The sequence below is a fragment of the Eucyclogobius newberryi genome, unplaced genomic scaffold (assembly GCF_026437365.1).
Source record: "Eucyclogobius newberryi isolate DKJ021-1_F unplaced genomic scaffold, fEucNew1.0.hap1 SCAF_7, whole genome shotgun sequence".
Classification (NCBI taxonomy): domain Eukaryota; kingdom Metazoa; phylum Chordata; class Actinopteri; order Gobiiformes; family Gobiidae; genus Eucyclogobius; species Eucyclogobius newberryi.
Window position 1 is genome coordinate 31,454,799 of NW_027316389.1, and position 140,687 is coordinate 31,595,485.

At 40.8% G+C, this 140,687-nt stretch overlaps 10 protein-coding genes across 15 annotated transcripts in view; 4 read left to right on the forward strand and 6 right to left on the reverse strand.

Annotated features, from left to right (window-relative positions):
- fbxl13 (F-box and leucine-rich repeat protein 13) overlaps nt 1–6,104 on the forward strand; it is a 10,896-nt gene extending 4,792 nt beyond the window's left edge. Inside the window, exons 2-13 of the mRNA XM_072435337.1 lie at nt 1,278–1,330; nt 1,416–1,516; nt 2,839–2,968; nt 3,294–3,392; nt 3,485–3,605; nt 3,914–4,076; nt 4,166–4,285; nt 4,488–4,611; nt 4,689–4,769; nt 4,969–5,103; nt 5,636–5,799; nt 5,879–6,104. Coding sequence (XP_072291438.1) covers nt 1,278–1,330; nt 1,416–1,516; nt 2,839–2,968; nt 3,294–3,392; nt 3,485–3,605; nt 3,914–4,076; nt 4,166–4,285; nt 4,488–4,611; nt 4,689–4,769; nt 4,969–5,103; nt 5,636–5,799; nt 5,879–6,053 — 1,466 coding nt within the window. The 3' untranslated portion in view covers nt 6,054–6,104. The remainder of the gene's footprint in view (nt 1–1,277; nt 1,331–1,415; nt 1,517–2,838; nt 2,969–3,293; nt 3,393–3,484; nt 3,606–3,913; nt 4,077–4,165; nt 4,286–4,487; nt 4,612–4,688; nt 4,770–4,968; nt 5,104–5,635; nt 5,800–5,878) is intronic.
- A 2,678-nt stretch (nt 6,105–8,782) lies between these two features.
- Nucleotides 8,783–12,957, reverse strand: fam185a (family with sequence similarity 185 member A). The gene is made up of 8 exons (XM_072435493.1): nt 12,436–12,957; nt 11,479–11,588; nt 11,306–11,398; nt 10,830–10,968; nt 9,986–10,027; nt 9,814–9,909; nt 9,455–9,589; nt 8,783–9,077 (listed from the first exon to the last, which is right to left on the reverse strand). Exons 1-8 carry the CDS (start codon nt 12,833–12,835, stop codon nt 8,962–8,964), a joined length of 1,131 nt encoding a protein of 376 aa, XP_072291594.1. The 5' UTR covers nt 12,836–12,957; the 3' UTR covers nt 8,783–8,961.
- A 428-nt stretch (nt 12,958–13,385) lies between these two features.
- On the reverse strand, nt 13,386–20,967 carry LOC140348849 (uncharacterized). The gene is made up of 2 exons (XM_072434962.1): nt 16,283–20,967; nt 13,386–14,567 (listed from the first exon to the last, which is right to left on the reverse strand). The coding sequence occupies exons 1-2, from the start codon at nt 20,916–20,918 to the stop codon at nt 13,861–13,863; spliced, it is 5,343 nt and encodes a 1,780-aa protein (XP_072291063.1). The 5' UTR covers nt 20,919–20,967; the 3' UTR covers nt 13,386–13,860.
- Nucleotides 20,968–35,530: 14,563 nt separating this feature from the next.
- On the forward strand, nt 35,531–53,453 carry LOC140349600 (uncharacterized). Its single transcript, XM_072436002.1, has 8 exons — nt 35,531–36,058; nt 36,290–36,406; nt 37,619–38,289; nt 49,894–50,031; nt 50,111–50,253; nt 50,359–50,526; nt 51,041–51,152; nt 51,237–53,453. The coding sequence occupies exons 1-8, from the start codon at nt 35,572–35,574 to the stop codon at nt 52,743–52,745; spliced, it is 3,345 nt and encodes a 1,114-aa protein (XP_072292103.1). The 5' UTR covers nt 35,531–35,571; the 3' UTR covers nt 52,746–53,453.
- A 368-nt stretch (nt 53,454–53,821) lies between these two features.
- On the reverse strand, nt 53,822–56,245 carry tmem60 (transmembrane protein 60). The gene is made up of 2 exons (XM_072435859.1): nt 56,093–56,245; nt 53,822–55,345 (listed from the first exon to the last, which is right to left on the reverse strand). Exon 2 carries the CDS (start codon nt 55,243–55,245, stop codon nt 54,841–54,843), a length of 405 nt encoding a protein of 134 aa, XP_072291960.1. The 5' UTR covers nt 55,246–55,345; nt 56,093–56,245; the 3' UTR covers nt 53,822–54,840.
- A 354-nt stretch (nt 56,246–56,599) lies between these two features.
- On the reverse strand, nt 56,600–70,078 carry prr5a (proline rich 5a (renal)). The gene is made up of 11 exons (XM_072435137.1): nt 69,831–70,078; nt 67,863–67,993; nt 64,677–64,802; nt 63,555–63,635; nt 63,040–63,088; nt 62,382–62,439; nt 62,222–62,313; nt 61,876–62,016; nt 60,016–60,151; nt 58,674–58,949; nt 56,600–57,745 (listed from the first exon to the last, which is right to left on the reverse strand). Exons 2-11 carry the CDS (start codon nt 67,991–67,993, stop codon nt 57,453–57,455), a joined length of 1,383 nt encoding a protein of 460 aa, XP_072291238.1. The 5' UTR covers nt 69,831–70,078; the 3' UTR covers nt 56,600–57,452.
- A 2,658-nt stretch (nt 70,079–72,736) lies between these two features.
- rad52 (RAD52 homolog, DNA repair protein) lies at nt 72,737–77,829 on the forward strand. Of its 2 annotated transcripts, none has more exons than XM_072435020.1 (10): nt 72,737–72,915; nt 74,079–74,172; nt 74,250–74,317; nt 74,377–74,495; nt 75,044–75,119; nt 75,202–75,422; nt 76,224–76,411; nt 76,956–77,009; nt 77,471–77,683; nt 77,755–77,829. In XM_072435020.1, the coding sequence occupies exons 1-10, from the start codon at nt 72,748–72,750 to the stop codon at nt 77,814–77,816; spliced, it is 1,263 nt and encodes a 420-aa protein (XP_072291121.1). In that variant the 5' UTR covers nt 72,737–72,747; the 3' UTR covers nt 77,817–77,829. The 2 variants fall into 2 exon arrangements, with proteins under 2 accessions (XP_072291121.1, XP_072291122.1); XM_072435021.1 differs by having other exon boundaries at nt 76,230–76,411.
- Nucleotides 77,830–77,961: 132 nt separating this feature from the next.
- Nucleotides 77,962–98,143, reverse strand: wnk1a (WNK lysine deficient protein kinase 1a). Of its 2 annotated transcripts, XM_072434887.1 has the most exons (28): nt 97,997–98,143; nt 95,530–96,751; nt 90,843–91,015; nt 90,550–90,770; nt 89,096–89,253; nt 87,431–87,519; nt 87,138–87,357; nt 86,940–87,041; nt 86,475–86,853; nt 86,226–86,395; nt 86,063–86,146; nt 85,805–85,840; nt 85,417–85,548; nt 85,197–85,295; nt 84,482–84,561; nt 84,249–84,411; nt 84,052–84,168; nt 83,867–83,980; nt 83,743–83,791; nt 83,526–83,669; nt 82,473–83,419; nt 82,206–82,394; nt 81,825–82,137; nt 81,575–81,752; nt 81,327–81,493; nt 81,094–81,255; nt 80,826–81,010; nt 77,962–80,729 (listed from the first exon to the last, which is right to left on the reverse strand). In XM_072434887.1, exons 2-28 carry the CDS (start codon nt 96,322–96,324, stop codon nt 80,340–80,342), a joined length of 5,856 nt encoding a protein of 1,951 aa, XP_072290988.1. In that variant the 5' UTR covers nt 96,325–96,751; nt 97,997–98,143; the 3' UTR covers nt 77,962–80,339. The 2 variants fall into 2 exon arrangements, with proteins under 2 accessions (XP_072290988.1, XP_072290989.1); XM_072434888.1 differs by lacking the exon at nt 85,197–85,295 and having other exon boundaries at nt 97,997–98,142.
- A 2,057-nt stretch (nt 98,144–100,200) lies between these two features.
- On the forward strand, nt 100,201–117,921 carry LOC140348462 (ELKS/Rab6-interacting/CAST family member 1-like). Of its 4 annotated transcripts, XM_072434400.1 has the most exons (22): nt 100,201–100,488; nt 101,372–102,068; nt 102,155–102,343; nt 105,218–105,509; nt 105,858–105,985; nt 106,066–106,140; nt 106,212–106,367; nt 106,451–106,618; nt 106,692–106,859; nt 107,507–107,644; nt 107,718–107,858; nt 109,193–109,333; nt 109,419–109,612; nt 110,278–110,413; nt 110,522–110,653; nt 110,910–110,966; nt 111,340–111,500; nt 111,657–111,804; nt 112,100–112,195; nt 114,357–114,542; nt 115,348–115,465; nt 115,586–117,921. In XM_072434400.1, the coding sequence occupies exons 2-22, from the start codon at nt 101,532–101,534 to the stop codon at nt 115,603–115,605; spliced, it is 3,381 nt and encodes a 1,126-aa protein (XP_072290501.1). In that variant the 5' UTR covers nt 100,201–100,488; nt 101,372–101,531; the 3' UTR covers nt 115,606–117,921. The 4 variants fall into 4 exon arrangements, with proteins under 4 accessions (XP_072290501.1, XP_072290503.1, XP_072290502.1 ...); XM_072434402.1 differs by lacking the exons at nt 115,348–115,465; nt 115,586–117,921 and adding an exon at nt 112,335–112,410 and having other exon boundaries at nt 114,357–114,527; XM_072434401.1 differs by lacking the exons at nt 110,910–110,966; nt 115,586–117,921 and having other exon boundaries at nt 100,202–100,488; nt 115,348–115,522.
- A 103-nt stretch (nt 117,922–118,024) lies between these two features.
- LOC140348842 (F-box/LRR-repeat protein 14-like) lies at nt 118,025–120,460 on the reverse strand. The gene has a single exon (XM_072434951.1). The coding sequence runs from the start codon at nt 119,926–119,928 to the stop codon at nt 118,717–118,719; it is 1,212 nt and encodes a 403-aa protein (XP_072291052.1). The 5' UTR covers nt 119,929–120,460; the 3' UTR covers nt 118,025–118,716.
- Between the last annotated feature and the right edge of the window lie 20,227 nt (nt 120,461–140,687).

Sequence of the window (140,687 nt, forward strand, 5' to 3'; positions counted from 1 at the left end):
ATTTATTTATTTATTTTATCTTTATTATTTTCCCCCTCCATCCCTTGTTGGGAAATGGGAGGTTTTGTCTATAGGAGTTTCTGTTTATAGGAGATCTTCTATTGAGAGTGTTTTTCAAACATCCTATAAGTGATCTGTTCTTTTCCTCTGTATCTACCTGCGTTGCAACAATGAAATTTCCCCATGTGTGGACAATAAAGGATTATCTTATTTTATGTATGATATGCAAAGATACCCAATTGCAGTTCCTTCAGAGTGAATTCATTTATTTCAAACATTCAGTCAGAGCAATGTCAAAGAAAGGCAAAAATAAAAGATGCTGTACATTGGCTACAGAACTGTAAGTTCAGATGTTCAAAAAGGAGGGGAAGAGGTATAACTTATTTACTTTCCTAATTATCACTTAATAATGTATTCAATAAATTAACAGAAAAACATATCGAATTTAACACTTTTCATTGTTTTCATAGTTCATCAATATAATTTCTTCATATTTCTTCTTACATTTCATCATGCAGGAACAATGAGTCAGTTTAGGCTTAAGTCATTCCATATTTTGACAGCAGATACAGAAGATTTTCATTGTGTTGGCCAAAATGTGGATAAACTGTATTGACCGACATAAGGTGCTGATTCAAATGTTGTTGTTGTTTTTTTTAAAAGAAAGAATTCTGCTGTTTGATATTGTGCAAGGTCCTTGAACTTAAGTATTCTCCCTTATACAATCCGGCCATATTGGCACAAAAGTTAAAATTAAGAAAAAATAGAGAGAGAGCATACATTATATATTTAATAGTATGCAATGTCTTTATTGTTCAGAAAATGTAGAGAAGTCTACTCTTGATTGGGGTTATATAATTGATCCATTTGTTCCAGATGCAGATCAAATTTATCTCTCTAGGTTGTATTTTACATTTTAAATATTTCAAAAACAATGTCAACCCAACCGTCCAATAAAGGCATTACAGTTATTTAGGGATATTCTTTGTAGGAAGCTTTTTGTCACTCCTCCATTACAATAAGGTAATATTTCCCAAATATAGTGTTTCAAAATGAAATTGTAAAGCAGTTCCAAATACTAAGTTCTCTTACTAAGATCTCTTTCCAATATGTGATTATGATTAGCCTCTTCAGAGCAACACAGTCTGTCGCATGCTAACTTGTTGTTTTTCCAGAGAACCCCAATATTTCACTTCATAAATCCATAGTTTAATCTCACTGTCGCCTGGACCAAAGATGAACAATTCAATCAATTTTCAAATGTGTTCTTTTTTTAGGTGAATGCCGAAATCTCCAGGAGCTCAACTTGTCCGAGTGTTCAAACATTACAGTAAGTTCTTTAAAGTGCAAATGTAACTCGTCTGTAAAGTTGGATTCTAACCTTTTAAACCTATAAATGTCTCTTGATTTTACAGGATGTGATGGTCCAAAAGATTACCAAAGGCTGCCCCTGTCTGCTCTATTTAAATCTCTCCTGCACTAATATCACAAACCCAGCTCTCAGAGAACTGTCCAGGTAACTCACGTCTTATTCAAATGATTGCAATTTTCCTCTCGTTTTATTGGCCCTGCACTAGCTCTTCTTTCCCACACAAGTATCAGTATTTCTTCCCTTTCCCTGTCATGAGCGGAAGCCTCTTTTGGCCCGTCCGTGTTTAAAATGATGGCTCAAAACAGATGTGGCTCTCAATATAATGGACTGGGCAATTAGTATGTTGAAAGATTTACTACAAGAAATAGTTACATACTTGCTTTTGTGAGATGTTGAAATATTGAAGAAAAACATCTTTCCCAAAACTAAAGAACTTATTCATTCTTAATCTTATTTGGATCTAACAGTGGTCCACAGTGGGTGTCGTCACTTTCAGGAAAGTCTAAATTGAAATGTCCAAAATTATAAATAGGGGTGAAAGTAACGCAGTGGGTGTTAGATCAGGGGTGGGCAAACTACGGCCCGCGGGCCACATCCGGCCCGCCGGGCCTTTCAATCCGGCCCGCCGGGCCTTTCAATCCGGCCCACCAAGCTTGTCCAAAAATATATATATATATATATTTTTTCCCCTTTTTTGCCCTCAGGCATCTGTCTGCACTTGTATCCTTAATAAATATGACGTGAAATGAATTAAATAATACATTCAATAGCCTATATTTGACAGAAAAGTGATATTTAATTTGATATTTAATCTTTGGGATTTTTTTTTTTTTAACACCATTGATCGCAGGCCGGCCCTCCGCTACTTGCCTGGTTTCGAATATGGCCCTCGGAGGAAAATAATTGCCCACCCATGTGTTAGAATCTTGCACAAACATGTTGTTGCTGAGTATGTGGAAGGGCATCCAGTGTAATAAGTATTTATTATTGAGGTAAAAGTACAGATACAGGAGCAAAAATAAATACGTACTCAAGTTATAGTGAAAGTAGCACATAGAAAAACATCTATACAAGTTTAAGTACCCATCTAAAATGTACTTTAAGTATTTTACCCAGATTTTGAGAATTATTTAAGTGTTAAATGCAAAAGAATTGTGCTGATCTTCTTTAAGTATTTTCTACTTTTTAGAGCAGCATGTAATGGAGTAGAAAGTACATATATCTGCTTTTAAATGTAGTGAAGTAGAAATACAACTATTCACTGTAATAATGACTTGAGTAAAGTAAACATAAATAAAAAAAATACTTTTACTTTTGTACTTTGTTAGGTTCCACTACTGCTCTGACTATTATAAAATACACACATGAAAAAGAAAACATATAATTAAAAAAACAAGAATAATTCTACTCCTTGTTAAACATTTGTGCAATATTCAAAAATAACCATGTTTCTTCCCTTTTTACAGAAACTGTTTAAACCTTCAGTACCTGAGTGTGGCGTACTGCTCCGGCTTCACAGATCAGGGATTTGTTTATCTTAAAACTGGTCGAGGATGTCGCAATCTGGTCCACCTCAACTTGTCCGGCTGCACTCAGGTCAGTCCTCCAGTCTACAACACGCTTTGCTTCGGATGGATTCAGTTCTACTTCTCCAGTGTCTCCTTGTGTAAGTCCGCGCGTATTCTGACTAACCAAGTCAATGGGCTGGATTTATCAAGCAGAAACCCGCCCACTCTTCTCCATGTGTTCCCAACATAACACTAACGCACGGCAACATAAAAGACTCCTGGGAATGTGCGTTAGTCCTGTTCCAGATGTATGGGCTTTATTTCATGGGGCTTTCTTTGACGATGTGGGCATCAAGCCAGCAGAATGATTCAGATTCCATTGCGCACACATTCTGGACTCCTTCTCGTTTCAGATGACAGTAAATGGATTCAGGTACATCGCCGCTGGATGTCCTTCTCTTAAAGAAATAGTCATCAATGATATGCCCACACTGTCCGATAGCTGTGTCACAGTAAGTTTGATTTGACAACTTGAGTCATTCAACTTGAGTCATTGTTGCAGATGAGGGTTCTCAAAATGTGAAAATGATTTTTGGCCTAACAGGCTCTTTTGTCCAGATGTCACTGTCTCGCTGCCATTTCTCTGTTGGATGCGCCCAATCTTTCCGACTCAGCTTTCAAAACCATTGCAGAAGTGGCCAAACTGAGATCATTTAATATAGAGGGTAAGGCAGATATTTCTTTACTCTTTTGCACAAGGTAAAACAGGCTCTATACGACTACAAAGGCACTGGTTGTATCTTAAAATAGTAAAAAGTAGAGTGACCAGACTTTATCGGCTGGATAAACATTTGACAGCTGTAGAATGCAAACTCGTGCCTTGTTTATGTTTGGAGGATCTACGACGGAGCCTCACGACAACGCATTATTGACTCATTTCGAACAGGCATGATTTAATCCATCTCTCTGTCCACACTACACTGTTCTGTTTAAAATGTATTGGTCACACTAATATTGTCTGTGTTACAACCAGGTAATAACCAGCTGACAGAAGTGGGCTGGAAGGCTCTATGCAGCAGCTCCCTGGGCCTGCGCAGACTCCACGCTGCAGAGTGCACCAGACTGAACGATGCCAGCCTGAAGTACATGGGGAGCCTCAGACACCTGCAGTATCTCGACATCTCCATGTGCAACAAGTGTGTGTCACTCCCTCTGCAGGGGGTCGGTTACAGCCTGGACTTTGCTACTTGACTTGATATAACGTGTCTTCTCTTGCCTCCTTTAGTGTGGGCAATGTAGGGATCAAACACCTGACTGATGGTTTGTCAGCACCCAAATTACAAGAGTTGAATATAAGTTACTGTAGTCGCGTCACTGACACAGCTGTGCAGAGGATAGCACTGAGGTACATATATACGCTTCAGTGATGGAGCATTGACATAAATCACATGGAACCTGCCTTGTTGTGATTATTCCTCATATCAGTTCCCTCACAATTTCACACAAGTACTTGGAATGTGAATGTTATCTTTAGTATTAATCTCAAACTAAATATTCAGTTTCAGGTGGTTTTATGCTTGACTTATTCTGTGCTCTTCCACGCTCAGGTTGAGTAAACTGTACCATCTGAACCTGAGTTACTGTGGAGGCCTGAGCGACAAAGCCCTGGAGTTCCTCAGTGACAGCTCCATCCGTTCTCTGGACATCAGTGGCTGCAGCGTCCAGGACCAGGTGTGTGTCCGGCCTCTTGGAACGACAATATCGCATGTCTATTGTGTTTGTCACGCATTGTGTCGTGTGCGTTTCAGGGGCTGGCTGCTTTGGCGAGGGTCCGCTTGAGAAAAATAGCCTTGGCTGAGTGCATCTTTGTCACTGATGTAGGCATAGAGGTACGCAATAATTAAAAACAACTGCCTCGTCTCATGAAACTATTTGGGTTAATCCTATGTTTTAAATTGACCGATTTCCCAGAAGTACTGTCTCAGATACTCAACGATAACCAAGAAATGTTACGAACAAATGGCAATAAATTCATACAATCTTGAAGCCCTATATAAATGTTTTAATATTGTCTCTTTCTCATGCCAGACGCTCTGCAGGAATGTCAAATGTTTAGAGGAGGTTGACATATCATATTGTGCAGCTCTGACTGACCGGGCTATCAGAACGTTGTCTTTCTACTGCAGAGGCCTCACTGCACTGAAGATGGCAGCCTGCAGCAAGGTATGGAATCCATGCATTTGAATGTAATGTGAGACGAGTGTCTTCAAGGTGCTCTACTGTTTAAGACCATTGTAACAGTATTTCAGCAGTATTCAGTCAATGCCATTTTTTTCTGTTTGTGTTGATCTTTTTGTGTTTAAGTTGAGTTCATGTTCTAGAATTTCAGATGGAGAGCAAGGGCCTACACAACTTCATGAGAGATTTACAGTAGAAATCCACAAACGTTGAATCTTATCATTATTTGCAATATTAACATCCTGGCTTAAAGTATTTTTCAACAATTTAGAGTTAAATTATAGGCCCACTCCTTGAGGCTTTGTGAAAAAACTGATTTCACTTTTGTTTTTATTATTATTATTATTCTGACAGGATACATTGGACTTTGTGCCAGTTTTTGTTTCATGTGGATAGGCACAGCAATTATATATATATTTACCAGGACAACAAATCTGCAATCTGACCGTTAAACAGCAAATTCTACCTGTCCTCCAGCTCAGTTTGGAACTAGAACGCTGTGATGTTTGTGCTGTAGATGACAGATATGGGCATCACCTACTTGACCACAGGAGCTCCGTACTTGAGGCATTTGGACGTGAGCGGCTGTGTTCATTTGACCGATCGCACCGTGCGCCACTTGGAGAGAATATGTCCTCCTCTGTGCTCTGTTTCCATGACCTGCTGCCGGGGCATCTCCAAGTAAAACCCACACCAGAATCTCAGGAAAGTGCTGCACTGAAGTGGTGATAGTAAAGGACTATACTGCTTTGTGTTACAGGATGGCAGCTCTAAGGTTAGAGTCCTCTGTGGATCACTGGGAGCACAGCAACGATGAACCATGCGACTGGTTGAGCGTTAAAAGCCTGGTGTCCGTAGCCAGCCCGGTCAAGACTGGGGAAGGGTCAGGGGAAGAGAATGAGAGCTCGCCACGGAGGAGAGCAGCAAGTACATGATTATCAGCTTGACTTTTGAATGCTGCGTACGCTCACATGTGGCAAGCACACGCTCCTTAACAGAAACTCTGACGTTATGCCTAAATAATGTACTTTTTTTTTTTTTTCAGTCATCAATGAATCACCAACTATTTCGATCATTTGTTTTAGTTTTCTTTAACAAATGTCTAAATAAATGGCAAAATGCATTTGTGAAAGCAGTTTTTATTCAACAGAATGTGACTTATATTGTCTTCAGATGAACCAGCAAATTTACCAGTCATGACAAAAGCTAATACTGAATAACAAAAATGTGATGAATCAAAGTGTGTCAATTTAGCTCTAATTGATCCAAGCTGTGGTCCATGTTGTATTGCTTACCATTACTGTGGTCTGGCTTTGGGCCTGGTGCTGCCTGCTTCATGAGAAACACCCTTTGGGCTGATGTCCATCGATGCTACGCACTTTTAATAGCACCAAAGAGCGCTGACACTTAGAGGTGATTCTACAACTGTTACATAGCAACCATACCGTAAACAAGAATCAAAGCTCAATCAATGTTTATGATATGAGAAAATAATATCTGATAACACATACATTGTGTGTAAATTGTGCCTATTGTGTATTCTAATGGAATGCCTGAATGCTTTTTGATGTCAGAGTGATTTGGTTTTAGAACTTACTATTACTATTTTCAACTTTTACTTTACAATTTTCTCTCTTCACAAACTGAACTATGATCATATTTACCACTGGGATTCCATGAAACCACGTCATGATTACAAAAACATGAAACTATGTCTGTTTTCCTCATTGTGTGTAGAACTTCTTTGGGTTAACTGAATGATTTTAATACTGCCCAAAAGCAGTACAAAAAAGTACATTTCAATTGTACATATAAATACATGTCTTAATAAACATTTGCAGTTACTTGTAAAACAACAGCGCAGAAGGTTTAGTGTTGAGACCTGCATGTACATATTAAAGTTGCATTTCCGTAAACAACCTTACCTTTTAAAGTTGCATCATGTGTTTTACTCCAATAATTGTTTCCAGGAAAGTTCTGTAGAACTGTGTGAAAGACTCATTTATTTTCACTACACTCTTAAAGTATGGTGGTGGTGGTGGTGTTCAGTATGTGCCTCCAGGATTCCGATTTATTACAGCGAGCGAGCTTACGGTGCATCCGGAAAGTAGTCACTTTTTCCATATTTTGTTATTGCCTTATTCCAAAAATAATTTAATTCATTATTTTGCCTCAAGGTTGTTTTAATTATTTGCAAATGTATAAAAAAATGAATAAATATGCACATACATAAATATTCAAAGTTTTTGCTCAATACTTTACCTTTCGCACATATTACACCCTCAAGTATTTTTGAGTTTAATGCTACAAGAAGCTGAACACGTCTGTTTTGTGCAGTTTCTCCCATTCTTCTTTTCAGAACCTCTCCAGCTCCATCAGGTTGGATGGTGAGCGTCGGTTCACAGCCATTTTCAGATCTCTCCAGAGATGTTCATTTGGGTTCAAGTGTGGCCTCAGGGCCACTCAAGGACAGTGAGAGTTGTCCCGTGGCCACTCCTTTGCTCTCCTGGCGGTGTGCTTAGGGTCGTTGTCCTGTTGGAAGATGAACCTTGGCCCAGTCTGAGGTCCAGAGCCTCTGGAGCAGGTTTTCATCAAGGATGTCTCTGTAACTGCTGCAGTCATCTTTCTGTTGATCCTGACTAGTCTCCCAGTTCCTCCTGCTGAAGAACATCTCCACAGCCTTATGCTGCCTCCACCCTCCTTCTCTGTAGGGATGGTACTGGCTGGTGATGAGCGGGGCCTGGTTTCCTCCAGACGTGACACGCGCTTTTTAAGAGTTCAATCTTTGTTTCATCAGACCAGAGATTTATGTTTCTCATGGTCAGAGTCCTTCAGGCGGGCTGTACCATGTCTTTTACTGAGGAGGGGCTTCTGTCTGACCACTCTACCACACAGGCCTGATGGTGGAGTGCTGCAGAGATGGTTGTTCTTCTGGAAGGTTCTCCTCTGTCCACAGAGACACGCTGGAGATCTGTCAGAGTGACCATCAGGGTCTCGGTCACCTCCATGAATAAGGCCCTTCTCCCCTGATTGCTCAGTTTGGTCAGGCCCAGCTCTAGGAAGTCTTGGTGGTTCGTTACAAACTTTTTTTCCCCTTTACAGATGGAGGCCACTGTGCTCAATGTTGTAGAAATGTTTCTGTTCCTTCCCCATCTGTGCCTTAATACGCCTGGTTCGGAGGTCTACAGACAGTTCCTTGGACTTAATGGCTGTTTGTGCAGTGTGAAGGCTTTTTTTTTTACAAACCATTTTAAATGGTACAAACAACTAAGTATTTTGAATGATCACCCATAAGCCTTTGAGTGAACCGAACAGGATAGGACCAACCTAACTAATTAAAAAGATTTGAAAGACAATGGAAAATACATGGCAAAAGCCATCTCTAGAAGAGATTTTGAGAGCTAAAAAGGATTCATTCATTCAGGTTGTGCTAATGTAGTTTAATATAAATTAAATGTTAAATACAAATATCTTAGCTTGTGTACTGATTACCAGTACATTCCTTACTCTAATTTAAACAGTGCTTAAAGTCATGCTGCAGCTGCAGGATTCTTGTCCAGGCTGTTGCTGCCCCCTAATGACTGAAGACGAAACTACAGCACAGTTAAAGTTTATTAGTAGTATACAGAAAATACAGAACTATTATCATGCACACACAAAATAAATAACACATTAACTGTAATAAATATTCACTGATTATTATTTGTATATCCTCACCATTGCGTTTATCATTGTCCCAGTTAATGGAAATACAGTATTTTTAGCGTGATACAGAGTGATGTTTGGTCATTTTAGAGCAAAAATCTCACCATTCACATAATTGTAGTCAGTCAATTTTGATCTTCAGCTTCGTAATTTAAGTGACTCGAACCAGCTTTGTGTCTTCAGTTTGACAGAGCCTGTTTTTGTCTGAGCTTTGAGATGAGGCGGGTCCATTTGAGACTCTGCATTTATAAAACCTGGAAAACAGAAAAGAACTGAAAACAGATACTAAAATGGTAGTTGTGAATTATACAACTATTACATTTGATAGAATTAAAATTGGGTATTTTGGGTGGAGTTTCATTTTGAGCAGTGGTAATGGTGGTCTAAGCCTAATGTACAATACTACGTACGGTAAATACCCTTTTGATACCGGTCCTTTGTTTAATTTATTGAATTAAAAATACCTTCAAACTTTAGATTTAATTTCTATACAATTCTAAATAATGACTTTGGGGTGGGGGCAAATGTGTATGCTGAAGTTTGAGTTTTTAGGAATAATTTCTTTAGCCAATTGAAAGTTTTCTTTGGAGAGTCCATTGATTCTCAGGTCTCATCATCCTGCTTAGCTTACCCAAAACTGTGGTCTGGCCTGGAGCCTGATGCTTTTCTGCTTCATGAAACACCACCTCTGGGCTGATGTCCACAGACGCTCCACACAGTTCCACTGCTGCTCTTAAAGTGGAGGGGACCCGCACACACACCGCTCCTACAACAGGTTCCACTGATGTTTTAGACTGTAATGATTTATATCTACAAACTAAGTTCAGATGAAGGGCAGGGGACTATAAAATATAAGGGAGAGGCACTGATTAGGAAAGAAATAGCCATAAAATATTATTCATCGTTTATAGTGACAGGTCTGGAAATGACAGAGATATTAAAAAACAAAAACATGACATAGAGTACATTTAGTGTCACGGCAGGGCCTACCTTCTTCACTTAAGACGACTGCAGAGCCACCGTCTCCTACGTAGAGGTCAATGTCTCCACTGTGAGAGGAGACCTGCGTGAAGCTATTGGAACCATCTGCACAATAAAGGCAGGCATTTCTCTTAAACCTCTTGCATTATTCATCTACTGTTCAAATATGAGAGCGACTTACCAATGATAGTATCCCCAGACTCATTCTTTACAGTGGCATTTCCTGTTTAAAATATAATAAAAAACATATGACCAATTAGGTCTTTTTGAACATGGTGGCATCTGATTTCTATTTCAACATGCAGGAGAGCAGCAATGGTCACACTACAAGTTTACAGAACTTTAATGGAATAATTTGGCTCTTTTTAAGTAGTGCCCCAAATGGTGTGTTTTTTTGTTTAAGAAAGGGAGGTATTTCCCCACAAAAAAAGTATATTCTGAAAGGAAACTAAATGTCAAAATGTTGAAGTAGAGTCCTCCCCGTGTTACCGTGGGTTCTCTCTGGGTTCTCTGGCTTCCTCCCACCGTCCAAAGACATGCATGTGTTAGGTAAAAATTGGCCCTAGTGAATGAATGTGAGAGTGAATGATTGTCTGTAATGTCTATGTCTCTGTGTTGGCCTGTGACGAGTTGGCCACTGTCCAGAGTGTACCCCGCCTCAGGCCCGAAGTCACTGGGATAGGCTCCGGTCATCCGCGACCCCGAAAGGGAACAAGCGGTAGAAAATGGATGGATCTAATAATTTAGCTTTTAATATATACACAATACAATATTTGTTGCTATTAGTGTTGTTAATAATAATAATAATTGTACTTTCTTTATTAAACCCTGTGGTCTTATACTAGATCTGGGAAAGGAAGACGAAGCTAAAACTGTTCAGGAAAGGTCAACGTAATTATTTTAGTTTTAAAACTAGCTCAAAAGAATATCTAGTTTCAATACTTGTTTTAGTATAAATTAGCATCAAATTTTCTTATACTTTTAACCCTAATTGCCATTAAATTGTCTTTCATGCATCACCTCACCATGTACATGTCCCAGTTCTACTTTCCCTGTGCAGGACGAGATGTTGCTGGACTCTGCATAGACGGCCTTCACCTTCAGAGAGCCGTGTTCAGTGGACACATTCATTGTAGTGCCCTGGAGTTTTTTCACATCCACTGCCTGCAGAACAAGGAACATGTTAAATATGCAAAAACAAAAAAACAGGTACATTTTTAACACAGTGGTTCTCAAACCTTTGCCACCAAGTACCACCTAAAATAATGTTTGACTCTCAGTACCAGCAGACACTAACCTGGAGTATATCTGGTCTAGATTAGGGCTAAACATGGTCTAAATATGAGAATAAAATGAATATATTTCACTTAATTAAACTTGACAGACAAATGATCTGGTTAAAAATGATAGAGAACGTGTGTTGCTTTGAAGTGGTAGCATTTAATAGTAGAGTTATGGTGCCGCCTATTGTCATAAGATGAAAACCAAAGCATAACTTTACACTTTCTCCGCTTGAGACGATGTGCACATTTCCATGGATAGTACCAAGACCAGTGACACATCCTCCAGAAGACCTGACTTCAACCTGGTGGGCCTGGATACAACAGAAAGGTGCATTAACAAAACTAGTACCAAAGTGATTGTGGATATTACTAAACAATATTCCATTCTTACTCTGATAGAGTGGAGTGTACAGTTTCCCTCTTGTGTGGTCACTTTGCAAATATCACACTCCATTTTACTAATGTGCACATGGCCACTTCCTTCAGTGCTGATGAAAAGCTCTAGAAAAATATGAGGTTAAAAAATCTAGTAATTTAATTGTCAAATATCACAGCTATTATTGTGTATGCTTTACACAGACAATATTCTTGACCAGGGACACAACAGTACACACTCGGACTAAGTTGAAATTATTTGGCATCTCTCTTATTGCTTAACCAATACCATGTTTTTCATGCCAACCAAAATCAGTTTCATCGGAGTATTATCTGACTTATTTTGACTGCAATATAATTTCTATAATCATGTATGTCAAAGAAGCTGTGGCTGTACGAGACAGTTCAACTATTGTTATTGTTGCTGCTGCATAAATGTATTCTACTTCTGATTACTTCTATTACCATTACCTCTTCTGACATTTTTCCATCCATCTTCTTCCGCTTATCCGGGGCCGGGTCGCTGGGGCAGCAGTCTAAACAGGGACTCCCAGACTTCTCCCTCCCTAGACACTTCCTCGAACTCCTCCGGGGGGATCCCGAGGCGTTCCCAGGCCAGCCGAGAGACATAGTCCCTCCAGCGTGTCCTGGGTCTTCCCCGGGGCCTCTTCCCGGTTGAACATGCCCGAAACACCTCCTCAACTGGCTCCTCTTGACGTGGAGGAGTAGCAGCTCTACTCTGAGCTCCTCCTGTGTGACTGAGTTCCTCACCCTACCTCCAAGGGAGCACGCAACCACCCTGTGGAGGAAACTAATTTCGACTGCTTGTATCCACGATCTTGTCCTTTGGGTCATTACCCAAGGCTCATGACCCTAGGTGAGGGTTCTTCTTCAACAGTCCGAGTCCAACTTTTCTCACTTAGTAAATTATAAAAATGTAAAATATATAACCATCTATTAAACAGGAACTTACCACTTTTGATCGGTGCTTCCAGGTCTATTGATAACTTGCTGCTGCCTGCTCCACCTGTGATCCACAGCTCTCTGCTCTCTTCATCATAGTGGACCTGGCAGAGGTCCAGGGCGCTCTCCTGCCCTTCCCTTCCCCCGGTGACGGTGATGAAAGCCCGGTCAGCCTCGGGGAAGGCGTGAGGGTCTAAAGGGCTGACAGAGATGTTGCAGGAGACCAGCTGGGCCCGTACACGCGTGTAGGGGCTGACGGACAGAGCCCACTGCTTCAGCGGCTGCTTCTGACAGCCCTGGCCCGGTGAGGTGTGCTGAGGACAGGCGGAGGTGATCCTCGGGATGACTGGACGCAAACAGTGGGCAAACCCCACACACAAGGACGACCGGCGTGCTACAGCCCCGAGCATGACTGACAAGTGCTCCTCCGGCTCCTCCGGCTCCTTTACGCAATGTGCGTGTCTGTGCTCAGTGAAGAAAACACACTTTTCTACAACATGTTTTCCATGGCGGTCACCTAAACATTCTGCACTTCCCCGTCACGTCAAGCTTGGTGTTTTGATTTAGCACACTTCCGGTTCATGACGCTAAAATTCAGTATTTTTCATTCTTGACTAAAACAACGAACACAGATGATGCAATTTCGTCATTATCATCGAGCTGAGATAGTTTAAGCTGTTGAAAATATACATTTTGGGTGGTAATTGTAGCAAAAACAAACACATTTTCTCTAGTTGACGCAAGCTTGACAAACCGGAAATGTACAGTTGTGTAAATATGGCACCGCCTACTTTTTTGTTTTGTCCAAACATGTGTGTTGTCTTCAACGCGGGCATTTTCTTGCAATATTTATATCTGAAGTTTTATTATCAACCAACTTTTAGTTATCAAATACAGAAAACGGACACATTTTAAAACATACAACATATAACTTTATTTGACATTGTCTATAGGATCAGAATAATCTTTGGCCTCTAAAACACGCTTGCACACCACCACAAGACCACCAGTGTCCTAGGCAACTGTGTATACTCTATATAACTCGTTTTTTCAATATATCCTTTCAAAACAAGGCCTATTTCTTCACCACGAGTTAAAATGATTACAAAAGGATTCCGACTTTTTTTTTAGTTTAGTTAACCTTAGTGCAACATTGGCCGCCTTCATCTCTATTGCACTACACAAGTGCAATTACATGTGCATGTAAAATTATATGAAAATGGTAAAGAAAATAAACTATTTGTACACCCTTATTAGTCATTATCACCTATAAGCACACTTGCCACAAGGTGGTAGCATTGTCTGTACATCCTGATTAAAAATACATTATATATCTGCATTCTGCATACTGAAGTTCAATAGTTAAATGGAAGTGTTTTTCCCCAGAGCTTTAAGGCTGTATTTGCAACAATTAAATAGTCAGTGTCTCCTGAGCTTATGGCTTAAAGCCCTTTGGTCTGATCATCATTCTGACAGTTTTAAATGACAGTCTTTCGTTAGTGGGATAGTATTCTGTGGAGATGTTGTGCCATGTGCCCCAGTAGATCCCGTCGCGCACTCCTTTGTACCCGCCCTTGTAGTACCTCCCGTTCAGGTTGGCTGCCATACAGGCGTCAAACCACCACCCGGAGCTGTAGTAGGCCCCGCAGTTACCGGAGGGGTACCGGTCATTATCCCGGTCCGGGGTGGTGAACGCTCTGTTATTGTGATTATACTTTGGGTTGAATAGAAGGGCATCGCCCGCAGTGCCCGTGTACCCGTCCACAGTCAGCCTGAAGCGCATGCGCTCACTCGCCACCTTAAAGAGTTTATATTGCGCGTACTCCCGGACCCCTTCAAAGTCCTCCAGCTCCACCCGCAGCTCCATGCCCCTGTCCCGGGTCAGCAGGTGGATCAGGCTGTTTCCCAGCCAGAACTCTCCGTCCAGATTTCCGAAGCCGTCACGATACTCGGCCCAGGAGCGGTTGAAGCTGACGCTGCCGTCCTGTCTCCTCTGGAGCACGGTCCATCCTCCGCCGTCTTCCTCCATGTCACACAGCACGAGCGCGCTGCCGCCGCGGGGGTCAGGGGTCACCTGGTGAGGGCCACTATTGGTATGTCCCCTGAGCACATGGTCCGAACAGTCTCTAACAAGCACCACATCTGTGAAGAGGACGTGTGATAACAGTCAGTATTTGGTATAATGGGTTTACTTCCATTGCCACTGCTCTAAAGTCACCTGTTCACTGACCATCCTCTCTTAGTTCACTCACGTTCATTATTCAACTATTACAGTTACAGCTGCCCTGGGTCAAAATGACATGGCTGCTTTTCTGTGCCAATGGCCTCACTGACCATGCATTGTTTATCATGCAACATTCACAGACAAGAGGAGGGAAGTGTCTTGCCCAATAGCACAGCAACATCTTGGGTATACAATTATGACTATGGTTACTGATTTACCCATCATTGCTCAATGGAAGCAAAGTGTGGGGGGACATCATTCATGATTATACTATTAAATAGCCTACATAAACAAGTAAACATTCTAAAAAGAAATAAATAATTATGCGTTGAACCGAACAAAACAAACTGTAACTTTGTTCGAGCCCATTTCACAAATCTGTGAAATGTGACAGTGCTGCCGGGTGTGGTCAAGTGAAGCAAGTCAGTGACGTTCCACTAATAAAATATTTTATAGTGTTTTCGAGAAAGCTTCTTAAAAAATGTGACCCTAAACCCATTCTAAACATTTGTATACAGTGTTTGACAAGTGGGTCGCTCAATGATGAAGCTTTTATTAATTGTTTATTCTCCCGGAAGAACGTACCATAAATCCGTGCATAGCTGTGGTTTTAAGCCAAATGACAATTAAGAGACACATTTTGCACACATGTAGACTCCTCTTTTGATGTGCAGACAATAGTACATCATCTCTGGTACGTGGCTGATATTAAACTACATCATTAACTCTGAACATGTGAGGTTCATCTGTGCCTCTGGTGTGGTCTTCTTGCTATAATACTGTATTACTTACATCTGGTAAACCACTTTGTACCGCGTCAAACAATGATCCGCCCTCGAGACATACTTGAGGCAGCATTTTTATTCAACTTAATATCAACTTTAGACATTGGTTGAAAGCCAAGTGCCATACATAATATAATATTAGAATTATTGGTGGGTAAAAACTGTTCAGACACATGGTCTGTTTTTACTGCTGTATCTACTGCTTTTGAACTAAGATTGACACAATAATTGGGCTAGATAATTGCAGAGTAGCATTTAAAGGGGACCTATTATGCTAAATTTGTTATAACGTGTTGAACTTTGTTATAACGTGTTAACTTATCATTGACTTACTCAGAGCTGTATTTTGATTTAGTCAGATGGATGGATGTTTGAGTAATCCTGTACTAAACTGTAATGCATTTGATGTTTTAGTGCTAAGAAAATTGCCCCCCCCCCCGTCTCCGTACATACTTGTATCATTTGAAATTATGCTCTACATATAGGGTTTAGAAATGTTGCGTAATCATTGAAAAAAATGAAATAACATGTAAATGAAGATCTGCTGCTGGCTACTGTGAAACGCCACGAGGAGGGGGCGGGGCCTCTCCCTCCTGCAGTTTTGAACAGGAAGTCAATGATCCCTTTTCTGTTAATGGGACTTTTTAGATCAATATTACAGTCAACAAAATGTAAATGTATTATTATTATTAATATTTATGCAAATTTAAAAAAAACTGTGAAGTTCTTCAAATCACATTTTCATTTTAGACTTTCAGGAAAAATACTATTTTATATATTTGATCTATATTTAGATACTCACTATATGGCCCTTTCTGTATCAGCGGATTATGTAATCTCACTCTTACCTGGTTTTACGTCTGTTTTTTTGTCCTCCTCCTTCTTCGGGGGGCCTTCATCCAGGGGCCTCTCGTGTGGTCGCTGCGGGATACTTTTATTGAGGAACGCTGCCACCTGGTTAATTTTCACCCGGAGCTCTCGCGCACTGGGCGTGGTGTTCACCACAGCTGGTACTTTAGCACCAGAGCGGGGGGCTGGAGGGGCTGTTGACCTGAAGACGGGGTGCACGGTGGGTCGAAGGTCAGCTTTGGAGGGGGAACTTGGAGAGTTTTCCCCTTGATTGAGGTCAATTTTTGTTGGTGGAGTGGCGGATTCTTGGGTGGCTTTGTTTGGTTCTGTTGTCAAGGCGATGGATGTCACTGGGTCGGTTGTTTGTGGCCCCTTCCCAGATATAACCCCACTGTTTGGATTCATTGTTAAACGTTCCGAGGTTGCATCCTTTGGACGTAAGCGCTCTGCCTCGAGGTCGTGAGCATTCTTGGAATTCAAAGTTGTCAATTCAATAGGATCAGACGTTGGCACGGCGTCACTTTTGGCTATTTTTTCTTTCAATTTTAACGTTTGTTTTATCTTCGCAGCAGGTGTGATTTTTGACTTGACTGGCTTGGTCTGTGTTTTAGGTCCAGGTGACACTTTTGAGCTGTTTTTCAAATCTACAAATTTATTTACTTTGGGAAATTTGGCCTTTGGCGCTTGCTCCACTTTCACTTTCCGATTTGATTCAAGTTTGAGGTGTGCAGTTTTATTCTTTGGTACTTGGGGTTTAGGTTTTTTTAGGTTAATTTGTGGAATTTTAAGATTTGTTTTTGGACTCTTTTTGCTGCTTTCCTTTGTACCGTTAAACCCAGATGATCTATTTTGAGCTAGCATGATATTACCAGTATTATTCAGCATATTTCCAACCTTTTTGATAAATTGCTTCGACCCGCTTGTCGTATCTATTTCAGAATCCATAGTTTGTCTTCTGTCGTGCATTGAGGTCGCATTAGTTCTTTTCCTCTCATCTCTTAGCAAACTTGTCATAGTAGGAGCGTCTGTCGGCGTCTGGACCGGAGAGCTCGCCGTCTGTATCGGGGGCGCTGAAGGTAGCGGATTATCCTTGCCGTTTACCTGTAATTGAGTGTTTTGATCGGAGTCGGGGGGAATTTGAGCTGGAGCTATGCTGGGTCTCACCTTTGGGTGCACTAGCCTGCGGTCGTTCTTAACTCGGGTGTCAAGTGAAGGTGTGTGGTCAGGTTTACGGTCATTCTTAGGATTTTTTAGTTTTAAGTTGGCTTCGGGCTTCTTCGCAGGGTTGAGCTTCGTTTTTTGCTTCGGCACACTTTTCGAACCACTTATCTTTTTCTTGCTGCCTGGTATCGGCGGCAGCGTAGTGGTAGGCGATATTTGATGAGAAGTGAACGCAGTTGATGTAATGTCATCTCTAAAACTGGCATGAGGGCTTCTAACATGAGAGGAACTAGTTATATCTTCAACCAAAGCACTTGCTGGTCGCGTAGTGAACGAATCCATTTGTGCATCTTGAATTGAGTTTTTGTTGGAGTTCGTCGATGGCTGTCCGTACTGTGTTTTTTGTGCTGTTTCCTGTTGTCCTTGGTTAGAATTTGAATTAAAACGTGGCTTGGATGTAGTTGTATCCTCCGCTAACTCAGTCGTTGGTTGAACTGGATTTACTTTAGCTGCTACATCAAAACTTGAAGACTCTTTTTCCAAGTCCTTATTGATAGTACTTAGAAAAGCTACATGTTCCGTGGTTTCTCCATGTTGTTTGTCAGTAAAAGTGGTTATTTCAGAGTTGGAGGTTATAGAATTAAAGCCTCCAGCGTCCTCATTCACTACATTTGGTTTGTTTGTTGCTTTAATGAATGAGGCATCGGTGTTTGAATGCTCAATGTCACGGTCACTTTGAGATAGCTTTCCATTAAAAGTATTTTGATTTTCTTGCTCAAAGTTTGATGTTGTGGGAATAGAAATTGTAACATATTGTTCATCTTTAGCTTTATCTGCAGAATGGCTTGAATGCTTATTGTCTTTTTGATTGCTTTGAGATGTTTGCTTATTATCTGGTATTTGCTGTTGCTGTTGTTTGACATTTTGGCCTAAATGTGAGTCCTGGGGTGTTGGAGTAGAACTGGCTGAATCTTCAGTTAAAGCGACCGTCGTAAGCTGGATTTGAGTCTGTAATAATCGTGTATCATCACCTGAAGACATAGGGTCGCTTGCTTTTTCATTTGAATTGTTTTGAGACGGACTATAACTTGCTTTTTCATCTCCATGTTTGATATCTTTAGTCAAATATAACGTTGATAATGTTGGAGTTGAGGTGGTTGCACTTGGCTGATAAATTTGACCTTTGGAACTTGAATGCTCACTATGCACTTTGTTGTCATTACCTTCAGATTCTGGCTCGTTGCCCGGTTTGTCTTGTTTAAAATCAGTCAAATCAGACATGGCGTTACTAGTAGTTGTATCTAACGTGCTTATTGTTAATTCCACTTTTGAATCTTCCCTTGAAATTTGAGTACTTTCTTCATCAACTCTATGCTTTTTACCTTGGTTATTTTGAGATGGTCGTCCAAAAGCAGTTTTAGGTCCTCCTCGTTCGACATCCATAACATGTGCATCGCTCGCAGTTGGAGAAGTTGTAGTTTCTGAGCCATCTTTAGTAGAAACTGTTTTGGAAATCAACATCTTCGTTTTATCATGAGCCTCACTTTCTTTTCCGCTGTTTTTATTCGTAGATTCTTTGCCGTCCACGTTTGAATCTTCTGTATAAATGTCTCTTTCTTGAGTCGCTTGTGATGGTGGTTTAGATGTTGATTTGTGATCTTCTTTGCTTAAATCAAAAGTGGTAGACCCTGTTGTTAAAAATCGATTTGGTATTTTTGCTAGTTGCTTTACTTGTTTGACAAAAGCTTTATTCTGATTGGTTCGCTCAAAGTTAGCACTGCCATTTTTTGGAAGCCCTTTTAAAATTTGCCGTACATTTTTGAGATCCATGCTCAAATCATCAGACTTGGATCTTGTATCTAATGGCGCTGTCTTTGTAGGCCTATATTGCTCGTCTATATCCACTTTCCCTTCGTCATAGCTGTGCCCAATTTCCAAACCAGGTTGTTCTAACTGACCAACGTCCACATTTCTTTCTCCTCCGTTTCCCAATTCACCCCCATCGCCACCTAATTCTGCATCAAACCTCAACTGCTCCTTCGTGCTACCCTTTCCATAATGCTTCTCCCTCTGTCCCCGCTCGGCATCTGTGGTCAAATGTGAGGCTGTAAAAGAAGGCGGTGATGTCAAGGTGACTGGCCCGTCCAAGTCAATAAACCCATGGCTCGGAGCAGAGTTAACGACACTAGCCTGGCCGCCTGAACGCGAGCCTGTGCCTTCCATCAACCTTCTGTTTTCAAATTCTCTTAACCTCTCTCCTCCCTCCTTTCCCTCTCCACTTCGTCTGTGCTCTTGCCCAGTATCACCATCACCGCCACCAGCACTCACTGACATCTTTATTTTCTCTGCACTACTGCTAGTTTCCATTGTTTCATCTGGCCACACGTGACGGCCACTCGGCGAACTTTTGGGCGCAGTTCCCCCCTCCTTGCTAGCATCACTGGTTCCCCTCCCTCTCTCCTCTAGTCTCTCCATCTGATTCATATCAACATGGGTTTTATCGCGCCAGACAGGACGGTCCCGGTCTATTGGCTGCTCCGTGCTGCCTTCATCCACATTACCAACGTGTTTTCCTGCCCCATTCTCGTGACTCGTCCTGTGATGTTTATCTCGCCATATGTGCCCGTCAATGCTCCCTCCGCTGCTGGGTTTAGCATTCCCATCTTTCGTTTTCGTCACATCTGCTTGATATTTCGTCGGATGGTCACTTTTGGTGTCTTTCTCATCTGATATTGCTTTAACGTGCAACTTTTGTCCGTCGGATTCTTCATTTCCGTTGCTTCGCTTCGCTCCTTCTTCCTCCGTCTCATCTGCAGCTTCTGTTTGTCCCTTACTGTCCATCATTTGATCACGCCATCGCTCACTTTTTCCAAACGTCCTGTTTTGCATGTGACTAGCATTGCAGAGTGGACCCTTTTGCTTATCTAAAGCCCCCTTCGCCGCGCCATCTCGCTCTATCTGTTTCCTATCAAGTTTTTTTCTTTCCGTAATCCTCACGTTTTTCCCTTCAGCCACCACCTGTTCCATTTTGTCCTTTGCCAGAGTTTTTCCATTCTCCCCTCTCTTCTCATTCATGATTCTTTTATTATTTTCCCGTATCTGTGCGTTGACATCCAAATTCCCATTATCTGCATCTCGATCTGCCCCCTGCGCGCACTGCTTTTCGGTTCGACCCGCGGCACAACTTTTGCACATCTGCCTCAATTCATCCACATTGTCTTTGAGCATCTGCAGCTCCTCCGCCAGCCGCTCCAAGTCCAGCAGCTGCTTGGGCAGGTTGACAGTCATGGGCGGCAGGTTGAAAACAAACGGACAGTCGTCTCCCTCTCCTTCGCAGGGGCGCTCGGGTGCCAGGGTAGCGGAGCAGGGTGGAAAAAGTCCCACTTGGAAGTCGCCGTCCTGAGGTGCAGCCGCCAGCACCAGGGACCCGACAATGCACAGGGCCGCTGCTATTACTCCTGCTGGTAATCCCATTGCGTCTGGTGCACAGTAAAAATGGCAAGTAGAGAAAGGGGAGAGTGTGTAAAAACAGACCCACCTCAGTTTAGGAGCAGAGGAGGAGAGAGAGAGGGAGGGGCTGTGGTGCTGATGACATGCACAAGTAGAGTAGTGGTAGACATTAGCATGGGTGGGTGTCTCCTCGTGATGTTTGGGATTGTTCACGCTCGGTTTCAGATAACGTCACAACATTCTAAAAGCATGAAGTCTTTAATTGAAAAGAGGGTTAGGTGAAAGGGCTATTGTTTGTATGCAGACTTTGAGGTGTGGTTGGAGAAACAAAGCAAGGGAAATTGGTCCAAAAGTTATTTTTGTTTAAAATAATGGACATCTGATACAAAAATAAGTTGTTTCTAGATTTTAGAATCATGTGATCCCATTTAAAGATAGATTACTCGACTGTCCTCCAGTTGACTCTCAGATGGGACGTAACAATAACAAAACATGGTGATATTGCGTTCTCAAAGTTTCACAATAATATTGTGTCACAATACATCGAGTTACGAGTTTCTTTGCTTAAATGCACTTTTTTTTGTTGTAGCAACAGCTAAAGAAACAGAGATAACAACATAGACCATGGTCCTTTGATGTTTTTAGCACCTTTATATATTCTTTTGTGGAAAATGACAGCAATGACTCAAGCCAAAGTCAAAGGAAAAAGTATAATTTCTACAATTCAGATGGCCTCTTCACTATATCACAATACATCACAAATATTGTACTGCTAAATGAATATTGTAATAATATTGTACCGTGTGATTTGCATATTGTTAGATCCTTATTCTTTGACAAATTTTAAAAGGAAATGATTTGAACACAGTAGAGTAGATCATAATAACAAATAGCGGATATAATAATAATCAAACTCCAAGTCATTTTAGTAAGTAAAATGGAAAAAAATAAAATATAGGGAAAAACCAATGATGAAAATGTATTTTCCACTCATTTAACCCTCTTACAGGATACAGCAGTGTTTTTCAACACAATCCTTTTAACTTTCTGTCCACACTTCCCTCATATCTTAACTTTGGAGCTGTATAAAAACATCTACAGAATCACATCGATCTCCTGGACACAGATAACAGTGCTGTTGTGTTAAACTCCAGGCAGCACATATTTTGTCATCACCAATCCCCTAAAATCCCATTTGCCTTGACTTTAATCCCAACAACAAGATCAACACCAGTCAAGATACATTCTCAGTCCTGGCTGTAATCTAAATGCATGTGTGCTGCAGTTGTGTTGGCGGACATTTTCCAAGTTTATTGTCCTTCAGCACTGCATAAATACATGTGAGTGACAGATGAAGCAAGTCGAAAATATGCACACACTGCAAAATGTACTGTAAGCCTGTTGTTCAAGCCACATTTGTACTTATACTGCACTACCGAACTTTACTGTATTGTCACCTGCAGCCTCTGGGCGGATGTTATTGCTTTGCCTCGAATGTTCCACTATATAGAATTAGATGTATTCATCGCCACGGAGACAATCCACAAGGTCAAGTTACAGGTAAGATCTGTGGACAGGCAAAGAAATAACACCTCCATGGAGACAAGCACTCAAGTAAAACTGAAAAGCAGTGATCCAATATTACTAAAGTTAGAGTACATCCAATTTACTTCTCAACTTGAATAAACAATCTTTCAAATCTTATGTTATCACTTTTTGTCCATTGAAAATAATAATATTATTAAACAACAGATCTAGAAAAGTCCTTTAGCTTCACTTATTTCTATGGATCATGTATGACAAGTTACATACTGTTGCTTTAAGGAGGTATAAAATGAGAATGTGAATATTGAAATAAAATGTCTATATTCATCGACTTCAAACGTGACTTTTATCATCCATCGCTGCGTTTGTTTTCACTGTAGTTGTTGTGTGATTTAGTCAGGCTTCTCCGTAATCAAAGTCAGGAATGAGCCACATTTTCCAAAACAGACAAGTGTATTGCCAGCGGGCGGATATTAGTTATGTTTTATTGACTTTAAACAGACACCCTAATCCTCAACAAGAAAAGAATGATTAGCCAATCCTTGAGTAGAGCCAGCGATGAGCCAGACTGTTGTTGAACTTTGCAATAAGTCAGAAGTCTTCTCTCCCTCCACCCAAGGCCCGGCCCTCCTTAGTAATGGTTGCTATATTACACAAACTTCACATTATTCAAGTTTAAACAGCTGAAAATGGGGGTTATCAACACAATTGTATTCATCATTTCAGTTTTTGTATAAATGCCTCCTTAAAAGGCCCGAGCTGAGTGAAAGATCACATTGTAGCCTCAGAAATATTTGATGGTGAAGATTCAGTTTGAGCTCATCTGTTCATGTATGATGGCTTTTTAAATACATTAAGCTGCTGGTGAATTGGTATTTCATGTCTCGCAGCTGATAATATCTATACCAGGAGAAAGTGTTCTATTTGAGTTTTATAAAGGCTTTGTAGTCAATTATATGAACAGTGTCTCGCTTACACTGTCTGAATAAAAGTCTGTTTTGCATAATAAATTTAATTGAATCGTTGTGGCGGCTAAAATCTGTACACACACCAACACACCATTATGGGGACAAATATCTGGTCCTCATGATGTAAACCTTTTATCATTAGAACATGGTTTGAAGATGAAAGGAAATATATCAAATAGGTTAAAGTGCATATGACAGGTTTTTATCATTTTGGAAGCTTGATTTTATTTGGTGTGATAATTCAGGTTGTAAATATAAATTATAGATTTACACCAATCACTCAGCAGTTTATGAACAAAGGTTGAAAATAACTGCTTTGCTGGTGGTGCAGTGGATAAGGGCATTGCACATGTGTGGGTTCGATTTCAGCCCTTTCATGTTAAGGTGAATGTTAAGGTTGTTCAGTAGTGACTAAGGTTAGGATTAAAGGAGTAGATGAATGCATTGTCCCCTAAAAGCAGGGAAGTAGGGAAGTTGTAGTAGTAGTAATGTAAATATTCGTAAACATCCTACATAATCATTAAATTGAGGCTGCGGGAATAAATATTCCTTACTAAAAGTACCAGTAATTTGCGCTTGCCTCTTGACCGTCCTTTGACCCTTCAAGTCTTCACTCATTTTTATGTGTCAGTCTGTCAATTCAATAGCAGAAAATATTTGAAATGCTCTGAATCACTCCCTTTATTATATAATAGATGAGTAAAAACTGGCCAACTACAGTGAAGCACTTATAATGATTTGTTCTGGAGACTTTGATCGGCACAGACAGTGTAGACAGACAGGAAGCAGCGAGTGGGAGCGACAGAAACCCGAGTCATTTCACCCATATGGGAAGTCCAATAAAGCCACTGTCCAAGCCGCTGTGAACAACTGTCATCTATAAGTGTTTTAGACAAAACACGTGTGAGTGTTTCCAAAGTAATCCAAAACAGACTTGCAGTTCAATGTTTCGATTTATAATTTTGCTATTTGATGATTTACGGTTGAAAATTTGACCAAAAAGAAGAAACGGTAAATGGAAAGTAGGGTAAACTAAAATATATATATTGTTCTTATGTGCCCTCCAAACGATTTGATTTGGCCCGAGACCCATCCTCCAAATATACCTTTGTTTTTTCTTGGTTACTAGTTTAATTGTGGGTTAGCACTAGTTTAGAGCTGCTTTGGTCTTGGTTTGGTTATTGTTTAATTCTGCTCTGTACCTGTTACTATTCTGGGTTAGACCCGGTCAGTTTTAGTCCTGTCCTTGTTTAATTCTGGTTCAGGCCTGGGCAAAACATGTTCTGTTTTATTTTTCCACAAAATCAAATGAAGCTGTAGTTGTTTTATTCTTTTTAAAACACATCTAGTGTTGTGAGTATTTTGTGCGATCCTAAACAATGTTAACGTGGTGGTGTGTTGTGCTCGACTCAGAGACCACGGCCCTCTAACAAATGAAGTTGAATAGCCCTGATCTATTGAATAAATTAAGGATAAGAGAAAGGATGGAAGGCTGACTATTTCATTAGATTGTATTTAAGGAACAGAATTTTGATTAGGCCTCAAACTACTGAGTAAAGCTCTAGTTGTTCACTACCACTGAATTTGTGGCATGTTTTTTTGGGGGGGAAACTTGACTTAATGAGTAGCCTTCAGTGTACCTGTTTTAACCAGCTGATCATAGTGAAAACAAACACAGAAAACTATTGCCACTTGGAATAACCTGAAAGGAAACTCAATCATATTAAACAAATGAGTCCTTTTCAAGGTTCATTTTACAGCTTAAAATAAAGACGTCAGTCCAACCACAGGATATGAGAGATGATGGAGTGCACTACGTTTATGTGAAACATTTGCACGTGTTTTACGATGAAATTTGTTGTCTTTTTAAGCGTTGTAAAACTGGCCCCCGGTGCGTGTGAGGGGGGGTCACATGAGTCTGCTGGCGGCCGCACCACAACTGAAGAGCTTTCTCAGCTGTCCATTAGTGATGACAAAAGTAGCCTGTTGTTTAACTAGCACGCTGTGGGACGCATTAGGTTGGAAATGACAAATTGGATGAAAGGGTTCAAATACGAACAGAGTGTGTGGTGAAAAGGTTTTACCAAGTGAATATGACAATAACAGTCCAGCACAGAACTCACAGGAGCAGCGGGCTAAAGGGCTTACGTAATCTGTTCATTTTCAATCAGTCGAGTACCGATTTTGATCTATTTTCAGAGGGAGGTAGAGTAACCAGAAATTGTACTCTGTAAGACTACTGTTAGACTACTGTTAAAGTAGAAGTACGAGGTAGTGGAGTTAGAGTACGGTGCTGAAAATACTTCTCTGAAAAGTACCATGTATTACCTACAACTCCATATTTGTGATATTGATTTGGTCGCAGTTAACATTTCGTTTGTGCTTCTTCCACTCCTCTCGGGGAGTGGAAGTATTTCTGACATTGCTGATGCTGACCCGATGCTCCTCATCTGCCTGGATGAACCCCCTCTCTCTTCTGGTCCCACAGTCTATTTGCAAATGGAAGCGCGTCAGTGCTGGACCATCTGCAGTCTGTCTGCCCGTGGGAGTCAGATCTCTCCTTCACTGTGGTTCTCACAGAGGTTTCTACTATTTCACACAGGGTTTTGTACTTTTTCCTTGCCGAGAAGGCTCTAAGGACAGGGGATGCTGGGACATTATCCATTTGCTAATTTCGCGTGAACATTGTTTCTTCTGCTTTTCACTCTCGCCCTTCGAGGCATGTGCTGTTGTTTTGGGTCTTACAAAATGTTAATTGAATTGAAACTGAATAGTAAATAAAGCTTTACCCCTGCAGTGTTGGTTTAGCTGATTTAGTGTGGATTTTGCATTCTGATTCAGTACCTGTGTATTCCTTTGCCCTGCTGGACTTGGTTCAGACCTGTTTCAACCAGGATTAGGCCGCATTCAAACGGGGCAGAGGGCCACAAACAACTTGACAATGTCGAATTTGTTGAATGACAAAGTTAATCATTCGAATTTATGCATTTGACGTAATTGCGATGAGCTCCCACACCTTGAATTATACCTAGAACATTAATATTAGATAACAATCAATCAATCAATATGCCTGAATTTTCCCAATTTCGCTGTAAAAAGTACTACTTTTTGTTGTTTGGGCCAACATAGCAGGAAGCTGGAGGGCCAACAAAAATTGGTTTGAGGGCTGCATTTGGCCCCCGGGCCCTAGTTTGGACATGCCTGGGTTAGACCATCATGAATAAAATGAAATACCTGCGTTGGACCTGGATTAAATCTGGTAGAGTCCCGCATGGCACTGACTGATTGACATAAAGAAGATTTATGCATGTTTAAACCCTGTTGGACCTGATGTTTGACATAGTTATGTTCATTCTTATGGCCTAGAGCCCTCATTCAACGTGTTATATTAAATGTATGTATGGTACTCCTCAGGATCAGGAGTTTCCACAAATGTAAATAGACAAGTATGCCAGGCTGACTCCTCCTTTCTAATGCGTCAGAGCGCTGCATGGACTGGATAGGCCCAGGAAAGAGGAGCCAGCGGTACTTTCACCTCTCAGTTTCACCCCACAGACAGAGAAATGGTGCGAGTGAGATGTTTACAATGCTGAGAGACTCCTGTCTGAACACCAGCCCAGTATGATTTATTATCAGAGCCAAATGTCCTAATGCGAAGCCAAGACTAGATCCAGGGCAGATTCTACTTAGCCAAAACATATTCACCGGACAACAACTATGGAAGGGACCAACTACAGCTGGAGTAGTTTACTGGGGTAAATACAGTACATTTGTTTATTGGCTGTGAAAATAGCAACTCTGTCTTTCTTTTTTTAATACTGTAGTGGGAAAAAAGCCTCTGGGGATGTCACTATATCAAATGTGAATGTTAAGATTGTTGTGAGAAGAAACAGGGACATCAGGATTATTGCCACTGGACCAAACAACAGCAGGAGCCTTCATTTACTCTTTCACAAGTTTAATCGATAACCATTCCCAACATTCTGAATGAAAAAGTAAGGATACAAAGGTACTTTACTGTGATTCTTGTTAGTGTGGAGTAAAACAGGCTGATCCTAAAGTAAAGTACTACTGACCATCAACCTAGTTAAGTCTGTGGAAGGCCCTGCTCCGGATACATTGGCCCTGAGGAACTGCAGAGTCCAATGCAGAGGACACATTTTCCTTCATGGACTCCAGAGTTTAAGTACTGTATGTAACCTCTATTTGTAATACATGGTTCTAGATTGTGGTACCAGTACTGCTGGTTCCTCTAGTGTTCAGTTCTATTTACATACAGGTATGTTCGAGGTTTAAAGTACTGCGACATAAAGGCAGTGGTGGAAAGTAAGAAAGTATAAGATAAGATAAGATATTCCTTTATTGTCCCACATGGGGAAATTTCATTGGTGCAACGCAGGAAGATACAGAGGTAGATACAGAAGAACAGATCACTTATAGGAAGTCTGAAAAACACTTTCAGTAGAAGATCTCCTATAAATAAATAAAAACTCCCATAGACAAATAAATACATAAATACCATTGCATGTGATCACAACAGTAATTCCACATGAATATGTGTCACGACAGCACATAGATTGCACATGAATTTCACAGTAATTGCACATACGACAGAATTGCACATCAGTATTAGGTTAGGTCAGTATTGCGACGGGATAACGTGACGATCTCCGGGTAAGACGACTGTTCTCAGCAGTTTCATGAGTTCCTCCTTTGTGGAAACGCGGTACGGCGCCAGCCGGGGGGCGGGGCCGGAGCCGGGGGGCGGGGCCGGAGCCGGGGGGCGGGGCCGGAGCCGGGGGGCGGGGCCGGAGCCGGGGGGCGGGGCCGGAGCCGGGGGGCGGGGCCGGAGCCGGGGGCGGGCCCGGAGCCGGGGGACTCAGAGCCAAAACACATCACAACGACACGACGAAAACACTCAATCCAGCCGAATAAAGTCAAAACAAGTTAATTTAAAGCGATTCCAGTGCGTGTCCCGATCGTTCGTGAAGTTCCTCTTTCATATAAACGTGTATATAAACGTGTACCGACGACACGCCGTACTTTAGCGCGGCCGGAGGGCGCGGAGGGGGGGGGCTGGTGGGCTCGCTCGGAGCTAGCTCACGTCACAACAACACAACGAAAGCAACGAAAAACGCTCAAATCCAGCCGAAAAAAGTCAAAAACAGTTGAATTAAAAAACTATTCCAGCGCGTGTCCCTATCGTACAGTAAAATAGAAAAAATATACTAACTATATTTACAAAATATAGGAGATAAAGCACAATAAGTGTGAGAAAGAAGAGAGAGCGTTTACACCGGGCTGCCAGCTGTACCAGCGCCTTATGACTTATGAGTAAAAGTACTGAGGTATCTATACTTTACTTCAGGCTATGTGTACGTTCTACGCCACTTCATTTTTGAACTGGACTAAAAAACATGTTTCCTATAGTTTTAGAGGTTAGTTTTAGGTTATGAGTTCAAGCCCCAACTTTGAGCAACCAAAAGAATATTAATAAAAATGAATTGATTTGTCCGACACAAAATCATCACAATTATTTTTCAGAATCACAACATTTGACTCTAAATGTTCTCAAAACCTGTGTGAAATACTTTTACATTTATAACTCTTAACTTTGAAATTATATTTTCAATTGAGGGCTTAGAGTATATACCCAATCCTCTGTCCTTAAAAGCATGTGGTTTGGAGAAGATTTCAGACTTCAGAAGAAGAAAAGTGTCTGTATTGTTTATGTTATTGAATTATATTTGTTCATATTGTAATTGATCAATACGAGAACATTTGGATTACTTTTTTATTATCCAGTCTGCACCAACCCTTTTAAAAGAGCCCCTGTGTCTACTCTTCCCACTTGGCATTCTAATAAAAACCTTTAGCCATTTATGGACAGCCTCATTTCTCCGTCCTTTGCCCTTATGATGTTGTCCACTTAGTTAGTTGGCACGGCCCATTGCAGACGTGGATTGTTTAAACGTTGTGTTTTTTTCCCGTGCAGCGCAGAGACAAACATCAGGCCTGCTCCTGGCGTCGTGTCCGGCTTCCTGGCAGTGCACTTGATCCACTTCTACAGTAGAGGACTCACAGTCGTCGTGCTGCTCTGGTATGTCCATAAGCTCAGTCCCATTTCCACATGTGGCTATGGGGGACATTTACTTTTATGGCTTTTCTTTAAAGGAGGAAGATAATGCAGAATCAGCTTTAACAAGGCTTCATCCTGGTTTCAACAGTGTTTCCTCATCATTAGTTTAGTTGTATTTTGATTGATTCCTGCATGTTTGAGTAACAAGTGCTCAGAAACATTTTCACCCACCCCCTATCCCCGCCCACATCCCTGTACTTAATTGTGATGTTTTCAAATGTTAAAACTCCAAGTGATGCACGTAGGATTCTAAAATGTCAAAAATAAATACATATAAATGACAATCTGCTGCTTGTTATGTTGAAATGTCACCATGAAGAGGCAAAATGATGACCTACTTATGTTATAGTTTAATACTAAGCACCTGAAAGAAGCATCATATCTTGTCTCCTTCAATATTTTCTTAATTAAACTTTAAATCTTATTTTTAACATTAACTTTTGGTATATTATTTTTGAAGTAACAGTACTCAACCTAAGTAATTTTCTTTTATAACTCCAACTACAGTTTACAGAAATACAATATTTACGTTGACACTGGGAACATTTCCATGGCCATCGGATAACTAGAATAATCATACAACCCAATAATTAGATCTGTGTTACACAGTAACTGATGTATTTGAAGACAGAGTTTTAAAAATAGCTCTCTGAATCATTAACATTTCTTCTTTCATGTTTGTCTTTGTCACATTAGTTTTTGCATATTTTTACTTGTCAAAACCTGCACAGGTTTGAACAACCAAAATAAATTATATTACTCACAACAGATGTTGACAGAAAAATTGTGTTATTTTCTTGGTTTTTACTGTTTATAATGTGAAAAAGCATTAATTTACACAATTGTTGCTATGTTAGATTAAATTAATTACTAAGTAATTACATTATTCAGATATTACATTATTGGGTAAAAGAGTAGTTCTTTCTCGAATACTTCCTATCACTTGAGTAGTTTTATGTCTTTATTTTGCTTTAATGGTACATTTATACTGTCTGAACAGCATTGCCAGGCTTTTTCAGTGTCTAATGTCAAGGATGTAAAATATGAATGTGATGTTAAGAACTTGCATATCAGCTCCTTTACTCCTTCCACATTGTATGCTCTTATTACAAATCCACCTTGCTTGCCAGCTTCTTCACTCACTGGTCACTGATGCATTCCTTTGCTATGAACTTACTGATGGCGTTTCTCAAGCTTGAACTGCCCTTCACATCTGCCCCGGGGTTTCAATAGTAAACCATCACCAGATAACGTCAGGCCAGTTTGGTTTCCAGTCCAAAAACGTGGACTTTGTTTGGGCCTAAAAAGATTATGATTGTGTTTTGATGAGGACCATGGAAACAGGGTGTAATGTGTGAACAGACTATTGGCTGGAGTTTCTTTAATTAGAATAAAGCCTGATATGATCGCTGACTTTATTGTAGGTATGGCTAAAGGCAACTAAACAAAACCACCAATCAAATCTCTCCCATACATCAGACTGGACACTGACTGGACCATAATGTCACTGGATCGCGTAACTGCTCCTTGTATTAATATTCATTTACAATAACTATGTATACTGCAGTTGTCAATTAAAAAAAGATAAACTGCAGCACATAGATGTTGTATTTAAACGTGGCTGTTGAATATCAAATGTTTTCTCACTTTTTATTCGTCCAATTAAATGTTTTTATTTTTTGTTTTTATGAATGTTTAACGTCAATCAGATGAAGCTATGAATATAAAGCAGGTTTAGGTGAATATAATAGAATTAGATTTTGGTGTTTGATAAATTAAAAAAAAAAATCCCATCCCACATATGAACAGGTTAAAATTGTATTATGTGATTTTCTTCTTCTTTTATATCTTATTAGTTATTGTATTTGTTATTAGTGACCTTTAAAAGCATGACTTTCATGTGAGCGTGCAGTTACCTTTAACATTTGATGAAGAACAAACTGGGTCAAAAGAAATAAACAGATCCTTCAGTGTAAATGATTGTCCAAGCCTCTATAACTCGTAACTGTTTTTACTTCTGTCAAAGCTAAATATTTTATTCAGCGTTTCAACATGTTTAGTTTTCTTTAGCTGACAAACTATGCAGCGGTTAAGAGAAACTTAGGACACACTAAATGTGTGTTTGTGAGCCTTTGTTTTTAATTGCTATTAAAATTGCAATGTTACTTAAACCCAGTTATATGGTGAAATCTTTCCACTATCCATAGGTTTCAGGCATAAGAATTTGGCAGGGCAACAATCCTCCGTTGTAACAGCAATAGCCCAATTCAAATTAAATAAATTATATATTTTAAATAGGGAAAGGTCCTCACAAAATCCTTCAAATCAGAAAGGAATAATTTGCCTGAAACCCATGAATAGGTCTCAGTGAAGAGAATATCAGTGAAGATATTCTGTAGCGCTGAGGCTGAGGCTGTCACACGCGACACTGTAATGCCATCTAGTGGCAAGTGTAAGACATGGCAGAGAGAGAATTTCAGAGAAAATATCCTTAGTTTGTATAAATGAGTTGTTTGTGGTTGCATTACATTACACTTCTAACCCAGTAGCCTGTTTTTGCTAGTTGTTTGCTCTGGATGTGAGTATTCCATTGAAAGATAATGCAATATTACTACCCCTTCCAGTACTATTACTTTCCAGCAGAGGGAAACATTGCACTGTGTTTGTCAGCCTTTGGGTCACATATTTTCTCCCTCTAGTGGTGAGTTCTTGTTCTTGCACCTTCCATGCTCAGACAGATTAAATATTCAAACAGCTTTTTGAAAAACCTTTTGCTCTCTCATATTTAGCACCCCCAAAGGACTTTAAAGTAGTAATTTAAGCTACTTTACTAGTGAAAAGTGAAAAATGATTACGTCCAGTGTGTGGATCCATGCAGATACCTAGTGATCTACCAGTGACCTAGTTCAGTATATTTAATTAGATAAAGTGTTACTTGTGTGTGCGGGAAAGAAGACTGGTATTCTCGGCCCCCTAAAAGCACAAGAGGAGAACACGCACGCCTTATGGGGCCAGTGGCTCTGTTGTTCCTCAGCCCGTGCCGTCTGGAGCGGTCACTACGTGGTGGCGCTAAGTTGCTGCAGGATGGGCTCGTGCTGTAGGAGCAGAAGCCTCACGCGCGCGCCCCGGCCCCTCCCATGGATGTATTATATTATCTGGATAGGGTACGCCCCCTCTGCCTCTGGCTCCAAATTGAGTAGTGGCCACTTCGCAGAATGCAGCCTTTTGGTCGGACCATTTCAAGAGTTCGGCCTCTAAAATTACCAAACATGCTAAATTGTTTTTAGTCTAAAAATAGAATAGAAGGAATTTCACTCTTTGACTGTTTCTAAAATACTTTAAAAATACATTTTTAACCTCCCGGAGAACGGAGCGCCCACGTGACCCTCATGAACGAGCCTCAGAAGAACATGTGGCGGAAACTGAACACAAGCAGAAGAAAGTGACGAGACGAGACCACGATACACGTAAGTTGTGTTTGTATGTCATTCCTCACGTTTCACACATCGTTCCATGTGAAGTGTAAAACAACGATTACACAGTTAACACAAGTTAACACGAACTAACACAAGCTAACGTTTAGCTAACGTTTAGCTACACAAAGATGCATTGGAACGACACGTCGTGATGGCTCATGACTTCTGCAAATAAATAACTCATTATTTCTCCTACTAAATGTTCTAAGAGACAAAAGTTTTAGCACAGATAAAGGAAAACTAGAGAAAGAAGGGGAAATAAAGTGATGTTTGTATGATGTGCAATCAAAAACTACAAATAATTCAAATACAACCTGCTGAAATGGGTCATATCTTACACATATAAATGTAAACGTATTTAAAAGTGACAGTCGGGTTCTGACAGGGCTGATAAGACGACATTTGAGGTTTTATTACATATTTCATAATGAAGTGTTTAAACAGCAAAGCACACGCTTGTTTTCTATAGAAATGTCATGGATTTACTTCCATGGAATATGTAGAGATTTAGCAAACATGTCAGTTATGCTCTAACTTCTAAGGTTTAAACTTATGCAAAAGTAAATGACTTTTGGTTCTAGCTTTAAAAATTAATGTGAAAAGAGGAACTTTTGTGTTACAGAGCGAAATGTAAATCTGTCAATAACATATTCCAGCTTTTCTCTGTTAAATATGCAGAATATATCAATGTTCTAATGAGTATCTTTCTCATCTTCAGAGTGCTGACCAGTGAGTTTAGTCTGTCTGTGCTGTCCAGAGCTCTACAGGTCACTACTGGTCACTACAGGTCACTGCAGACCTGATCACTGCAGACACAGAGTCATCTCACGTAAACTCCTGACGACTCCAAAGCAAAAGGTATTTTAATATTAACTTTTGCCTCGACTAAAAGTAAACAGTGTAGAATCAGTACTTTGAATTTATAAAATGTCTGTTTTGTTATGACCAAAAAAACTAAATGATAATTGTTCTTCAAAAGAGCCACTGCTTTGTCACATGTGTCTGTAAAACAGCTTCAGGACAAACATATGAAGTGTATGTTCTATGACTTGTATAATCTAAAGCTGTGACATGTTCTGTTTGTCTCTCAGTCAAACGATGGAGCTGAACGGAGGAGTTTACTGAAGTCCTTTTCACCAGAAGACTGCGTAGCCATGGAAACAAAGTCTTGTTAAATACTGAGATATTCAGTATTTTAACACAATAATGTCACATTCATGTGCATATAACTGATGTAAAAAGAGTGTTTATTTTACCATTATGATTAGTATTATCATGTCTTATGCTAGCTGTTTTTATTTTATTTTTATCTTTATTTTCCCCCTCCATTCCTTATTAAGAAATGAGAGGTTCTGTCTATAGGAGTTTTTGTTTATAAGAGTTCTTCTATTAAGAGTGTTTTTTAAACTTCCTATAAGTTATCTGTCCTTTTCCTCTGTATCTACTGTGTTGCAACAACGAAATTTCCCCATGTGTGGACAATAAAGGAATATCTTATTCAGTTTGTTCCATTTGACTTATACAGGTTGTTTTATCATTGTTACTATTTTTATGTTGCACTGAATCACCAAAGCAAGTTCCACTGTTTGTGAATTCTGTTCTTTGACAATGGCAATAAACCTTTTCTGATTCTATTAATGATGATAATAATAATAAACAGTACACAGACTCCAAAACTCCTTAATAAGGGACTCCCACATTGTAGCTTTAAAACTCAACTAAAACTGGCTAAAATCAATTTATCATTTGTAGTTATAATCAGATTTGCATTTATTGAACAAGTTCATTCATGTTCATTATTCTTATTAAATACATTAATAAACAAATGTGTTTTGTATTTATTAAAGATTGACATGACACAAAAAGGAAAAAGTGAATATAATTGAATACTGCTTAACTCAATTATGTAACAGAATTGATGATTATATTTTATATTTCTTCTCATTTGATTAAAAAAAAGCATATTGGCCAAATTATATTATGTAAATAAATAACTGAAAAGTTAATAACAAAATATATACCCAAACCAAAAACTACAGAAAATGATGAGGACGTTATTCCACCTCTAAATGTAATTTATTGTCATTAAACCAGACTTTTTATCTTAACACTTCTTTATAATTCTCTTAAATATCAGTCCTTTACAACATGATACATGTATATTTGTAGATGGATATAACAATCCATCATTATACGTTACGTAAACAGACTATTTCAAGCCGAATCATTCCAAAAGTCCGTGTTGACTGTTCTCAGTCTTTCACGCTGCTGTGACGTACGCGCTCCTGACGCCAAAGCCTTACGGCAATGACGTCACAAAAGTGGGCGTAAATGAGACAGTATTCAGGAAGTAATGCGGAACTAAAAAACTTTTTCGGAACCATGCGCCAATGAGCAGCTCCATAGGCTTCAATTGCGGCCATCTTGGCTTCCGGGGGCTTTGGCCCCTCCTCCTTGCGCAGCACGGGACGCGCGTTAGGTTAAGCCCCGCCCCGGCCTGTCTCTCACGCACCAGTTACGTCTGACCGTAAAAAATAGAAACTTCCAAGATGGCCGAGTCCGTGGACTCCATGCATTTCGCAGCAAACAGCAAAACAAATTCCCCCAAAGCCCTTCTTGCTAAACGGTCACCGGAGAGCAGACCGCAGTCTTCCAACGAAAACTACCCGCCGCCGCCAAAGAAGACCCGCCTGGAGGAGAAGGCCCCGAAGCACGGCAAACTGAACGGAGAGGTGTGCGCAGGGGAAAAACACAACGGGAAGCAGAGTTGTGGGAGCCCAGCGAAATGGAGTTACGGCCCGGCCAAGGCGAGCCACTCCGCCGCCTCACTGCCCGGGACTCCCGCGCGAAAGATCTTCAAAATAAGCAACTTCCTCGCGTCGCCGCACAAAGTGAAGAAGTCGAAGGAGAAGCGTCACAAGGAGAAGGAGAAAAGCAGCGAAGCGCGGCGGAGTCCGGGCGCCGCTGTGGAGAGACTGAGCCCCGCTAGCTGCCATACAAAGACGGAGAACGGCGACGTGAAGGCGCCCCAGAGAGGTACCGGACCCCGCGGGAGCACGCTGCGGCGGGTTTTCACGCACTAACGCATTAAACATGTCATTAAATCAACACTGTGGTGGTATTTAAGGACTTGGAGCACGTTTGAGCTGTCCTTTAGGCCGCAATGTTTATTAGGCCCAGATAGTCTTGTTGCACGTGGAAATGTTTCTGCTGACTTTAGTACTGACGTTTCTGCTCCTAACACACTTTTGTATTTTCTGTTTCCAGATGACCGTGTTAAAGAAGAGAGGAAAAAGGAAAAGAGCAAGGAGTGGAAAAATCACAAGCTGCCATCTGTTCATGACATGGGAAGAGAGAACGGAGAAGTTATGTCTCCTCTGAAAGGTAGAGCAGCATTCACCCCGTCACCAGAACACTGTGGCCCACAATGTCATGCACACTCCTGTTTTTAGTCTTTTTAGGATGCTTTAATGACCTTTTATGATTATGTTTATACAGCTAAAAGTCTCAGAATCATATCAGAATCATGAGATTGTTAGAAAGTTTGTTTGAGTAAGAGGCAAAGTGCGCCATTTTCATTTAAATCTAAACACTTAGCTTTATTAATGAACACTGTGTAATGAGTCATACCAAATAATACAACATTAATACAATAATAAGTTCAGGTTGTATGGTTGGTTGTCCAAATGTGCAAAACATGGTTCATTTTTTAAAGGGTTCATTATGCCACTTCTAATGGAGTGTCTGCCACCTGCTTGTTGCCATGGAGATGTTACCGATGTTAATGTTTCTCAGTATGGCATTCATTTAAACTTGTATTTCGTGATGCTTTTTTAACTAATGAAAACATATTTAATTGAATGATATATGTTTAATGCTATACTGTGGAACATTTTAAGAAAAGCAGATGCGATACGCGCCACCAGAAAAGTTACATAGTGCAAGATAAAGTCATGTTTTTTCTCTTTTATTGTGCTGAAAAACACACTGGTGAGCAGGCTCATACCTCCACGAACCTGACTCGTACCTGGAGAAGGAGCCCCCTCCTGCTTGTTTTCATGAAAATGTTGTTCTTTTGGCAATTATATTCCACACTTTGGCATAAAAGCTGTTTCAGTAGAGAAACTGGTTTTAACTTTCTACTTCCATGGAATCGGAACTGCCACCTCCAAAAAGTGTTATACAACTATACCGATAATTAATTAACCAACAGTTCTTCTGGCCTGCTCAATAAAAAGCGTTACGTTGTAGGCCTGCACAATTGTAGGGCTGCAAAATCATGCATTTGTTTGAAGTATTTATGTTTTAATAATATGCTTCTGCTTAAAGTTAAACGCCTCCTGGAGAATTAACTACAAGACTTAAATATGCTTTTTAACAGATTTAATATAAAAATCACATGCATTTCAGAATGTGTTTTTACAGATCTAAGCTACAGGATAAACGATAGAAATTCTTATTTGTGGAGGAAATTACTTTCTAAATTGCAGTTTTTGCCATTTTGCCCCCTTTTAGACTCGATAGCGATGAATCTTGCGGCCCTATTTTGTACAAGCACCGAACAACGTCTTGATCTGTTCCATTTTTGTTTTGCAGAGTCCAAGGAGAAATCCAAATTTGGATCAGAGGAAGACCTGCTGAAGAAGCTGAAAAAGAAGAAGAAAAAGAAACACAAAGACGGCGAGCGGCCCAAGGAACGACACGGCCGTCCCAAGATGTACCACCGCTCCTGTCAGACCGTGTGCTCCGGAGTGTCCCTGGCCTTGCCCGACTTCCTCAGCAAAATGAACGGCAACAGCAGCAGCAGCACTTTCCTCAATTCCACCCCGCCACCACAGCCTCCGCACCAGGAGACAAACGGTTCCTCCTCGTCTGTCCCGTCCCCCGCCGTGGAGCGCCCGGGCTACTGCTCCCCCCTCCACTGCACCTCGTCCCCGGGCTTACCAGGGCTGGAGTTCGGCCGGCTCATCCACGTGGAGCAGCAGGCAAACGGGGGAGCGTCCGTGGTCCATGCCTACGGCGATCAGCTCTCCGGCCTTTCGGCGGCGGAGATGGAGCGCTTCGCAGAGGAGTTCGTGGCCCTCTCCTTCAGCGAGGACCAGGCCCACGCCGCGTGCTTCGTCATGGGGATTATCCACGGAGCGGCGGCGTACCTCCCAGACTTCCTGGATTATTTCTCCTTAAATTTTCCCAACTCACCAGTGAAGATGGAAGTCCTGGGGAAGAAGGATATTGAGACGACGAGTATGGCGAACTTCTACACCCAGGTGAGGGAAGGAGAGCAGGAGCAGGCCACAGTGCTGCCTGTGGGTCTTAGACATGTCACTTTAATGTCAAATAATCACTGATTACTCAGTAAATTATAGTTCAAGCTAAATGACTATGTTAAACACAAGACGAGCTCTTACTTGGGCTGGGTATTGCTTCCCCACACAATACATATCCTGATACACACAATACATATCCTGATAAGGTAAGATAAGATAATCCTTTATTGTCCACACATTAAACCAGGGGGAAACACATGGGGAAATTTCATTGATACAACGCAGGTAGATACAGAGGAAAAGGACAGATAACAGAATATAGGAAGTTTAAAAAACACTCTCAATAGAAGAACTCTTATAAACAAAAACTCCTATAGACAAAACCTCCCATTTCCCAACAAGGGATGGAGGTGAAAAATTAGGATGTCCGCCGGGATAACGTGACGATCTCCGGGTAAGACGATGGTTTTCCGCAGTTTCATGAGTTCCTCCTTTGTATAAACGCACCGGCGCCGATCCATACGGCGGCTGTGGCCGAGGAGCGCGGTGGGGCCGGGGGGGGCTAGCTCAGAGCTAACGCACATCACGACGACGCAACGAAAAACACTCAATAATCCAGCCGAACAAAGTCGAAACAAGTTGAATTAAGCGATTCCAGCGCGTGTCCCGATCGTACAACTAAAGTAGAAAAAATATTTACAAAATACAAAAGATAAAGCACATAAGTGTGAAAAAAGTGTGAAAAAAGAGCGGAGCGTTGCACCGGGCTGCCAGCTGGACCGGCGCCTTTGTGACGTATTGTGATACACACAATACATATCCTGATACACACAATACATATCCTGATACACACAATACTTATCCTGATACACACAATACATATCCTGATACACACACTTGATACGAGGCATGTCCTGTTACATGGATGGCCCTTAAAATTAGTTTGGAACTTTTACTAAAATCATATTTTGATTATGTAGAATAACAATGCATTGGAATTTATGTTCATGGCATTAATATCAAAATGCAATTGTCCTGTGAATAAGTCTCTAGAAGATTCAGCCTTAATGCAGTAATCAGCAGGTTAGAGTATAACAGTTTGTAATGAATGTAGTTTAAATGTATCACGATACACGTCTCTGTATCATACATGTCTCACCATGAAGTCTGGATTTATATTTTGAGTAGAGCCCCACCTCTTACCATTTGAGGGGTTAAGATTCTTACATAACACCTTCCCAGCCTTCCCTCTCTGCTTTCAACATGCCAAAGTCATTTATACACCATTCACTTTTATAACAGGTTGGATTTCAAAAATATGGTAAAAGATCTAAAGAGAAATAACGGGTTTGCATCAATAAACTGCAAGGCAAAAAGGCAAAGCCTTAGATTTAGAGCTGTATGATATCACTATCGACACAAAATTAAATTGTAATTTGAGTTGGCACTATTATCAAATCACAAAGGCTGCAATTATTATGGTAGAATGTCCTCTGTAAACGAGGAAATACCCAGGCTTTTTACAGAAAAGTCTTGTACCTACATTTTAGACCTTAGATGTTCTGAAATGCATAGGGTTCTTTATGTGATCATATTTCAGTTTGCTCTCACATGTTACAGCTCCTGGAGTTGTTTACAAGGTGCAAACAAAATACAACTGTTTAAACATTTATTGCCATTTTAATCCCAAATGCCATACTTGTTAGAAAAAAAGTTTAAATTTTTTCCAAAATGTTGCAGATGATGACCTTTTTTAAAGCTTCTATTTTTATTCCAGTTTGCAGTTAGCACATGGACCGTGAGCTCAGCTGACTCAAACGTTCAGCCTGTTTTTCTGTGGGAGAGACCCAAAAATTAACATTCTCCACACATTTGTTATTTATACATTATGTACCACAACTCGGCTACCCAGTAAATTTAGAATATAGTAAATTAGGAATATCTCGATAACATGTCTTTGAACAAACAAATTAGTTGAGGTTTAATGATCTGTCTGTAAAATGAATCACAAAAGGGCAGAATTGTCACCTAATACTCTTATTTGAAACATCACTTTTAATTAGAAACTCAATATTCCAACTTTCCATACCTTCAAAATCAACATTTACAATATTTTTCCAAGTCCAGATCCATTTGGAATTGGCTTGAATCACGTCGTGGCTGGTGGCATCATGTGTCCCTCTGCTGCGCTCCTCCAGAGTTCAGCCACCGCTCCATGCCAGCTTGGCTTTTATTCAGAAACAATTGAGTTGAATCTGGCTGGAGACGTTCTGCAGGCTCAAAGTGAAGTCTGCACACGACATGGTTAATTTCCCCCAGTTTAGTGCACCTCCCGTTATGTATCCACGTATCGTTTAATATATGATAGTTGGAACAATATATTTTAGGGCTCAATATTCATCCTTATACTTTTTCTTTTTTTAGGGGGTAACTTTCTGCTCTTTTTCATGCTTTTTTGGTGTTGTTCGTTTAAGGTTATTGTATCAATGCCATCAATTATTTAGTTTTATCTTTTATTGTGATCATATTTTGTTTGTTCTTGTGAGTATCCCAGTAATCATATTCAGTCATCAAACTGAAATGTGATAAAACATGTCTTTAAACGTATCAGTAACCTGTTACCACCCACCTGTCCGCCGGCGAACATTTTCTATATCTCAAATATTCTCTTACATCATCACTTTTATTTCCGTGGTCAATACCAGCAAGCCATACATCATTTTAAAGCTTATTTTCTCAACAAAACGAAGATGTCATTGATTTACATTGAATAATATGCCCCAAGAAGCAATTGCCAATAGTTTGTGAGAAAGTCTCAACTTTTACAAACGCATGTCCTACCCGTTTGCTGTTAATGACGGACGAAACGGCTTTAATTCTGTACATCCTTGTACTCAGTCTGTCCGTAAGGAACCATTGGAAAAACAATATCCACTTGTATTTTTCCTGAAGTTATCCGATTTCGAGATATTGTCAAGTAAACAAACTTTTCTTCGTTTCTCGCCGGACGAGAATGCGCTTGTCCGGCGCATTTCTCCGTCCATAACAAATTACCTGTTTGACTTATACGATAGTGTTTGACATCGATCTCTTCCTTAGACTGTTACCTACAGAATGAGACCATCCACGAATTTTTCTGTCACCGGGTTTGTTTGCTACAGCCTCCGGAGGAAAAAATTCGGCGCTCCCAAAGCGCGCGTCCATCTTTGTTTTTAGCCCTTAGCTTCTGCTGCATTGGCTACAATAATATGTCACTCAAGGAGACTTTGAGTGACATATTATTGTAGCCAATGAGGAGACCTTTCTCCTGGTAGGCGGGACAAAGGGCTTATTGACACAGAATCTTCTGTATTCTCGTGCGTAAGGCTCCGGGAAGGCTGTAAAGAGCCAGATTTCTCGGCAGGGTTTTTGCGCATAACGTTTTCTGAGTTTATTAGCCTTTTGGACGTGCATTTTGTTATATGTATTATTATACCAATACAAAAATAAAATAAAAATATTATAATATATATATTTTTTTAACCTCTATATGGGAAATTCATGGGTAAACTCATATTTACACATTTTCACATATATTGTTTTTAGCAGTTATAATTGCTATTAGTGGCCTACAAAACATCAAAATGTATGTTTTATGATCATAGAGGAGCTAAAATTTTAATAAAACAGTTTGGCACAGTTGGCACATATTTGATCACTTGTTCCGAATATACTTTTTGATACAAAAAGGTCAACAGCACCAAAATGCCTGTTCCTAGAGATCTGAAACTTTACACAGTTGTTGTCAACAAGATAAACATCATGTACAGTGAACAGCATATGCACACAATGAAGTATGTCCTGCTCAGGACCATTACAAATTGACAATATTCAGGCGAGACTAAAAAAGGATGTTTTGTTTATGTTTGGGCCTCTGTAGTGTAAGTTCTGAAGCCCTGACAGTGTTCATGTGCACATCTGCAGAAACTAGAAGGCCTAAGCTTTCTAATGATGCATCACACTTGCATGTGGAACATAAGATCCTCTTTTAATAAGCAATGCCATTTGGGTATGTCCAACCATTGTGCACAGGGCGAAAATAGGTGGGTGGTAACAGGTTAAGGTTAATGATCAGACACATTTTTTGAATAACGGCAAGATGGATAGTTTTGTTCATCTATTGTAATGTCTGCGTTAGTTATTGTGCAGATAAAGTGCACGCTAACCCTGGTGAATGAATGCGGTTGTGTTCTTCCTTGTAAGCGACCGGCTTCCTTGTATGGTTTTGTTTCCGGGGTCATAGGTCAGCGTGGGCCGTGGAGCATGCGCACAAGCCTTGTCTAGTTTCAGCTCAAGTATATGTATTGAAAAGTGATCATGTTGTAAATCAAGGCTGTGGGGGGATCTCTAGTTCCATTTATGAATGAGATCAAACTCACTAATCATTAGAGTTGGGGCTGATTTAACACACGGGACACTGGCTCTTTACACGGGACACTGGCTCTTCACACGGGACACTGGCTCTTCACACGGGACACTGGCTCTTCACACGGGACACTGGCTCTTCACACGGGACACTGGCTCTTCACACGGGACACTGGCTCATCACACGGGACACTGGCTCTTCACACGGGACACTGGCTCTTCACACGGGACACTGGCTCTTCACACGGGACACTGGCTCATCACACGGGACACTGGCTCTTCACACGGGACACTGGCTCTTCACACGGGACACTGGCTCTTCACACGGGACACTGGCTCTTCACACGGGACACTGGCTCTTCACACGGGACACTGGCTCTTCACACGGGACACTGGCTCTTCACACGGGACACTGGCTCTTCACACGGGACACTGGCTCTTCACACGGGACACTGGCTCTTCACACGGGACATTGGTTCAGCGTCAGCAGCGGCTGTAACATTCCTCTGACGATTCTCCTTCCATGGCCCGTGTGAGGCGCTGCCGCTGCACATTTAACACGCTCATAAAACACTAATACTGTTTCTGGCATTCCAAAAACGCAGTTTGTGTTTTTCCTGGAAAGTCACTCTCTGCCCTGCTGTTCACGCTTGTGCTGAACTTCCTGTAGCGAGGCTGAGCTACGGAAGCCCAGAGGGAGGTGGGGGAAATAAAATAGATTTTCTTACAGACAAATTGAGATGAGCCTTAATCCAATTAATCGATTAAATCAATTTTATTGCTCAGCCCTACCAAATACCTTTTTATTTGAAGGTTTACAATATAACATTAACATTTTTAATCAGCTCTTTTTACAGCATTTTTTTCTAGAAATAACATACTTGATTTTCAGATTTTGCATATCTTCAAAATGGTGCTGGGACAATATTCCTTTTACACGATATAAAGGGCACAATTCAATATATATTGAGATTTCAATATATTGTGATTCACGATCAATATTAATATGCATTGCAACTCTTCACTCATAATGAAACAAATACACAGTTGCTATTACTACATATTTGGGTTATTATTAGGATAAAGAACTGAAGTGAAGTTTCCCAATGTTAGAAACAAACTGTAAATCTGGCATTTGTAAAAGTGCAGCTGTACATTAATGGCTGGGGTTGTGCCCTTTTTGAATCAATCAGCACCAACATTACAATTAACCCTCGGACCCCCGAACGTTTTAGGTCACACGTGTAGCCAGCGTGTCAAACAGTTCCTGACATGGTGCTATAATATTATTCCGTAGACATTTTCTTCTACTTTTAATGGCTACATTTTTGTCAGCTTTTCTTCTATCCACACAGCAGCAGCTTAAAGGAATAATAGATTAATATAAGATAATAGATTTTTGGCGTGCACTCTGAGTCTCATTTCCTCGTGGCGTGGACAGCCAGAGTATTTCTCCCACATGTCAATCATCCCTTGCATGCTACTGCACACCTGCAGCCTCGTTCCCAGAATAGCAGCACATTTCCCTGGCTGTGCATGTGTGGTTGATATGCCGGTGTGTGTTTAGCGAGTTCCTTCAGTGTACAGAGACGACAGAGAAAGACTGAAATCTTCGGAGACGAGAGATGCGATGTGATCCGTCGCTCTAACAAACAAACTTATAACAGTGGAGCTGTAGGTTTGATGGATGGCGGCCTCTTGGAAAGAACAAGTGGGTGAGGGTTTTTTAAAAAAAAAGGGACTAACAGTCGCTTGAGTTCTTGAATCGTCGGAAAATCCTCTTTTATTTCTTTAAGTCTTACACCGGGGCAGTTCCAGTGGTTCAGTGCCTACGCACTACAGAGATGCAGTTACTGTAGGGATATACAATGAAATGTATCTTTTTGAATAATTATGTTGAAAATACAAACACATGGGAATCTACAAATGCATTTTCTAATAAATGAGTACCCTCTTGAACAGGCCATCAGAATGAGAAAGGGCTTGTCATTGTCATTGAACACGGTTCACAAACATAGGAACATGTTTGGTGTTAAGGTGCAACATGGAGCACAGTGTTTGTGTAGGTAGAGTACAACTGAGAAGCAACATGTTTCCTCTTGTTTATTAGACTGTTTGTGTTCTAAAATTAAGATTCTGGAGTTCACAGTACAACAGTGTTCTGGCTGGGCTGAGGTTGAAGGATGGCGGTGGGACAGTGCGGCGAGCATGGCGGTGACCAGCCAAAGCAGGCGGCCCGTCATGCTAAAACCCCTCAGCAAGAACACTGCCTACCATCTGGATTCATCAAGGATTAACCTTTAAGAGAGAACTGTTAGTTACTACTAAGTTACTAAACTAAATAATTGTTTTACTATCTTTGTAGTTTACGTACAGAATCTGACTTTCTTGTGCTCTGTCTGACGTGATGTAAGTGCAGCTCTCAGAAGCCCCTCTGCAGGGGCCGTGTCTGTGAGAGCCATTTCAGACTCATGTTCTGAGCCAACATGACCAACAGGTTTATTTCTATCGGACTCTGGCAGTTTCTCCCCTGATCAGTGTCAGACACATCATCTCTGCTGCTGCACACTACATGATGAGTCGTGTTTGCAGACATGACCTGCCCAGAATTCCACCAAAAGCAATGTTTTTAGAACACAAACATATTTAGCAAAGAGCAGCCAAAGAAATTAAGAGATTATATTTGAATTTATTTAAGTATTAAAGTCAAGGAAAAAAGCATGACTGGCATGATTTATAGTTCTGGATCAAATGAGCCTTGTTTTAACTGAAAAGTCAATACAAAGTCCTTTGAATAGGTTTGACTGAAGACCATTCTTATATTACACCTTTATTCAGATTTAATTGATTTAGTCTTCACACACAAATTTTAGATTTTGAGATTGTAATAGGATTAAATGTATCAAATTTGCATTAAAATTGTCTTGAATGGCAAAAAACCAAATTCTGTGAACACTTATGACAGGTTCTCATGCTTTTCTAAATGTTTTCAAATAAAAGTCAAATTACAGAAAGTAGGGCTGAGTTCAACAGAATCCCTCTGTGATGTCATCATAAAGCGCCATTCTATCTAAATGCAGAGAAATCATTTTACAAAATAAAGGTGTTGTCAGGTGTAATTATAACTCAAATCATAATTATTGTATGATTTAAAATAGCCTTTGGCCCTTGTTTACTATCTGGTTGCCAAGTAACAGTTGTGTGTCAAACCAGGAAGTGACATTATTAACATCACCTAAATTACCAAATTAAAGGTGGTATGGACGATTTTTTTCAGCAAATTTTTGATCATATTTCCTCGTGGCGTGGATAAATCATTTGTCCTGCCACGTATCAATCATAAAATGCACCTACCGCTCACCTGCAGCTGCGTCAGGCTCGTCCCCACGTTTCCGCGTGTCTAAGCGCATGGATCTATCATAATATAGTTCCCTCAGTGTGCGGGGCAAAATGAAGACGGAGAAAGACAGTTCGAGCTGACGCAGAAGTGGACAGAAATCTACGGGAGACGAGCGATGTGATGCGCTCCGTTGCGCTAATAAACGCACGTGTGTGTTGTATCGGTCCACACGGGGGAGTGCGCATGTGCACTTCCGGCTGCGTTCTCAAATCGCCGAAAAATCGTCCATACCGCCTTTAAATAAAATGGAAAAAATCTTAGGTCAAATCTTTGTTTTACTGAGAAGTATAGTCTAATGTGTCGTATGGACTTTAAGCCCCAATCACTTCACAGTAAAGTGGATCTGTGTCTGTCTCTGAATGAAGTTCTTCACATGAAGGCGCTTCATGCTGATTGGTCAAAGCGTCACAACAGCAGTCGCAGACAAATCTAGATTAGGGCCCGGCCCATATATCCACCTGGGAATGTTGTACATTGTTTTAAAGCTTAGACTCTCGAGAAGACAGATGAATGCTCCAATAGTTAGTGTAGTAGTTTGTGTGTGTGAGATGCTGTAGTGCAGCTGAATGCATCTCCAAAGTGACGTTTGTGTGTCGCTCTGACCATTCATGGCTCTGACTGAGGCAGCGCTGGTTTTAAATACTGATCACAGCTACTTACTAGAAATATAAAAGTCAACTTCAGCACAGATCACATCAGTGACATGTTTTTTGTAAAGTGTCAGTTTAGAGAAGAATGTTCTGGTCAGCTAACGTTGGCACACACGCTGCTACTGCTGTTGGCAACAAACATGCTGCATATTATTTACAGCTGACAATCGTTTGAAGTTAGGATTAAAATAAACTTTTTGGTGAAGAGTTGGGATCCCAGGTAGCCTGAGCGGTGAGTGTGGTAAATGTGTCCATTTTGATGCTTAGTTTTTTTTTGTTTACTTTAGTTGGCGCTTTGCACATGAAATGTGAAAGATTTCCTCTGTTCTCTCATTGGCTCCTTTTAAAGTGATTAAGTCTGTCAAAAAGAGTGTTGTTCAAACAAAATTTCAGTCTTTAAAACTCAAGAGGCAAAATAACAATACATTTCGCCTTTATAAATACAATTTAGAATTAATAGAGCCTGACGCACTTATTATCAGCTGCCTATAATGATTTCACATTACTACATATTTCGGCAGTTATATATTGGCTGTTGGCACCTCCAACCTCCTTTTATATCGGTATCGTATCAGAACCCCAAAATATTGGTCTGGCCCTAATTGAAAAAGTGTTAAATCCAGCGTTCAGAAACATGGTCTTCTTTCTCATCCACAAATGTACAAAATGTACAAAATGTCCCACATTTTTCCAACATAAAATTGTCGCTGTGTTTGTTTAGGTTTGGTTGTTTTGACTTCTGCCCAAAGCACAATGCTGCTCTGTGATTGGTTCCTGCCTGTGGGCCCTAAATGCCATGTGATTGGCCCTTTATTATGCCATGTACTCAAATGACCCCCAAGGGTAACAATACTGATACTGACACTGCAGCTTCACCCATCGAGTAATCTATCAATTGTTTTCTTCAATTAATCGGTTCATTTTGACCGATGTCGCAAACTATTTAAAAACATATTAAATATTTTTTTATAAACATTAGTTTATAGTAATAAACAAATAAGGAGTTCTGCTTAGAATAACGCATTTTATTCTTAATTTCACATAAGTTTGTCCCCAAAACGCAACACTTCACTTCACCAGTCCAAGCTGTTCTGTTTGTATATAAAGAATATATATATAAAGGACGAATTAACTTGTCACCAGACTGTTTGTAGACAGTTACAGAAGCCTTAAAATAAGAAACTTGTTTATAAAACTTTATTTTGAGTGAGACCAGTGATCCTGGTGTTTTGAGCTGCTCTGCAGTTTGTATTTAGTCATTTTGCGGCATTAGCTCTGTGTGCTGTTCACTTTAGCCTCCGTGTCTTTCTGTTTCATACTCGTGGTCCTCCGTGCTGTTTCCATGGATGTAGACTGTTTCAAAGCACAACAGAGGAGAGAGCGGCGTGTTTTAAACTTACAAGTGTGACTGGGAAGCAGTGTGTGTTGTGTGAAAGAGCACAGAGAGCCGTGAGTATGAAACAGAAAGTCTGCAATGAAAAGGCAAACACGGAGGCTAAAGTGAACAGCACACAGAGATAATGCTTCAAAATAACTGACTTGAGTTACAGCTCAAAACACCGTGCTCTTTCACACAACTGAACTCTTCCCAGTCACCCTGGAGTTTAAAACACGTTGCTCTCTCTGTTGTGCTTTAGTTGCTGCAGGCCCGAGCAGAACTAGCTCCTTGTGAAGCAAAAGCACTACAAGTTTGTGTTTAAATATGTAAATTAAAGGAATCATCAAGGCAATAAAATAATAATAAAAAGCTTTTTTTTCATCAAATTATTCAATTTACTTGAGTAATCGTTGCAGCCCTGCTGACGGCTTTGTAACTTGTAACGTACATTCATGTGACATAAAGCCACATGTTAGTGTTTGATCGTGTCGTATTGTTTGGCAGATGAGTTAGTTGTGCTCTCGCCTCCTGCAGAATTCATGTCACTTTAACTGTGAAAGCACTGCAGCTTTATTTTAAACAGGTTTTCACTAAAGTATCGCGATACATGTTTTCCATGCAAACTGATATGATACAATAAAACGTGTGACAATGCACTGCAAAATCATCAGTGACGTATTTCAAAATAGGGAGTGTCTACAGAGCCGCGGCGCGCGGCCGAAACTGCCATGTTATTTTGTGCCGCGGCTCCTGAAACTGCTGCGCTATTTGACCGCGCCGGTTTAGGGTTAGGGTTAAGGTTAAGGTTAGCCATGAGGCTATATGGCAGTGCCGTGGTTCCTGAAACTGCTGGGCTATTTGACCGCGCCGCGGCTCTGCAGACACGGCCATCAAAATAATGCTTTTCTATTCAGCCTCTTACAGGGTATCAGGTCATTTTAACATTTAAGCATTATATTTACTACTCATAAATACACTGATCCACATTTTGCTGGCATTAGATTAAAAAGCCTTTTATGGCAACTGTGCTTTGGACGATTCTTTACGTGAAAGAGAAACCACTAGGGATGGGACAAGATCTCTCAGGATTATATTGTCATTAGATTGTTCACATGTGAGAAATGACCTTGTGAGATTTTTTCCAACGTGTTAAAGGTTAAAGGCTGGCGAGTTGCACTACTTGAGAGGTTATAGTTCCTAAACCAGTGCTAGAATTACTGCAACAATATTAAATCAAATAATAAATAAACTAGGTTGGATCACATAAATAATTTAAATAAATGATGTCACCCATAGCGCAACAAAAGCCCCCTATTATACAGAAAGTCAACCAGCTAACCTGCTAGAGCAGTGTCTTTTGACTCTACTTGACTTTGTCTGGCATTGTGGTGATCTGTTTTAACAAAATACTCTAAGAGTAATTTAGTTTGAATTTCAAAACAAACAAAACATTATAATTGGAGGTCTACACTGGGGCTTATTGATTTAAGAAAAGTATCTGTATTGTGATTAGATTTGTCTTATCCGTTTTCAACCTGGCCAGCAGCATCAACATTGAGAGAAGACTGAAATCTGAACTGCTAAAGAACATGGTTTTTACAAGTCTAAACTACTGGGTTAGATGCTTTTCTACGTCATAAGAAACCAATGGAACCACTTTGTCTAAATGCCCGTTTGAAGCCTTAATTTAAACAAAAGTGTTATAATGGAATATCAGATTGTCAGAATGTGATATGCTGAAGTTCTCATCCATGTGAACTGTGTGATTACAGGTGAAGCGCACTTACTCCCAGGGCACGTACCGCGCCGGGGCCATGCGGCAGGTCAGTCTGGTGGGGGCCGTGGATGAAGAAGTGGGAGACTACTTTCCAGAGTTCGTAAACATGTTGGAGCGGTCTCCTTTTCTCGTGGTAAGTGCATGTTGTGGCCTATTTTACCAGTATGCAGGTGAAACGTCTCTAATTTATATTTATCACCTCATTTGTGCAGCGGACTCTTCCATGGGGGACGTTCTCCAGTCTGCGACTACAGAGCCCCACGGAGAGCGACGATGGCCCCATTATGTGGGTCCGGCCCGGGGAACAGATGATCCCAATGGCCGACATGCCAAAGTCACCCTTCAAAAGGAAAAGGTGAGTTTGTGTACGCCAGATAAATGTTGTTCTGATGTAGTCCACACTCTGCTTTCTCTCTCTCCAGTGCACAGATAGTCTCTGAGTGTGACAAATGTGTTTCAGGTCCACCAATGAGATAAAGAACCTGCAGTATCTGCCCAGAGCCAGCGAGCCCAGGGAAATGCTGTTTGAGGACCGGACGAGGGCCCATGCTGACCACATCGGGCAGGGCTTTGACAGGCAAACCACTGCTGCTGTGGGAGTGCTCAAGGCTGTGCGCTGTGGAGAGGAGTGAGTGCACACCTCTTCTGCTTCCGTCACTGAACTGCCCTTAAAATGTGTAGAAAAACATACAATCTGAAAGTTTTGTAGACTCTGTAGGGAGGTGAGAATAATCCCCTTACTTCTAAATAACTTGTTCCCTTTGTAACAGGGCTGGACCTGGTCTGGAACGGCCCCCGGCAGTTTATTGTTACACAGACAATAATGTTTCAAAAGAGTTTGGCTTGTAATTTTAAAAAAGTCTATAAATGTAAAACTGACTGAGAGACTGAGTAGTGTAGATATTCTTTGTGAATGTCATTTCAGCCTTTAGTTACTGCAGCAGCTCCGGGGCTGGCGCTCCTGCATCCGGCATTGCCCTATCGGCTTTGGCATGGCCAGGGAGCACATGTCCGTGGGGACTGTGCCATGTGTCATGCACAGGTCTGACCGTGACTGACCCAAAAGTGCATCCAGATGGCCAGTTCATCCCTGCTCTGTTATATTCTCTGTTTGAGTTGAGTAAACTGAAGTGTGTTTGCAGCCGCGACTCTCCTGCTCGGATCACCAAAGACGTAGTGTGTTTCCACGCTGGAGATTTCCCAGATGTGGTCATGAGACTGCAGTTGGACCTGCACGAACCCCCGCTGTCCCAGGTGAGCGTTCTATCTCTCCGTTAACAACAGCTGAGTCATTTGTGTTCATGACATCACAGCTAACTGTTGTTGTTGCCTTCGCAGTGTGTCCAGTGGATCGACGATGCCAAACTGAACCAGCTCAGGAGAGAAGGAATCCGATACGCCCGAATCCAGTTGTACCACGACGACATTTACTTCATCCCCAGAGGAGTGGTCCACCAGTTCAAAACAGTGTCTGCCGTGTGCAGCCTGGCCTGGCACATCCGACTCCAGCTCTACCACCCAAAGGAGGTGAAGGAGGAGGCCAAAGAGGTGGAGTGCCAGTCAAAAGAACTGTCCCGAATCAAAGAGGAGGACGAGGAGGAGCTACGGGCATCGGAGGAGCGTCCAACCACAATCCTGGAGGAGGAGCCCAAAGAGAAGCCACTATTTTCACAAGCACCAGAGCCTGTTATTAAAAAGGAAGAGAAGAAAGCAGAAATAATGGACCCTTCCACATTAACACCTGCTTTCACTGTAAAGGAGGAAACTAATGAAGATAATGTCCAACCCACAGCAGCAGAGCCCAAGATGGAGCCAGAGGAAGCCGTGTGTCCCACAGTGAAGGACTGTGACGAGACCAGAGAGGTTCATAATAACGTACCATTAAATTCAGATCAACCAGTTAAAAAGGAGAATGAAACAGTAGAAGAAAGGCCACAAAAGACATGTGCGCCAGTGCTAAAAGAGAAAAGTAAAGACGGCACAAACAGCACGCACTGCATGCACAAAAAGGACAAGGAGAAATCAAAGGGGCGGGATGACAAGGACAGGCTGCGCGATAAAGACAAGAAAGACCGCAATAAAGAGAAGGATCGGGACAAACGAGATCGAGACAAAGAGAAGGAGCGAGAGAGGCTGAGAGACGGAAAGACTGAAGTAGCACCTGTGTCAAACAACAAGAAGAAAGAGCATGAGGAAACAGACGGGACCAGGGAAAGTGGCAAATGTCACTCATCTGAGAAGAGCTACAAAGAGGGCCAAATCAAGAGAGAGCGAGAGCACGACAAAGACCGAAGCAGCTCCCAGACGCATCACTCCCGGCCCGACAGAGAGACGGACTTGCACGGCCACAAACACAAGTCTTCACATGGGAAAAAGGAGAAGAGTGTGCACCGCGAGAGCAAAGAGGGCACTTCTACTCCACACGGCTCCCAGTCAAAGTCAGCCAGAGAGGACGGCAAATCCAGTGCTCCCAAAGCCAGCAGCAATCAGGTTAAGAAGGAAAAGGAAACGAGTAAAGATGAAAGGAAACTTCCCAGCTCTGGTTCTGTCCTGTCAGAACACAAAGCCCCACGGACACTGGTCACCTTTGACCTCTTTAAGCCCATGGCCTCTTACACAGACTGTCGGCCTAAGAGCCACCACCACAGTGACTCTCGAAGCACTTTGTCCAAGCCTGGCTCTGACAACCGGACTGTGGTGCCGTCGAAAGGGCCAAAAGTAAAGGACTGTGTGCAGGGCAAACCTGCTGTGTCCATACAGGACACTCGGACTCCACAGCACCCACAGCTCAAATCTCCCCTAAAAACACACGCGCCATCTCAGACACACAAAGATTTCTTATTATGAATGTCCACGTCTCTTCTTTGACTGTACAACTTACGACGAGGCTTTGTTAAATCTCATTCATTTGTCATAGTAAAAAGTCATTTTTTTTACTAATACATTTCAACGCCGCTATTTAAAAAGACGATGCATATTCCAAGTACTTTAGCGTTGCCTAAGAATGTAAGCTAAGTAGCTCACTTCACGTTTGTTTGCGAATGTACGTAGGCTCTATAGAAAATGTCGTGACATGTGTCAGTGCCTGTCACTACTTAGCTTCCCTCTTAAAGCACCTAATTTTTAGGTACAATACAAGCCAATCTGAAAACGGCCACCTCTGTTTTATGTCCAAAAAGGCACCAGTTTGATCTCGTCACAAGTCGTCATTAGGTTCTGCCGCGTTAGGCCATGGGTTTTTACTTTTAACTCTAAAAACACTTGTTTTCAGATTGGTGTTCACTCACAGGGCTGTAAATGATACTGTATCTACCAAAACTGTACAGTATAGATGTTATTAGCACCAATGTGAGAAATGTATACAGAAATTACATATATTTTTTGTAAGACAGGTTTTATTTTCCATAGAACTTATTTATATCATTTACGGTCTGATTTTATTTGAAACCAATGTATGTGAAGTTTTGTTGTAAATACATTTTATTTCCTAAGATAAGCCTTGGTGTGATTTATACTCTGATCAGAACCTTTCAATAAATGGTTCAGAATATTGTCTTAAGTCGCTGACATTGTTTTACAGGATTTGGCATTGAATCAGATTCTGATCTTATTTTTAACCATGTCTGTTGTGTGACGCCTCAATGTTTTTAATAGTCCTGAGTCTGACTCAATTTGACATCAAATCAAATGGATACGGGATTGTATTATTACAGTTTTGTTAAAGTGTCCCCAGAAGGTCTAAAATGATAAATATAGACTTTGTTTCAGATGTCCAGGATGGTGTGATACTTTCAGTGCTACACAAACATGACCTCTGAAACAACAGCAAATTACACAATTATTTGTGAAAAATATTTAATGTAACTAAAATGAGCAACCTTATAACATTAAGTCAAAGTGAATATTCCATTTGGATCATTTTAAGTTAAAAATAACTATGCCTTGGATCTTTTATAGTGTCTTTCAAAATTCTCAAAGAACTTTACACTTTCCAATCTTTAATTTACTCCACACACTTGGTACTACCAATTACCACAGTAGCCACAGCTGCCCTTGGGCATGAATGGCCTCAACAACCACGACCAATCATTCAACCCATTTCATGTGGGCAAAAAATCATGATTTTATCACAATTATACAATTAATACAGTATCTTATCTGCTATGAAGGGGTATCTAAAGCCTGCTGAGTTTACACTTCACTGTAGTTGGTCAAATCCACTCACTTATGACAGAAGCTGACCAATAGGAGTAGGTGGGGAAAAGCATTGTATTTAGCTGCATTAAACAAAGGCACAACACCCATATGCACTGGTTCAACCTGGTATCAAACTCGTTGGGTTTACTGTGGTTGGTTCTAGAATGCCTCGTCTTATTGGGAGTAGAGTAGTTTTCTTTTTTTAACTGTCAAAATCTGGATGTTTTGACATTATGGTTAATATCTAATTACAGGAACCATCATGAAACAAGTGTCATTAAATAACATTTTCTGTTTCAGCAAAAATTAGCTATTTAGTTTAGTATAAAAAGATGGTGGCATTCTTCAAACACGAGGCACAACTGTTATAATTTGAAAGGACATTAAAGCACAAGATGGCAAATTTGACAAATTATAATGTTCAAAATATTAACATAGATATTGCTTTCAAAAAACAGGGTATTGCACATTGAGTGTTCATGCCCCTGCCAATGCCTTTCAACTGAAATTATGATCTACATATTGTGAACCTATTAGAACCAATATACAAGCCTATAAAAACCCTCAACACTTCAGTAGTAAGACTCCACTGCTGTCAGTTTGTTTTACGATTCCTAGAAGCAGCATGTATCATTTGTGATATCCTGCAACATGATGGCATCATGTCTGCTCAGTAAAAGATGCATTAAAGCTCAAGTCTTCCCATATTAAGGCAAGCGGGACAGTTTTTTTGGATTGACCTTGCTCAGTCTCTCCTGAAGTGGAAAACACTATGTCCTAGCTCCACCAGCGCCCCTCCCAGCAGCACCCAGAGCGGCACACACACCACGCTGACCCACATGTCCGTGAGCCTCTCCAGTCTGCAGCACAGAAACAGACAAAAGGCCAGCTTCAACAGTAGAGCCATGAGGTACCACAACCTCCGCACCAGGCTCTGCTCGCCCTCCCGCGGCTCAAAGTCAGTCTTGCACCGCCCCGCCATCTTTACTACTAGCATGAGGATGAGGAAGGTGTCGAAAGTCCACACGGGGAGGAAGATAAGAAACCAGTTCCAGTGGATTTTAGAGTCCAGCTTGAGGACCAGCATGATGAGGAACATGAGAGCAAAGACCCAGGAGAGCAGGACGCGCTGGGCCAGGGACATCTTCATCTACAAACAGGGCGCACTGCCAGGTTCAACAACAACAAGAGAGGAGACTGAAGGTGTTGCAAGCAGAGGAGTGGGACACAGCAGGGCAAACCCAAATGATCTGAAAACAAGACGGAGAGTACAAATGTTACACAAATGTGTTTATTTGACATCTACAGGGGGTGATGAATATATTGTCCACCTCAAATGTACAGGGCTAAGTGCATATGAGAGCTCAGACTATTTCAGATTTTGTTTAACATTTTGCCAATTTTTTCCTGTTACTTCCTGGTTTGACATGAGCAGCAGATGTGACAGAGGTAGAGATAATGCCACAACTGTTACCTAGCAACAATACAATAAACAAGGACAGAAAGCAATGAATACCCAATGGTTATAATTTGACAAAATTATATTATTCAACCTAAATTGTCAGAAAAAGGTAAATTGTCCCTACATTCTATGGGATGTCGCTTATTGATAAAATAACTCACCTAGAACGCACCTCTACTTTTATTTTTAACATTTTCTTCACAAACTGTCACTGGATTGATCCAAACCTACGATAGATATTTACTTAAAGTGCAATTCCACCAATCAAAGACATCGTTTGAAAAATAAGACCTATCTTATGCTCTTTAAGAAAATACATGTTTAAACGTTTTATAATTTAAGCATTACTAAGGGAGATAAGATGGGACGAGCAAGCAAATATATGTTTGGAGTATGTACACATCGCATCATATTTATTACCTAGTAAACAAAGATGTGACACATCTTATCCACTACCACCAGAGAAACAACTTCTGCTCTCCAACAGTTTACAGCTAAATAACATTAGCCTTAAAACAGGACAAAAGTGTCTTACCAGTTACAATCGTTCCCACAAGTGCTCAGTTCACAACTAAGCTAGAAAAAAATACAGATAACATCATAATTACTCAAATCAAATAGGTGTTTTAATCAGGGATCAGCCCGTGCTTGAGTTCATGTTGTGAACTTAGCGTTAGCGTTAGCATTAGCTCACTCGCAGTTTCCGGTCCAATGTAAGTGCGTTCTTTCGAAATAAAAGCATTATTATAGTGGTAAAATACATAAGCTTTTTCTACCTGCTTTATTATGAAGTGTGAATGCTCTAGTCTTCTCTAAACAGAACTGTTATGGTCACAAATAAAAACAAAACTAAAGTGACAACAAAAAGCTATAACCTATGCAAATGTATGTCGGTGTAATCCCTCATTCGTCCAGGCGTGTTCCATAGTAGAAATGCAAACTCTACTATGCAAATGTACTGGGAGCTCCTCTGTACAATTTGCTCAGAATTATTACTGATAGAAGATTTTCTGATGAAACAAATGACTAGAGACTACTATCACAAAGTCATTGATTTTTACTGGGCAAGTTTAATACAAAGTACAACTTAGTAGACATAAAGATTGTCAAAAAAAGTAATGTACAAAACACTTGAGGTAAAACATCATTTAAAAAGATTATCTTAAAAAGCCCTTATTAAAAGTGTGTTAGGTAAAAGCTGACGTTACACCATCTAATTATAAAAAAAAAAATCAAGAAAAAAAGCACTTTTATATACATTATAGTGGTGATGCAAAATACAGTGTGTGACACGACATTCAATCAAATCATTCTTGTCGTACAAATATAAACAAGATCTTGTACAAAGCTCACAATACTAGAGAGCAAATGTGGTCACTTAGTTATAGAAGCTTTTGCATTAAGACCCTAAGAGCGCTGGCAAAAAAATAATAATTATAATCTGACGTTTTACAAAAGTGAAAATAAAAAAGTATAAATAAATAAGTTGAAAAGTAATTTGTAGTTAGGAATACATAACGTGTTTCCTATGTTGATTTTATCAGCCATTGTTTTAATGTAAACATGCTGTTGTGTGAAAACCTTATATTTACTATATTCTTTACTAAGTTGCTTTTGGAGTACCGGAAGTGTGAAATAGTAAATGTACCTCTTATCATAGTAGCAAACCATGTTACAACTGCACAGATGGAGTTTCAACTTCTTACTGATGTTTCAAGTGTTTTATTTGATCTACAAAGTTTTCACACATCAGAGAATGCACTTGAAACTCCTATGTACTTCTTTTGCGCACAACTGAAATTATAAAAGGTACCGGCCAGGCGAGTGCAGTAGTGGTAAATCATATCTGTAGAATGGAATACACACTGGGATTGGTTTCCTTAAGGCAATCACAGCTACACAATGCTCTGCCTGCTCTCACGGCTGTATCCAAGAGCCTCTGACGGGTGAAGAGGGAAGTCGATAAAGATCCCCTCGGAGTCCGAGTCGGCGGATTCCAGCACTTGCCCGATGATGGTCTCGGGGCTGGAGGATTCGCTGGGCGGGGTGGAGGATGCGCCCTTGCTCAGGTCAGTCATTGTTGTGGTGGCCTCAGTGCCATGGAGGGGCCCTGAGGAGTGAAGAGGAAGGATTGAGGAAGATGAGAGCGGGAGGGCCAGGTTCGTGCTGGTTCCTGCTTGTACAAGTCCTACAAAGGAAAAAAAAACAGACAAAGGTTAGCCTCAAGTGGGTTACATTTACTTCAGTCATGTCTTGATCACCCTATGATTTAATCACCCTATGATTTAATTGTAGGGTATGTAACCTTTGCTCTTACTGTTTAAAAAAGGAACTACATTCAAATCTGCACCTGTGTTGCCAGTGTCTTAACGTGCAGATAGAGACACATCCAGTGCTCATGTTCGGCTCAGAATCTACAGAGCTGCAGCTTTAGGTAGTGACCATTCAGATAAGAAAGGATGCATAGATTTAAACACACTGGATTTAGTCATTGAAACTGGCAACACAAATGAGAGACTCGGGTGAGACTCACTTCAATCTTAAGAACCAAAAGATCAAATGAAAACATCAACAGTTGACCATCATGTCCGATGTTTTTTGTAATTAAATCAACATAACATCAGTAGAAGCAATATTTGATTTGAAAATGTTTTACCGCATATCTGAGGACAAAGATACGTCATGTTTATGACATTTGTAAAAACTAATTCTACATACACTATCTTTGATTATTTTTAAAATTTCCCCACAATACATTTTACTTAAAAATCTTGAAGCAACAACACTGTTACTGGAGTTTACTTGTTGCAGTACAGTATAGCTTTGAAAAGTGTTCTATTATTTAATTTGACAAATGTTACATCAGTTTTGTATTTTACAGCCACATTGAATTCGAATGGCTTCTAAATATCATATATATATATATATATATATATATATATATATATATATATATATATATATATATATATATATATATATACCATATATACCATATATACCATATATACCATATATATGTATATATATCATCATTTCTAAGCAACTAAAACTTAAATGAAAATACTGCTCTACACACCAAACTGAGCTAAGCCCATTGGAGTTGGTGTCATTACCATTGAACTGGGGGCCCACACACAGCCTGTTGGAGGAGCTAGACAGTTCAGATCCCGGGATCCGGTCAGTGTAGACGAGACCTTGTTTCTCCAGGCAGGATATGATCTCACAGGCCGAGTGGCGCCGGATCCCTCCACTGCCAACTGAACTGGAATCTGGGTCATACTCGGCCACCGGGGTCAGGAGCAGGGGAATGTTGTAGCTTTTTGACCGCACCACCGGGTTCTTGGACAGTTGATCAGCAGACTTGGCCAGGCCCCATGGTAAACGCTTCTCTGTAGACAGGAGATGTAAAGATACAATGCATGTGAGTGATGCTGCCACGGACCTCGGTTTAGTTTGGTCAGTCAAGTAATACTTAAGTCACAGAAAAGAATATGTTTTCATAAATTTGTTTTTCAAATTGTTGGAAGTAAAGTTTAAGCTGTAAGATTTGTCCTCTGCATCAAGTGAGCAAGTCTTTAGAAAATCCTTAGAAATCCTCCTCACATCAACATAGGGTAATTGTTGACACAAAAATAATTGCTGTAGTCAGCACAGTCCTCATTCTCTGTGCTGCTTCTCCTTAAAACAAACACATGGTCATACACTGTAAACTGTCTAAAGTTAAGCAGAAGAATAAATAAATACACTCTCGTTTCCCATCCTTCTCAGCCCAGTTACAGTTCCACTGCAGCAGCAGAACCATCAGGTCTGAGCAGCTGCCGTCACCTAAACATAAATGTTTTCTTAATAAATAACTTCTATATCTAAATCATACCTGAATTATACTTTTTAATCATGAGACCCATCTCAGCAATTCACAAAAACATGTTTAGTAATTCCAAGTTTGTGGCGCTGTGAGATGTAGCTGTAGCTGGAGTAAACAAGAAACTGGTTTTATGGTCAGCTTTTTCTGCGTTTATTTAATTTCTCTACACTGAGTTTTAACCTGTTTTTTGTAATTGGGTTTGGCTGACGTTATATGCATCATGCACTGGAAATATAAGATGTTCAGTCTTGGCCTTCTCAGTCTCTCAGCTCAACATATTAAGTTAACATCACTGGAAATACGACGGTTCATCACAAGATCAAGTCAGCGTTTGGAGAGAAATTATAATGATATGTTAATATTTGCTTTTTGCCGTTTCATGTTTACCTGAGTCTTTGTTCTCTCTAATCCAATCATCTCGCTCAAAAGCATTCTGAGAGTCCAAAGTGGGCAGTATAGTGCACCTTTCAAGTCTAAAAAATGGAATGAATGCAATGTTGGCTAAAATCCCGTTGAGGACTTGGCCTAGTGAGCGCACCTTGTAAGAGCTCCTTTGTTCTCCCTGTGCAGAACGATAGTATCCCTTTTACCTAAAACGCAGCAGTTGGCTTCCACACCATCTCCGGAGTACAGTCCATGTGTGCCAAGGAAGGGCGACACCACCATCTGAACCAGGGACTCCAGCCTCAGGTATTCCTCACTGATACCACGAGAGTCATGCACCCCCTGACAAAAGAATGTGCATGTGAAGTCAACGATCAGCTCATTTACAAATACATCCAAATGGAAATACATGAAAGTAAGACCATACAGTATTAACTGTTTTGCTAATGGGATGTTATACTCCCAGATGAGGCCAGGAGGCAGTAGATTTGAAGTGGAGTAGATTACAATACTTAACTTGTCTGTACTTACCAGCAGGAGTAAAAGCAGTTTTATTTTTTTTTGCTGATATTATTACATTACCGTACATTATTACATCAATAATATATCTTACAGTTAAAAAAACAGAGAAATCACCTATAATTTGGTGTAGATATAATTATTCTAATATAAACATCAGGCTCTATTTTCAGTTGTGTTCGAATCAGGCTCATAATGTTTTTCCCTCAACAGAGTGTTTTCTCAAGTATTTTAACATTAAAGTCTGACTCACGTCCAGCAAACCTTCTGAGCATAATAGGTTAATTCTGTAATCTGTAGAAGCCTGACAAAGGCAAAGTAAACATATTTAGTCAAGGTTAGATCATACAGGCCTATGTTTTAACCAAGGCATATCAAATGAAAATGAACAGCTACAGTTAGTTCTTGACTATAACGGTGTAACTTTTTAAACTTTGAAGTAGCTCTGACGGAAAACAAGGAAACAGTCTAATATAAAATAAACTGTCTATGTGGCCATTATGTTTCACCTTTGCCATTTTCATTACTATTATTAACCTGGGAAAAGGATTCTGTGCGCTTAAAGCACTTAACACTTAGTTATATATGCATCCGGCTAATTTGCATATCAATATAAACTTTGTGCATGTGCTGGGATCGTTTCCTCGTATCGTCTCTCATGGCGACGGAGGGGCAAGACCCCAAATGAATGAGCTCTGTCAATGTGAGTGCTAAGAGTTCAGCAAATTAAATCTAAAAAGTACACAGTCCGGCACAATTAAGATAAATTAAGAGTCTTCGGTGATGGTTTGTGTCTAGAGTAAATTATTTAAGTGGGATTACTTTTCTGTGCGTAAGGTGGAGCAACTTTCACTCCTGCTTACCAGACAAAATAACCTTTGTATTTACATAAAAACTAGTTATTATTAAATCTTTAATTATTTGTATCACTCTTTACAAAATAACACCTATCTGTAATCTATGTGTACTTTTGTTAGGCCATTTCATTCTAAACCCATGCAAACTAATGAAAATTGATATCTGAAATAGATACAAACATAAATAAATAAAATCATATGGAATTAATTGTAGTACTTAATGTGTTATGAAAAGCGATTATTTTGCTAATCAATTAATCTAGTGACTATTCTTTCTATTGACACGATTGCGAAAAGGAAAATATGAGTTTCTCACAAAACTTGAATCTAAAGCCACCAAGAGGTACCTGATCAAAAACATGAATTTGACGTGTTGTTTGTGTCATTTTGATGTAATTACTGCTCTGTTTTGGTTATAAAACCTCTTCTCTCAGCACACGACATGTTTAGGAGTATGGATTTGATGTATAAGTCTTTTTTCAACCTTAGACAAGATAGATTACAAATTTACATTTAAAACATGGTTAACATTTAACATTTAGCAAAACAAATACTGTAGTATATGGCTGTTTTTGCAATATATAATTTTGATGCTATAAAATTCTAACCATAAAGTAACCTGCAGTATTTATCAAAGGCTCCACACTGACTGGGCAGTACGTCCGAACAGAGAAGGCTAGAGAGGGTCACCTGCAGAATGAGCAGCATCTGAGTGACCGAGGGGGGCACACGGGCCCGAGGTCTGGACAGAGCCTCCTCCAGCTTCACACTCAGGACTATGGTGTTTCTGAAGTGCAGCAGCGCCAACTGTCTGACCGACGGCTCTTTACCCTGGCAAATACAACGTAATGTACAGATAAATGAACAAAGGTTGGTACGTAGGGCGGCAAAGACAACTCATACTTGAAGAACAAAAGAAAACACGAGTACAATACTTCCAAAACGCTAGCAAGGTAAATGTATGTAAATATTACTAACTGATAATACCTGCTGCATTCAAATACAGGTGTTGAGTTATTGTGTGAAGGCTCTGTACCTGCACTGGGTGAAAGATGGCCTGAAGCATCGAGAGGACGTCACAGAAGAAAAAATCCCACGTTTCTGCCAGTGAGTCCAGCAACTTTTGACCTGTATAAACATATTGCAGTCAATTTGGATGTTTTTTTTATTTTAAAGCTGGGAATGGAGCTTTGTACCTTCGTAGAATCGTATCTTGTCTCGAAGGATGACCATGCCTTTTGTGAGCAGCTGATTCTGTAAAAGAGAATTCCAGGTTTAAATTGCAATTGGCTGTATTAGCTTTTCTGGACAGTTGGTTTTGTTTCAACATTTTATAATAGTTACTTTGGGCTCCAAGTTGAGTACACCAATATCAATTAAATGTATGAATAAATGTGTAATTTATGTCAACATTTTTGTCATTATTTCAAAACATGAATGGCTTTTCGATAGGTTGACTGTACAGATATAGAGCAAAGGATTATGGGCCATGTAAAGCTATCGATAGTATCATAAATGTTGTTTAGAAGATATGCCAAACATCTACTGAATACCTTTTATATTGTTTATAGCAACAACAATAAAGTTACAAAAAGAGCTGATTAAAAATAAAATGAAGGTGATATTTCTGCACTTTTGTGATTCATTTTACAGACATTTCATATCTTTCTGAAAATGAAACCTCAACTAATACATTTAAAGACATGTTTTAACACATTTTCGTTGGATATACATAATAATATTGTCTGACTATTGTTATCAGGATCTAGAAAACAATGCATCTTTTTCCCAGACATTTGATAATCTCCCACTATTTAATCTTTTAGGCATTTTTCCTAAACTACTGCCTGTTACCTGTAAGTATTCAGTGAAGAATGATCCCAGCTCAGTTTTCAGGAGATGCCTGCAAACAAATAACAATGTTGTTTTTAACATTATTCACATTTATAACACATTTATAATAACGTGACTCAACACAACTGTGGGAAAATGTGCCCTTTGATGCTTTTTCTACATGCTATTAATGGGACACGAGAGCAGTACAAAAGGCTGGAAACACTGAACACCTGCGCTGTTTCCTGTGTAGTAAAAAATAACTGTCAGCTTCCTTGTGTGTTCTGCTGATGAAACCTCTCTTTCTGCGAGTGTGTGGTCAGAGAAGTGGACTGGTGTAGGGAGATGATGAAATGATATCTGACCTAAGAGAGCACATGACCGCTCAGGCACAAAACCCTACACACAAACTAACCCATTCATAAAAAAGCCTCTTGGGCAGAACACATAAATGGTAAATAGACTAGAATAGATACAAATAAGATCAGGCTGTTTTGTTTTGTATGTGTTTCTCAGAGGCATTTTGTGCGGCTCACCGGACGCCTTCGTTCAGGGCGTAGAGTTCGTTATCAGCCAGGCCCTTCTTCTGGAAGACGGCGATGACAGCGTTGTGAATGCTGCAAATAAAAATGACAACGTGACATGAGATGAACTATGCACATTACGGTATTTCAAAAGTGGGAAGGGAAAATGGAAAGAGGTGTTGAAATTTGTAGTAATATAATAATTAGGCCTGTCACGATAACACATATTGAAGTGTGATATTTTGAAATGCCACGAGACAATAAACTTTAAGCTCCAACAACAGTAAAGCCTTCTCTAAATGTCAAATATCATACAAGGGGCGGCACTAAATAAATAGCAGAAATAAACACTTTCATAATGAGTCAGTAACTATAATTAGATATAAAAGTGACAAAACATTTCCAAAGAAAAATATTGTCCCATCATTTATTGAAGGATAAGTCCATATAGTAATGATCATGACAGGTCTAATATAGATAAATATGTAAGAACATGTTTCAATGTTGATAATTATCGGTATGTGTCTTTGACGTGTGTTTAACTGTGTTAGCAGTTCTTTGGTGGATAATGTTGTTTATAAAGTTATTCATAAAAATACATTAAAAAGTATCCAACAACCCTCACGTATTTATTCCCATTATACTAATGGGTCAGGACCCTAACCCTATGTTACAATTGCAAAATTATACCTTTTTGGCAGTTAACAAAACTGTTATGTGTGTCTGAACTAGGGGAGTCTTATTTTCTTTCATTCTATAGATTACTGTTCCAATAGTATGTGACCAGCTTTAAACATTCATAAAATGCACTATACATTTAACAGATTGTATTTAAATGCTAACATTTCAATGTCTAGTTTTTATTCCTTATGATTAATTTGTCACTTAATAATCAGGATTACAGATTAACCAAATAATCTTGACATCTCTAGTCTTGACCTTAAACAATGATCTACTTTGGACAAGCTTTATGTACCTACTTACTTTCCATCCCGAGACCTACGTAGTCCTTTACTTTATCTCAAGTAGGCATTCCTTTGTGACTTACTCCAGCTGTTTACGCCACCTCAGAAGCTGCCACTTTGACACATGACTGATGTCAACACATTTGCCCGTTTGGTAAACTCTGCGTACCTGTTCCATGTGGCGTTTGCCCCGGCCCTCTTCTGCTTCTCCCCTCTGTCCTCTGGTGAACTCTTCTCACTCTTCCCCAGCTCGCTCAGGCTTGGAGAGCTCATCAGCTTCAGCCGGTGCAGGGTCCTCATGGTGGAACGAGAGAAGACACGCACAAAATACACTTAGAACTGGATCAGAGGCAGGCAGAAAGAAACCAGGTCAGGCGGTGAGCTGCTGCATGAATGGGATGGAAGGCGATCACTGCAGGGGAACGCAGGAGTGGAAAAGTGAAAGAAAAAACATGCACAAGAACTGCACGAAAAAAACAGCGGTTTGAGGCCAGTGACAAGTAGGACGGAATGATGCGCTCGGGTATGGAGGGGGGCGTGTTAAGAGCGGAGAGGGCGGGGCCAAGCAGAGAGGAATAGAAGTGTCAGATTTGGAGAAACAATAGCACATGCTCTGATGGGGCCACGCCGCTGTACAATAGAAGGCATTGAAGCAGGAGAGGAATATATGTATGCAGGGTACAGATGCCAGTGGAAGTGCCGCCTAAGCACTCCCGAGTCTGTCACTGTGTGTGTGTGTGTGTGTGTGTGTGTGTGCGCGTGTGTGTGTGTGTGTGTGTGTGTGCGTGCGTGCGTGCGTGTGCGTGTGTGTGTGCGCGTGTGTGTGTGTGTGTGCGTGAGGAGGAGGAGGAAGTCCGACAGCTTATTCATAACAGCAACAACAAGAATAGGAAGCGTTGGTACAATGTGTGACACTGAAGAGGGGTTCCTGCTCCTGTTATCAATGCCATCGTGCTTGGTTTGTAAAAAGAGAATGTATTTAATTATATAGAAATATTGTTTGCAAAATATATTGTTTCTAGTAAAAAATGATGTAGAGTTGATTAAAAAAAAGAAAAAAGTAATGTTCGAGGTGATATTTCTGCACTTTTGTGATTTTGTAGAGGTTTTGTTTTAATGCATTACTGTTGGATTAACATAACAATGAATGACTATTGTTATCAGGATGCTCCAGAGATATTCATTTTGCTCAATGCCCATCCATAAACTGTCGTAGGTTTATATATCTCATGTGTCTATGAGATCACAACGATAAAATAATGCAGATTTTTCCATGCTCAATTTTGAAAAACATCATTACAATTGTCACTTGCATCATCTGTAAACAGTATGTGCTCATGTCTTCCACGTCCGCTTTTGGTATTTTTTCTCTATCCTTTGTTTCTGCTTCTGTTTAGTTAATTTCCCAACCTGTATCTTTTCTTTTGTTCTCACCATCGTCTGTCATATTTCTTCTGTTCGACCTATCTGCGCCTTTCCACTTATTTCTTTATTCTATAATGTATTTATTTACGTTTTTCATTTTTCCCTTTTCTTTCAATAGTAATATGTGTCATTATTTATTCTTACCCAATTGTTATTTTTATTATTACTGCTATAATATGGAGATTATTTTCAGTACTCATTTCTTTCTTTTCTTTTGTTTAATTATTCTTTTTATTGTGTTTTAAATATTGTTATTAAGAGATGTGATATGAGCAGGCAACAAATTAATAAAATAAAACGAAAAACTACAAAAAAAACTGCAATTTTACACTAGTTCCTACTACCACATGATATTTACAATTTGCCTGAATTACTTAAACACATAATTAGCTGTAATATTTTAATACAACTGTCAATCCATATATGTAAAGACTGCACTAAATGTCTGTTTGTCATTTTTATAGCGCAAGAAAATATGATATATATATATATATATATATATATATATATATATATATATATATATATATGCCTTTACAGCAATAAGTGTTTGTTGCACCATGAGATCTCTAATACAATCTATGCTCCTGACGATGGATGTGTTGTTTGTGTCAAGATTATACAATAACTAAAGCATTTCATACTCTACTGCACTTTCTCTGTACTTTTCCTCTGTCATCATTAATAGGTAAACACTATAAGCTGCAACTGTCATTTCATTAGTAATCGATCTCCAGCTGTCCTGAACCGAACCCTGTCTAATACAAAACACAGACTGCACCACCTCAAAAGGATCAACAATTCACGTTTGTTTGTGTTAATAATAGGGATGGTCCAAATATGGATTAACTTTTTAGCAGATGCCGATATTAGACGTGCGGTCATGGCTGATAATATGATATTTGCCCAAGATTTATTGCCACATAGTTCCACAAATTTAAGTTAACGTGTGGTTGAGTTCACACCTGTTTAAATGTATTTTCTCAGATATAAGATACTTGTTGTAATTGATTGTGTAAACACAAAGCCATTTCCATTCAAATTAGAAAAATCATTAGCCAAAAAACATAAATATCAGCCCAATGTCAGTAATCCCTCGGAATTAGCAATATTGATATATGCACCAATTTATCATCCAAAAAAAAAATATTTCTAATACTTGAAATTAGAATGAATATTGCTATTTTTCATCACCTTAAATAATTTAAGAATAGGGATGTCAAGATTATTCAGTTAAGCGATTATTGTGATTATTCATGAAAAAATTATAATTGTGACCAGTTTTTAGAAGCAAAAATAGGTAACTAAATACTTTTCAGCTCAATCAGTTCAGTGCAATCTATACTCTAAAGTAAACCTGAGTGTAAAAAGCTTTTATATCTGGCTGTTTATGTTAACTTAACTTAATTACTTAACTTTATCATTCAATAATCATAACATTAAACATTTTTACTGCGACATTATGTGTTGATCCTTATTTAAGAGTGGAATTTTGATGCCTGATCTAGCAAAATAGTTATAATTTTCCCCACTGAAACATATACAGATTTCTCTCTACATCAAACTGATTTACATCCATTAATAATACATACGATTGATGTACAACAATCCAGTGAGCATGTATAGAAATAGCTTCTTTTATTCCTCCTAAAAAGTCATTGAAGTCAACCTAAACAGACGCCCACATCCCACTTTTACACACAGAAACCAGCTTAAGTCAGTACAGCGCTGGGAAATCAGTCAATCAAGAATCCCTCCAGGAGATAATTATCGTTAGGTCAACATGCACTGAAAGCGATGTTCGATAGTTAATTAAATCTCTGGAGAGCAGGGATAGTGGTGGTGAGGTAAATGCTAATGTATGTTTCATGATTTTGCCCGGATGTGGTGAGATGTGCGTCACTCTTGTGCAGGATCTGATGGAGCTCACCTGCGGATCGGGTGATCACTGCCTCCGTCCAGGTCCGGGCTGGGGGGTGGAGCCGAGAAGGTGCTGAAGTTAAGGGACAGAGGCCTGGGCGAGGTCCGCGAGGCATGTCTCCGCCGAAGTCCGTCAAGCATCTGCACGTAAGACGAAGTATGGATCATTAAAGATTAATTAAATGATGTGAAATCCCAGTGTCCTTCGTACAAGTACATTCACATGTTATATATTGTTCACATGTAATGGCACAAGTATACCTCATTTACATATACATAGTAAAAAGAAAACAAGAAATAAAGGCTGAATATTTAGTATCGTCCGCCTACACAAACACACACCTGCTGCACATACATATTCAACAGTACAATCACACCACATATTAGCAAACATCCACCATTTGTCCATGTTTCCAGAAGATTACAAATCATTTTGGCCATTTTAGCTTGAAATGGAACCAACTACAACTTTCAACCACAAACACCCTGATTTCCATTATAGTCTTGAGCAGGATGTTTCATCTACATACATTGTAAACCCACAACGATACTTAAAAACTGTGCAAAGACTATCCAGTCCAGAAGGTCCATAACATTAAAGCAGACATATTGTGCTTTTCTTCATGTTCTTAGTATTGAACTATGACATAAGTAGATCATAATTTGATCTTCATTTTTTGTTCATTGGAAAGTGCAATATTGATTTAAAACGCTTTAGTAATAGAAACAGGTCCATTGACGTCCTGTTCACAACTGCAGAAGCGCCGCCTCCTCACAGTGACGTTTCACCCCAACAAGCAGTGGATTGTATTTTTTTTTAAAGTGGCTACGTGACAATTTAGAACCTACATGTAATACTTGAAATCTTAATATTTATTTATTTAAAAATCCCAACTAAGGGAACAAGGATGCGGGCGAGGATGGGGGGTAGGTGAAAACAGGAATTCTCTGAGCACTCAAGCCTCAGTTGCACGACAATACACGATCACTCAAACATGCAGGAATCAATCGAAATACAACTATCAGTAAACGAATGATGCGGAAACGCTGTTGTAACAAGGTCATGGGCTCAAACGACAAATAATATAATGTTTCAAAATGTAACAGCAGGCTTGAAAACAACAGTTTATCAGTCACTCATTGCAGGCTACAAAAAACAGTCTTGGCTGCATGTGCAACGCTCAATTCTGTTACCTGCTATTACAACATAATAGCACTTTGAAAACACTCCTCTCTAACCCTTCCATACACACAGATTAGACCAAACCAACTGCATATTGTCTACCTAATTCCTTTAAAACCCACGCATGATGTTGTAATATGGCATTACAGGAGCAGAGCCTTCATTTGGGTGACTCCCCATAGAAACCTACTGTACACATCATAACAAAGCACCCTCGCCTGGTCAGGGGGGAGAACAGCAGTCTGGGGTGTCACTGCTCAGACAAAGCCACGCCAGGTTCTCCCACACGCCACCCACGAGTGTTCAAAAGGCTCGTGTGTGTGCGTGTCCGAGGGCTGCGTGTACAGTAGACTCCCGCAAACAGACGCAGCAGACAACACGCTGCGTGCTCCAGACGTGCCATGATGCCACAGCAGTCTGGGCAAAGCGTCCAGCCACCCCACCCCCTCCACCGCCGCGTCTTCTCCTGTGCGTCTCTTTCACTCTCATATCGATTTGACTTCATTCTTCTATTGATAAACGCCCTTGACGCCGGCTCCTATTGGCGCGGCAGCGGCGCGTCTCCGGGGCAGAGCCGCCGCGCCGTGCGTACGTGGAGCTGCCCTGTTTTCCCCATCTACCTGTGGGGAACCAGCACGAGCACACGCGGGGCTAACGTGGCACACGCGCGGTGCCCGTCCAGAGCTGACCTGTAGAAGGCAGGATTGGCACCACAATAGCCCAAAAGTTGACAATAACAGGCTCCTTCATCCCGCCCGCCGTGTCCCGTGTACCCGCCGTGTCCCGTGTACCCACCGTGCCGTGTCCCGTCGAGTTCCTCCGCGGCGGAAACGCTCATGTATCACCAATGGAAAGTATGTGGTATCCAGCGGTTCATCCGATCACAGCCTGGGCACTCGTGTTCCGTTCTCCCGCGGCCGCAGAGCGCAGTGTCCCGGGTGTGAGGAGCACGGTGAGGGGTCCGGTGGGCGCAATGGTAGTGGGACTCATTCATGAAGCACGCACGGGGAAGGCTCGGCTCGCTCGCCCTGCTGTGCCGATGTGGTGCTCTGCCTGGTGCTCTGCCTGGTGCTCTGCCTGGTGCTCTGCCTGGTGCTCTGCCTGGTGCTCTGCCTGGTGCTCGCTGCCTCGTTGCTCGCCCCCGCTTTGTTTTGACGAGATGCAAAGGACCTGGGCTCGTGCACGTGGCTGCGAGCACCACGCGCACGCGCATAGTGTTATAAATGTGTATTTGTGTGTGTGTGTGTGTTTGTGTGTGTGTGTGTTTGTGTGTGAGTGTGCGTGTCTGTGTGTGTTTGTGTGTGTGTGTTTGTGTGTGAGTGTGTTTGTGTGTGAGTGTGCGTGTCTGTGTGTGTTTGTGTGTGTGTGTGTTTGTGTGTGAGTGTGCGTGTCTGTGTGTGTTTGTGTGTGTGTGTGTGTGTGGGTGAGTGTGTGTGTGTGTGTGTCTGTGTGTGTGTGTGGGTGAGTGTGTGTGAGTGTCTGTGTGTGTGTGTGTGTGAGTGTGTGTGTCTGTGTGTGTTTGTGTGTGTGTGTGTGTGTGTGTCTGTGTGTGTTTGTGGGTGTGTGTGTGGGTGAGTGTGTGTGTGGGTGTGTGTGTGTGTGAGTGTCTGTGTGTGTGTGTGTGTGAGTGTGTGTGTCTGTGTGTGTTTGTGTGTGTGTGTGTGTGTGTGTGTGTCTGTGTGTGTTTGTGTGTGTGTGTGTGTGTGTGTGTCTGTGTGTGTGTGTGTGAGTGTGTGTGTCTGTGTGTGTTTGTGTGTGTGTGTGTGTGTGTGTGTGTCTGTGTGTGTTTGTGTGTGTGTGTGTGGAGGAAAATGATGGGGTTGAGCTCTGTTCTGTGGCTTACTCCTGTGTTTATTGAACTGTGTTCTATGGTCATAACTCAAGTGGCCCACTGCATCATTCATGAGTCTTCATCAGGACTGTTTCTGATGTAGCACTGCACCTAAGAAAAAAAAGTAAATAAATAAGACTACAGTTTTGAATTCCTACACCATATAGCCTAAAATATTCAACCTAATCAACTATTTGGTGGTGACGTTTCATTTTTAAATACAGGCCTATTAAATAACGCTACATTTTGAGAACATTTCATATTTTTTTGTTATAAACTTGTCAGAAAATAATGTCAATATGAATGCCAAAGGCTAAAAAATATATTGCTTATTCCACAAAAATAACATAATTTTCAGAATGTATTGAAGAACCCATTGAGATCGAAACCTCTTATTAAAGTGTGACCTGGGAAATTATAAATGATTTATTGCATAACCTAAACTGGAATGTATAGCATGTTATTTTCATTTTCAAATAGTCTGATAAATAAATACATAAATAAAAAAATAAATAAATAGGGTAGTTAGTTACTATGTATGCTTATACATTTGTAAATAAATAGATTAACAAAGTAAATAAATAAAAATGGACAGACACAGGTAGTCCTTCAAATCTGCCACTGAGGTACAGTTCCTGCAAATGTGAAGTCATTGAGGCTGAATTCACCTGTGTTGGCATCAAAACAGTGTTTGTTTGCATCTGTTGGATCCATTGGCATAAAGTGTCATGTGCTGACCCACATTAACACAGTGGGAGTCTTACCATCTGTCACACTCAAACATTTGGCATAATCCTCCTGCACCATGAAAGCTAAATAACAGACCCTTTGCCAGACACTACCAGGCTGGCAACAAACATCCAACCTGTGGTAGTATTTAGTCAGCTTCAAAAACATGTTTCAATCTTACTTCTCGAGCCCTGTTGTTCTGTTTTAGAACTGGTTTGGTCTTGGTCCTCCAGCCATAGGAAAAACAAATAGGCAAATGTTCTGTGGCGGTATGCTACTTTGGTACGGATTGAGACCAGCATTTGTTTTGTGAATCACAAGGAATGCATATTGTTGCTGCAAATGTTATCAACAGATGAAGTTTTAATTGTCTAGTGATAACAACAATGTAAGGAATTATAGTGCTACTTCATCAAATGTGGGGAAAAGAACCAAAGGGTATGTTCTATTTTTGCTAGCTTTGCAAATAGCCCGCAAAAAGGATACTTGATGACTACATAAAAATAACCCCACAACAGCAGTCATCATTCCCATCAACAGCCTTTAGCCAATCACAGGCCAATTCAATGGGTTTATGGTGTGTTAGAAGTCACTCCGGATTTTTTAGTTTTACGCATCGCAAGACAAAACCACCTTTTGAATCGTTTGTCACACATATACATTACGCATTCATTAGATCAAATCTCTAAAAGGACGTCAGATAAAGTAGATTATTAGTCGTTAAAACCAGAACTAAACCCAAGTGATTTATGAAGAGCAATACGGTCGCGATCAATGTTTAACGTGCTTTAGTCGTTGTGTTATTTCCGAAGAGCACGCGAAAGCACCGGAAACACCGAACGTCACACGAGCGGGAAGTTAAATTTTCTGTTTACATTTTGCCAATGCGAAACAGTCAGATATATAGGTTATAGTACGAGTGCGTTTGTACATATTTTAGCCAGTAACAATAATTATGAAAGTGCGAGGACGCGTTTCTTATCTGGTTGCAAACTGGCTAAAATACTTGCTAGCTAACCAAGTCTGTATCGTGCCTTTACTTTATTGAATAGCTGTGACCAAGAGGCAACGCTATCGTGATTTTTGCCATGTCTTCAACCCCGGAGAAGGGTAATGGCGAAGCTAAATCCTTTGGCCAGGTTGGTACAGTGAATGGACGATGTTACTAGGTCTATCTATAGCCTTTGTACATTATTAACGATGACTGTGTGTTGCCAGTGCACCTACACCGCGGAGGAGCACCAAGCCGTGCACGATGCGCTGCGGCGGAAACTAGGTCCAGAGTACATCAGCACGCGCGTGGCAGGAGGAGGGCAGAAGGTGAGGCTTTTGATTGGCTCTCACTGCGGAAAAGATGCTCAACATGGTCCTCAAGGGGCTGCTGCATGGGTCTATTATGGGCTGCTGTCCTATTCTGACAGAGGTTTCCGTTTAATTTCAAATAGCAAGGCCTACAAACGTATACGTTGTTGTATAGGGGATTTAAATGCGTGTATTGTAGGACATATGCAGCAGTATCAATGAATATGTTAGCATTCATGTTCTAGAATTTGATGATAATCTTAGATGGTGGACAAGGGAGATTTACTGTTTTTGAAATAAGCATCCACATAAATCCTCAAACGTTGAACCTTTTATCATTATTTGTTTGGGATTGGCTCAACAAATATGCAATATTAATCTTATGGTTTAAAGTCTTTTCAACAGACATCAATCATGTCTGTTGAAACAGAGACAGAGAAGACATTGAACTTTGTGCAAGTTTTTGAAACATGAACCAGATCTGCAATCTGACAATCCAACAAAAAGTTTTCTGACCTGTCTCCAGCTCGATATTAAAAAGGCACTTGAAAATACACTTGCTAAACCAGTTGTCCAATTAACACTAGGTATAGGCCTTTTATAGCAATTGCAAGATTAAAACACTTATCATTTGTTTGCATTTTCTGAAGGGAATTACACTGTTACGTCTGAGCTTATTTATGAGAGTTCCTTTAATGAGGAGCATAGCACTGTAGGTAAATCTATTTCCCCCCAGCTCCGTGTGAATTCCACCTGCATTGTTTCAAGTGTTATAGCGAATAGCACATTTTCACACCTGTCCATAAATAAAGTTTTCATGATGACAACACAAGCTGAATGGTAATTCTGTGAAAATGTCTTTATGAATATATGTATTGTTTATATTTAACCAGGATGCCTACTTATATTTCACCTTAAAGGTGCACTATGTAACTTTTCTGGTGGAGGGTTTGCCACCTGCTTGTGTCCATGGAGATGTTATAGCCTTGCCTAGAATGTTCTTCATGATGTCACCTTATCTTATTTACTCATTTAGTCAATTATTGGGTTTTATTGCTTGAAATTCTGAAATCGTACCACCACAGATCTGACCTGTAATGTGGCAACGCCGCCTGATTGTCTCTATGGAGATGGATATGTTTAATTCCCTACTGTAGACTGTGACAAATGTACTTGTTCAGGTGTGCTACATCGAGGGTCATCGCGTCATCGGCCTGGCCAATGAAATGTTTGGATACAATGGCTGGTCTCACTCCATCTCGCAGCAGAATGTTGGTACGTTCTGTACATTTACATCATGCTAGCCTGTGCCATTAGCCTTACTTTGGCTTTGTGTCCTCTTTACTGTGCAGATTTTGTGGACATCATTAACGGAAAGTTCTATGTCGGTGTCAGTGCCTTTATCAAAGTAACACTAAAGGTTTGGACAAGGAGATTCTAAATCCCTGTGACAAAAGTCTAACCTCATGTGTGTTTTAGGACGGTGCGTTCCATGAGGACGTGGGCTATGGAGTCAGTGAAGGCCTCAAGTCCAAAGCACTGGCTCTGGAGAAGGCCAGGAAGGAAGCAGTCACTGACGGAATGAAGAGAGCTCTCAAGTACTGTGCAAATCAGATTTGAGCATTTTTACAATCTTTACTAGTAACAAGTACCCATGTCAAGATTTATGGATTTTACAACTATGAATCCAGTTTATAGATATCCCTGTATAAGAATAGAATATATATAGATGGATGAAGCAACACTATTTTAAGCGTATTAAGTCTCTACTCTTTTCACATATTTGTATGGGACAAAGCAGTGGGTTTGAAAGTGAATAAATAACTCTAGAATTGTAATATTTCCAATCAGGAATGTCAAGATTACTTGGTTTATAATTCATTCAATTTAAGTCATTTAAATTTAATCTACCCCTATTTTTATTTTACCTGCCTGTACATATTACATAAGTTTGATAAAGCTGTAAATGTTAATACATTTAACATTGTGATTGAAAGTGAATTAAGGATTTCACTATTGTTTGGTCCCGGTGTCTTTTATTCCTTAAATTGCCATTTCTTCTCACAATAATCAGCACCATCCAACTATTTGTGACATCTTTTTTCCATGCTTTGAACTTCTCATAAATGTGTTTGTTTTGCTTTAGATGCTTCGGTAATGCTCTTGGAAACTGCATTCTGGATAAGGAGTACCTCATAGCTATTAACAAAATCCCCAAGCAGGTTTGATTCCTGTACTGTAGAACATCCTTTTCCTTTAGCCACACGACCGCTGACAACTGTGTGTGTTCTTTTTCCCTTCCAGCCTCCTGCCCCTCTGGACCCAGCCCAAACCAAGCGTTCTGCAGGGGAGCCTGCAGTGGAGAAGGCCCGCTTTTCTAGTTTGCTCCATAAGAAAAAAACAGTGGCAGTGGAACCTCCCAGAACCCCTTTAGAACCCAAAACCTTCAACCACCAGCATCACCCTGAAAATCAAACCAACTCTGCCCCTGCCTCCAACAGCAGGACGGAGGCATTTATTTCAAGGTAAACGGCAAAAAGGAAAAATGTGTATGCGGTGTACATTTCCCTGCAGTAAATTTGATGATGTCCTAAATCTCGGATGGAGATTTACTGTTTTTGAAGAAATATCTCAACACAAATGCTGAACCTTATCATTGTTTGTTTGGGATTGGGTTCACAAACTTGCAATATGAATCTATTGGTTCAAAGTCCTTTCGTATGACAACAATCAGACATTTAGGGCTGTATGAGACTATTGCCAAAAATATTTCACTTTGTTTCATGTGGATAGGCCCAATAATTACAGTGTCATAAACCATAAACCAGGACAACAAATCTGCAATCTGACAGTTCAACAGCCAATTCTACAATAGAATTCTGATCTGCTCCAGCTCAGTTTTAAAACAAAAATGGAGGTCAGTAAAAAAAAAAAAGCTCATTCTATATTTTGTAATATTATGGTCCCAACATGAAATAATTATTGTAAGTAAATTTACAAGGAAACTGGCATAAAACAGGCCACCCTTGGCTTTGATATTTTAAATCTTAAAGTACACATTTGACCTATGTTATCCATTAATGTATATGTATAAGTATTGTTGACTTTAAATAACCTATATTAATTAAGTGAACAAAAATCTCCAATAATCGCTGTAGAACTGCAGACGTTATTTGAGTCTCGTGATCAGAAACACTCCAAAATGACAACAAAAAGTTAAACTTGATCACAGATTTGATAATGTTATTATAGAAGGCAACTCTAATGTAGTTTTAAGTCATACTTGGACTTCCTCAATATTAAGTGTTGTCTTGTGTCGTTGTAAGACCCAGCTCAGACCTGGTGGATGTGACCGGCTCGGAAACGCTGTCAGACCCCAAACAACTGCGAAAGCTGCGACAACAGCAGCTGCAGCAGAAGTTCAGACAAGAGATGGAAGCCAAGAAGATGGAGAAACCGCAGCACCACCAGCCCCAGGAGGCAGGGGGCGCCAACGAGAAGCACTCAAGTGGAGGTGCTTTTTCACGATTCATTTATACTTGGGAATAGACCCTTTTAAAATACTATGTGCTCAGAATGGAGGCAAAATGAAAACCATAGAATAGATCTTAATACAAATGGCTCTTAAGTGTTTATTTAAAAAAAAAAAATTCAACAATTTGTAGTTTCCAGGTCAGTTTACTTTTCTATTACAAAATATAGGGAAAAAATACAATTTTCTCACCACAAAAATTGTATTTGGGCTTCACAAAAATGATAATTTCTGATAAAGTATGTAATATATCTGTAGATAAAATGAAAAACTATTGCAGGGTCAACATTTCTGTAAATATTTCACCAGTCAAATCAGGTAAAAGGCATTAGTAAATGATTTCTCAGCAGGCCCTCACATGTATCTGAGTAGTTTTAAGTTGACAAAAACACCTTGTTTTTTCATATTTTGTGATATTCTGAGGTAATTCCAGTTTCTCACATGTTCCACTTCATTTTTGCCTCCATTCCAGAATTTAGTTTTTGCTCTTAAGGGGTCTAAAGGGTCTAAATCTCCTCTCTTTCAGATTGCCGTGTGCCTGTGTCCACTCCTCCTGTGGCACATAAAGAGTCTTTAGCAGGTGCAGTAATCCACCACTAGAGGGCGTTGTGAACAGACATCGTGCGCAGCTTTGAGCAAGTGATCAAAATATAAAAGTGAATTAACGTGGTTGAATACTATGAAGGTTCTCTCTCTGCTTCCAAAATATTTCTGTTGATAGTTCTGGTGACACACATTTAATTATTTAACAGAAATATAGACCTTTTGTAGTTAAGCTTAAGCAGTTGATATTTCAGCATTTTCAAATACTTATATTAAAGTACTGTAGGTCTGTTTTTTTGGTCTCAATATTGTGTTTAAAAGACCAAATTTTTCTTCCAAAATTGTCATAATTATATTTTTTTAGATGCTACCAATATTTTGTGATCTGAATTGTCACACATATCGATTAAGTGATCAAGCGTGACATCCCCACTAAAAGTATTTACCACCTTCTTTAAATACATAGTTTGACCACACACTGGACCTGTGCTTGTGCAGATGACCCCGACCTGTGGGACTTCACCCTGGAGGGCGTTGATGAGCTCGTGGTCCCAGCAGAGGGTCTCAGCAGAGGGGCCCGTCCCAGCACGCCCAGTAACCACCACATGCAGACGCGCAGCAAGACCCCCCAAAAGCCCCCCAGCAGACCCCCAGAGCACAGTCACACCGGGCCATACAGGGAGCATCAGAACCAGTGTCAACCAACAAAAGGTGAGATTCAAGCGGATTAGAGGATTTCCCTTCTTTTGTTGCCCCGAGTAACAGTTGACCATCTTTCACAGGCGACGCCTTCAGTCCATATAGACAAGGACAATACATGAAGAAGCGCAGACTTGACACGTAAAACCTATGAGTTAGTTTATTTATGCACTTTTTTTATTCTATATTTTTCAATTTGTTTGTTTTTACCCCATTATTTTACAAAGTTAAGCTTGAATTGGTTTGGAATATTTTTATTTACATAGAAATATTGTTGAATAAAGGGAGTATCAGTTTAAATGATTTTTATTTTTGTATTTTTACATTTTGTACAATGTGAAAAACATACACAAAACAGACACTGAATCACAGAAGTCATAAGGCGCCAACAGAAATCTGATGCTGAACAGATATTACTGCGTGTCAGGACGCAAAGTACATCATGTCTGAAAGTTTAGTTGCACATCAAGGACTGAAGCAGAGTGAGCTTGTGCTGTACAGTAACTGGGCACAAGTCTGTTAAGTGAGATAAGAAATTGTAGCCGACATGCAGATCCTACGCTGACTGATACTGAAGTTGTTGAATTGCTTTTAACACTTGACTTTCAAGAAGAAAAAAATAATAATTTCAATATCAAAAACATTGAAGTCAGTAACAACCTGCTTCAGCATGCAAGTGTTTCCTTACCCTTCATCCCTAGAAAACTTTAAACATTGCATATTCTGCATTGCAGTAACTTTTTTTTCTCTAGAGAAGAATATCTACGAGCAGGCGAGTCACAATGACAGCATGGCACTCAAGTGAGTGGCAGCAGAAGTACGGTCAGTGCGAGGCACTATGACCTTTACACGTTTAGCTCATACTGCCAGAACAAGTGCTTCCAGGAAATGGTTTAATGAGAAATCCACAAAACAAATGTCAGCCAAACCATGAATGCATTAGCCTATTATAATACACAGCCAATTAGACAAACGTAATATGCCGATGCAGAGGACGCATGTACCCTCTGTGCTCCTGGTCCTGTGTTAACGCTCCATGTGCCCACGAGGGCTCATGTCACCTGTGAACATGTCTACACTTTCTGCCTGGCCCACGCGGCTACAGCTGGATGAGTGGAACTATTCATTAGTGAAGATGCAAGGCACTAAAGTGTTCCTCTGATTTGTGATGATGTGTGTGGAGTAGATCACCACAAGCATACTCCAGTGACAGCGCGGTGTGTGAAACCATTACCATTACCACATGAACATACTGTTGTATATACAATAAAATAGAAAAGGGGCAGGGTGTCATACATACAAGAGCTTAATAAACCACAGGATCAATCCTGTGCTGTGAAGAGACCAAGAGAAACAACCCTGCAATTGCACTTTTATATTCCTTAAACTACATGTTGTTTAACAACCTTTAATAATAATTACAGTGAAATAACATCAAATTCTGATGGTTGAATACAGGTCCATAAAGAACATTTCTTAAATATATGCATACAAAAACAGACCACAGAAAGAGAACCCCACATGTGATTTTAGGATCTAATATTGTACTAGAGCAGGTTATTTCCAGATAGAACTAAACCAACACCAGCATTTCTGTGTAAACCACTGGGATCTGACAAGGCCCAGAAACCATTAAACCAGAATGAAGTATACTTTGAACGTTTGACAGAGAACTACTCGATAACGTGGTTTTGGTTTCTAAACAATAATTCTCTCCTGCCATACAAGGATGAAAACATCCAGTCACATTCGACCAGATAGTGATCTACAGCAGCATCATCTTAAGGTCTAAATTCATGAGTGGTGGTCAACACCAAGACGATGCATTTCAATGGCAGATCCACTGGTTTACAGGTCAGGTGTCATGGATAAACTCAAAAGTAAAATAAATCTGTATGATACAAAACTCACTTAACAGCAGACTCACAGTGACATAAATAGACTTATGGTATGGAATTATAACCCTGTAAATATATATTTACAAAATTAAGATGTGTTTGGGAGATTAAGGCCACAGTTATAAGGGATAATATGCATTTCCTTTGCTCTTATTGCATTGTTCTACAGATGGCCACCAGGACCTCTCTGTACTGCACCTGCCCCAGCTCAGACACCTCAAACTTACCCAGTCTTTCTTTATCATAACATTCATCTGACACCTTCCCCTCCTCCATTTGACACAACCTCCAAGAACTCTGACACCATTTCCTCGTGAGCTATCCGTGCCTAGACAGTTCTACTACACCAACAACTCTGGGATTCCTTTTCAAATAGCGAGTAGTTATACTTCTTATTGGCAATAAGTCCAAATTTGGGCCTGATAAGGAGTGACGGCGTTTCACTTTCTCCTTTGATAACATCTTTGGCTGCTGCCAGTTATGCCTTTGGGCTGCTATTTAGCAGACACAACTGACCAACTTGTCACAGTTGAATCCACAGCTGATGGCAGGATAGGTTTGTGTACGAGCGACGGCTGTGGATGAATATTGCACTCTCCCTCCATTCACCAGGCACACACTTTTCAGCCTATAACAACTTAACACAAAAATGAAAATAAAAAAAGCATTATGTTGCCAGGTAAAGAACAGAAAACAAAAAGAGCGAGTGGTTTCCATCTGGGGCCTATGCTCTTTGCTCTGTGTGGTCCTCCGTGCCAGCTCACTGTGGACTATGTGGGCCTCAGGTTTGCAGCTCCAGAGTTGGGCTTTTGTGGAGCCGTGCTAGTCCCCATGTGGTATCCCTGGTGCAGCGACACAGAGCCGGTGGTTGGTGGCTGGTACTGGGCGAGGGGCTGCGTCGGGTTAAGCATGCTGACCTGACATGTGCCTGTGGGACCGGCCCACTGAGAAGAGTTGTAAGGGGCAGAGGCGTAACCAAAGCCTGGGGCCACTGGACCCAAGGAACCTTTTCGTTGGCCCAGAGGGACAGAGGAATTGGCCTGGTTTGGGATTTGAGCCGAAGTGGAGCATGTGGGGTTGGGTGGAGTGGGGAGAGTTGGGCAGAGGTAGCCTGGAGCAGAGAATTTACGTCCCATGTTGGCGGCTGGAGGAATACTTGGCTGAGGATTAGAAATGGTTGTGGTTATTCTCTGCAAGCAGATTACAGATCTTAAATAAAAGGTTAAACAATGAGAGCACCGTTTGCCACTACTTACATCATGTCCTGCTTGTGATCCAGCCTTTGGCCCCTTCTTAGACAAGCTGATGGCGTCCCGAGCAAAGTTGTCTACCAGCAGATGCAGGTCATCGGTGAAAGTGCCCTTGCTCTTGTGCGAGTGGGAGACAGAGCCCCCGGCCGACTGGTGGTTGGGAACGTGGCCTGAACTTGTCACAATTGTGTCTGGAAAATATAGAGAATATAACTGAACAACCTAATCTCCAAACTGATGTGGTGTTCACCTATTCCAGTGAGTCTGGACCTACCAGTGGAGCAAAGAATTGGCATAGAAGCAGAGGAAGTCAGCTGAGACGATCTACATGCTGCTTGTGAAGCTTCTAATGTTGCGTCTAAAACTGTTCCAGAAGGAGGGTCTTGCTTTGGAACGGGCTCTGAACTGTTAACGTTTTGACCAGACATAGGAGTTCCTACAAATGTGTTTGTGTTAGTTAATTAAATGTCAGATGTCAAAGTAGTAGATCATAGTGAGTGTCCATACCAGGGTGTGATGGGTTGCGTGCAGATTTGTGAGTCTTGCTCTTTAGTCTACGGCGGCCTCCAGCCACAGCCACAGCAGAAGGTAGAGGAGCTTTTCCCATGCTTGTGAACAGGGCCTCAATTTCCTGTTGCTGACGCGTCTTCAAGGCCTGAATCTCCAGCATATGTCTGCAAGCGCAAGAACGGATTTAAGTAGATGGTAATTGTCTATATTGAATATTCTATAGTCTAATGAATGGGTCAACATACTTTTCTCTGAGTCGACTTATTTCCTTCTGCAGCGCTTCATCCTCTGTCTCTGAATCCTCATCGTTGTCACTGCTGTAAGGCGTGTGTGTGTTGTGCGGGTCAGAGGCAAACGACAATGGTCCGTTCTGCAGAGTGGTCCCTTGTGAGAGATTGTCGTCTCCTGCTGGAGAAGAGCTCACTGTGGGGAGACTTCTCATCAGTACAACATAATGGTGCAAAATGGTCAGTGTTTGCAGAGTAAGACACAAACCTGTGACAGAGAAGCGGCCCACTCTAGCACTGGCTGTGGCCGGTGCTGGTGCACTGGAGCTGGTGGACACTTGGAAACGTCCAATTGTTTTGGTCTGCTCACTGTTAACATCAGCACAGGATACCGGGCCTCCATCTCCCTTATCAGTGGCACTCATTTGTTTGGACAAACGAGACGATCTATGAAGAGTATTTTCTGGACTTGATGGAGGAGAAGAAGATGACGAGGAGGTGCATGACGATGTTATAGAGCGGGAAGAGACCATAGTAGAGCCGTCTGGAACGTTGTTAGAAGCATCTGTAGCAATGGAGACCTGAACCAAAGCAGCAAGTCAAAACTTAAGTCTTAAACCTACACCAACTCATGGTATTCCTCACTGACCTGGAAGCGTCCAAGTGTAAAGCCAGTCCCTGGATTTTGTGCCGAATTACTTCCCTGAACGGTCTCTGGGCTGAGAGCCCTTCTCAACTGGGCATCTAAATGATTAATTGGTTGCTGATTTGGTCCAGGAAATGGTGGCAGGAGGTCAGTGGAAGGTGTGGCAGATGGATCAAAACCAGCAGGTAAAGTCTAGAAAAACAAAACGAAAAGATTGAGAATGTATTTGTATGCCGTGTACTTTTGTCGTAACTTTTATAACAAACTTACCTGAGCCCTGGGTTTAGTTGGAGGGGTTTGTGAATGTCCTGGAGTGGGTGCGGGTGTCCCAGATGTGAGGGGGAGGTTCGACGGGGGCACAACCTGGCCTGGCGGAGGGGAGGAGGTGCCTGTTGGAGGGGAGGAGGTCCCAGTGCTTTGAGAAGGGTCCATAGAGGTGGAAGAGACTGGAGGGTCTTTAAACAGTGAGCGCAGCTTTTTATCCAGGGCCTCTATGTCATCCCTGCCCCCAGTTTTGGCCTGGCCTTCGAGCCCTTCGGCCTCTGATGGCTGAGACTGTTGGTTTGGAGTGGACACTGAGGATGGAGGAGGCTGCTGGTTAGAACTGGCCACTGGTGGACTCTGGGAGGCCAGCTGCTGTGTAGGCTGGGTGGTTGCGTTTGTGGGTTGTATGGATGTTGCTGCACCATTAAAAGGCTGCTGCTCTGAGACTGGAATGGTGCTGCTGGTGTTAGAAGACACAGCAGCATTAGAGAACACAGGGGGATTGGCGAGCCCTGCAGATTGAGAGGACGGTACTTGTGGCGTGGGGGGACTGACTAAGGCTGACACAGGGGCTGTGGAGGTTTGTGGGGGCTGTGCAATTTCAGTTGTCAACTGGAGAGGCAGAGCAGGCACTACAGAGGCAGGCGTTTGGGTTTGACTGGATGTAATAGGTGGGGAGACCGTCTCCGTTGAGGAGGTGGTACTTGTAGATGACGTCATGGGCACAGCAGGAAAAGTAGCGCTTGCCGTCGGCGCAATCTCTGGAGAGAAATGACTGCTGTTCGAGTCATGGCCAGTCTCTGAAGGTGGGACTGAACCCGTGTTTTGCTCAGCGATGGGAGGATCAGGCTTATCACTTCCCTCTTCAATGACTTTTTGTTTTATTTTCTGAAGCCCTTCCAGGAGAATTGTAGCTGGAGCAGATGAGGAAAGGTTCAGAGATCCACAGGTAGCTGTCAAAGAAAAAAATACAATGTAAGCCTTTGTGGTGTCAAAACCTCACCAAGCATGCCGAGCTTAAATACAGAGAATATTTGTCTAATAATGGTTATTCCATACCTGTGGCTGGATCATCTCCAAATGAGGTGTTAGAGAACGGGTTGCCAAAGAACTGTTCCTTAAGGCGGGACTCGGGCACAGGACTCACAATGAACCTCCTTCCTGCTGAATGCACCACCTGAGCTGCAATGCTGGGAGAAATGCCTGGAGAAGTGCAGGAGCATGTCAATGATGACCATAACATCAAGGAATTCCAATTCAGTTCAAGACTATTCACCTGGTAACATGGGGACAGATAACTCCTGTTGTTGCTGACGATCACTCATCTGTGAACAAAATAAATGCAATTAGAAGCCAGTTTAATTTTTTGGTATTTAACCAATTCTAAATGAGAGTCATACTTGAGGGAACGCTTCCTTCATGCCTTCTCCTTTTTCATCTGCCATTTCTATAACTTCACGAATTTGTTCAATAAAAGACTCCCGCTCACCCTCCAGAATGAACTCACTCTGGACCTGATCCAAAGCAGAGTGAGAGTAAGAACAATTCAACCACAACAACAGATGAATACACTCATTATCAGTACCATGATCTGAGCAATCTCCTCTGGATTATCCCCATCAAGGTCAAACCTGAATGTTACCATCTTCCTGTTGTGCGTCTCGAGCTGACACTCTGCAACTCGATCACCAACATTAGAGATCTACAAAAATACATTTGAATCAATGCTGTGGTAAACTGCTGCCATAAAAACAAACCAACATGAACAACACCTGTCCTTACACTGAGAACATTCAGCTTGGCTCTTGAACTCTTGTCGTGGCGGGAGCGGCTGCGCACAGACCTCCGCTGGTGGCGTTTCAGGGAGCGTCCCTCATGGCGACCACCAGATGTAGAGTTTCCTTCATTTCCATCGCTCAGACCCGATGCCGTGTCTGACAAGCAACTGCAAAAGAACATGTAGATGATTACTTCAGCTCTACAAAAGGAAATGGTCAAGTGAAGCCTCTACTGACCTCTCCATGGACTGCTGCACTGGGGCCGCTGAAGGGACCGGCTGCTCCGCTGGTGTGGTCTGAGGGACACTTACAGGCGCCTGATACAAACAAGGAAACAGGAAAATATTAGAGTGCTTCATGATACGACGCTAAACATTATATTAGTGAAAAATACTATTGCTTTGCATAATGTGTTGGATAAATTGACACAGTCAGAGTGAAATTAGGAGCTGCATGTTATTCTCTTTTGTTTTGCCAAGAAGAAGAGTTTTGCCAAAGTTTTGAGGAAGGAAAACGTGCAACAGAGAGAATAAAAGGGGACAACGATGTCTTGTGCTTTTACTTTCACTTTCCACAAGCAGCATAATTGCAGCCTCAAAGAGCAGTTTTTAAAGACCCTTGGCTTGTAGTATACATTTAGGACTTAGCAAGAAATTAGCATTATTTAATTAGTGACTCAAGAGTGTGCACACCTCCCGTTGCAGCATTTGGCCTTTACTTAAAACATCTGATATTGACACATTGGGCTATTGGCTCTGAACCTTTATTTTGCTTTAAAATCAAAGCAGGTAAGCCCTCAGCTCTGAGTGTGTTTACAGGAACATATTGCAGCTCCACGTCGAGGGGATACAACGCAAACATAAAGGACCATATAATTTAACTAGGAGGGACTTAAGGGGCTTAAACAACGCTACTGCCAATACTCCAACCGTAATCTACTGATGATGAGTACCTGCAGAGCAGAAGGGCATGTAGCCTGATAGAGAAAGTAAAGATGCTCTGCGTCAAAAGGAGGAGACATGATGGGAGGACTTGAATCGCAGGCCCAAGACTAACAGATTCATGCAGATATGAGCAGCATGCAAAAGTAAAGTGAAAAAGACAGATCAGCCGTTGAAAAGTACAAACAAACACAAATACAGACACACATAGTAAGGGCGTGTGTGTGTCACCTGTAGCTGCTGGCTGCCAAGCTGTCCCTGTGGCAGAACAGGACTCTGACTGACCACACCACTGTCTGCTGCAGGGGGCTGGGGAGGAGACAACTGTGACAAGCCCTGAACAACCCCTGGCTGAACAGGAATCTGAAACAACACATACAGGAGAAAAGAGCAAAGACAAGATTAGATTAGAAAGATAAAGATTAGAAAACGTTGTCATCACCTGTTGTGCTGGCACATCCTGTACTTACCTTCCAATGTATACACAAACTACATTTTATTCCAAATGTCGTAATACAAAGTGAAAATCAATCAAAACGATAACATTTCTGAGTACAGTTTTACAAGTGCCTGTAAATTAACTACAGAAAAGCACATACAAATGGGACATTTTATCTACCTGAGGGGGGAGAGTTGATTGGTAGTAAACGCCGTACTAAAAGAAACAAAACAACACAGGATAAGAGAAGGAAAGTTGGGAAAAATAAATTAGGTGAGGACAGGGGTTTATAAAATTTGAATGGTGTGAGGGCATCTGCTATCACTGCACCAATGTAACTAATACTGGACAATAGTCTTCTTGAAACCCACAGAAGCTGTATATCACATGTAAACCAATCGCATGTTTTGATAATAGATACACATTTCATAACTGTACCTGCTGAGGCACTGCTGGAGCAGTTTGGCCACTGGGAGCAACAGGAACAGCTTCTACATGGATGCCTTGGCTCAGAGGTTGGACCTAAACAGCAGAACAAAGCTTAAAATGACTACAGAACTTGTCTATGAATGTAAATGCGGTACACTACAAAGAAACTAACCGCTGGCAGTGGTTGCTGTTGTGGTGTTGGGTCACTTTGTGTCTGTGGACTTAACACCGAGGGCTGAAACAGAGGCTGAGCCGTGGGAGTGCTGTATGAAACAACTGGCTGAGCAGGGAGGATATCAGGGGCTAATGATGAATGTGGTGGTCCGTCTCCCATTTGAACGCCTACAGAAGAGATCGAAAATTATAGTCTTTTGTGAATGTTGCGTCGAAAGAAAGCACACAAGCAGCTTCAAATATGCACCTCCTCCAGTGTGAGGCTGTTGGTCTGCTTCAGCCTCCTCAGACTCGGGCTGACTGGCAGCGACAGTCTGCACTTGGATAGTGAGAGGTATTTGGCCGCTGGACTGAGGAACATAGGGCAACGAGTGCGGGACGCCGCTGAGAGGGGCAGACTGAGGAATGCTGTAGCTGGAGGATGTCAGGTTCTGTTGGGACGGAGGCTGGGGAGCCACTTGTGAGCCGTGCTGCTGGTTTGGTTGTGGTGACACATAAGGAGCAGACTGGAGCACTGGCTGGGACACAGGAGCCTCTGCGCTGGGCTGCAGAGCTGGCTGCTGAGGAGGAACCATAGGGTTCTGCTGCTCCTCTTCAAAACGCTGCTTCTCTTGATCTTCTCGAACCTTTAACAGAAGACAAAGAATATGAACAGATGTACAAAACTCAACGATGATTGATCATTTAACAGCTTCCAGGATACGATACACACCTTTTGCCTCTGTGCCCTTTTACGACATATTAGGGACGCTCGGTCCTTAATTGCTTTGGCTATTGTTTTGAGGTCACCATCACATATGTAACCAGACTCAACCTACAAAGAACAAAATGTTTAAACACAAATAACACTCCATTATATTCACTCTACACTCTAACTAATCTAATCACCACAAGATTCATTAGAACTCACCATCTCCTGAGCCACATCTTCTGGCACATCTTTACTGAGATCGAAAGAGAACTCAATTGCTTCATTGTCTTTGTACTTCCCTTTGAGTTTCTTCACATCTTCAATGCGAAGCCACAGTTTGATAGCCTCCATCTCTCCATCATCCTCTTCTGCCAGCTCCACACGCACACCTGTGTCTTCCTGGAAAAAGGCGTGGTTCAGCAGATCCTTGATCGAGTACCTAAACGACACAGGCATCCACTGAGCAACCTGTGTCACAAAGCTTTGCTTCAGATCTGTATTTAAACATCAACCTTTCATCTTTGTTCTGGCGAATACAGCCTTCGATGATCTCCTTCACTTCAGGAATAGCCACCTTGTCAAAGCTGCCAGGCTTCACTCCCTATGACACACAGAAATCTAAATAAAACCACTAACTCTTAATGCAATGTCATTTGTTTTGAAATGGTGTCAGAACCCTGAACATTTAAAGCATAAAAGTAGAGTGTGATGGTCTCTTGTTCCTGTCACATAATGTCTTTATCAGCATTAATTGCTGTAGCCAGTCCTGGAATTTTGATCTGTCGCTGAAGTTACGGTCAATCAGAGCTGTGTCGCTGGTCAAAGCAAAGCTTAAGACTTTCAGTACATTACAGCACTGTTACTGTTTTGAAAAGCAATTTCACTTTGATTTTTGGAGCTTTTATGAGAATGATTTGGTGTTGTAAAGTACTAAATATTTGAAGTTTGCATTATTTATAGCTGGGAATCGTGATTAAAACCCGATCCTCATTCATCACAATTAATCAATCATTTTAGAACAAAATGTAAACATTGCATACTTTAAAAAAAAGTAAGAGGTTTTAACAAAACTGTATCATGAAGTGCCTTTTTGTGACTAAATGTTAGTGTGTGTGCTTGTTCCATTCAGCTTGAAATGGACATAGGGATGAATAAACCTAAACAACATTTTATGCAATGCAACTGGATTAATTTAGTTTTTTTAATTAGGCCAGGCTATATGGTGTTGACATAATCTGTAGTCCATTTAACACTTAAAGAGTCCAATCTTTTCCCTATAGTAGGTGCTGCTCAGCCAGTCAATCATTAAGTCACAGCAGATCATTCACATGGAGCCCTACTTTAGAGGCTGGTCTAGTTTTCATGCTGCATTTGACTCTCAGCTCGTCACGTTTAATAAGCACAGGATATTGTTCAGCGTAAAAACAAACTGCAGCGGATTGTTATTTGGCCCTCATAAAGCGGTCTGCGAGCACAGCGGAGCAGAGCATGGGGATCCTAGGGTAGAGCGGAAGGAGACGGACATGGACTCGCGCTCACTCAGTGTGCACATACACACAAGAGGAACATTTTAAATGTGAAGAAAAATACTACGCAGCATGTTCATTTTCCCCATCCCTAATTATTTAAACTGTAAATTTTGACTGATTAAGTGGAAATGTTAAATATTCCTATTCCTTTAAATAATAATTAACTGTAAAGGTACTGTATATAACCTGTATATGTTATGTTTGTGCACATACAGGTTATATACAGTACTTTTACAGTTAATCAGCAACAGAAGTGCTTGGTATAGATATCAAGGTCTCAAGATAAGATGTCATGAACAGGTCTGCCCACATTATGTACAGTACAGAAAAATGCCTCGTCAGTCATGTGTTTGCTTTAACAATGTGTGTTACACACATATTGCACTGCCATGTTTCTGTCAAAGATTATTTAGTAATGTACTAAATCAAAACATGTTACCTAAAGACAAACCCAGAAATTTAAATGAGGTCAAAATGTCTCAAGTTCATATTTGTGTGCCACCAATAGAGAACATTAATGTTTGACCATGAGAAATGCACTGTGTTGCAGTTAAAGCCAAGAGCTGATGTAGACCCAAAGCTGTGGTCTGTAAACAAAGAGATGGAGGCAGCAGAAGGGTGGCACAATTGCACAGAGGAAAGACTTACACTGGTTACTCTGCGGTAGATCTGTGCAGCGTTCTGGCACTCTGAGTACGGGTACTCTGAGGTGGCCATCTCCAGCATGCACATTCCAAAGGCATACACATCCACTGACTCGTCGTACTTCTCCTCATACATCTCAGGGGCCATGAACTCTGGGGTACCTTAAATCAAAACAACTATTCAGAACTCCTTACTGATTGAGAGTGCTTCTCTCAGCCCATTGCCTCTCTGCACCTCTAACCCCTCTGAGGGTTGAGGAAGAGGAGGATGAGATGATTGACCAGTCTGATGCCGTCTTCTGGAATTGAACCTGTGAGGTGAAAGGTGGAAAAGAGAGAGAGAAGAAATAGATAGGGGAAAAGAAAGCAAAAAGGAGAAAACAAAAAAAGGAGGAAGAATCCGAACTAAGTTAGTCTGCAAATAAGAAGGCACTTGTTTGTCTGTGTAAGACCATGTCATTAATCAGACTGTCTGTGGTAGGCCATGTGAAGGACACACTTCTGTTTGGATTTAGGTTCTTGGAATCTGCTAAATCTGAGGCAGATTGAATTGTGTTGGTTTGACCAGCATTGGGAGCTAATACGAACTAGCTATGGAAAGAACTTTCTTAAACCTTTAAAACACTCACCTGCTAGCGACCAACTTACCCTTGTCCTCTTGACTTAAAGGAAGAGTATGATGAGAACAAATGAAGTTGATCCCATAGCTAGTCATGTGCTCATCAGTGTCTCTGCACATAACCCTTTAGCTATCACTGAGTGATCAATGTTGGAGTTCAAATGTAGGTCTTGCACAGAAAAACGGGGTTATTTGAATGTGTTTAAATTGATGTGTTGTAGAGCACACACTGAAACTTACCAGGCTCTCAAAAGCTCATACTTACACACTGACCAGCAGTACCCTATTCATTCCAAACAGCAGCTGAAGCTACAGCCTAAGTTTTAGAAACATACCCAAAAACAAGTGAAAATAAAAAAGGAGGACCAGAGAATGTGGAATTCCTCCCAGGAAACAAAGACCTTAAGCGCAAAACTCCAGTCCTGCAATATTTCAAACAAGAGTAAAGCCAAACAAACGCCTGTAGAAGCAAACCCATAGACACAGTTAAACATTATAGATATAACTTGCAAAACAGACCACATATTTCCAAACCACAGGACAAAGACCACTCTTCAGCAATGGCCAGGCTTGCCTGCAAAAGGAGCTACTAAGACATATTATGCATTATGTTGGGAGGAAAAAACTGAAAAGATCAGACTGAACAGTGTTTTTGTGTGTGAAATGAGGGAGTTATGCAGCTTAATTTAGTCTTCACTGTAGCTGTGGTTTGAGGAGCTGAAACACAGTGGTCTGTTTTAGCCATATAAAAACACAAATACATTTTCTAACTTTATAATAAAACATTTCCCATGGGAGCATCAAAACCATTATATTTGTATACTGGGCTTAGGTCGTACCTATGACACTTTTGGCAAAGGATGCCCTCTTGAGTGTGGCCAGTCCCAGGTCGCCGATCTTGACAGATCCAGTTGGGCCTGTGATAAAAATGTTGTCACACTTGAGATCCCTGTGGATGATGGGCGGGGCTCGAGTGTGGAGAAAGTGAAGGCCCTTGAGGATTTGTCTGCACCAGCTGCGCAGCACCTTAATCTTCATCACCTTAAACCTCTTCAGATATCTACGGGCAAAAAGCAGCCATTTTAAAAGAGTGCGGTGTCTTTACTCTCCATGTGCTTGGTTTGGGACTTACGTTTTCAGTGTGCCTGATGTCATGAGTTCAGTGACCAGTACAATGCACTTCTTTCCTTTGGAGGGGCCTTCCCAGGAATCATAAAAACGAACAATGTTGGGATGTTGCAGTCCTTTTAACATCCCAGCTTCTTCTTTAAAGCGCTGTCGCTCCGTTTTGGACAGTTTACGATCCTAGAAAGACACGTATAAGACCAAAACATTTATATACTGAATAGAAATTGCTTATGAAACTGCAAGATATACATAGAGGATCATTGTGAAAACATTTATAGTGTGCAGGTCCACACAGATGATTTAAGTGCAGAGTTATGGTCTGTATTGCCTGAAAACATTCATTGAAAATCACCACTGCACGTCAGAAAGGGGTCTAGCGAAAGGGCACATTTGAAAGTGAGCAAACTGTTAAAAAAGGACAGTTTGTGGTTTTGTAGGCATGTCGTTGGTTAGAAAGTCAAGAGACAACAGCAAAGATGATAAGAGATCATACACTTGGTGTTGGGGAAGTAGTTTGCAGAGATCAACAAGTAGTAGCAGGAACTGACCTACTTTTGAGAAGTCGTATAGGGTTGTTTGGCCCCTAGAGCTCTGCACACAAGAGGCATGTGTGATACACCCAACTCCCAAGTCTAGTATGACACTGAAGAAAGCAGTCTGTTCATTAATGAATGTTCATCCTAGAGATTGAAGGGGGTGATATTAGTCTCTAGGAGTCATTTGTGTGAGGAAGGGATCCAATGAACACCATTTGGTTTCAGAACTTTGATTTACTTATTTAATTAAAGAACAGCTTTTGAAAAACTATGAAAACTGAAAAATGTACAAAGGGGAATGTATACCGGTAGCTTTGATTGCAGAGGGCTTCCTTAGGCTCATGCCACATTTTTAAATTATGATTCATGAGTGTGATAAATTATAACTATACATCAGCCAAAAACACAATACAACATAAAGCGTAGCGTTGAATCATAGGCTGTATGAGAGAAATCACTGGCGGTCCAAGTATGGTAGCATCTGCTCAGGGCGTCTGATTAAAAACTACATGTTGTGTTTTGTTCTGAAAGCTCTGGTCAGCCAATGAGAGCCCAAAGCAGCTGCAGATGAATCAGTGTGATTCTGTCTGTGTGACAGCAGGGCCATGATTCACACCAGCTTTTTGAGAATCACTACTTTCAAGATGGTTCATAAAATTAAATTTATCATTAATCTAATTTGCTGAGCTAGTGTATGACTAACAGATTAGATTTGCAAGCAGCCTCGACCACTTTGCACCTTATCACAGAAGAGAAAAAGCATAAAAGAACACATCTAAAAATAGATGAGTGTGAGAGAAAGCCACTTTCAGGCTGCAGATCTTGAGGTTGACACCATTTCTGTGCATTGTCTGAAACTGCTAACGAGAGCGCTCCATATGCTTAAAACAAGACCATTAAAACAGCAGTAAAGAGGGGACTTTAGTTTTAGAATTTGTGATTTTAAATTGCACTTTTGATTCTGTTGTATAAGTATATTAGGCAAACTAAAAATAGGTTAGAAATGAAACTGCTCTAATGTGAATTGTGTCAGCAACTTTCAAGCATGAAAGTCAGAGGTCACGACCCGCCCATAGAAGCAGCTGGAGGCCAACAACAGTATGGAGCTAAGCTGTTACATTTCTTCTGGTCTACTGGCTTCTGTTAGCTGAAAATAATGCTCAGACGATTTAACTGGGTTCATATGCTTGGTTAAGTACAAGTTAGAGACATTTCCAACAACCGTCTCCATTGAAAGGGAGAACAAGCAGGCACTGTGAAAGCGATGACTGGCCAGAAGATAAATGAGTAAGCAAAAAGGGGAGGTTCTTGTGCCTATTTCTTTCTGAACTTCCTGTGCTCTGACCCATTTATTGTTCAAACATGCCTGCATGTGGAGGTTCACTGGTGGGTGAAATGGGTGTGCTACTAAAAATACTTAGACAATAATAATGGCACTGGACAGATGGCTTTCCAGGCATATGTGCTCCAGTTTGTCCAAACTTTACACAGTGGGGTTATAAAGCCTCTGACTGTCCATGACTCAAGCATAGGCCCTCATCACACAGCAACTGAGGGGTTGGCCCAACATTTGGCCCTCACAAGAATGTGGATCAAATTTCCTGACTACTATAGCTCAGAAATGATAGACCACCATTTTCTAGTGTTTAACGCACTTTGTGCATCTGAACAATTACAACTATGCTGCAGTAAAGATTTCTCGCTGGCTAAATTCACAAAGTAGTCAGACTTGTTCTGATGACCTACATTTCCTGATTCCATGGGAGAGTATAGGGCTGTAACGAATAATAGGAATAATCTTTAACATTATCACCATGGAGTCAACTATTAAATTGGTAGTTGCAGCCCTACGAGATCTACTTACTAGCAACAGAAAAGGTCCTTTGACTTGAAGAAGTCATACTTTTTACAATAGCGCTAAATACCGCAAGCCTCCCCACATTAAATACTGTACGGTAGTACTGTCCCTACATCATATGCCATATTGTTACATCCCTCTATAGAATAGTATGGATGGATCAATACAAGTCCAAAAAGGGAAGATGGAAATTTGCCTTTTTGGTTAAATCCGGCATATTTACATGGGCTCATGGAAAATAATATACACTGTCGCATATCAAATAAAGATAACAAATAAATGAAAATGAAAATTAATGTGTGATTTTAAATTTGCTAGCTAGCTTCAATATATGTATACTTTATAAGTCAGGGATATTCAATTACATTTTCTATGGGGTCAGATTTTTCCGAGGGCCATTGTCTGGGGGCCGGATAACAAAACAAACAATTTCATTATTTATATCCAATATCCATAAACAATTTCCAATGGTACACTTCAACAGATGTATATTGTTTCACTGAATTAAATGAAAAATAAAACAATATTGATCTGTCACATAAAACCGGACTAAGCAAAGACCAACCAGTTTCAATCAATAACCAGATCATAACCATTGTAATGTTCAAGTGGCACACAGCATTAGGTATTCTTTAAGATAATTATTTTGGTATCGATGGTAATTAGGGGTGGAGATGTCAAAAAATGTATAGCATATGTCAAAAAATGTATATCATGAGTTTATCGCAGTTCATGTTTTCTTAGTATCTTTAAAAAGGTAACTAAAGCCATCTGCTGTTTCTGAACGTTCACTCTTCATTGTGATTGGCTCAATCCATCTGTCAAATGCTGACTAATAGAAGTAGGTGGGAAAAAAGTGCCCGTTTATGAGTATAGAGGTGCATTAAACAAAAAGCATTGTCACAGCGACGAGACCACAATTTGATTTTAATCCATATTGCTCAGCCCTAGTTTGTTAATACACATGTACGATTTTCATGGCCAGTGCCAATACAATGGATTTCCTTTAGCCGCGTCTTTGGCCCAAACAAAACACTAGCCTATGTCGCTTTAAGGTCGTAGCAAATGTTCCAAAAATAAGCAAATATCCAATAGATCAGTCGCTCTTATTTAGAGAAATTTGTTGCTGTTAAAGAGTCTAAATCATGAAATCAAACTACTCTTTTTTTAAGTCTGGGGGGGAAATACCAGGATCAGGGTGGAAGGACTTTGGAGTAGGCCTTGGCAGGCAGCCAGCTGCTCCACAGAGTCTTCATGAGGAATGTGACCCATTTTACATTCACAAGCATTTGGAGCAGGAATGCTGTGAGCATGCGTGTGCTGACTGAGGAGGGGGAGGGGCATGTATCTATAATCTTCACATTGTTTGGTGAGTGCATATAGTTGGGGCTTATATGCTGCCATGTAAGGCCCTATGGCACATGATGACAGGATAAAGGCAAAAGCAAACATATTTTTTTTGAATAAAGAGGAATAAGTAGAGCAACAGTCATTGTAAGATAATTAACCCTGCAAGTTTGATGTTGCAGAAAAAACTGAAAATCCACCCGTAAGAGTTAATGTAATGCAATTTGCACAAACCATTCTGCCAGGTAATATCAAGGATAATTAAACAATTGTTATTATAGGCTAATGGCAGTGGGTCCCAAAGTGGGATGCAAATATATATAAATATTACACAGTATTTAATACATCTTTAAACGGTAAACCATATTTTTTTTTTTTTAAATCAATTGGGACCAATCACACAATCAAGTGTACACAAATAAGCAATACTAAACACATTCCTAGGGTGAAAATAAGATAAGATAAGATAAGATATCCTTTATTGTCCATGGCATAAATACAATTTTTCAGTGAAGGTTGTGAGTTTTTTTTGTAGGTTCCCACCTAAAAAGGTTTGAATGTGCTGTATACCGTTATATGGTTGCTCCCCTTATAAAACGGTATACAGCATATTCATAAAGGTATTGAGTGATAAACTGTCAGTAGTCATTAATATAACTGGCTAGAAACCACATTATTCTACATAAATAAGACTAAATTCTACATTTATACGGTAACTAAAAAGGCAGCCCGGATCATGTGTTTCAAAGAGGAAATGACCAAAGCGGGGCCATTTAACAGCGTGAAAGGAAGTGACTTTGGCACTGTTCCACCTGGCCTAAATCGGATGTGTGTCAACAGTGGGACCCAAAACAATGTGCCAGGCATCATTTCCATCCCTTAGATTCGAACGTGAAAAGTGCATGCAGTGTCAATGTTGCTGAAATGACATAGAAATAATAGTCTCATACCTGCAACTCACACCAGGCAACCTCCACTGTGGTCTCAGTGTCCAGACCCTTGTAGACAGTCTTGAAGGAACCTCGCCCGATCTCGATGTCGAACTTGAGGAACCTGCCGTCAGGTGATGTTCCCACCGCTTTGGTCTCAGCTTCCTCAATGTCTTCTTGAACTTTCTTCTCCGCTTCCCTTTGCTCGGCCTCCGCTCGGGCCTTGGCTGTGTCCTTATTCTCTTCGTCAGCCTCCTCTTCATTTTGAGCCTTCACCTCTGCCGTACCTTCAGGTTCTGTTTGACCAGACAGTTCTGTTCCTATGCATGGTGGGGGCAGAACTGCAATAGTTTCCTCTCCATCACAGATGTTTTGGACATTTGCAGGTCCTTCTTGTACGGGCACAACTTCTACCTTAATTATTTCTTCAACTCTTCCATTTTCTTCACTTTTGCCATCGTCAGTAGACTTTTGGTTTTGTGATAACGCTGGTTCACATTTGGACAAGTGGCCAACCGGGGCCTTCTTCCTCTGGGGGATATCTTCTCTTACTTGGACTCGCTGAGGTGCTGGAATGGGGATTTTGCTGGGTAGAGGCAATGCCAGTGCAGTAGCATTGGAGTCGCTGATGACGCTGCGACGCAGAAAGCGGTGTTCAGGGTTGCACCGGTCGCGCTCCATGGTGTGGTGCCGTCGTCTCACTTCCGCCGGTCGGGGTTCACTCATCATTGAATCAGAGCCGGAGCTGGGGCTGTTACCGCTCTTTTGAGGGGGAGCCAAAAACTTCACCATTTTGTCTCCAGGCTTTTCCGACATCCCACCACACACACGCCAAAATTAAGAACAATAAAGGACAACTTAAAAGAAATATATTTCCATGTTTACAGTATGCCGTTTTGCAGTAGAGATCGTTGTGATAAGATGGAGCTTTCAAAATTCTTCCGCGTTTCAGTTTTTATTGCTTAAAGTTTCTAGATTTACACTGCAAGTTGACAATGTGCAAAATTGGTGGTGTTCTTTTGTAATTCGAGAAGGATTGATCACTGCTGTACAAACCACAGTGTCGCTGAGGTCTTTTTAAATCATTTTCTTCCATCTTGTAAAGCAAAGGGCAATGTTTTTTTCAGCATAAGGAATCACTGATGAAAGACAAAGCTTGAAAACTCTCCCAGTGGCTCCAAAGTTCCTAAAGTGTTGAAAACAGGTTGGCAGGACAATCCAAATATCTTCTAGTCCAGATCCACTGTAAAATAAAAAGTAAGATCAAAATAAATTAGGATTACTTGGCATTTATTATGTCAAGTATCAACAAGATTTGTGAGAGTAGCCAAGATGTCTTTTAAATACAGTTTGTAAAACACAGGTGTGTTACAGTATTTCCATACCATCAGTTTCACAGAATGTTGTCAATCCACGTTAGATATTGTGTTTCAGATGCCTACTGTTATAGGCAATATTTTGTATCCAGCTCAGAATATATATTTAAAATACATTGTTAATAGATACGACAACGGTGTTAATAATTCATAGTACTGAGACGCACAAATGTCTCCATAAAGCATCAACTATGAAGCAGAAATAAGTCACAGCTGATTGAACAAAGCTAATAATTGTAACCACGTGCCTATAAAACGCAGCTGTAAATGAGAACCATAATTACAGCTGTCAACAGCCCTTGTAGTTGATGCACACGTTTATTCCCCAAAGTAGCAACTGTCAAGACATAAGTCGGCCACAAACCTGATATAAAAGTAGCACAAACGATTATAACCCGCATTAACAGGTCGACAATAGCGCAATCTTTCTCATCTTACCATTTCTTCGTCGCTCTAATATGACAGAACACCACCTGATTATTGGCAACATCGGCCAAATCCTTTCCGAGGAGGAGCGACGGCTCTTTGTTAGCATGTTAACATGCACTGCTAAAATAAAGCTAACCCACAGCTAGGTTAGCTCCCCAGAAGCCTCCGCAGGCATAACCCTTCATAGGATAGCATCAAACAGTCTCGCGTCGGTTGTTCACTTTCGTCACTGAAATGGTTGTGTAACATTAACACCACACAGTTAAAAGAGATGGTTGCTATTCACTTGTGTGTTTACAATGTTGTACGTGTCCATTTCCTATCGTAATGGTTCATGCGCTCTCCGACCTAACGACTGCAGGAGGGCCACGGACTAAGGTGACAACTAGGTTAGCTTCTCTAGCCAATATTAGCTGGTAGTGTTAGCAGTTAGCAATAGGCGGGTCTCATCTTGGCCTAAATCGAGACCCACCTTCAGCTTACGACTAAACATCGCTTCTTAATGTCGTTAATCAAGACCAATCTATACGCTGCACAATTACAACACAAACTAAGTATAGAATACCGAATATGTTTTGTATACGTTAATAGTTACTTTAGTTACGTTCGCATTTGTTAGCATTGTGCTAGCTGAAATAACGCAGCTGCTGTTTGCCGGTGGGCGATAACAGCTTCTGACCTACCTCAAGCAGCATTCACAACACAGCTGTCATAGGTAAATATTCCACAGCGGTACTTTTGTCGTTGAATGTAGAAGTCCTTAAAGGTCCGAAAATGCGTTCACTGATGACTTAATATTACAGACTGTTATATGTGGACCGCGGTGCCGTTGCTACATATTGACGAAGACTATTCCTAAAGGCGCCTGCGCCAATGAAAAGTGACCTCATAGCAGCCTCTCGCCAGCACAGCCTACTACATTCATTCAGACAGCCCACTGACTCATCCAGGGCTTTCAATCATCTTTCATATTTCATACCGTTCTCCCGAAACATAATACAGACATGCAAATAAACAGCATTTACAAAAAAAATTAAACGGGGGTTTTATCCGAACATATACATTTACTTCATGTTTACAGTACTATTCATGGGGTTCAGCCTATAATATAAAAGATCCATGGGTCCAGCTCCCTGTTTACAGGTGCCATTTTGAGGACTTTTGATCAGTCCTCAAATGATGGAATGGAAATACTGTAACACCAGTTACCATTAGATCTTGAAGTCCTTGAAGATTTGAATGACAGCTGTTTAGACTTCATTCCATCGCGTGTAATTCTTGCTGTTGCTTCTTCGGTGTTTTATGGCGGCTGGTATCCAAATGTTACATTACCGCCAGACTTTATGCTTTAGACTTTATTCTTTATACTTCATTCTTCAGAAGCACAGGAGTTCCTTTGGTATTCCTTGGTTTGTAGTTTTTTCGGAATTTTTCGTCAAAGTTGCAATTTTTCCTAAAGCATTTTAAGAATATGCTTTATATCATCACATGACAGTGCATCACGGGCGTGATGTCATAATACGTGTTTTCGTCATTCAATGATATGGATATGGCCATGCATCACGCAGTCACGGTGAAGGTGGAGGCCTGTTTAAAGACTAAAGTCTAAAGATTGAAGTCTGTAGAATTAAGTTTAAAGAACAATTTCTAAAGAATAATGATAAACGTTTACGCAGTCACTCGCCCGGCTTCTAGTATTTAATTTGAACTGCTAATTGTTATGGCAACGGTGATAATTTTTCTATCTGTCAACCATGGATTTGGGTTTGAGGTCCAGTTTTATCATTGCCTACTGTCAGTATTATATCGAACATAGGCAATATTTGAATTGCTTAGAATCTTGAGTAAAATACGTTATAAACTAGGCCATCTTGTGCCCTTCATAACGCCTTCTTCTTGGGCTGGGGTTTGGGGAAATATTTTTACGGTCAACACTGCCGACTGGTGGCGAACCTATGCATTGCATTTCTTCAATGATTTATGTTAGACTCGTGTTGTCTCGGTCCTTCTCCAATCCCACAATCCCACTATTATATTTCACACAGCCCCACGTTTATAAAGAGGTTTTCTCTACATCTTTGAACTCACCAGGGATGGAAATCTTCACGTTATTGTCTATATTAGAGTAGATTATCATTATTTATTCATTTTTTGAGTAATTGTACTTTTTTGAGTAGATTATTAGATGTATACATGCACTTGTGTATACTTTTAGCCAATTCATTGTTTTAATTATTTACATTTAAATACAATTATAAAATAATCATAAATTTAAATAATTTTGGATAGACTACAGTACAAGTCCCAAATGCACACATTATCTAAACGAATATATACAGTCAATATACAGATCTATAAACACACAAAACGTCACTGCATCACCTGTTCTGAAAATGCGTTTGACGTTTAAAAAGTAATTTTGCTTTAAGCAGTTTATTTAATAAAGACTTCTAAAATTATAATTAAATATCTTAAAAAGTAACTAATTAGAACTCTGAGAAGTCTTGCTCATTTTTACTTTTCCTCCAAGTACTTTTTGATTGCATACATGTTGCTTTATTATTGTTCATTGTTTTATGTTGCACCGAATCACCAAAGCAAGTTTGTTCATTGGTTATTGCAATCAACTTTTTCTGATTCTGATTTGGTTGTATTTTAATCACGTAACTGTACTTTTACTACAAACATTCAGTACTCTTTGTACCAACAGAGCTTCTGTGAATGAAATTGTTCAATTATAATTGCAGATAAAGTTCAATAACCATGTCAATTTCAGATGAGTTTAGGTAAAAAATATATAAATAACTAAATAAATCATAATCAGAAGGAGCCTCTCGTGACCGCGCCTGGTAAGCGTGGCGACCACTGGCGATCCGCGTGCACGAGCAGCGCGAGCCTTGACGTCACCGAGGCGCCTGGCTCTGCTCCTGGGCCACTATCGCTACGGCAAAACGATGAGGAAAATCTGATGTTCACCCTCTAATATCTACGCTAATATGAGAACAATTGGAGCACATTTTGACCCGAGCAGTGGGACACATTCAGGCACACTTCTCAACTCGAAGAAGTCATCGTTCAGCTCGTTTACGTGAACGGATTTTCTCCATTCGCTATTGTGTTAGCGAGGAAAACTAGAGGCTCGGCTTGACCACGTAAATCGGATGGACTCTCCTGTGTAAGTTGTGCAAAGCTAATGCTACACTAGTGATTTGATGCTTTACTGAACATCTGCTGTGTTCTTCGAGCTTTATAAGCCTCCGGGCCTTATGCTAGTTGCAGAAAAGCTCGGTTGAAAACGAGTCTCCGTTACGCTCAGAAGGAAAATGATACGGTTTGATATGGGTGTCTCCAAAACCACTACGGCGAAACTCACTACATTATGGCTCTTCTGTTTGCATATGGTTTCATGTATCTCTGTCTATTTGTTTCACTGTCGCTTAAGGGAATCACAAGTTACGGCAATGCGGTCATTATAGGATGTATTGGATTTTACAAATTGGGATATTTTCTCCCCCTTGACATGAACTATCCCCTGTTACCTTTCCCCTCCCATGCTAGCGACAGCAGCCTACTAAGTCATTTAGGAAGGAGTTCTTTTGACACACGTTAGGCTAGTCATATTTCACCAATATGTGCTCGTTATAAGTGAGAGAAAATCTAATTTTGTGGATTCTGTACTGCATTTTGCCAGAACACCGGTCAGGTTAGCTGTTAGCATAGCCACGCAGACTACAAATAAGTGACAGGAACATCAGAGCAATCCAACCCTCAAGTCCTGATCACAATCTAACGGTTTGGTTGTGATGATCAGGACTTTAGGGTTGGATTGTCAATCTAACCCTTAAGTCCTGATCATCACAATCTAACCCTTAAGTCCTGATCATCACAATCCAACCCTTAAGTCCTGCCACTGAAAAGAAATAGTCTTCATCCTCAGGAACATACTTTTGTATTGTATTATTTTACACACTTAAGAGCATGCATGAGGCATTTTCAACAAAATGTACTGTGTGCTGAACTGACCAAATTATAACGTATGTCTTTATGTTTTATTGCAGGTCGAGTGGAAATAATTAAGCTTTTGGATAAGGAAAACTGGCACTTTTTGTCATGAAAGTAGTGCCACAAGTCAGTTTGCATATCTATCAAGATTAGTGAAATAAGTTGGAACATCCAGTAGTTTTGCTCTCCACTTCATCCTCAAAGCTTTCCTCAAACATGTATGGCAGTGCTCGCTCTGTTGGCAGAGCGGATGCTAACCATAGTGGAGGAAGAGATGGAGGTAGTACAGGTCAGGCCTCAGGCCGGTCCCCGCGCCTTCCACGATCCCCACGTATGGGACACAGGCGCACAAACAGTACTGGAGGAAGTGGAGGAGGGCCTGGTGGAACTGGAGGCAAAACACTCTCCATGGAGAACATTCAATCCCTCAATGCTGCATATGCTACCTCTGGTCCTATGTATCTGAGTGACAATGAAATGGCCATGGCAGGAGACCACCTTCCCAAGAGCGGAGGCACAATAACCACTACTGGAAGGCAGAGGGTGACATATGGTGTCCGGAGTAGTGGTGGTGTGGCTGCAAGTACTCCTAACATTTCCACCACAGTGCCTGCTAATGCTATGCTGCCAGCTGGGATGATGGGAGGTGATGCTCTGGCCTTTGGGGACCACCACATGGCCTCTACTGTCCCCCATTCTCTAAGGCAAGCCAGAGACAACACTATACTGGACCTGCAGGCCCAGCTTAAAGAGGTATATCACCTTTTTTTTTCTAAATTTGCTGAACGTCAATGTTTGCAAGAAAATGACAAAGAAAACCTTCTTCTCACTTCTCTCAGGTTCTTCGTGAGAATGACCTGTTACGAAGAGAGGTGGAGGTCAAAGAGAGCAAGCTTAGCTCATCCATGAATTCAATTAAAACGTTCTGGAGTCCAGAATTAAAAAAAGAGCGGGCTCTAAGAAAAGATGAGGCTTCCAAGATTTCAGTATGGAAGGAGCAGTATCGTGTTATTCAAGAGGAAGCACAGGTGAGCACTTACACACATTTGGGTATGCCTTTCTGCTTTTTATTATTAGAACTCCTTTACATATGTTTGGGTACAACGATATTGTCATTTCTGCTGTATCCAAAGTTGATGAATATTGTTGTGGTATTTTCATTGCTATGTAACACAATGAACAGAAGGAAATACGTACTGCCAAGAAGAAATTTAAACGCTAAATTGGTCTGTCATCTGAAATATGGCCACAATAATTCAAGAGTAATTCTATAATACTGTCATTAATCTCCCACAATAAATATTACACTACTCTATCAGATTTGTATATCCCCACTACCAGTACAAGTGTTTGGTCAATAATACCCCAGAGTCTGCTGTTAAAATGTGCTCATTAATGTAGTTTGTGGCCTTTTTTTCACTCCCTTTTGTAAATGAGGGGGCAGAACTGTATAATTTGTGTTTTCACTTGTGTCGAGTCACAGAATCACACCATCGAGTTATGCCCAGTTAGGCTCATCAGGGTAAATTGTAATTTAAAGATGTGTGCTTTTATCTGTCGGCCGCCTCCGTCTCCTCCCATGCAGCACACAGGAGGAGAGCCCCCCGCTAACAAAGCCAGACATTTGGTAAATTACAGCCTTAGCCTAACAGCATGCCCGTTTTCAATTGGATATACAACTACTATCATGTTTGCCGTTTTCTAACCACACTCTATGGTGAATAGTGAATGTACTGTGTGTACTAATGATTTAAAAGCCAATGACAGTGGTTAGCAAACAACTCTTATCATGTCATATGTTCCTGTAATGTCCACTCTGACGGACAGCCACACAGGCAACTGTGGAGGGTTACAATGTCCATGCAAAGAAGAGCCAGTTAATAGTCATTTTTTTGAATTATAATTTTGTAAAGGTATAGTTGCAGTTACGTTCTAGAATTTGATTGTCATCATTTTAGATGGTGGGCTGATATATTGCTGGAGAACTACTTCATGCCGCTGAGATATTAACCCTAAAGTACGATTGGTCCATGCAAACCCTTTCAAATGTGTGTAATATAGTTAAAATAGATGAGTTGAAATGAATAAACGGCACATGGAGAAATTCAGATGATAATGATAATGAAAAAGAGAACCTTGACCTCTCTCCACTTAAAATGTCAGAAGAAAATCACAACAAATAAAGTACGTATATTATTTCATCCATCATTTATCAAACAATAGAAATAGCCAAACATAAAATCTACACTTTTGTTTTTTAAATTTTATTTTGAGAAAAACTTGTTTCCTGCGGATATGCCCAGTAATTGCAAAGATATGAACGACAAACCAGAACCACAAATCTGCTATCTGCAAACTCTACAGTAGAATCTGACCTGGCTCCACCTCAACCACTGTAGGTTATCTAGAATGTTGTGATGTCACATGCACAGTCAATTATCCCATGAATAAATAATAATATTGTACTCTAGTAGTTGGCAAATCTCTATAGGTATTATATAATTATATGTCTGTCTTTATATTAAGCATGGTATTGTTGCTATTTATACAGTAGGTTGAGTACTACTTCCAAAGAGCTCGGGATCAAACGTCAAAAACGTAGACAGACATTGGCCAGACATGCAAAACCTCCATAAGGTACATTAGCGAAATCAATATAAAGTAAACTAAAGAGCCATGGCGGGGGAAAGAAAACGATAAGCCAAGCTCCTGGGTCACTACTGGTAAACTCATTTCTCACACTGTAGTCTCAGAATACTTTTGAATGAATGCTAGTAATTAGCATAAAATAGTCCATCGGTTTATCATTTGGCTAACTGAATATTCTGTGATGTGTGGTGACAGCATCCCGAGCTACATAGCATGAGTTAAGTAAGCGGTTCCCTTCTCTACTGCGCGCTGAAATACATGAGTGTCATTTGGCCTGCTCAAACAGGAGAGGAACTATGAGGAACTGAAGTGAGAAAGTGTGCGTGTCAGTGTGCGTGTCAGTGTGCGTGTCAGTGTGCGTGTGAGTGTGCGTGTGCGTGTACGAAGCCCGGGCGTGGAGAGGCACAGTCACAGCAGTGAGTCAGCCTTTGTCACGGGGAAGGAAGGTGATGGAGAGTGCCAGGGGAGGTGAGAGGATTGGTGAGAGAACAGGACAAGCGTAAGCAGGCTCGATGAATCGTTTCTGAGGAGTGTGCTGGGAAAAATGACAAAGGACCAAACGGGAGGGGGGCGGAGGAAGACTGACTTGTCTCTTTGTTCTTGCTCGTGAAAACCCTTGCAGATGCAGATCAGAGTAACAATTCAGTGGGTCACAGCCTCCCTGTGCACTGCCAAGCATTCATGGCATCAGATGCCACCAACAATGCAATACTACACTGGGCTGATTGTGTTTCACAACTTACATCTCTGGGCAAGAAATATAAGACTAGCCATTGACTGATTGCATTGTGTGTCTTTTTCAATATCAGTCACAGGATTCAATTGACTGATGTGCTATTGTTTCGTTTTTTTTCATAATATATGTAAAAGACAAATCAACATAGTGAAGAAGTATCTGTAAAGGTGTAGCGGGTTTAGTATTCACACCATCAGTACAAGGTTGCCGGTTTAATGGTCAGCTGAGCATTTGCTGCTGTTATGTCTCTGGGCTTTAAACTTAACCCACTTCAACTGCTTACAAAAAATATAAACCGATAAACGTGGCCAAGAGTCCAAAATATTTACTATATTCTCCACAAATTATGAGAAATGGAGGGAACAATATTTTTGGGGCTCAATATTTATCTTGTGTATGTTTTATTTACATGAGTGGGGAACATCTTATTGTTTCTAGTACAATAAGATTCAAGCTGTTGAGGGTCAAATGATTAACTTCTCTTAACACTTAAGCCTTGTGTTCCTCATGTCCGTAGCACCTCCAGATGACTGTCCAGGCCCTTCAGGATGAGCTGAGGATCCAGAGGGATTTGAACCAGTTGCTCCAACAGGACCCAGCCAGTCAAGGCCGAGACCTGGCCTTGACTTCTGAACCCACAGAGGAGAACTACAGGAGACTGCATGCTGAGCACGAGAGGCAAGCCAAAGAGCTGTTTCTACTCCGGAAGACCCTGGAGGAGATGGAGCTGAGGATCGACACGCAGAAACAAACACTGGGAGCAAGAGATGAGTCCATTAAGAAACTGCTGGAGATGCTTCAGAGCAAAGGTAATACAGGGTTTTGAGACGGCAATGAAAATACAGGACCACTAACTAATCTAAATTTCCAATGTTGTATATATTCGTTAAAAAAGACATTTAGAATTTCCTATTTTAATTATATTTGTTTCTTTGTAAAGGTCCTTTGGTTCTTTGCAAAGGCTTGTAAAGTGTTAAAAGGTGTTTTTAAATGTATTAGATGAGGTTTAATCATCAAACAAATGTTGATCTTTGAAAAATCGCCTCATACCCATGTACCAGCATTTCTATATATTACCCACCTCTGTTAATATATATATTTATGTGGGCTCTTGGCAACGGTGCGTTTTCTTAATCCCCTTACTCCTTTTGTTTCAGGGCCATCTGCCAAGGCCTCAGAGGAGGACCAAGAGCGTACCAGGAGACTGGCCGATGCAGAGATGCACAGACATCATCTTGAAAGTTTGCTGGATCAACGAGACAGAGAGATTTCATCCCTGAGAGAAGTTGGTTAACATTACTGATGGTAGGGTTCCACGCACTTGTTTTTACATTTTTTACATTTGCTGTTTTACTTTGGAAACAGGAGTTGCACCGTAGGTATGAGGGAACCCCCGAGTCCACAAAAACCAAAGCTCTACAAACCGTTATTGACATGAAGGTGAAATGAGTTTCTTGAAAACCATTTGCTTTGGTCACGGCAAGGTAATAATGAAACTATTTTGGATCCAGGACGCTAAACTCGGTTCAATGGAGAGAAGCTTGCGGGACATGGAAGAGGAGCTGCTAATGCTGAAATCCAATGGACTCTTGAGTTGTGAAGAACGCCAGGAGGAGATGAAACAAATGGAGGTCTACCGTAGCCACACAAAGTTCATGAAAAACAAGGTCGACCTCAACTTTACGAGTAATGTTCCTATGTTTGCTTTCATAATTGGCTTGTACAGTCTAACACTTACATTTATCATTAGATGGACCAGGTGAAACAGGACCTCTCCAGGAAAGACACGGAGCTACTGGGCCTGCAAACCAAACTGGAGACTTTAACTAACCAGTTCTCAGACAGCAAGCAACACATCGAAGTCCTGAAGGAGTCTCTCACTGCCAAGGAACAACGCGCTGCCATCTTACAGACAGAGGTGAGATCATTTGACCCGTTCTCCAACCTGAAAGAAAAATTCACAACTGGATTTATTTTCTTCTCCTCCGTAGGTTGATGCCCTGCGACTGCGCTTGGAGGAAAAAGAGGCAATGCTTAATAAGAAAAGCAAACAGATCCAAGAAGTGTCAGAAGAGAAGGGCACGCTCAACGGGGAGATCCATGACCTCAAAGACATGCTGGACGCTAAGGAACGCAAAATCATTGTGCTGCAGAAAAAGGTGAGCACATGTGGGCATAGCTCTCTTCTAAGGCAGGTAAAGTAGACACTGCAGGTGAAAAGGGAAACAAATGATGTAGAAAAATATGTACGGTATTAGAAGTGTTTTATCATGTGATGTTTTCATGTAAATATAAGGCATTTTATGTGTAAAAATTGCACATATTTGGGTCATATAGATCAGAAAAATGGAAATATTTATAAATTATACAAAGGCGATTTGAGATTTTATTTAGCATCTTGATAAAGATTGTAATTTCTTTTTTGAGGTAAAACATGAATAAATTGGGCTTCAAATTTAATCATAAATCCTTTTGCACGATCCGTTAAAATCTCACAAGATTACAAGATTGTTAAGTTTTGTGTGGACAGGTGCTATTTTAAGGGCCAATCTTTACGTCTTTTGGAGAAAAGGGCATTTTGTGAAAACAGACTTTAAAGTTGCAATGTCCCATATAAATCTATGAATTCAAGTTGATTAAATGACATAATAAAACATCTTTAGGGCAGATTGGACCGTTACATTGTTTCCAGGAGAAAATACTTACTTTTACACTTGTAACATCTGTAACAAAGATCAATCCATTAACCATAATGACAAAATAACCATATAAAAAGTACTAATCGTGTTCTAATATAATATTTCAGATTGAGAACCTACAGGAGCAGCTGAGAGACAAAGAGAAGCAAATGAGCAGCCTAAAGGAGAGAGTCAAGTCTTTACAAGCGGACACTTCAAACACCGACACTGCCCTGACCACACTGGAGGAGTCTCTGGCAGAAAAGGTGAGGGCAAACGGCCATTCCTTAATTGTTGTCGTAATTGGATATCTAAAAATGTGCGCGCGTATATTTGCAGGAGCGCATTATCGAGCGACTCAAAGAACAGCGAGATCGAGATGACCGGGAGAAAGGAGAGGAGATTGACTGTTCCAGAAAGGAACTAAAGGAGCTGAAGGAGAGGCTTAGTCTGTTACAAGGCGATCTGTCCGATAGAGAGGTAAGAAATACATGACAAGTGAGAGGAATAGAATAGTCATTTTTACTGCCCACTTTGCACTAGTTTGGGCCCATGTGTGTGCTGAGATTTTTGAATGCCAAAATGGATCTTAAATCTATTTATAGCCGTACCAAGGCCTGCATTTGGTGGTTTGGTTGCCACGGTGGCTTTCCTGTTAGTACTGTATGTACATTGAATTCCTGTGTTGTCACTCCACACTTATTCCTTGCTTTTTATAACTTGAACCTGTACCACTGGCGGCACACATGCTTGCACTGATGATACTCTGTTCATTTAGAATACAACTTTCATAACCAACTCCAAAAACAGGAGGACTTGCAGCCTTCTCTGTGACTAAATGCAGTGTAGACCCTTTAAAGTTTTTTTTAAGGGAGAACTGAGGCAAAAGGGAAGTAATGTTCAATGGAGAAACAAAATGTGAACAATTGCAGGTGGTTTTGTCAGATGAAAAGCACTCGGAGACATGTGACTGGTTCAAAGACATTTTAAATATAATTTGTTTTCTTAATAGGAGATTCTGAAAGATACTGGGTGCTTTTGATGAAGGTTTTATGTTGCATACTTTCCCACAAATGATACATTTTGTGAAGCTCAAATACAATTTTGAGGCTAGATAATAGTATTTTTTTCCATCTTTAGTTATAGAGAAGCAGACTAACTGACAAATCAAAGGTTTCTAGGTTGGATGTCAGTTCATAATTGGAAATGTTTCACGGTTAACTTCACTTTGCCTCCGTTTCAGACTTTTGAATATTTGAAAAGGTCTATAGCGAGCAATAAACTCCCTCAGCTGCTTTTATTGTGCGTGTTTTGTTTCTGTAGTGGTCATTTGGTAAACCTCCCCCGTAGACTACAGTAGGGTCAGGGGTCAGGGTACAGGGTACAGGTGAGTAGTGCCAAGAGAGTTGTGATGCTTTTCATGACACTGCCTGGTGCAGGTCAAGGTGCTCTTACATTTTGTATGTAAGAGCATGATTTTGTTAAATGGTTTATTAACATTTATATGGTATTATAAGCCGTCTACAAATGCTAATACCGGTAATTGTATAAGTGCCCATACACAAAGAACTAGTGCTTATTAACACTCCTTAGTAAATACTTTACTAGTAATTACTTTACTAAGGAACCTTATTTCAAAACATTACCAGCTGTTTAACTTCATTTTGGTGTTTGCTTCATCTTCGTTTATTCCTATTTTAGACTTGGCCCTGTGGCACCCAAAAACCAAACATTTCCTGAGATAACACTTACTTTTTTTACATTCCAATAATGTTAATGTGAGTGTTATTTTGATTTGTGTTTGGCCGATGTAGACAAATCTGTTGGACCTCAAGGAGCATGCCTCATCACTGGCCTCCTCCGGCCTGAAGAAGGACTCAAAATTAAAGACACTAGAAATCTCCTTGGAACAGAAAAGAGAAGAGTGCCTGAAACTGGAAAACCATCTAAAGAGGGTATTTATTCATCAACTTATTTGGCCCTCTTTAGTATTTGAATTGACCCTTTTTCAACGGTTCAACATTTGAATTGCTCCGACAGGCCCAGACGGCTGCCCTGGAGGCTCAAGCCAACACAGAGGTGGCCGAGCGCATCAAAACCCTTGAACAGGATGTGTCTCGCCACAAGGAGGATTCTGGGAAGGCCCAAGCGGAGGTGGACCGCCTGCTGGAGATCCTCCGGGAAATGGAGAATGAGAAGAACGATAAGGACAAGAAGATTTGCGAGTTGGAAAGGTAAGCAAAAATGATTGAACTTAAATAAAGGTTAAGAAGCAAAAACTGTGTGTAATATCCTCCTTATGTAATCATGGTATCAACTCCATCATCCAATTCAAACATAATATTCTGTAGTGTTTTATGTTATGAGGGACAGGCATTGTTGATTGTAGATGTGTAGATTTTTCTTTTGGATGTTTGTCATAAAACATTTGATTATTTTTTGATTTGAAATAACCAATTTCAAGTTCAATGATACGTTGTTCCATGAATTGCCTTGATTCCGTGGCGTGGTGAGACATTACTTGACCTTCTTCTCACTGTCTGGGTTTCTTTCCCTCTTCATTGCTTGCTTTGGACATTCTCACAGTATGACTTCAAGGTAAGTGACTTTTCTCCTTTTGTATTTCTTCTTCTCTTCTCTATCTGGACCCCTCCTTCCGTTCCATATATTTTCCCTTCACAATTTATGTGCAAAATCTTTTGTTACCAACTTGGTTAGGATACTCTGGTTGTACAACCAATTATTTTATTATTATTTAATTTTTTAAATTTAATTCACAGACTTTGTGCTTTAACACCAATGTCCGTCTTTCCGAGTGTTCTTTTGCACTTAAACTATCCCATAATTTTAATAAATGTGACATTATTATTGGTCTAAATAACACCTTGTGTCTTTGTAGACAGATGAAAGACCAGACAAAGAAGGTGGCCTCTCTGAAGCACAAAGAGCAGGTGGAGAAGAGCAAAAATGCACGTCTCATGGACGAGGCCAGGAAGAGGGAGGACAACGTGTCAGAGAGTTCTCAGCAAGTCAAGGTTTGCAATGAGCTCTGCTCAGCTGGACTGCTCTTTGATCCACACTGCAGTTATTCTCTACAGCTCTGTCAAACGCCAAATATATTGTCTCCCCTTGCACTTGTGTAGGACTCTTTGCGTCAGAAATCCGAGCGCATTGAGGAGCTGGAGGAGGCCTTGAGAGAGAGTGTTCAGATCACAGCTGAGCGGGAGATGGTTCTAGCACAAGAGGAGGCTACCAGGGCTCACCAGGAGAAACAGGTACACTAAATTACATCTTAAAAAGAGGAAAGCGTAACGCTACTAACAAAAATGATCTCGGGAAGCTACAGGAACTAAATGTCAAAGCTGCTGTACTAGAGAAACCAGTAATAACGAGGTGTCCCACTACGCTAGTGTGATTGTATTTCTATCCTTTTCGTTACATCCCCCTTTCCCCTTTAACCCTCTTTTCTTCTTCAGTTCTTTTATCTCTATTCTTTTCTTTCTCTTGTTTTCTCTGTGCTACACACCGCAGAAGTATTCACTCAAACCAATGCATGAGTCCAACTTCGCCCACCTTAAGTGGTCTAAGGTACGAGTATATGTGACCTCCATTAGTCACACTCACAGTGGAGGAAACTCAACAGCAGCACCGCTCTGGAGTGCATACCCTCATGGTGATGCTGTTGTCTTCACCCATTGTGATTTCTATGTTCTCACTCTTACCTGGTTTTTGCTTACTTTCAAATAAAACAACAAAAAAACAAATGATTTGAAATACTTTTAAAACTGCACTCAAATGCCAGGTAATTGTGCTGTAGTGCCCTTTGGAAATGAATTGTCTTCACTGCCTCTAAATACTTCACACACACGTTCCCAAGGTGGACCCCTGCACTGTCATCCTTTACTTTGGCATGTCATAATCCTTACTGTCGAAGATTGAAATGTGTTCTGTGTTTTCGCAGATGGAAGAGTTGCTTGGTGCAATGGAAAAGGTCAAACAAGAGCTGGAGTCCATGAGGGCCAAGCTTGCCTCCACCCAGCAGTCACTGTGTGAAAAAGAAGCCCACCTCACAACCCTGCGTGCAGAGCGCAGAAAGCACCTGGAGGAGGTGCTGGAGATGAAGTAAGATTCATTATTGATCCCCACCTTTAGGCTGCAGAATGTCAAACTATTATTACTCATCCAGTCGGCGGGAGAGTTTGATGCCATGAATAATAAATGACAATTGAGCTATTTACTTTGGTGTAAAATGCCATATTGTTGCTGTGTTTCTAAAAGGCAGGAGGCGCTGTTGGCCGCCATCAGCGAAAAGGATGCGAACATCGCACTGTTAGAGTTATCTTCATCCAAGAAGAAGAAGACCCAGGATGAGGTGGCTCTGCTGAAGCGGGAGAAGGACCGGCTCGTGCAGCAGCTGAAGCAGCAGGTAGTTTGGCCATTTAAAATCTACACCATTTTATTGCATGTACGTAATGACACTGCAGATGTTTTTTGAAGGTTGGTGAATTTATCCTGCTACAGACTTTGCATACATTTGTCCATGAGCAAGACACCTACCGATCTTTCCTTATGAATATGTTTGTGCGGCTGGGTTAGCTGAATTGCAAACAAAGACACACAAACTATATTAAGGTCAAACAACACCACATGCTAAAGCCTGGGGGACTTCATTTACCTGGATTACCATTGGGAGGGCTCACTGTTCTTTCTACCTCCCATAGACCCAGAACAGAATGAAGTTGATGGCAGACAACTACGAAGACGATCATCTCAAAACTGCCCACGACCAAACCAATCACAAACCTTCTCCAGATCAGGTAGGAACTTTAAAGCTCTACTAATATGGATGCTTTTAGAGAATCTGAAACGTTGTCTTTACCCAAGTGTTTAATCATTAACATGCACTAACAAAATATTCTCCCTAACGCTGCGGTTGGCTGCACACATGGCTAATAGGATGATGAGGAGGGTATTTGGGCATAGCCAACCTTTTGCCCTCCTCCCCTCTCGCTCAGTTTTTTTGTTCAGAAGGGTGAGCTTGGATGGAAATGTTTGTTTTGTTGCTATGTGGCATGTTCATCTGTGACGATCCATTTTTCTCTTACGTGGCATCTGTGCTTGTAACCCATTCAGTGCATTCTCATGATTTTGCCATTTTGCTGTCAGACGTGTTAGTCTGTTATTCGTGTCACTATTTTTCTTTTCTTTTTTGCAATTTTGAAGATAATATTGATACTAATGAATTATTGTATTTTATAAATCTGAGACTACAACATCACATTTCAAGTAAAAAAAATAACTACGGATGTCATGATTTAAAATGTTATTGTGAGATTAAACATAGCTATTTAACAATTATTCGCGATTATTAACATCATGATCAAAACAACAATAAAATCCAAAAGAAATTGTCCTTGTTTTCTTAACACATTACCGCTCCTCTATATGTGACCTGCTTAATGAAATCAAACTTTTAGAATAATCTATTTGACATAAACGGCAAGATTAAAACGCACTTGACATTTAGGTTTACTGTTTTGAGGAAAGTTTCAGCAGAACAGACTAAATTTTTCCTCTAAAAATGTCACAATTATCAGTTATTAGTCTTTAAATAATCACGATTATTGATTAACCTAATAATCTTGACATCCCTAGCTGAAAGAAACAAATACCGCTATATCTCGCAATTAAAAGTAAGAAAAATAGCTTGTTTTTAGCTTGAGTAAATTTTTTTTTAAATATTCCACACTCCACACAGCTTTGTTGTCGTACAAGTCAGGAGATCCCTGATATTGTCATGATACTCAGAATTGACCACAACTAGTACAAAAACAGGCAATATCATTTGAGCCAAAAATGAATATTGTTTGTATTTCATAATAAGCAAGGACAGCGTTGTGGCAGGACTCGTCAGTTGTGCCTTGTGCGTTGCATGCAGTAGCTAATCCGTGTCGCTATGGCTCCTGAGCTGTGCATGTTGTTGCGCTTGATGCTAATGACCAGCTCTGATCTCTGACCTACACAAACAGGTGGTCTCGGCTACAGTGTTTCCCACTGAAGGTCGACTCTCGCTGGGTTAATGCTTTCACACCGATGATGCATGGAAATTAGTGATTTTTCTCATTCTGTTCTTTTCAGTGTCCCATTTGTGTTTTTGTGATTTGTAGGGCTGAACGTTTGATCCAAATTGTTAATTGGCAAAATGCAAGGCTGCAATTAGTTAACATAACATAAGATCCATATAAATGAAACAATTGTTCTGATTTGACAAATAATACTATCTTTATTTTGGTTGTCTTATTATTAAATTGTCTGAAAATAAATGTTGTTCGTTGCATGTAAATTGTCCCTGAATTTTGGATGGAATGTTGCCTATTGATGACATTTCTTTTTAATTTGTGTCACGATTGTCATGGCCAAAATGGCTGCTATTAATGATAATGTCACAAAATAGTTCACGATTGAACAACTGTTATAAGTGAAAATAACAACAATTTATACAAGAACATCATAGACAAGTAGCATTTTCTGCAGAATCTGGTGGTAAAATGGCAATTTATTTAGTTTGTGAGTATACAAAATGTACCACAAAGGATTATTGCCTACCCTTTTTACTACGATTAACGATATTATTGTGTTACTGTTGTCATTCCTACCAGTCACATGCTCTTTAATGACCTCATCAGAGAAGTAAATATCCCATTTCTATCGAGCCTTGTGTCTAAAATCTGCCAAAACCGTGCAGTTTTGTATTTGTTTAGCAACATTTTTGTCCTCAATTTAGTTATTGCTCCTGAATAAGTTTAAAATGAGAGCAGTAAAATATCAGATCAATTGCAGTTAAATGTTTTTGTTCAGCCCTAATTTTTTGTGGAGAATTCATTTGTCTGTGTTTTGTATTGTGTGTATTTTGGTCTCATTCTTCTCCTTCTGGACCACTACATTGTCCTGTCCTTACACCGTATTTATGTCCCACAGATGATCCCCCCTCTTGTAGCCCTGTTCCAGAATCGCAGCAAGCTCAAGCTCTACATCGCCCACCTGACCGACCTGTGCCATGAACGGGACCCCAGCATCCTCAGCCAGCTCACGCCCCCTTCACACTATCACCACAGCGACCCCGACGACTGCGAGCTGGAGCTCCAGAAGATGGGCTGCCAACAGGTGACGTGTGCTGCTCATGTGACCTGTATGATGTAACCCACGTGTCAGTTAAAGGAGGGGAAAGTGAATACTTACTTCATAAAATTATACTTTTTTACAATTTGAGGATGATTTTGAACTTCAAATTTATAGTACTGTACATTGACAAAGTATATCAACATAAATCCAGCCTTGCACTAATAAAAAACATAATGTATACATGAGACACAGGTTGCTAATGTACGACACTAAAGGTTAAATGTATTGCACTCACCAAATAAATACTTTTGTACCATCTTCACTTTAATCATATCCACGTAACTTCTAAATAAACCCACATTATTCCAATTATTGTATTGTTTTTAGGGCTAAAACAATACACAGACGCCATCAAAATAACAAATGAAACATGAATATTTAGTGTTTATAGTGGAAAAAACTGTTTAGTGTTTAAGTTTTAAATGTCCGCAGCTTTGTCTGTGTCACGTTTTGTTAATGTCTCATATTCGGGGGCTTTTTGTTGAAATAAATAAAGTAACTGGGGAAAAAATTTCCAGAATAATTGATGGAAATGTTTTGTTTTAGTTTTTTGGCCTTGCAAGCGTTTACATTGTTTTCTGAGAGATTTATGACAAAGCAAGAACAATGAAAACCCTGTAAATATCCTACAATCATCAGGCGCCATCACTTTAGCTTCATCTGGGTCAAATTTAGCAAAAAACCCCATTCACACAGACCTTTCTCAATCCAAACAACACATCGATTAATTTAATAAAAAGCTAATTTGTCGTTCGTTGCTGCTCTAATCGTCCCGTTCTTCTTGCAGTTGGAGCGGGAGCTGGAGTTGTGTGAGAAGGAGAGCGCCGAGCTGCAGGAATACGCCAACTGTGTTCTCCAGCAGATCGCGGATTACTGCCCCGACATCCTCGAGCAGGTGGTCAACGCGCTGGAGGAGTCGTGCTAGCCGACGGACTCGCTGGAGGAGTCGTGCTAACCGAAGGACTCGCTGGAGGAGTCGTGCTAACCGACGGACTCGCTGGAGGAGTCGTGCTAACCGACGGACTCGCTGGAGGAGTCGTGCTAACCGACGGACTCTTCAGTAAAACCTCTACTAGACCTCCGACTGCTCTAAACATTCACTTACAGTTACAGATAAACCTGAGCTTCTTTATCATTCCTCTCCTCACCCGTCCCTTTTTAAGACTTTATTGTCACGTGTACTTCTGATGTAAGGCGTGGGGCTCAACACTTTAAAGATTTAATTTAAAATGCAACAGCAGATTGGTAATTTGAGCACAATTTACCGTAGTTTGTTTTAGTATTATTATTATTTTATGGAACTGATCATCGCACAGGAGTCTTCAGGTGAACTCCAGTCTTAACCGAACCGGTGTCTGCAACAATTTGTAAAGTAAGCACAGTTACCTCGACGACTAACCCATACATTTGACAATAAAGTCTTCTGGAACACTAGAGAGCTGCGACATCTAGAGGAGAGGAGTGAGTCGCTCAGACGTTACAATATTAAAAATGTCGTTGCGCTTTTACCACATACATTACGGCAGCGGTAGAAGTACGGTACTCGAGTTTTGTTAAGTAAAGCTGCAGATACAGAAACAAACAAAAAATACTCAAAGTAACGGTATTGCCTGGAAAAAAAAAAGGGTTTAAAAAATATACTTTAAGAATAGAAAGTCCAGTTAAAAAATGTAGTCGAGTAGAAAGTACAGATGCTCTCGAATGCAGTCAAGTAAAAGGAAGAAGTATCCACTTTAAAATTGACTCAGTGCAATACTTTTACATTTGTACTTTTAACTTTCCACCGCTGCATTACAGTTAGAAGCAAAAGCTGCTTAAGAAGGGCGTGTTTCTTCTTAGGAGTAGGTCGGCTTTACTGGGGGGGATCAGGGCACGACCTTTGACTCTAATAAGGTTATTTTATATTTCTAAGTTCAAATGAGGCGGGAGAGGGAAATGAAAGCTTTTTATTAGTGGTGTACTATTACTTTCCAAAGGTTTTGCACATGTAACTTGTTTATGAGGTATGTAATGTTTGGTTTGGGGATGTTTTAGTGGCCTTGGAGCATGCACAGACGTCAGTACTGGACCTATCACAGGGAGACACTCTGTAATATTGGTGCTAAGGCATGGTGTAAGATTTTTTTGATCCAATTCAGAGATTATTCCGTCTCATCCAAAGTTTCTAGAAAAAAAAACAAAAAACACCAAGCCCGTCATTGTTTATCAAGTCATCGAAAAATGCAAGCGACATCATCTTGTATTTTTCCAATCACTTACTTACAAATGCAAGTGATACCTCCTTTTAATGTCTTTTTTGAAATCTTCAGGGCTGAGATTTTTAATTACGAAGTGCACAATACATTTGCACGAATTACTCACCTTTCAAAAGTAGAATCGGTTTGTAAATATCATCGTCAACTCATACAATAAAGGTAATCAAGTGGATGGTGTTCATTCTTTATTAAAAAAGAGAAAAGTCTGAAACACAGTGCAGTTTGTGTCCAATTTCGTCTTCAGGACAAAGTGTGTGTGTGTGTGAGTGTGTGTGACAGTGCTGCCATAATGTTATGGGAAGTCATGTTCTATAGAGAAATGTGTATGTGTGTGTGTATATATATATATATATATATATATATATATATATAAACTATGAAATACATATATGAAAATGTTTACTGTATGGATATGCATTGAATGTTTGCACAGAATTTAAAAGGGCCATTGCTCTGATCAAAACGGCCGTAGAAGTGGGGGAATAAAAAAAAACAAAAATAAAAAATACTTGTGTGAACTCAAATGTTTTTAAACCGTGACTGTGTGATGCAAGTGTATTTTATGGCATTTACTTTAGTCATTTTTATATATTTTACTATTCAGTGATTCTGTATTATTACTTCCAGTGTTGTTTGTCAACTTTTCATTAAATGTCAAAGGCGAGTTTCTTGAAGTGTAAAAATAAGTGTTCATTTATGCCTCAGGTGTATCACAGACCAAGTGCTTTATGTGCGATCTGATTTCAAATCCTTTACAAATCATACAGGACTAGGGCTTGGACAGATGTCAGCTGAATGCTTATTTTTGCTCAGTCTCTTGTCTTTTCATCAGAGTTGGAATTGTTTCTCTCCAAAGAGGAAGCATTTTCATATGACTGATTCTCATTACTTTGGCCTAAGTGTACCTGCCTTGCCTTAATGTCAAATTAATCATTCTTTTGACTTTATTGTGGAACACAGCTTATTTTATGGGGCTTGTGTAAAGTTAAAATGAAAGAAATGTACTGCCTTCTGTCTGTGTTGAGTCAAATTGTGTAAAAAGTATCAGACATGTTAGTGAGTTACATTGGTTTTGTATGTATGTAAATAAATAAATTATAAGCCTCGTCTTGTAGCTTTGGTCATTTCGTCATTATTGCATTGTGAATCTTTTGAGTTTTTCTCTGCCTTAGAAATTAAGATTGAAAAGAGATTATTACAGAAGCCGAGTCAAATTTTAAACATTTTAAATGTTTATTCATAAATATCACTACTGTGAGTATAAAACCACCTTAAATTGCTAATTTATTTTACCAATACTATTTGTGGAAGCTCTGGGAGAAAACACCATAGGCGAGTTAGGACATTGCATATTGGCCTCAGAGCGGTTCATTTCTACGTTGCTGTAGCGACGGTGCAGATTTCTTTTGACATAATGGCATACTGAAACACCTGGTACATCATTTTCCTCAGGAATATGAAACATTATCAAACTGTACACAAGTAAAGAACGCGACAGGAGTGATCAAACCACTTCAATTTGAAGTACAATTTTGTCAATCATTCAAATACAAAAAATATTTGTTACATTAGTAAAAATACAAACAAAGGATATGCTATTAAAACTTCAAATGATACTCTGGGTTTATTGTTAAAGAGTGAATAAAACATCTATTTATCTTCAATAAAAAGTCCTTAACATGAAAATCCCAACTGTTTTGGGTCACAAAAATAGTCTATGCCTTTTTTCAACAATAGTAGGCACTCCTGTGTTCAAAGGGTGAGGTAGCTCAAGGAACCCGCACGGGCTGAAGCCAACTAAATTCTAATAAGAGTTGAGACGCCTGTCAAGGTGAGCAAAGACCTCAGCATTTTAGTCACAGAATCCAACAGAAAGTAGAAGTCTCTTTGTGAAGGAGTGCTCACCTCATCCTCTCACTCTCAGTCATTTGCCACAGTCCCAGATTTAACACTTTAAGGCATGGGAGCTGTGTGATTCTCTCCAAACCTCTTTTGGTGATTTTAGTACAACCGTAAAGGTCGATCCCTGTGAGCTGGGTCAGATGGTCAGCTATGAGCTCCAACCCTTTGTCAGTTATGCGCACACACTGTCCGATGTTGAGAGTCTTGAGTTCATGCATCTGGCGCACCATGCGGTTGATGCCATCATCACTAATATGGCAGGAGCAGAGGGACAGGGACTTGAGCTGGTACAAGCCCTGGGCGATGTAAGCCAGACTCTGATCTCCAATCTTATCACAGAAAGAGACGTCCAGTCCACACAGGCAGAGTGTGCCCATGGCCAGGTGCATTATCCCTGTGTCACTGATGTTATCACACGACCTCAGGTTCAGGCAGCACAGGTTGGTCATGTGTGACAGGTGGATCATGCCAGCATCTGATATGCCTCCACAGAAGCTCAGGTTCAGGACCTTCAGCTTGCTGAGACCTTTGGAGACGTGTTTGAGGGAGAGGTCTGTGAGTTTCTGACAGTCCTGTAGGGTGAGCTTCTCCAGGGACAGGCAGCCCTCTGCAGCGCTGCGGGTCATTCCCGCCAGGTGTCCTATGCCCACATCAGACACGTGCCTGCAGCTGCGCAGGTTCAGGCTCTTGAGTCGGTGCAGACCCCAGGCGATGAGCAGCAGACCCGTGTTGGTGATGTTGCTGCAGCCTCCCAGTTCCAGCACCTCCAGGTTCTTCAGGTACTGCGCGATGCGGCCCAGGCTGGAGTCCGTGATCTGCTTGCACAGGCTCAGGTTGAGCACGCGCAGGGACGGGATGTCCTGTACAAAAGCGTGCCCCAGTCCGTTGTCTGTGAGGTTAAAACAGCCACACAAGTTGAGACTCTCGATGTGCGGCATGCCCTGGATCACGTAGCTCAAACTTCTCCTGAGACTGAGAATCTGCACTTTCTTGATGCCCCGGGTCTGGAGGCTGGGGAACAGGGACGGGTTCGCTCTCCGCAGATGGAGTTTGGCTTCCACCCCCCTCCACACAGACTTGTGGTACGAGGCGTCCCTCCAGGCCGCGCACACTTGAGCCACTCTGCCTTTGTCTTTCACATCCAGATAACTGAAAATAATGGCGAGGATTTCAGGGAAAAGGCACGATATGTGAGTCTCCATTTCAAACATGGCTGCGGTTGAAAGGAGCTCCGCAACAGATGTTGTCCGTAGCGCCAGTATGGCTGTTAGCTCCGGCTCCGGGACAAGTTGCTCTGCAGGCAGCGTTAGCTTGATGACAAATAAGCTAACATAAGCCAATTAGCTGTTTATGAAGAGCAGCGCGTCCATCGCAGAGCTACGATGATCTTCAGAACGCATTGTGAATTACAGCATTCCCCGGATGGTCAGGACAGACATGAAACTGATAACTTGAAGGTTCTAGATTGTGAAGCTGGTATTTACCTAGCAGGCTAGGCTAACAGTTAGCGAGCGTCGGCGGAGAAAGCTTTTCAAACTTGTGTGCTTCCAAACCGGCGTCCGATCACGGCAAAACAGCTTGATCCTTCTCCCAGTGTCTTATCACGTCCCAAAATCAAAACGAAGCACTATTATTCTTCTAAACGCACACAGTGGGTAGTTTGTGCTCTTCCTGCAGGCATTTCCCGATAGCGTCGTACCAATGCGAGCTTACCAAATGAATAAGTCCACTTTGTTAGCTTGAGCTAACCTAGCGGCGAACGTGCGCCTCCCACTGGCCGTATCCAGTATTGCTATAATAAAAAGCGAAAATACTTTTAATAAACCCAAGTAAAGTAATAATCATATTTTCTCAAATAGGAATTTACCCTAATTATGTACTGTGAAAGTACTATGTGCTTATTGATTATGTAAGCCTAACCTAGTGACATTTATGTTTTTCTTTAAAAATATTTATCTCTGATGAGAATTCTTTGAAAAGGTGTTAAGTTACTGAGTTAAAATAAATGTTGTAATGTATTTTGTTTCATGGTCCAATACCTACAATACTTTCACATTATACCGGTACATAGCAAACACACAGAAATAAAACATTAGGTTTGTTCTTTGAAAGCAATAATTAAAAAAAATCTTTGCAACTAATTCCAAGACCACCAAAGTAACAGCGTCAGACTGTGATTTACTGCAGTGGGCTTTCCTGCCTCTCTGGACTGTTACTTTTAAAATGCCTTTGAACTGGCAGGAAGCCTGGAGAGGTGACCTAACCCCTGGCACCAAAGGCAGAGGAGGTTCAAGGAGGTTAGAGGTTGTTAGAGAGCCAGTGTGAAGATAACAAGAGGTGCATTCACTCTCATTCACTTTTAGATGACCTACTTAGGTTTCTCCCTCAACTGACATTTTGGGTAATGGGCCTAATTAGAATCGATAAACTAAGAATGAATGTCAGTTGAAATTGTGTTTGTTTGTTTCTGTGCACACACTGTCACACAAATTAAATAGGCTCTCTCACGATCTACACTTTGAATCAGCTCCTTGTTCTGAGGTCATTGTTGTGTTGCTTTATTTGTAGGTTTCTGTCATTTACAAACCACTAACTTATTCTATGGCATCATTCATTGAAACTATCCATGGACCTCAGAATGATGAATGTAACCGTTGCCATAGCAATTAATATCTTTTGAAAGGGGAAAAAGTCCTCCAAATGTTGCATATAACAAGCAGTTATATTTATATTCATATTTATATTTATATTGTGGTGGTGTTTTCAGAGTCCAGACGTGTGATGCTATGTACTTTTATTGCATGTTCGAATATTCACCACCAGAGGTCAGTAGGTTACTTCATTGATAAACCTGATCACTGCGTCACTGTTTGGAAAGGAAAAAAATGTTTTACAGCAGAAATAAATTCATTATTTATTTTTTAAATATAACCAAGATTGTGTTTGCTGGTTTTTGCTAACTTTTTTTTTGTAGTTCCGCTGAGAAAATTATTTTGGCTATTATACGCCATAAGTGAGTTCTCATAAATTTGCAAAATCACACTTAGATCACACATTAGAAATAGACATTCTACCAGCCATCTCCTCATTATTTGCCTATAATGAAAACTGTGCACAGTGTGTGGGCCAAATAAATGTCCACAATTATTACAAATAATAGAGTGAATCCAAACATATGTTCATGCAGAGGAGAGGCGGTGATAGCCTGAGTAATTCTCCTTTTGGCCTGGCCTATGGCTGGACATGTCTGTGCTAATGACCCTGTCTGCAGGCTCACACAGACAGATGGTCAATTCACTTCAATTAGGCCTCTCGCAGTGCATCGCCTCTGACAGGCAGCTCTGCACACATATATGCTCCAAAACACATGACATGAATAAACTCTTAACATTCCAATGAGTCCTGAAAGAATCTAACAGTTTATTAGTGGAATATATTGTGTGTTTCTTTATTTAGCTGAACTAAACCTGCTACATTGATCCAAAATAACTTCTGAGTAACCAAGGTGTGTGTTGAGTTGAAGATCACGAAGAAAGATGACGTCTTTGTGATTTAGTGTTTAGAGCGTGAATGCTATTCTAATGTTATGGCAATAAAAGGTAAGAGCCCAATGTTTAAAACAGTTTGTTAATATTCGTTCTAAAATTATGTCAAAAACTGCTCCAAAGTGAGCAACTGCTTTGAAAAATCCATACAATTTGAAGCTGATCATTCTTGTTTGTTTAGCGATCCTACATATTCCCTTTGTATTTCACACTGAGAATCCTGTTGTAGAGCAAGTGACCACAACCCAGACAAACACCGTACATGAGCATGGTACTGCCCTGGAGAAGACTGCAGTTGTCAAAATGCGTTTTCAATAAAGTAATAACAAATGGCAAAGTCCAGACGTGCCCCAGAGTTCTCCTTTCTTTATTCATAATAAGCCCTGGATTTACAATAGCACTTAAAGGTGCTGGTGTAGCCCAACATTTCTGGCGGCGAGTCCTCCACCTTCTTGTCTGATACATAGAAATGTATATTTTTTTGCGTGTATTCAATCACTATTATTGTTCAAAAATACCTTTAAACTGCATTGGTATTGTGAGTGGGGTTACCACAGATTTGACCTATAGCTTGGCCTTGTCTCAATAGAGAAATTTAATGGAACTTTCTTGGCAAAGTATAATCGTCTCCATGGAAACCCACTAGAAAAGTCATAAGGCATCGTTTACATGGCACTGTTTTCCTCTACTCACAGCGGCATAAGCTATTGATACTGTGCACGTGACATCACTCTAACATCACTCGGGCGGAGCTGCAGGTGCATCTATGAGGTTAGCTCCACCTCTTCATGATGCACACATGAGCAAACATGGACGGAGACAAAATACTCACACACAAAGTTTGTGTGTGTGAGTCAATACGAGCGCTCATGGTCCTGTTAAGGTGTTTGATTTTCAATAAACCTGGTTAACTAACTAAAGCTCGCTCGCATTTGTGAAGTGTAATTTGAAAATGACTTGCTTAAAAGCACAAATCAGCTCACGTGAGTAACAGAGCTTCAGACAGAGCAGTGCCTCTAGTTAGCTTCACCCCAGCTAATGCTGATGACATCACATGAAAGGTTAAAAAAAGACAGACTGCCAACTGTACCAACGACCACCTCACACATGGTCAACATAAGCATTTTTCACACTAATTTAACATTGATTCTTTTTGCTTCGTACAGCATGAAATCAATAGTGGTTGTACGTACTATATCATACTGGCACGATCGTAGACTGTAGAACATTAAACCACAAGATTAATCCTAATTTCGTGAAATCAATTCATCAATAACACTAACCTAAATTGATCAGGTTCAACACCCGTTCGTTTTCTTGATTCTTCTTTCCGAATTGGCCCCTGACATCTATTTGTCTGCTATCTGAGACGTTGCCACCATTACATTCTAGAACATGAACAGGTAGTACGGGAATCCTTTGTCATCACTTGTATGGATTTGACTCTGGAGGTTCTATGGTCAGCAGCTGTCAATGGAAGATGCTGTGAGTGACCCCGGCAATGCACAGGAGACAAAGGAAACAGGAAGATCATCTGACCTTTGACCTCAGCTCTTTGGATGTTACGGGCACGGCAGAGAAGAGAATTAGAGCCAGCTCTTCTAAGTGTGTAATTCTGTGTAAAGTGGTCCCTCGTGATGCTGAGGTGGAGAGACAAATGCCAGGCAATCAATATGAGGAGAAGAAGATGCAAGGACGAGCTGAGGGAGGACGGAGAAACGATAAAGGACAGTGAGACGGATTAGGACGGGTAGAGATGTTCAATTTTGATAGTAAATTGAGCCAGAATGTTAATACAATTTCAGATTACGCAGTATAGTCAATATTATCATACTGGTTAATTCGTAATCTTATTTTATCACAGACAGTACAGTTTGTAGTTAAAATATGTTCACACAACCTCAGGATTCGTTTACCAGGCTCCCGGACTCGTATCTCCTGAACCCGACAGATAAATCAGAGAATAATGAGGACGATGTACGGAGAGGGGTGTGGCCAGGATGTTTAAAATGGAGTAACACTGCAGCTTTAACCCTTTTTGCCAAATGTAATTACATCTCAGGAGATCATTTTTCTCACATGTGCAAAAAAAACCTTATGGTAATTTTATAATACATGATAGTTTTTTGTGCCATCATCTCGTCCCAACCATTATTCAAATGTTCTTTAAACTTCTTAATATTTTCCTGTCACTGTTTTAACAATTTGATAACCACTTATGTAAATTCATTTTTATTTATCTAGTGTGGGAATGGAGTGAATGAACAATGCACTTAAAGGTGCTTTGGGTATCAGGACAGGAAGATTTTTTTTAGTCGGGTTTCAAAAGTGACAGTAAGGATTGCAGTACATAAACAAGTATTTCCACAATAAAACACACAAAACTGTATTCAAATATATGCCATGATGTATGAATAGTGCTTACCACCCGTACATTTGCCCGTACATTTAACACACTATAGTTGTTTAAGCTGCAGTGTGCTATCTTGCCTCTTCTCTTCCTCTCCTCCTCCTCTTCCTCCTCCTCCTCTCCTCATTTGCCTCCCTGATGTGATTCTGTGCATGAGGACTGCAGACTAGGTTGATATCTGCCTGTTATTGACGCATTCTCAAGTCTCCCCTGCTCCACACAGACAGATGGCTGAGTGCTCCAAAAAGGAAGCACTGACTACCACGTAATGCCTCCAGGATCGATCCCTTCGGCCTGGAGGACACCTCGCTCCGAAGTATATCGCACATCGCAAACAATATGCAAAACACACACCACCCCCCACGGCTGTCCCTTCTCCTTCCTCCTCTCCGCGATTTCAAAAACCTCACAGCGTTCTGCACATAATGTAGTTGTCAATAATTTAGCAGTTCATCTTCTTCTCTTTTTTTTGCTTCATCTTAACAACAGGTCAAGGGCGTTAAATATGCATGTGCGAATTATGCGTTTCTGTCTCTTTTTCAAAGCAGAAGCAACCTGTCAGGCCTGCCATTCGTTTGGGTGACAGTATCGCCGTGATGTGACAATTCAAAGGCATGGGGCGCGTCTTATCTTGGCAGGTTTTCAATCTTTGCTCTATTTCTGCACACAGGCGAGCATTATTTGGGAGCTATTGTCTTGCAGACGCTCTTTCATCTCTGGGGGCTTTGTTGTCTTTTTCTTTTTTTTTTTGCTCATCGACGCTGTCTCTCTCGCATCATGTTTCGTTTTTTTACAGTTTTGTGTGGATTGTACAGTAATTGTGGGGCGGGAAGTGTTTGTCTGTGTTGTAGAGGAGCGTGATGTTGTGTCCCTGGGCAAGGCCCTTCACTCACATGCAGGGGGGAGGGTTTTGGGTAGATGAGCCAAAATGGTATTCAACTTTACTTAAGTAGAAGTGGGTCAAGAAATTACTTAAGTAAGAGTTAAAACACATATATGGGGAAAACTATGTACTACTTCAGTAACTGTCTGGATATATTTATGATTTGATGTGTAAAATCTTACTAATATTATTATGTTCACTATGTTTTAGTAAAATGTGTTGTCTATTCTGTAGGGAAATAAGGGGGCTAAAAAGGGGCGAGGCAAAAGCGCTCAACATTTTAATTGTCTCAATATATTTGCCCAAAACTGCACTACAACAGCACAAGAAAAGTACTACAACTGTGTATTTATATGTAAAAAAGGAAAATCATGATTCACTCACCCAATCTTCAGCTAACTCACTTTTGCTGTGGCCCACATAATATCCTTGTAATCTAAATAAAACAGTTGACTACTGCAAATTTTGGTCGACAAATACTTTCCAAAACGTATCAACTATTTTGACCATTTTGGTGACATTACTTCCTGGTTGGACGTGAGCGTCAGATGTGACATGGGTAGAGGTAATTCCATAACTGTTACCTAGCAACCATATTGCAAACAAGGGCCAAAATCCATATAAATTACACAATAGTCATGATTTGACAAATGAAAATACCTGATAAAATACCCTTCATGTCCCTGTCTTTTCAATGAAATGTCATTTACTGATGACACATGCTTTCTTTTAAGTAACAGAATTGAGTACTTCTTCTACCACTATTCACTGGTGCCCACAAATCACTGTGCAACTAGTTCTTTGTGGCGCGCCCAGAATACGGGCTGAATGAATGAAAAATGTGGTGGCATCAGTATCAGCCGCACTATATACCCCCCATCTTCAGCGGCCTTATGCTGCAGCCCCATCCAGCCCCAAGACATTGTTCCTTTCTTTGTTGGAGACATCTGTTTTGTCGGGTGATTAATTGAGAGGAGCATGGAGGGTGAGGGCCGCTAGAGGAGGGGGAGATGGGCCCCAGGTACGGTGAGGTGGAACAGACATGATATGCCTCGAGTGAGTGTGTGTGTTTGTGATGGAGGAATCCTTGATGTGGTAATTAGAGCGTATTGCCAGGACGTCCCAGTGGATGGCATCGTCAGTGAAGTTTGAATTGAACTTGAATTGAATGTTGTCTTATGAGGTGGCATGGTATAGGGCTGCACCAAAATCCAAATGAAGTTGCGATTGCAATTAGATTTGCATTATATATGTTTAAAAAGAAGGATTCTGTTCAATGTGCACATTGTAAACAATTTGCAGAGGACAAGATTATCGAAATAATTGCAGCTTTTGCGATTTGATAATTGCATCTAAATTGTGATTTAAATTTGATTGCGATATAATGTGCAGACGTCTCATACACTCAACAAAGCGATTATTTCTGTTCATTAAAAATGACTAAAAGACCAAAATGCTGAATTGAAGAGGACAATACATATTCTATTTATTTGGCATTATGCAAAGTATTATACAATGTATTAGACAATATAATCTAAATCCCTTACATACATAACCTTTAGCCAAACCTAGACTGAAAATGATTTTAATTGCACTAAATATATGTGTCCTTATTGTGAGCATGCTTGCTTCTCCACAGACCTGACTCTATGTCCTGGATGAGCCTTTGGCTCGTCTCCATGAAAATGTTGTTCTTGTGGATATAACATTCCACATCAAACCCTTCATTTGTGGCCACACCAACTTGTCAATGCCAGATCCCGTCAGATCTCTGAAGTTGGCTGGGCCTGTTACTTGGGAGACTGCTGGAACACCAGGTGCCACAAGGGGGCGGTAGTGCACGCTGTCGTCGTGTCCTTGGGCAAGAGAGAGACGAAAAAAATTACGTCTTTTCAGCTTCAACCCATTTTGAGAAGATCCCTAAGCTGGTGCATGCAAGAGAGTGTGTGTTTGTGAGAGTGAATGCAGGACAATGGATGTAAATCAGCCCATAGCAACAATCTGGTGCGTTTACAGCATGTGCACGGTGACTTTCCACCAGTTACTTTTAGTTGTGCAATACCACTTTTCTGGTGGAGATGTAATTGCTTAGCTTTGGAATTTGGAATTTTCCATAGTATGGCATTAAACTTAATAAAATAAGTTAGAGGTCAGGTGTGTCTGTTTGTCCTGATTGACCCAGAAAGACTTGCTGATTGCTCCGCTTTCAGCTAACGGGATCATTTGAAATAAACAAATAAACTGGCATTGAAAAACTTCCTTCTGAAAATTGTCTATTGCTAATCTGTAGTTTTTGGCCCTGGTCAGTTGTCCTCTGGGCTTTCCCCTTTTCTTTGACCCCTATCTATGAACCCTGCTCTTAAAGTTGTCTCTGTAATTAATTTAAGGAAGACAAATTCTGCTGAATCCACTTTAGCTTTAACCTCGTTACAACTGTTTCCTCATCATTAGTTTACTCAAAGTTGTATTTTGATTGATTCTTGCATGTTTGAGTAATCCTGCGTTCTCCTGCAACTGTGGCTCCAGTGCTCAGAAAATTCCTGTTCTCACCTACCCTCTATCCCCACCCACATCCCTGGACCTATTTGTGATCAATTGAATTCCAAAATGTCACGTAACCACTCAATGGACCTGTTTCCATTAATGACCCGTTTCAGATCAATGTTGCTGTTTACAATGAACAAGGATTTTTCACGCAATAATATGTTGTAAATGATTGAGTTTTAATATGGACGACCAGTTACCTCAAAGGGCCGACTAATGCCACTTTAAAAGGGGTGAAATATACATCTGAGACATTGTTCCTACATTTAAATACGGTAGTTTGCTGCTTCGTTCCAGTTTGAGTAATCTTGTATTCTCTGGCACTGCCTTTTTATAAGCTCATTTCATATATAAGCAACACTTATAATAACTACAAATATACCTGCCTTAGGAAAACATGAACAAAGACTTAATTCACGGTGAACTAACAGTTTATTAAGAATGATTCAGGCTTAATACTTACTTATCTAATATTCCAACCCTAATTTCTAACCTTTACTTTACCATAATTATATAATTACTAAGTCTCCTTAATAAATATGTATGTATGTTTATCGTTATGAATTAAGTCTTTTTGTACATGCTTTGCTAAGGAAAATGAAGGTGTAGTTATTATAAAGTTGTACAGAAAACTTAATATAAAAAGCACCATAAATACAGCATACCGAATAATTGGTCTGAAGTTACAGTATATAATGAGTTTATTATGAAAAAATAAGAAAAAATGGGTGCGGCTCCAAGTGCAGCCGGCCGTAGTGTTGTGAGTTCAATTCCTGACTCCAACTGTTTACTGCATGTCCTCCCTTCTCTCAGCCCCCATTTCACTCTGTCTTTTCCTGTCAGTAAAGCCTACAGGCCACACAATCTTAAAAAAATAAGAGCAACATAAAAGCTATTTGATTGGCATTAGAGATCTCAGAAGGCTAGTTAGCAGCTTTGTGTTAAATATAGGGCTGCATTTATTATTCAGCATGCTAATGTTCCCACTCTGTTCTAAGGCTTAGTCTGTTTTATGAAAGACATAAAGAGCTCATGTAAAGACCATAAATAATAAATGAAAAGAGAATTCAAATCTAGAGGGCTTTGTGCTCACCATGTAGCCGAGTGTACATGTACAAAATACAACAATATAAATATACACATATGGTTCATGAGGTTGGGCTAAAATCCAGGTGAGAAGTTTTACTCAGTGGATGATACAACGTCATTTATTGTAGAATAGTTCAAGTCTATCTGAAAAGTGACTTTGATAGTAAGGTTGGGCAAAATCTGTGCTAATATTTGTATCAGTGATTTTTCTTTTCTTTAGAATTTACTTCTTTTTTTTTTTTTTAACAAAACAAAATTCATAAAACCTTGAAGAGAATGATCAAACAAATTAACAACACATCAAAAGACTAAAAATGAAATAAACATCACGGCACATTTAACAACATACCAGTTCCATTTAGTCAGATGAGTCCATTTTTTTCCATTTTACGCATCTCAATTATCATGTTGGTCCGGTCTTTGATTATTGGTTTAATTTGTGTATCATTTACGTTTCCATTAAGCCAGAAGTATGTTCCAAAGAAATCAGAATCAGAAAAGGTTTTTTTCCCATTGTCATTGTCATAAATTAAGAATGTACTAATAAAATACAGTAAAAATGAACTTGTCTCAGTATGTGCACAGATATTTACACACAAATGTACAGATGGTCGAACAGTGGACGAGCAGAAAGTTAACAGTGCAGGAATAGTATTGGCTGAATAATTGTTAAAGTGGCAGGTCTTAAGTGTTCATGAGTCCAACAGCAGAGGGAAAGAAACTGTTCTGGAGGGAGGTTCTGGTGGGAGGTTCTTGTAGGAGGTTCTGGTGGCAGGTTCTGGAGGGAGGTTCTGGTGGGGGTTCTGGTGGGGGTTCTGGTGGCAGGTTCTGGAGGGAGGTTCTGGAGGGAGGTTCTGGTGGGGGTTCTGGTGGGGGGTTCTGGAGGGAGGTTCTGGTGGGAGGTTCTTGTAGGAGGTTCTGGTGGGGGGTTCTGGTGGGAGGTTCTGGAGGGAGGTTCTGGTGGGAGGTTCTGGTGGGGGGTTCTGGAGGGAGGTTCTGGTGGGAGGTTCCTGTAGGAGGTTCTGGTGGGAGGTTGTTGTAGGAGGTTCTGGTGGGGGGTTCTGGTGGGAGGTTCTGGTGGGGGGTTCTGGAGGGAGGTTCTGGAGGGAGTTTCTGGTGGGAGGTTCTGGTGGGAGGTTCTGGTGGGGGGTTCTGGTGGGAGGTTCTGGTGGGGGGTTCTGGAGGGAGGTTCTGGTGGGAGGTTCCTGTAGGAGGTTCTGGTGGGAGGTTCTTGTAGGAGGTTCTGGTGGGGGGTTCTGGTGGGAGGTTCTGGTGGGAGGTTCTGGTGGGGGGTTCTGGTGGGAGGCTCTGGTGGGAGGTTCTGGTAGGAGGTTCTGGTGGGGGGTTCTGGTGGGAGGTTCTAGTGGGAGGATCTTGTAGGAGGTTCTGGTGGGGGGTTCTGGTGGGAGGTTCTTGTAGGAGGTTCTGGTGGCAGGTTCTGGAGGGAGGTTCTGGTGGGGGTTCTGGTGGGGGTTCTGGTGGCAGGTTCTGGAGGGAGGTTCTGGTGGGGGTTCTGGTGGGGGTTCTGGTGGGGGGTTCTGGAGGGAGGTTCTGGTGGGAGGTTCCTGTAGGAGGTTCTTGTAGGAGGTTCTGGTGGCAGGTTCTGGAGGGAGGTTCTGGTGGGGGTTCTGGTGGGGGTTCTGGTGGCAGGTTCTGGAGGGAGGTTCTGGAGGGAGGTTCTGGTGGGGGTTCTGGTGGGGGTTCTGGTGGGGGGTTCTGGAGGGAGGTTCTGGTGGGAGGTTCCTGTAGGAGGTTCTGGTGGGAGGTTCTTGTAGGAGGTTCTGGTGGGGGGTTCTGGTGGGAGGTTCTGGAGGGAGGTTCTGGTGGGAGGTTCTGGTGGGGGGTTCTGGAGGGAGGTTCTGGTGGGAGGTTCCTGTAGGAGGTTCTGGTGGGAGGTTGTTGTAGGAGGTTCTGGTGGGGGGTTCTGGTGGGAGGTTCTGGTGGGAGGTTCCTGTAGGAGGTTCTGGTGGGAGGTTGTTGTAGGAGGTTCTGGTGGGGGGTTCTGGTGGGAGGTTCTGGTGGGGGGTTCTGGAGGGAGGTTCTGGAGGGAGTTTCTGGTGGGAGGTTCTGGTGGGAGGTTCTGGTGGGGGGTTCTGGTGGGAGGTTCTGGTGGGGGGTTCTGGAGGGAGGTTCTGGTGGGAGGTTCCTGTAGGAGGTTCTGGTGGGAGGTTCTTGTAGGAGGTTCTGGTGGGGGGTTCTGGTGGGAGGCTCTGGTGGGAGGCTCTGGTGGGAGGTTCTGGTGGGAGGTTCTGGTGGGAGGTTCTAGTGGGAGGATCTTGTAGGAGGTTCTGGTGGGGGGTTCTGGTGGGAGGCTCTGGTGGGAGGCTCTGGTGGGAGGTTCTGGTGGGAGGTTCTGGTGGGAGGTTCTGGTCCGTATGAACCAATCCATTCACTGTTGATGGTAAGAGTTTTGAGACCCAGATACATAGTTTTGAGTGGGATGATGATGTCAAAACAGTTTGAAGTGTTTTGTTGATTTAATTATTCATGGGCAATAGTGCAGTCCCAAAACACAAAAAATCCATATTGAATCAGAAACAGTAATTTTTAACACAGGTCGCCATAATGAACCAGTGGCAGTTTTATATCAGACGTTCTTCCTTTATCTACCAACACTTGTGCCAGAGGATACAACAACATTGTTTGAACATGTGACCCTCTAATAGCTGCTGTTGACCATTTCATCATATTTGACTTAAATGATCCAATATTTTCTTCTTCTTCTTCTTCTTGCAGAGTAAAAGCGACCAAAGCGCTTTATAGTTAGCTTAACATGGGAGTATTGATTTGTGGACATGACTTCAGCATTCACTGCTCTGTGTGTCTTAAAACCAGAGGCAAAGGGTGAGCGAGTGTGTGTCGCGGCCGGGTGATTTATGATTAGACGAGGTCAGAAGCCATCACAGGGACAGACGCAGGGTGAGGAAGCCCGGGGTTGGGTCAGAGGTCACCAGGGGTCAGGCCGGGGTCAGGGAAATGCGATGAGAGAAGTTCAACACTGCGCAGGAGGGAGAACCATGGTCATGTGGTCTCGGCCCTCCCCCCGGGGGGTGAAAGGTCCCTGGGAGCGTAACCCACGTGACACTGTGGATGGTGGCATTGAAACGAGCAGTTATAAGTGTAATGGAGATGAAACATGTAGAAAATGTAGGTCAGGATGAACGTTATTTGCGTGTTTTTCGCATCGACCCTTTTTCTTTGCAGGTTTTGTGTTTAGGTGTCATGTTCCACCAGAGCTGGGCTATTACAGTACAGCTAATACAAGGGCATTTGAAAAAATACTAGTTGCATCTTTTAATGTAAATGGCATTCGTTTTGGTCTGATCAGACCAGAGCACCTTCTTCCACATGTTTGCTTCTGGCTAACTGCAAACAGGACTTCTTCTGGCTCTTCCATAAAGGCCAGATTTGTGCAGGGCATGACTAATAGTCTTCCTGGACAGATTCCCTGTCCACCTGAGCAGCTCCTCCAGAGTGACCATGGGCCTCTTGGCTGCATCTCTGATCAAGGCTCTACTTGTTCAGATGACTCGGTGTCTTGGTAGGTTTGTAGTTGCCATATTCTTCAAACTTCTCCAGAGCTTTATCCCTGACCTGTCTGGTGTGTTCCTTGGACTTCATGATGCATTCACATTCCCTTGACAAACGTATGTGGCCTTCACAGAACAGCTGCATTCATACTGAGGTTAGATCTCACACAGGTCAGGTAATCAACAGGTAATCATCAGGTCAACATTAAATCTTTTAGCAATCATCAAGAAACCTCTGAAGTAGGCTGACTAAAGCTACAGTTGATCAAAATGGCAGACTTTTGTAGGAATGGTAAATATTGAAAAGCTGTATGATATGCGTTGCCATTAATCCGTTTCTGTTAACTAACATCACGCAGGGCAGTCATCTCAGACAGGGGTTCCCAAACTCTTCAGGCCAGGACCCCCAAAATAACCATCCAACCGACAATTCAAGTTGTAAACCTTAGTTTTAGATTTAGCGTTAATAGAGTGTAATAATTTTAAAATAACATCCTGAACTCATCTCGTGACCCTCAGCTCATTCTCCACTTTGGGAACTATTTTTGGAGGTTTATACAGACGTTTTCAAGTATTAAATGGCACTTTTTCTGACACTCCTTTACAGTGTATTATTAATTTATTCCACACTTGAGGTGATGGTAAGCTATAGGTAGGTAAGTGTATTGCCCAAGTACACAACAGCAGTATGAAATAGATTAGTATGAACATCTTCCTGACTGAATTTGTGCTTTAGATTAAGTTAAAGTGCTGGTGACATTTCAATAATAACAATCCATATGTAAATAAAAAAAAATATCCATGTATATAGGCCACACTATAGTTTTGACAAATAATATCTGAAAACACTTTATTTTATTCAATTATGGTCATTCATAGACAGAAACCTGTGTCAGTTGTGTGTAAATTGCACCTGCGTTTCGTAATGTCGCTTATTGATGACAGAGGGATTCTGTCCATGTCATTTTCAGCTTTCATTTTTAAAATTTTCTTCACAAACTGCCACTTGACCGATGTAAAACTATAATAAATATTAACCACAAGAACTATCCCACCAAACAAAGTAATCATTCAAAACACACAACCTATCATATACGTTTTAATTTATTCATATTATTTGCCACACTTAAATGTTATTCTACTCTAATTCTCGTCTATATTTGCAACGCTCTGATCTCACGCAGACAACCAACCTTTTTTCTCTGTCAGTACCAATTCACTTTAGAAAAAGTCTGCAAACCACATCATCATGCACCTTACAGTTTCAACATATTTGACAACAGCGTCACATCACAGCAACCATATGGCTTCAGTTTCTCCTCCCTGGGGCCTAAAACGCTCTTGTTGACAATTTCATAGAATCCAGTCCTCTCCGATTCGCGGCCCCTCTCTCTCCACTGCTGTGTGCCGCTTTCTTCCGGGCTGTCATGAGTTTGGAAGACTGTCCTGCGATGTTCTGCCTTCTGGCCATTTGGAAGTGATCCTTTTCTAACAGGCTTTAGCTGCTGACGCTGGTGCAATATCCCAACAAAAATCACAAGAAGAGAGGAGACAGGGCATGGAGGAATTCTTTCCGTTCTACCCCCCTTTTTCATTCGATTGTTTTCCGAGGTCGAAGTTAAGCCATCATTGTCCAATTAAATCCCAAACACACGAGGAGAAGAGGAGAAACGTGTCAAGTTCTTCTATACAATATGTGCATAATGACTGACAATTATCTTTGATCTAGCCACCCAGCTAGCTCAGCAGCCTCCATCTTCCCTTCACCCACCAATTTCCTCTCTCTGTCTGCGCCATCTTTTATCCCCTCCTTCCCCCTTTTTAAACGTCTTTGCCTATAAACGGCCTGGGTGACATGAGGAATGACAAACGTATTTACCATTCTTCTCATCACCGCAGGCTCGTGCACACTTTTTATACCCAGGCAGTCGCAGTCGCCGCAGTCCCGCTCCCCTTCCCTTTTCTTTATACATACAAAGTGACTGGCTAATGAGGCAAGCTGACTAGGGGTCGCTGACCTTGCCGAGGCTGTGGGATTGAGAAGGGAAAGGGGGATGAAACAGGAGGATAGGAAAATGTAGAGACGGGAAATTCAGATTCCCCCCCCCGTTTGCGTTGTCATGTGTCAACAGTCGAGGGCCTTCCAAGTTTTATGAAAGGAGAACGCAGACATTTGCAAGTGACAAATGGTAAATAATGGGACGAGTGAAGCAGGGATGTAGAAAAGGGGTGTGCACTTGACAGCTTAGGGGCGGAGATGGGCGTGTTTTATCAATGACCACCATCTTTAAATTAGTGTTGATTTTGTCGACTAAATTATATTTTGTCATAGTTTTTGTCACTGTCATTACTTTGCTTACTAAAACGAAATAAAAGTAAATGAAAAGTAATCATAAAGATAAAAACTATGATTAAAATAAAACTGTATGCATTTTTGTGGACTAAAAGAGTAAAATATATTTAAAAATTAAAAAAAAAAAATCAAAAGGAAATAAAAAGTAATCATAAAGACAAACATTTTGACTAACTTTACACACATTTTTGACAATATGTATATTTTCATTGAGTACAGATTTTTTCATCAAATACTAAAAACAAACATAAATAAATGAAAGGAATGAGTGAAAACTACAAGTTCAGCTTTCCAATCTCAGAGTTCAAAAAGAGACTGTAAACAAGCTACATGTCCAAGAAATAGTGTGTAAATGTCTAATGAAGCAATGACAGACAAAAATCAGACTTTCAAAATGCTGTTTATTGGTTAACTAAGAATATTTTGGATTTATTGCGTTCCAGTCGTCCTCAAAGGTTTCCGAGTCCCGACATGTAACTTCTCCCTTGGTCTCGGAATTCACATGGAAACACTAACTATTTCAGAACCCAGAGTTTATCCAACATGGCTGCGCCCTGTGTTTGGATAAAGTTGCACATCTGACACTTTAAATATTGATAGTCCTTGTGTGATTTCCACAGTCATTCATTCGTTCTCATTTTCTTCCTCTTTCTTTCTTGCTCTCTCCCTTTCTCTCTCTTTTGCTCTCTTCTTACCCAGAGACGTTGGGTTACGCTGCAGGGCATGTCATCAGGTTTCCACGGCGATGAGGTCAGGGGTGGTCCTTCCTTATTGCTGCTGACTGTAATCACTGTGGACCCGGGTGTGACTGAAACGGGGCGACCTCTAAGTGTGGGAGCAGAAAGGTCCCCCGCTCCAGGGAGGGACCACGGAGAATCCAATGCAGTTTCCTTCATGATATGTCGCTATGCTCAGTCTGAAATGACAAAGAACTGCTATTTCTAAACAGAATTATGTACAATTTTATTATATCATCATCGACAACGTAATCATCTTCAAATGCGGCTAAATGTTTTGTGCTGTCACTAAGAAATAATTAGTGGTCATGAAAGAACGCAAAGTACATGAACAAAATGCATGATGTAGGCCTATATAATCTTATATCTTATTAATCTTATTAAATAATTTTGAATTAATGCAGCCTAAATGGTGTTCAGATACGTTTACAGTTCATAAGGCTGCACAATATTGGAGATAACTGTGGTACACAATATTGCTGTTAAGAATGGCAATAATTATATAATTGTGATATTTGACAAAGTAATTTCAATTATATTAAAACACATATGTTTATACGTATACATATGTTTATGCATTACTCCAACTCCATTAAATATAAACTAAATCGAGACTAATTCAAGGCTAATTCAGTTGTGTCCTTAGGCAAGACACTTCACCCACATAAAGCCTAGTAAAGCGCTGTGAGTGCCTTGAATGTGGAAAAGCACTTTAAAAATACACTGTGATCAAAATAATAATCTGCAAACAGCAGAGATGAGATCCTGTGGTCCCCAAACCAGTCACCCTCTGACCCCTGACCACACCCTCTGACCCCTGACCACACCCTCTGACCCCTGATTGCGCCTAGAAATTCTGTCCATAAAAACAATGAACTTAACAGGTGACAAAGGGCAGCCCTGGAGGAGTCCAACATGCACTGGGAACAGGTCTGACTTACTGCAAGGAACACTCCTGCTCCAGTCATACAGGGACAGTCCTGAGAAAAGGGCCCCAGAGGTGCCCTCGTGAGCTGAGGTGCCCTCCCGGTCCACGTCAGCTGCCTCAGGAGTCCAACAGACCTGATCAGACTCCTTCTTCAGTCTGACGTCCTCCCTTACTTCACACCAGGTGGTGACAGCTCCGCCCTCTCTTTACCTGAGTGTCCAAGACACAGGGCCAAAGGTCAGATAACACGACAACAAAGTTGATCAAAGGCTAATTTAGAGTGAATAAGAAACTTCAAGATTTGTATATGAACGGTAATCAAATGGAGGACCTCGGTGTTATTGGGATTTATTTAGTTTATGGATTTTAACGCCAGCCTTCATTAGTTTTATCATATATTCTGCAGCTTGGTTCACTATTTGAACTGATATTTCAGCACAATTTTAACAAACAAAAACAACAAATTAAATTTCATAGCAAGCAAATTCAGCATTCTTAAAATCTTCTCTACATATGGCACTTTTCACTTTTTAGTCTTTTTTGGAAATAGTTTACAGCTCTATGCTATACTTTATGAGAGGGAGGATTTAGTTTTCTATCAAGAACTAATTATTGGAAATATTTTTGTAATGACTTGGCAGTGAATAGAACTCATCCTATGTTTTCATCTGATGTGTTTCCCACTCACCCGTTCTCTCTCCCTTTCTTTCTCTCTATATCCCCCCCTCTCTCTCTCCCTCCCATCCTCTCAGTCTCTCCTTACCCCTCTCTTCTCTTCTCTTCTCTCTCCCCCTCTCTCGTTCTCTCTCTCTCTCCTCTCTTTCTTTTCCCCTCACCCTTTCTCTCTCTTTCATTATCTCCCTTTCACTCGCTCTCTCTCTCTCTCTCTCTCTCTCTCTCTCTCTCTCTCTCTCTCTCTCTCTCTCTCTCGCTCTCTCTCTCTCGCTCTCTCTCTCGCTCTCTCTCTCTCTCTTTCTCGTCTCTGTGACCAGAAGGAGGAAGTGTGCAGGAGATAAGATGGATGGAGAAGCTATCTATAACCGCGTCTGTCAGGCCACAATCAATGAGGACAGACTGCTGGATAGAGGCAGTGTACACATACAGAAGAGGCCTCACTCTCACACAAGCGCACATAAATAAAGCTACAGCTGTGTAAGAGAGAGAGAGAGAGAAAGAGAGAGAGAGAGAGAGAGAGAGAGAGCGAGGGGGTGAGCCCACCACAAACTGTCACCCGGTGCAGACTGGAGGAAGAGATAAGGGGAAGAGGAGGCACGCTGTCAGAAGAATCAGGTTAAACCAACTAAAAGGAGACGTATAGAGTCTGTTAGGGTTCAAGAACATCATTTTCTGATCTATTATTGTGTTGTCACAGTGCTTTGAGCTCTTAATGGAGAAAATATCATCATTACTCACCACTTACTACATGTACACAATCTTATTTTATACCTGTACACAGTCTTACTTACTGCATGTACACAGTCTTACTTACTACATGTACACAGTCTTATTTTATACCTGTACACAGTCTTACTTACTGCATGTACACAATCTTACTTACTACATGTACACAGTCTTATTTTATACCTGTACACAGTCTTACTTACTACATGTACACAGTCTTATTTTATACCTGTACACAGTCTTACTTACTACATGTACACAGTCTTACTTACTACATGTACATAGTCTTATTTTATACCTGTACACAGTCTTACTTACTGCATGTACACAGTCTTACTTACTACATGTACACAGTCTTATTTTATACCTGTACATAGTCTTACTTACTACATGTACACAGTCTTACTTACTACATGTACACAGTCTTACTTACTACATGTACACAGTCTTACTTACTACATGTACACAGTCTTACTTTATACCTGTACACAGTCTTACTCACTACATGTACACAGTCTTACTTACTGCATGTACTCTTACTTACTTACTTACTTACTTACTTACTGCATGTACTCTTACTTACTTACTTACTTACTGCATATACTCTTACTTACTTACTCACTACATGTACACAGTCTTACTTACTGCATGTACTCTTACTTACTTACTGCATGTACTCTTACTTACTTACTTACTTACTTACTACATGTACACAGTCTTACTTACTTACTGCATGTACTCTTACTTATTTACTTACTTACTGCATGTACTCTTACTTACTTACTTACTACATGTACACAGACTTACTTACTTATTGCATGTACTCTTACTTACTTACTTACTTACTAACTGCATGTACTCTTACTTACTTACAAACTACATGTACACAGTCTTTTCTCTGACAGAACTGGACAGTGGATGTGCTGCTGGACAGTAATTGATGGAGAGCGCGACTAACCTAATGTGTCAGTCATATGAGGTCTGTCCAATCAGTGAGACCAAGTGCCTAAGATACATATAGACACACACACACACACACACACACACCTAAACTGTAAGATGTGTTTATATCAGAGTGGTAGGGTTAGGGTAGAGGTGGAGCCCTGGCCTCCTCCTCTGTGCCATGATGAATCAGCTGTCAGTCAGTCCGCGCTCCAATCTACTGGTAATGAGGCGAACATCAACACCAGCTTTCCTCCTCACTGGCATCGCTCGGTGGTTTTTCCTCATACAGAGCTGTAAAGTACTAGTGTTGCACATTTGAGCAGTTTTTATCTGGAGAACCCCCTGACTCGGTTACTGGCCTAATAAACCTGCTCACTATAGTAGTATATTGTCAATTACTGCAATTTTATTTTCTTGTTTTAAAGAATGCACTGTCCAAAATCACTCAAATGATTTTAAAGCGGACATATTATGTACTTCGATTGATTCCTGCATGTTTCAGTAATCCTGTAATATCCTGTAACTGAGGCGCAAGTGCTCAGAAAATTCCATCGTGATTTTACTGTGAATATTTTGTTACCTTGGTTTAAAATCTAAAACCAAAGTGCCGCTTCATAAATGCTTGTGTACCCGTACCCCTGGTGAGGAAGCACCTAACAAAAGTAGAATCATGGTAATTACATGGTAAATATTCATGGAAACATGACACATCTGTCATTCTTTATTTCATGGTAATCTGATGATTCACTGCCCAGTCTGAAGATTGAGAACCAAATGTTTGAATCACAATGTTTGATTGAATACAACTGCTCACATTTCATAGTTATGGTCTTTGGACATCTATAAGTAGGTCATTATCTCAGATGATGGGCGGGGCGTGTGTAACTCTATGGGAGTTTATTACTATTTACTGTTTCTGAAAGAATCTCCCAAATAAAAATCCACAAATGTTGAATCTTTTCATTGTTTGTTTTGGATCGGCTCCACAAACTTGTCATATTAATTTCATGGTTTAAACTCCTTTCAACTGACAACAATCACATCTTTGGAGTTGAAAAATTGCACTTTCTGAAGCTATTGAGAGAAAATAATTTCACTTTTGTTTATTCCTGATGACACGTCGACCTTTGTGTTTCATGTGGCTCGGCCCAGTAATTACACACATATGAACCATAAACCAGGTCTGTACATATGTGCAATCTGACAGTTAAACAGTGAATTCCAGCACAGAATTCTGCTGCTACCAAAACAGGTTTATTAAGATCATTTTGCAACTTCTTCATCACAATTACCTACAAAACATTCACTCTGACACGCATTCCCCAAATAATCAATACATACATGACTGTTGCCCTTCTGTTGATTTTGTTGTTCAATCCCATCCTTTCCTATTGACTCATTATGACTTCCACCAGTACAAACGCTCATCGGGGAGGGTTTACATCTCTCCAATTCCCCCAATCCAGTGCGTCACGGCCGGCCCACATCTCCACCAGCCTCCCCCACTCCAAGACACGTGCACGCCACTCCAACTTCCAACTCAATCAACCAGCCCTCTCTCTCTCTCTCTCCTTCTCTCATCTGTCTTTTGATGGATTCTCCACC

Excerpts from the sequence above, each read along its gene's own strand:
- prr5a (XM_072435137.1), bottom strand. The coding sequence starts at position 67,993 with ATGCTTGACGGACTTCGGCGGAGACATGCCTCGCGGACCTCGCCCAGG. Across the intron at positions 63,636-64,676 it reads GCAAACGCCACATGGAACAG|CATTCACAACGCTGTCATCG; the intron begins GTACGCAGAGTT and ends TTTTATTTGCAG. Across the intron at positions 63,089-63,554 it reads GCCCTGAACGAAGGCGTCCG|GCATCTCCTGAAAACTGAGC; the intron begins GTGAGCCGCACA and ends ATTTGTTTGCAG.
- LOC140348462 (XM_072434400.1), top strand. The coding sequence starts at position 101,532 with ATGTATGGCAGTGCTCGCTCTGTTGGCAGAGCGGATGCTAACCATAGT. Across the intron at positions 111,805-112,099 it reads TGCAGCAGCTGAAGCAGCAG|ACCCAGAACAGAATGAAGTT; the intron begins GTAGTTTGGCCA and ends TACCTCCCATAG. Across the intron at positions 114,543-115,347 it reads AGAAGATGGGCTGCCAACAG|TTGGAGCGGGAGCTGGAGTT; the intron begins GTGACGTGTGCT and ends TTCTTCTTGCAG.
- LOC140349600 (XM_072436002.1), top strand. The coding sequence starts at position 35,572 with ATGGCCGAGTCCGTGGACTCCATGCATTTCGCAGCAAACAGCAAAACA. Across the intron at positions 36,407-37,618 it reads AGTTATGTCTCCTCTGAAAG|AGTCCAAGGAGAAATCCAAA; the intron begins GTAGAGCAGCAT and ends TTTGTTTTGCAG. Across the intron at positions 51,153-51,236 it reads ACGAACCCCCGCTGTCCCAG|TGTGTCCAGTGGATCGACGA; the intron begins GTGAGCGTTCTA and ends TTGCCTTCGCAG.
- rad52 (XM_072435020.1), top strand. The coding sequence starts at position 72,748 with ATGGACGATGTTACTAGGTCTATCTATAGCCTTTGTACATTATTAACG. Across the intron at positions 72,916-74,078 it reads TGGCAGGAGGAGGGCAGAAG|GTGTGCTACATCGAGGGTCA; the intron begins GTGAGGCTTTTG and ends GTACTTGTTCAG. Across the intron at positions 75,120-75,201 it reads TTAACAAAATCCCCAAGCAG|CCTCCTGCCCCTCTGGACCC; the intron begins GTTTGATTCCTG and ends TTTCCCTTCCAG.
- LOC140348849 (XM_072434962.1), bottom strand. The coding sequence starts at position 20,918 with ATGGGATTACCAGCAGGAGTAATAGCAGCGGCCCTGTGCATTGTCGGG. Across the intron at positions 14,568-16,282 it reads AAAAACAGACGTAAAACCAG|ATGTGGTGCTTGTTAGAGAC; the intron begins GTAAGAGTGAGA and ends TCCTCTTCACAG.
- tmem60 (XM_072435859.1), bottom strand. The coding sequence starts at position 55,245 with ATGAAGATGTCCCTGGCCCAGCGCGTCCTGCTCTCCTGGGTCTTTGCT.
- fam185a (XM_072435493.1), bottom strand. The coding sequence starts at position 12,835 with ATGCTCGGGGCTGTAGCACGCCGGTCGTCCTTGTGTGTGGGGTTTGCC. Across the intron at positions 9,910-9,985 it reads GTCTGGGGATACTATCATTG|ATGGTTCCAATAGCTTCACG; the intron begins GTAAGTCGCTCT and ends TTTATTGTGCAG. Across the intron at positions 9,078-9,454 it reads AGGCCAGACCACAGTTTTGG|GTTTTATAAATGCAGAGTCT; the intron begins GTAAGCTAAGCA and ends TCTGTTTTCCAG.
- LOC140348842 (XM_072434951.1), bottom strand. The coding sequence starts at position 119,928 with ATGTTTGAAATGGAGACTCACATATCGTGCCTTTTCCCTGAAATCCTC.
- wnk1a (XM_072434887.1), bottom strand. The coding sequence starts at position 96,324 with ATGTCGGAAAAGCCTGGAGACAAAATGGTGAAGTTTTTGGCTCCCCCT. Across the intron at positions 90,771-90,842 it reads ACATCAGGCACACTGAAAAC|ATATCTGAAGAGGTTTAAGG; the intron begins GTAAGTCCCAAA and ends TTTTGCCCGTAG. Across the intron at positions 85,841-86,062 it reads CTCCAGCAGTGCCTCAGCAG|TACGGCGTTTACTACCAATC; the intron begins GTACAGTTATGA and ends TGTTTCTTTTAG.